At 41.9% G+C, this 118,778-nt stretch overlaps 1 protein-coding gene across 2 annotated transcripts; it reads left to right on the top strand.

Moving 5' to 3' along the window:
• The first annotated feature begins 14,063 nt into the window (after window positions 1–14,063).
• ca9 (carbonic anhydrase IX) lies at window positions 14,064–116,425 on the top strand. 2 transcript variants are annotated; one of them, XM_069924197.1, is made up of 12 exons: window positions 14,064–14,327; window positions 31,774–31,803; window positions 37,065–37,232; window positions 39,950–40,092; window positions 47,956–48,048; window positions 57,354–57,420; window positions 74,916–75,073; window positions 79,900–80,029; window positions 89,068–89,112; window positions 100,027–100,047; window positions 112,370–112,460; window positions 114,791–116,425. In XM_069924197.1, exons 1-12 carry the CDS (start codon window positions 14,186–14,188, stop codon window positions 114,849–114,851), a joined length of 1,149 nt encoding a protein of 382 aa, XP_069780298.1. In that variant the 5' UTR covers window positions 14,064–14,185; the 3' UTR covers window positions 114,852–116,425. The 2 variants fall into 2 exon arrangements, with proteins under 2 accessions (XP_069780298.1, XP_069780297.1); XM_069924196.1 differs by having other exon boundaries at window positions 100,024–100,047.
• Window positions 116,426–118,778: the final 2,353 nt, after the last annotated feature.

Genomic DNA, 118,778 nt, shown 5'->3' with positions numbered 1-118,778 from the left:
TTTATCATTATTGTAGAAAACCTGGCCATGTGATGGCAAATTGTTATAAGTTGAAGAAAAAGAATGATGCAGCACAAGATGTCTGTATTTGAAAAGATGATAGATCTGGAAACAAAGAAAGTTTCAGATCCGCTGACAACATTAGGGATGAATTTAAATATTTTGTGTCAAAGGGTTTGGTTTCAGTAAAGGAAAGGCTACAACAATTGCCAGTGAACATACTTTGAGATACTGGGGCAGCCCAGTCACTTGTGTTGAACAGTGTTATGGAGTTTGGTGATGAGATTGCCATGAGTGAAATAAGTTTAATCTGAGGTTTGGGAGGTGAAACAGCCGGTATCTTTGCAAAGGATATCATTGAAGGCAGAAATAATTAATGGAATCGTTACTATTGGGATTTCAGGGAGTTTACCAATAGATGGAGTTTCATTGATTTTGGGGAATGACTTGACAGAAGGTCAACTGGGTCCTGTGGAGAAATTGACAATTTGAGGTAAAGACAGATTTTGAAATCAATTCGGCCTGTGCAGTGACTCGGGCAATGGCAAAGAAACTTGATAAGGAAGATAAAATTATTGATAAGGCATAACAGTTTGTCAAAAAAACCTTTTCTTGTAGACCAGGATATTGATGTTGAACCTGAAGTAAGGATTTTTCTTTATCACAAAAAGAATTGATAGGAAAACAGAAAACAGATATTGATCTTGCTGAAGTGACAAATAAGATTTTATCTGATAAGGAAATTGAGAAAGTGCCAGTTGGATATTATCTTAAAGATGGTGTGCTTATGAGAAAGTGGAGACCAAGGAATATACCGGCTAATGAAGAATGTGCAGTTATTCATCAGGTTGTAATTTCTAAAGCATATAGAAATGAAATTTTAAACTTGGCCCATAGAACACCATTGGGTGGACATTTTGAAGTAAAGAAAACTGTAGATAAAATAACAAAACACTTTTATTGGTCTAGCTTAAGGAGTGACATTGTGACTTTTTGCAGGATGAGTCACATTTGTCTGGTTGTGGCTAAACCTAATCAAGGACTGCCAAAGGCACCATTTTATTGGTCTAGCTTAAGGAGTGACATTGTGACTTTTTGCAGGATGAGTCACATTTGTCTGGTTGTGGCTAAACCTAATCAAGGACTGCCAAAGGCACCATTTTATTGGTCTAGCTTAAGGAGTGACATTGTGACTTTTTGCAGGATGAGTCACATTTGTCTGGTTGTGGCTAAACCTAATCAAGGACTGCCAAAGGCACCATTTTATTGGTCTAGCTTAAGGAGTGACATTGTGACTTTTTGCAGGATGAGTCACATTTGTCTGGTTGTGGCTAAACCTAATCAAGGACTGCCAAAGGCACCATTTTATTGGTCTAGCTTAAGGAGTGACATTGTGACTTTTTGCAGGATGAGTCACATTTGTCTGGTTGTGGCTAAACCTAATCAAGGACTGCCAAAGGCACCATTACAACCTATACCCTTTTCTCGAGTTATTGTGGGTTGTGTTGCCCGTTGCCTAAGACAAAAGCTGGAAATCACTACTTGTTAATTGTTATGTGTGCAGCTTCCAGGTTTCTAGAAGCTATTCCACTTAGGAACATAAAAGCTAAATCCATAATCAAAGCTTTGGTTAAATTCTTTACATTAGTGGATTACCCAAGTAAATTCAATTGGATCAAGGAAGTAATTTTATTTCAAATTATTTATAAATTTGGAGTTAAACAAATTACATCATATACATATCATCCTGAAACTCAAGGAGCCTTGGAGAGATTTTATTTGATGCTCAAGAGAAGGATTGGGATGAGGGTGTCCATCTGTTTGCAGTAAGAGAGTCTGTACAGGAATCATTAGGCTTCAATCCTTTTTGGCTGGTGTTTGGACATCAAGTTAGAGGACCTTTAATAACCATATAACCATATAACAATTACAGTACAGAAACAGGCCATATCGGCCCTTTTAGTTGGCACCGATTTAAGTGAAACCCCACTAGTTCCATCTACCTACTCCTTGTCCATAAACCTCCAACCCCCTCACATCCATATACTCATCCAATCTCCTCTTAAATGACAGAATTGACCCTGCTGCAACCACCTCTTCCAGAAGGTCATTCCACTCAACCACCACTCTCTGAGTGAAGAAGCTACCTCTTACATTACTTCTAAAATTTTTCCCCCAACCCTGAACTTATGACCCCTCGTTCCAATCTCTCCTACCCTCAAGGGGAAGAGCCTGTTCACATCTACTCTATCTATTCCCCTCTTCATTTTATATATCTCTATCAAATCCCCCCTCAACCTCTATGCTCCAATGAATAAAGACCCAGTCTACTCAATCTTTCTCCGTATTCTAGATAATGTTGTTAAAAGACCAGTGGGTTGATGAGGATGTGCAGTTGAAATTGTTGGATTATGTTTCAAAGTTTAAAGATCACTGTAAAAAATATCTGTAAGATAGGTGAGGAGAATTTAAAAGTGGCTCAAGATAAAATGGAAGTTTGGAATGACAGAAAAGCCAGTCAGAGAAGTTTTAAACCAGGAGAAGAAGTGTTAATTCTGTTCTCAACAATGTCTAATTATCTTAGAGCAAGATTTTCTAGGCACAATGAGATAACATTTAAGGTGGGTGAAGTTGGCTGTATAGTTGAAACTCAGGAGAAGATGTGACAATGCTTGGGGCTCTTGTAAGAGTTACTTTAGGGAACAGCTTTTTGGTAGCTTTTTGAAAACCAATTTTAATGTTACTTTAGCTGGAAGTGAATTTTGTCTTGCTAGCATGAGATGTCTTGGTTATGTTGTTGGCCAGGGAGGATTGGAGCATGTTCAAGTTGGAATTCAGATGGTTTTTGAATTTACTATCCCTGTGGATAAGAAAGTTATTGAGAATTTTTTAGGAATGATAAGATGGTATGTGAAAACTTCGTTGACATTGTTCTTCACTTGATTGATGTTTTGAAGAGGAGTGAGAAGTTTGTTTGGACCGCTATTTGTCAGGAGGCATTTGACAGACTGAAGGACATGGTAAGCCATGGGCCTGTGCTTAAGTCACTTGATTTTGAGAGGCCATTAGCTTTGGTGGTTGATGCCAGTGGGATGCAGCTGTGTTATTGCAGGGGGGTGGGTATGATGGTGTTGAGAATTCAGTGCCTTGTGTTTATGGAAGTTTCAGTGAACACTTAGGGAGTCTTTCTGCTACTGAAAAGTGATTGTTGTCGCTTGTATTGGCTCTGCAATATTTTGAAGTGTATGTTTGCATTTCTATGGGATTAAGCATTGTTTACATTGGCCATAATTTTTGAGTAAGATTAAAAATAAGAATAGAAGATTATTAAACTGAAGTTTAATTCTGCAAGAATATAATTTGTTGATAACTTACATTAAAGGCAAAGATAAAGTAATTGCTGATTGCCTTTTCAGATGTTAAGTTTGCAATGTTTTACAGCTAAAAGAAACTTATTACTTGTCTATGCTTCTAAAAGAATGTTATTTGTCTGTATTATATTATATAAGAATAATGAAGGTATTGTTTAATGCTGTAGATTATAGTTAAAAATTTTGCTATTACAGCTCAAAATTTTCTTTGTGGTGGGGGGGGGGGTCCTGTTTTAGTAAAATGGGATTATCACTTTGGGGATATTATAGACAGGAGGAACTGAATGGTCACGATTAACTTTTAATATTTCACACAAGCACAAGTTACAGCCCAACAATAATTTGATACATTAGAAGAACTGTGGGAAGGTTTGACACAGTCTGTTCCAGAATTCAATACATTTGCAAAGACATTGTGATTTTGCAAGGAAGAATCATTCTGACTGCTGAAGAGAAAACAGCTTTTTGAAGCAGCTGTTGTAACCTGCTAATTTTGTGGAATTCGGTGCAAATCATACTCTGGGCCTTTTTGGTGAGTGCTACATTTTGATTGTAAAGGTCATTTGGAGAGATCGGTACCAGGGTCTTGGAATCTTCATGGAGGCCATCCAGTTTGAGTCTTGCCTACTAAAGTTCTAGGAGTGATATGACTATAGCTCATGTGGATGGACATTTCTTCAAAGGCAATGAAGAAATTCATGAGTCTTCCCATCAGTTCATCATTAATTCTGGGCATTGAATTTCAAAGGGCTATGCTCTACACTGAATTTTAAAGACTAAACTTTGAAGTAACTTTCTAGATTTTGGTTTGGGTATATCACACACACACTCATACACCTAGACATAGTTGGGGATAGATTTTGTGTTAAAGATAGTTTAAGAGTTAAGACTATAGTTTAAGAGTAAGAAATAAAATTAGTGTTTTAGAATTAAACACTGGTTCATTGTCTATTGCTGCTCGTTACATGCGTTTCGTAACATATTGAAGGAACTGCACTTTATGACCAGCGGCCAACTCATTGAATACTGAGCAGGAATGATTCGGTGTGATAATGGACAATTTGGCTGATTCTTCCTGTCAGGGAAGTTATTGAACCCCACTATGACCAAAGGAAATGTCATTTGATTGACCCAATCCTGGATAAAGAAGCAGGAGAATTGCTACATCTGATTGTGACCAAAATAATGATCACTTTTATTGACCTGTACCTGGATTTTGGAAGCATCGTGGAAGTCATGCGTTTCATTTCCTCTACACAAGGAAAAGGGGAGTTGTGACAACTGTTCATACAAAGGATATTCCTCTGGAAGCAACTCGACAAAGATTCATGAGTTTTCAGGAGTCCGGTCATTCAGTCTCTCCCATCTCCTTTGTGATTAGTTCTGTGCCTCAGTTTAAAAGTCTGCATTTTGACAATGGATTTTCTAAGACACACACGCTCATAGTTGGATTTCATTTGACTAATGTGTTATATTATTGGTAGTTATTAATAAATATAGTGTTTAAAAACAAAAATATAACACTGCTGGTTGCTTAAATTCCAGATAACATAAGGGGCATAGATAAGGTGAATGGTGACAGACCTTTTCCCAGGATAAGGAAATCGAAAACTAGAGGGTATAAACTTAAGCAGGGAGGGAAAAGATTTAAAAGGCCCCTGAGGAGCAAACTTTAAACTGAGAGGGTGGTGTTATATAGACTGAGCTGCTTGAGGAAGCTGCATGTGTATTTAAAGATTTAACGGATATTTATACAGATACAAAGAGAAGAAAGGTTTAGAGAGATATGGGACAAAAGCAGGAAAATGGGACTAGCTCTGGTAGACAACTTGTTTAACCTGGAGACATTAGTTTGGAGGACCTGTTGCCGTGCTGTGTGACTCTATGACTTGATGAATGTTCCCTCAAGAATACAGTAGTCCACAAAGATTGCATGAGGTTGGCTACATGGTGACAACTGCAGCAACTCGTAACAAATCAATGTAAAAGACCTCATCAGAAGTGACAGCATCAGTTCCAGGGAGGAGTTGCTGGAAACTGAAGGCCCTTTCAGGTGGACCCTCCACCTGGAGAATGGCGGCAGGAGCAGATCCTAACCTGCACATTCACCTTTCAGCTAGCAGCCCTAAAAGGCTGCTGCAGTGTTGCCTGGTCCACCTGAAAGGGCCTATTCATATCCAGAGGAGCCTCGTATCGACTCCGGATCTGATGGAGGTGGAGCGACTGGTGCCGCAGCACCACCCATCATAAATATGCAGCATAGCAATGGCCGTATTCCCTACCCATAATCCCCCATGCAGGTGGAACCATTCTGTGTTTCCCATCACAGTTCCAGTAGGGAAGACGCATTTTGAGCCACAGAGGGCAGCCCCAGTGCAGGAGTGCCAGCTGGGCTGCAACTGCCTGAACTGGCCATCCCCCATCTGCCGCCCCTGCCCTCATATCCCCCGCTGGCCACCTGTGCCTCATCGACCGCCCCTGCCCTGATGTCCCCGCCAACCACCTCTGCCCCGCTGGCCGCCCCTGGCCCAATGGCCCCCGCCGACCTCTCCTCCCCAGTGGGGCAGGGTTCGTCAGGTAGCAGGGCGATGGGAGGCTGTCATGCAATGGGACAGGTTACAGCTGTCCGGTAGCAGGGTGGGGGGGGGGTTGTCAGGTAATGGGCCGACTTCCCCTCCCGATTGAGACAGGGTCTGTCAGGTAGCGGGGCGGTGGGAGGATGTCAGGCAGCAGGGCGGGGGCAGCTGTCAGGTAAGAGGGTGGGGGGCTGTCAGTTAGCAGGGCAGGGGGCTATCAGCTAGTGGGGTGGGGGAGCAGCTTTCAGGTAGCGGGGCGGGGGGGGACTGTCAGGCAGCAGGGCAGGGGGCTGTCAGGCAGCGAGTTGGAGGCTGTCAGGCAGCAGGGAGGGGGGCTGACAGGTAGCGGTAGGGGGGCTGTCAGGTAGCATGGAGGAGGCTGTCAGGCAGCGAGGAGTTGGGTCGCCAGCTTATGGCAACCCGCCCCCAGGCAGCCGCTTACAGCAGCTGCACAATCAGGTGCGTCGGCCGAGCGCTGCACTCTATCGATGATCCCTCCTGGAGGAGGGTTGGCGTCGGCGCATTGGAGGCGCTTCTGCTGCATTCAGGTGAGTATGTCTTTAGCCACAAGAGGGGAGATTATGCTGCTTTACACTGGGGTGTTCAGGCCATCTGAAAGGACATTGAGAAACACTATCCTATTTGAAATACTGCCTCTTTATGCAACTCTTACAAGTAGTGTTAGAGTGAGCTATAAATGAAACTTGAATGTCTAAAAACATGTTTTTAATGGTTTCCTCTGAAATCTGTTTTAATTTAAATCCCAGCACCCACCTCTATTTCTATCTGTTGATGGTGAAACCACTGTCTGCTTTTTAAAAATATACATTTTAATTGTCATTTTTTTAAAATTGTCAATTAATTCTTTTAAAATTTACATAAAGTGTAAAGTGTTTGCCACCCAAATACACACACTATTAACCTACAAACCATGTATGTTTTTGGAGGGTGGGAGGAGACTGGAACAGGTCATGGGGAGGACATGAAAATTTCTTACAGACAGGGCCGAATTTGAATCCGGGTGGCTGGTGCATTGCTGTCACTTTTCTTCAATTATTTAAGTCCCTGGTTATGCAAAGTTTCCATTCCACGGAACTGTTCATGAGCTGATTTTTCTATAAGTCAGAAACACCCCTTTTCAATAGTAAACCACATTCTCCATGCACTGCCTTTGGTACTTCCACTTTATTGACCTGAACACATCCATAATTAATTTTATGAATACCACAAATCATTTTATTGTAAAATTACAAGCTTGTAAAACGTTTTAAAACATATTGGAGAATTTGGGTAAAGTTAGATTTCTGTTAAGTCAGGTCATTCAAGGTGCAGGACAAATACACACACTATTAACCTACAAACCATGTATGTTTTTGGAGGGTGGGAGGAGACTGGAACAGGTCATGGGGAGGACATGAAAATTTTTTACAGACAGGGCCGAATTTGAATCCGGGTGGCTGGTGCATTGCTGTCACTTTTCCTCAATTATTCCAGTCCCTGGTTATGCAAAGTTTCCATTCCACGGAACTGTTCATGAGCTGATTTTTCTATAAGTCAGAAACACCCCTTTTCAATAGTAAACCACACTCTCCATGCACTGGCTTTGGTACTTCCACTTTATTGACCTGAACACATCCATAATTAATTTTATGAATACCACAAATCATTTTATTGTAAAATTACAAGCTTGTAAAACATTTTAAAACATATTGGAGAATTTGGGTAAAGTTAGATTTCTGTTAAGTCAGGTCATTCAAGGTGCAGGACAAGGTGCCAAGGGACTGAACAAAGCCCAATGCAGTGCCTGTAAGGACTTTGTAGGGAAGGATCACAGTCTAGAATCCTACTGCCACCAGATTGGTTAACAGCACATCAGTGCTTCAAGGGTAATTGTTTTAAGGAGACAACATGAGTGGCTTTAATTCTTTGTTAGAGAATTTACTGATTGTTCAATGAATACAGAGAAAAATGTGTGCCAATATATTTGCTCTGTACATTGTTATGAAACATAGAAACATAGAAACATAGAAGATAGGAGCAGGAGTAGGTCATTCGACCCTTCGAGCCTGCTCCGCCATTCAACGAGATCATGGCTGACTTTAAAGTTCAGTACCCCATCCCCGCCTTCTCTCCGTAACCTTTAATACCCTTATACTGAAGAAATAGATCTAATTCCCTCTTAAATATATTTAATGAACCTGCCTCTACTGCCCTCTGTGGCAATGAATTACACAGATTCACCACCCTCTGGGTAAAGAAATTCCTCCTCATCTCGGTCCTAAATGGTTTGCCTCTTATCCTCAAACCATGGCCCCGGGTTCTGGATTTTCCCATCATTGGAAACATCCCATCTGCATCCATTCTGTCCAGTCCTGCCAGAATTTTATATGTCTCTATGAGATCCCCTCTCAATCTTCTAAACTCCAGCGAGTACAATCCCAATTTGCGCAATCTTTCCTCCAAAGTCATTCCTGCCATTCCAGGTATCAGCCTGGTGAATCGCCTCTGCACTCCCTCCATTGCAAGAACATCCTTCCTTAGATAAGGTAACCAAAAATGCACACAATACTCCAGGTGGGGTCTCACCAAGGCCCTGTACAGCTGCAGTAAGGTATCCTTGTTCCTATACTCAAACCCTCTTGATAAGAAGGCCAACATACCATTTGCCTTTTTAACCGCCTGCTGTACCTGCATGCTCGCCTTCAGAGACTGGTGTACAAGTACCCCTAGATCTATCTGCACTTCCCCATCTCTTAATCTATTGTCATTCAAATAGTAATCTGCCCTCTGGTTTGTATGACCAAAGTGGATAACCTCACATTTATCCATATTGTAGTGCATTTGCCATGTATCTGCCCAGTCCCTCAATTTATCCAAATCACACTGGAGCTTCTTGACCCCCTCTTCCGTGCACACAACCCCTCCAAGCTTAGTGTTATCTGCAAATTTGGAGATATTACATCCAATCCCCTCATCCAGATCATTAATGTAAATTGTGAACAGCTGGGGTCCCAGTACAGATCCCTGTGGCACCCCACTGGTCACCCCCTGCCACTCAGAAAACTAGCCATTTATCCCAACTCTCTGTCTTCTACCTGCCAGCCAGTTCTCAATCCACATCAATACTTTGCCCCCAATCCCATGAGCCTTGATTTTGTAAGCTAGTCATTTATGCGGGACCTTATCGAAGGCCTTTTAGAAGTCCAGGTACACCACATCCACTGGCTCTCCCCCATCTATTTTACCTGTCACCATCTCAAAGAATTCCAATAGATTTGTCAAGCACGATTTACCTGAATATAGTCTATTTTTGAAAGAAAAATATTTAGCTGTGGTGGCTCACCACTAGGCAGGCGAACCAGCCCCGCTTGTAAGCCATGCGGCAAGGCAGCCGGCCAAAATAGCGCCGTTGGGGGATTTCCCTTCCTCCCAGCATGGGGCTCAGAAGCCCACGCTGGGGGACCACGTGATGCCTGGGTGGCGACAGCAAACTCCAGCGTGGTTCTCAGCCAGGTCCAGGCTGGGAGTATAAGTGCAGCCCAGCACCTTCCAATAAACTAGTCTGCTCACTGAGCTCAACCCGTCTGGTTGTGCGTGTGTTATTGCAGGAGCAGGTGGAGCTGCCACTACAATTGGTGACACCGACTGGTTCAAACATCTTTGAACCCATCATGGGCGAGCCTGAATTCTGGGTTCAGGAGCCGGAAATCTGGTAGGCCATGCAGAGGCTCAGTCTCACCTCAGCCAGATTTCATCCGACACGACCAAATTCTACCATGTGGTCGCTGCCCTGAACCAGGCCACTGCCAGACGCGTGGTTCACGTCATTCAGCACCTACCCGCCGAAGACAAACACAAGACCATCAAGCGAGTGCTTACCAGATCCCTCGGACTACCCAGGCACCAGCGTACTGCTCGGATGCTGCACCTTGAAGCCCTGGAGGACAGGTCCCCGATGGAGCTGATGGACGAGATGCTCGTGCTCATGGGTGATCACACCAACTGCCCACTCTTTGAGTGCATTTTCCTCGACCATGTGCCCGGGGACATCCGGCCGCTGCTGGTCCAGGATAGCTTCACTGACACGAGGAAGGTCACCCAGAAGGCCCAAGAGCTATGGCTCACACGATCCCAGGAGGGATCAGCGGTCCAGCAGGTCACGAGGCACAGGCACGACCATGCCAAGCCCACTCCTAGCACTGCAGTAGAGCATCCGGCCCCTGCAGGGGTCATAACCAAGGCCATAGCATCCGCTCCAGGCCTCTGCTTCTACCACCAATGCTGGGGAGCCAAGGCTCGGAAGTCTCATCAGCCCTGCTCATGCCAGGGAAATGACTAGGTCGGCTGCTGTTAATGGCTGCGGTGGCTGGCCAAGTACACAGCCTCCTCTACCTGTGGGTCTCAGTCAGTGGTCGGCAGTTCCTCATTGACACTGGAGCCCAGATCAGGGTCATCCTGGCCACGGCCATTGAGTCCAGGAACCGACCTCGTGGACTGCCCCTCCTTGCGGCCAACGCAACAGAAATTCAGACATATGGAGACAAGACAGTCCACTTCCAGATCAGCCAATAAAATTTTGCGTGGAGGTTCATCGTCTCGTCCCTCCTGACCGCTATCCTGGATGCAGACTTCCTCCTCACACACAGGCCTCTGGTGGACATTCGAGGTAGACGCCTGGCGGATGCCCATTCCTTCCAGGCTGTTCGCCTCGATGGGTCCCACCCAGAGCAACTGCAGATGGCCACGATCAACACGCCAAGAGACAAGTTCCAGCAAATCCTGGATAAGTTCCCGACACTCCTAAAGCCACAGTTCTCCGCTGCCTCGCCATGCCACGGAGTGTTCCACCACATCCCCACCCAGGGCCCATTGGTTCATGCCAAGGCATGCCGGCTCCCACCTGACAAGCTCCAGGTGGCGAAGGAGGAGTTTTCATACCTGTTGGAACTGGGGATCATTCGGCGGTCTGAGAGCCCATGGGCCTCGCCGCTCCACCTGGTTCCAAAAGCCTCCGGTGGCTGGCATCCCTGAGGAGACTATCGATGGCTTAATGAGGCAACAATTCCTGACAGTTACCCCACCCCTCACATCCAAGACTTTACAACCAACCTGCATGGTGCGAGGGTTTTCTCCAAGGTTGACCTGGTGCGTGGATATCACCAGATCCTGGTGCCCCCCGAGGACATACCAAAGACGGCCATCATCACCCCCTTTGGCTTGTTCGAATTCCTGCGCATGCCGTTTGGGCTCAAGAATGCCGCTCATAATAATAAATAATAAAAAAAAGAACGCCGCTCAGACCTTCCAGTGCCTCATGGACTCTGTGGGCATTGTCTTGGATTTTGTCTTTATTTATTTGGACGACATCCTCGTTGCCAGCAAGGACCAGGTGCAACACAAGGCCCCCCTATGCGCCCTTTTCTCCCGGCTGGCCGACTTTGGCCTTACTTCAACCCGGCCAAGTGCCAGTTCGTGAAAGAGTCCATGCAGTTCCTGGGCCATACCATCATGGCTGAAGGAGCCATGCCCGCCGCTGCGAAGGTTACCACTATCAGGGAGTTCCCATGCCCGGACAGCCTCAAGCGGCTGCAGGAATTCGCGGGTATGATCAACTTTTACAACTGCTTCATCCCGGGAGCTGCACGCATCTCCAGCCACTATTCGCCCTCATCACAGCCAAGCTCAAAAAGCTCACTTGGAACCCAGAAGCCTGCATCACACTCGAAGCCCTCGCGAAGGCCACCATGCTCGCCCACCCGCACACCAACCTGCATATGGCACTCTCGGTTGATGCCTCTGCCACAGCCATCGGTGCTGTCCTGGAGCAGCAGGTGAATGGACATTGGAAGCCGCTGGCATTCTTCAGCTGCCTGATCCGCCCACTGGAACGCAAGTATAGTGCATTCGACCGCAAATTACTGGGCATGTACCTGGCAGTGCGGCATTTCTGTTATTTTTTGGAAGGGAGGACTTTTACCATCTTCACTGACCACAAAGCCCTCACCCAGGCGCTCACGATGGCAAAGGATCCCAGCAGCGTCACCTCTCCTTCGTGTCAGAGTTTACCACCAAGATTCGGCACAAGGTGGGGAAGGACAATGTGGTTGCCGATGCACTCTCGTGACCGGCCATCTGCGCGCTGACTCCTGGCCTCGACTTCGACCAGCTCGCCCGGGACCAGAAGTCTGATGAGGAGATGAGGGCCTTCAAGACCGCCATCATGGGCCTGCGGTTCCGAGACCTCCCGACTCCAAGCTGTGAAGGCACCATCCTGTGCAATATCTCCATGGGCACCCTGCGACCAGTGTTCCCCAGCAGTGGCGCAGGCATATCTTCCGTCACATCCACGACCTTTCACATCCATCCATCAGGTCCACGGTCTGGATGGTGGCAGAACAGTTCGTATGGCATGGACTGCGGAAGCAGATTGTGGGTTGGGCCAGAACATACACCCATTGCCAGACGTCCAAGGTGCACAGGCACACCAGGGCGCCCATACAGGAGTTCAAGCACATCCAGGAACGGTTCAGCCACATTCATGTGGACATCATCGGGCCCTTACCCATTTCCTGGGGCAACCGTTACCTGTTTACGATGGTGGACCACACCACTCGCTGGCCCAAGGTGATCCCGATGCCAGACGCCTCCACCGACTCCTGCTCCCGAGTACTGTTGCATGGTTGGGTCGGCCACTTCGGCACCCTGGGTCACCTCACCAGCGATCGTGGTGCCCAGTTCACATCTGCGCTCTGGGCACAGCTCACCAACAGGATGGGGATCCAGCTACACCACACCACGGCCTACCACCCACAGGCAATGGACTGGTCGAATGTCTGCACCACCACCTTAAGTCGGCATTCATGGCCCGCCTCACCGGTTCTGACTGGGCGGACGAACTGCCTTGGGTGCTCCTGGGCATCCGCTTCACTCCCAAGGAAGATCTGCAGGCGTCATCAGCTGAGCTGGTCTACGGTGCGCTGCTGGCACGACCTGGTGAGTTCGTCAACGCACCTCACAATCCCCAGCAATCGCCGCACAAATTACTTCCTCACCTCAGGGCATGTTTGGACTCATTTGAACCCCCACCGCTGCCCAGGGATGGCACCCGCCCGTCTCACGTTCCTGGCGAACTGCTTTCCGCAGAGTACGTTTTCATTCGGCGGGGCCCAACCGCAGCACCTCTGCAGCGACCTTATGAGGGGTCATACAGGGTTGTTCAGCATTCCGGCTCGATGTTCACGCTGGACATTGGCGGCAGGCGGGAGCTGTTTACCGTGGACAGGCTGAAACCAGCGCACCTCCATCCAGCTGAGCCCGTGGTCATAGCCCAGCCCAAGAAGCGAGGCCGCCCGGCAAAAAAGGACAATGGTGCCGGTTCTGGGGGGGGGAGCTGTGTGGCGGCTCACCACTAGGCAGGTGAACTGGCCCCGCTTGTAAGCCACGCAGCGGGGCAGCCGGCCAAAATGGCTCCGTCGGGGGTTTTCCCTTCCTCCCAGCACGGGGCTCAGAAGCCCACGCTGGGGGACCATGTGATGCCCGGGTGACGTCAGCACCCTCCAGCGCGGTTCTGAGCCAAGTCCAGTCTGGGAGTATAAGTGCAACCCAGCAGCCTGCAATAAACTAATCTGCTCACTGAGCTCAACCCGTCTGGTTGTGTGTGTCCTTTCAGGAGCCGTGGAGCTGCTGCTACATAGCAACTTTTTCGTAGATCTTTCCTCCTTCTGCACTTACTTCTTAGCTTTTTATCTGCCAACGGTGGAAATGCTTTGAAATTTGTTCCTTATTTACTTTGAACATATTATCAAAATAATTGCTATGTTATCAATGTATTCCAACAGATTATACAATATATTTTAGAGTAGAAATGAAATTAGTCAGTGAAGCACAAAAGTCCTCTTTAAATCACCCTGCACTTCAAAATCACCTTTAGTCCTGCACTTTGTCCCCACCATTGTATCAGCATGTGGGCTCACATTACATGCAGCTTCACCACAGTCTTATTTTCTGCCTGGCAAAAATGTAATGTGGACCTAAGAACTGACTATCACCTTTAATTGTTAATGGGTATTGAAGACGTGTTCACATGACGTTGAATATGAAATTAGAAGAGGCAGAGTCACAGAGAGCAGACTTTCAAAGTGCTGGCTTGGGAGCTTATAATATCACCAAGATCATACAGGAGCTGAACTTATTTACGAGAACTACAGAATCTTGGGAAGCTCAGTGGAGATTTTTTTAATGTTAAAACTAAAACATAGACCTCCAAATATAATGCAGAGACCACGACAAATGCAGATACTATTGCTGCTCTTGGCTCAACTTTTAACAATTGTTTTTTGTGATACAAATCCAGGACCTGAACAAAAAGGAAAAGACGAGGGTAAGATAATATGTTCTAAAGATAGGCTCTGCTATATCATTGAATAAGCAGGCAAGGAGAGTGGAGCAAATTCACAGATCTATCTTTTAAATGGTTAATTGTTTATTTGCAAACCAATAACTGAATATCCTTTTATTCAATACGAAAAGGATTGAAAATTTAATGGCATTGAACATCCTCAGATTACATTTTGTAAATTTTAACAAGTCATATAAAGTAATCCGTTACTAAGCTGGCCACTTGAATGCTGTATTCAAAGCCCGTCTGTTATCTAGAGGATGTAAAACTGTCTGACAGTCTCATTGTATGGTTTTCACACCATAGTCATTCCAGTTGGTTGAGGCTGAAATATCTTCTGCAAGTTTGAATGTGTTTAGTCATGCTTTTAGCGCAAATGAACATTGTTATTCTTTGCCATTGTAAATTATTTCTATAATTATATACCATGCAGGACCATTTTCTAATCACAATCATTTTGTTTCCTAATGATCATTTTTCTAAACATTTTTGTGTTATTATGTATTTTTTCCTATTTTCAAATAGGAGGCTGAATATGTTTAAACTAATTAAGAGTTTAGAGATGAGAAAAGCACAAAAACTACAGCTGGCTGAAATCTTGAGCAAACAGTGGAAAGCTGGAGGAATTAACAAGTCAGTCAGCATCTGTGGGTAGAATTGGTCAATCAAGTCAGGTTGGGTCCTTTTATAGAGGTTTATTAAGATGTTTGTTTCTGTGGAAAATAGGATTGGCAAATTAACAATTGATGACTCTTCATGGTCTTTATATAGGCAAAAAGGTTTGGAGATATATATATATCTATCTATATATAGATAGATATTTATGTAACACACGCACACACACACACACGCACACACACGCGCACACACACGCGCACACACACACGCACACACACGCGCACGCGCACACACACACACACACACACACACACACACACACACACACACACACACACACACACACACACAGCTGCACAACTGCTAAATTATCAGAGATGCAGCTATTTGGATTGGATTTCACATCAAAGCATCATCTATTAAGTCAATAGAATGTAAGAGATTCCACAGCACCCTTTCCAAAAGAGCCACCAGAGCTCTCATGATATCCTGGCCAAAATCACTAAAATGATATTTTTTTTCTATTTTGCTGTTTGTATTTTGTCATGCATGAATTGTCAGTCATGTTTCCCTGAACTTTCGAAGTGAACACTCTTCAAAAGTAATTAAGCAACAGTGGTGAGGTTGTGACCAGTATATTTCAATGCTATGAATGTGTATATGGTGCAGCACACTCTGTGTGACATGTCATGCCTGCCCCCTTTCACTTACATCTTAAAACAAAATACTACAGATGCTGGACATCAGAAAGAAGTTGGTTAAAGTTAGTGAATGACAAAAGATATACCGAGAAAGGAATAAATAGAAGATATAAAATCTCTGAAAACACTAGGAGAAAAAAAAAATCCCTGAGCCTTGGAAATGTACAGAACTAGTCTGAAATTGTTTATTATCTGTTACCTTGAATTTATTGTTGAGTCTGAAAATTGTATTGTGAAGATGAGATGCTGTTCCTTGAAATTTTGTTGCCTTTGTAGCAATAATACCAAAGGCTAAAGAGAAAGCAATATAGGATTCTTCTTAAATTTCAAAATGGACTTTATTCACAATAAAAGAATATGCAGTACAGGGCCTTTTCACACTTGTAGAATCATGTTCCTATACACTCTGTATAAAGGAGAAAGTGCAAAGTTCATTTTTAATATATCATAGAATCATATTTATGCTTCACTTTGTTATTGTACATTGTAGCATTAACCATTTACAGTACCGTTGCCACTAATGTGGCTGTAGAAGTAAAGTGTCAGGGACTTGAGAGGCAGGGCAAGGAATGAGAAGCTGGAGGAACTAGATGGTCAGACAGCAACTCTGGGTGGAAATGGTCAGCCAACATTTTGAATTAGGACCCTTTATTGAGATTAAAGTAGCAAGGGGTGATATCAAGGATGAATGGGGGGGGGGGTTGTGGGGGGGGGAAGAAGCTGGGAAGGAGTTAAGATGTGATAGGTAGAGGCGAAGGTTACCAAAAGTAAGATAAAAAGATATTCATGCCATTGGATTTAAGTCTGCATTGTTATGTTTAGCCTCACCCTGACAATGGATAAGGCCGAGGCAGACATGTCTGTGTGGGAGCAGTGCGGGGAATTAAAATGATTGGCATCTGGGAGTTCTAGCTTGGATCCACAGACAAATAGTCAGTGAAATGATCACCCAATTTGCAACGGCAGGATTACTCTTATGGAATGAATGGAAGTACTGTACAATAGTCATTTGATTTCCATGTTTCTCTGAAATAATGAAATCATGTGCATGCAATTTGCAGTACACCTAGTTGGAAGAATTCAAAGCTAATAATTGCTCCATCTGAAATTGTTCGTGATCTGAAAGTGGGGAGGAGGATAAAAGGCAGGTAACGTATCTTCTGTGATTGTCTTAGAAGGGGCCATAAGAAGGGGATTTGGTGTTGGCAGCAGAAGAATGAATCGGAATGTACCAAAGTGAGTGGCTGCTTTAGAATACAGAAAGGGGAAGGGGAAATCATGTAATATCATGAATGAAATGACAGAGTTTGATGCCTTATATGAGTATCATGAAAGAATAAAGGGATCTCTGTCCATTCCTGATGGGAAGAAAGAGGGTGAGAACAGAAATGCAGGTGATGGTTGAGAGAGCAATCAAATAAAATGGAGGGGAATCCAGCACTGAGGAAAACTGCAGATGCTAAAGATCTGAAAAGATGGGAATGTAGCATCTATGGAGGGAGATACATGTTAATATTTCAGGACGATTAACTTTTAGCAGAACTCAGAGAAGTTAGAAATCAAACGAGTTTACATTTTGGAGAAGAGTAAAAAAGAGAGAACATAGGAAGTAGCCATGGCAAAGTAGGGAGCAAGAGGATCCAAATGACCTAAGTGATGACATTGGCTGAGAGAGGACACATTTGTTAACCACAGCTGTGATTAAATGCTTTGGGAGGTGGGTCATGGCCAGAATTAACTCGTACCTAAGATCTCAACTCACTGAAATTTGCCAAGAGCCACAATCACTCCACAGCAGATGCAAACTCACTGACTCTCCACTTAGCTCTGGATCACCTGGATAACAAGCTGCAAAACCTGGGCCTTTGCATCCCTTTCTTCAACTTGATTCTTGACTCCTTCATTGGAAGACCACAGTCAGTACAAATCAGAAACAATCTTTTCTTCTCATGGACAATCAACACAGGCGCACCTCAAGGATGTGTGCTTAGCCCATTGTTCTACTATCTCTACATCCATGATTGTGTGGCAAGTCACAATTCAAATGCCATCTACAAATTTGCTAATGACACCACGGCCATCAGCAAAATCAAAGATGGCAACAAGGAAGTGTACAGAAGTGAGATAGATCAGCTAGTTGAGTAGTGTCTCAAAAACAACGTTGCAGTCAACTTTAGCAAAACTAAGGGATTCATTGTGGATTTCAGGAGGGGGAAATCAGGAGAACACAGATCAGTCTTCATGAGGGGTCAGCAGTGAAAGGAGTCAAGAACATCAAATTCTTGGGTGTCAACATCTCTGAAGATCTATCCTGGGGACCTCCATGTCAATGCAACCACAAAGGAGGCTTGGCAGTGGTTATACTTGGTGAGGAATTTGAGGAGATTTAGTATGTCACCAAAGACTCTTACAAATTTCTGCAGGTGTACCATGGAGAGCATTCTGACAAGTTGCATCACTGTATCAATGCACAAGTCAGGAAAAGACTATAGAGAGTTGTGAACTTGGCCAGCGCCAACATGGGCATCAGTCTTCACTCCATTGAGGACATCTACAAGAGGCAGTGTCTTAAGAAAGCAGCCTCTATCCTCAAGGACTCTCACCAACCAACCCATGCCCTCTTTACACTTTCACCATTAGGAAGGAGGTACAGGAGCCTGAGGATGAACACTCAATGGTACAAAAACAGCTTATTTCTCTTAGCCAACAGATTTCTGAACAGGCAATAACCACAGATAGTATCTCACTTTTTTCTTCTTTTGCACTAATGTATTTATTTATTTATTTAAAATGACATTTCTCGTAATTATTTTCACCTGTGGTGCTTCCGCAGAGCAGCAAATTTTGTGACATGTTCTTGACAATGAATTTTGATTTATTGTCTGAAGAGTTTTTTGTCTGATGATGGCGCGCAATATCATTGAGGATCCCTTCCACCCTGCACACTGCGTCTTTCAGCTGCTCCCCTCAGGAAAGAGAGACAGGAATATCAGAGCCAGCACCACCAGGCTGAGAAACAGTTTCTTCTCACAGGCAGTGAGAATGGTGAACGACCAAAGGAACCACTCACACTAAATATCCCAGATTCTCATTTGTACAAGACAAGATAAAAAATACTTGTCCTACAATGGAAGAGCTCAGCAGGTCATGCAGCATCTGTAAAGAAGAATAACAGTAAACCTATAGGAGTGTGCAGCACAGGAAGAAGCCAGTCTCTGACAAACATGATTTCCAAATTATATGAAAGCTCTGCTGCTTACACATGATATATATATTCTTTTATTCCCTGCATATTTATGAGTCTGTACAGAAGTGTCTTAAACACTACTTTCATATCTGTTTCCACTAATATCCTGGCAGCCATTCCAGGTAACTAACAATGTAAAGTAACTTGATCAATACATCACCTTTAAATTCCACCTTCCCCACCTTAAAACACATTTCCTCCTCTATTACAGCGCATCTATATATTGTACTTGTGTATATGATAATAAACATTCATATGTACACCATTTAAGGGTTTTATCCTGAGGAAAAGATCCTAACTGTCCACCTTATCTATCTTTCTCTTAATTTCATAAACTTCTATCAAGTATCCACTCTTCCTGCGAAGGTCCAGAAAAAAAATACAAGTTTGTCTAACCTCTCCTTCCATCTCATACCCTCTAATCCAGACAACATCCTAATAAATCTCTTCCGTACCCTTTCCAAAGTCTCCACATCCTTTATGTCATAGAATGCTCACATAGCACGGAGGACTTTTCATCGGAGCTAACCATTTATGATACAAACAGAAATGACTGGTAAATCCACCAGATTCAAAGACTGCTCCATTCCTGTCATTATTAGACTCCTAAATGAACTATAAAATAGTAAAATTATGTTGTCTTTGCTCTGTACCAACTGATTTCTCTCTGCAACTCTGCCTTGCACTGTCTTTCTTGTGTACTATGGTCTGCTTGCAAGGCAACCTGGATCACGGCATCCTTGGTATATGTACATTAAATTTAAACTTGCACTTGAAATGCTGAAATATAGAGCACAAATCAAATTTCTAGATGAACTCAGTCCACGAGGCAGCATCTGTGGAAGCAGAAACATGGTTGATGTTTCAGTTTGAGACCCTGCAACAGGACTCGGAGTGTAGAAGAAAGATATTTAATATAAAAAGATGAGTGGGGGTAGGGCTGGTAAATGACAAGTAGAACCAGGTGAGCTAGGAGAGGCGGGAGGTGGGGGGGGGTGGGGGGTAGTTTTGAATCGGAGGATGGTGGAAACAGATAAATGAAACAAATTGGAGAGATGGAGTCAGGCGGGGGCAAGGTGAATGATGTGGAAGTGGATAATGGAGAGAAGACAGGAAGATGGAACCAGAAGAGGGTAGGGATACTGAAGGTAGGTCAAGAAAGTGCAAAGCCAGGGGGATAGGTGTGTGAGTGATAGCCAGATGGAGCTCAGAGGGAGAGGATGACAAATTAAGGTAATGTGGAGGAGAGGGGGTATGAATGGAAAATGTGAACAAAGAGAGAGAGTGAGTGAGAGAAGCAAAGTACTGAAGTTCTTCATTTTTTATGCACATTGTAACCTTCCAAAGTCAACTCTGAAATCAACAATTTCAGATAATCAGCGGTTTTCAACGTCCATTTTTTTTCTCTCCTGGTATTTTCAGAATTCACTGGCTTCCTCCTGTTTACACTTCTGCAGATATACCTTTTGTTATTCACTAGACTTTACCAACCTATTGAAGCCTGAACCAGAACAACCGAGTTTCATCTGATTTCACTTCTGTCCAAATGGTTTGCATTAATCATCCTCCTTATTTCAATTTTCTTTTTTTTCATTTGGAGACAGCAAGGTAACAGATCCTATTGGCCCACGAGCCCTTGCCACTCAAATGCAACAAATGACCCACTCACCCAGAGAAGAATTCCTGAATCAGGAGGTTAAATATTGCAATGACACAATAACATTACGATGTAAACAAGACAATCTGCAAATCTGGGGTCTAGTGCAGTACACAAAAGTGCGAGAGAACCTCAGCAGGCCACACAGCATCCATAGGAAATAAAAGGCAATCAATGTGATGTTCCTAAAGCACAGTAAGCCAACATCTCATGGGAGTAGGCAGCCTGGTGTTAGATGTGCTCAGAAAGGTAGGGAATGCTCTCAGCCTGTATGTTCTTATTAGATTAGATTAGATTAGATTCAATTTTATTGTCATTGTGCCAAGTACAAATACAAAGCCAATGAAATGCAATTAGCATCTAACCAGAGGTACAAAGAATAGTGCTATTTGCAAGTAACTATGAATAGAAGCAAACGTGTGTAGCGGCCAATGGCCCGCACCTTGGGCCAACACAGGAAATGGCCATCGAACACAGCGATCAGCAAAGCATTGTATGGACTGAAACACCTGTTTCCATAGGCCACTGGCAGAGCGGGGAAAAGTGGCCAATCACCGCCGGTGGATTGCAGGGGGCCCAAACAGGAACCGGGCATCCGAGGTAATCAATCGGCAGCCGGCCCTCTCAAGCAGAAATGATTGCTAGTGTTGCTCAAAGGGGATAACCAGGGAAGGTGACTATAAAAACAGAGCTGGCACTGAATAAACTCTGTCGAATACACTTTACAGGTGTGTGTGTGTGTCTTTTTTCTCCAGCAGATTCGAGCTACAGCCTTAGGGCTATAACTGAGAGCTATAACCTAGCTGTAGCCAAAGTGACCTCGCTACACGCGCCAGAAAACCAAGAAGTATAAAAGTACTGACAGTACAATATTGGTACAATTCTGCACAATTCTGTAATATAAGGTTCAGCAGGGTAACAGCCTATGGAAAGAAATTTTGAGCCTGCTGGTTCAGAAGCAGAGGCCCTTGTAGCACATACGGGATAGAAGAAGAGTAAAAAGCCCATAGTTAGGGTGAGATGCATCTTTGATAATGATCAGGCAGCATTTCTGATAGATGTTCTCAATGCTGGAGTGCTTTACAGTTCAATACGATCTGATACTTATAAAGTAGACCTAACTTTTGCCCATTCCTTGCTTAAACATGTGGCATAATTACAGTTATTCTTGCATCAGCTTAATCCACATAATCTTTTAATTCTCCTGAATATTCAAGGTTTTTCTGTTGGAGAAATTCAATTCCTAAATCTATCACAACTTTCATTTGTATAGTTCTAACCTCAGTCAGATCAGGTGTTCAAATAGGCTATCATAAAGGCAATAATCTTTTTGGATTTTATTGATCTTAAAGTTGATTGGGTTAGCTAGAACTTGTGAAAGTGGAAAATAAATGTATGTTGGTTCTGCTTTCCTTCATTCCCTCAGCTGATTAATGTTGGATAATGGATTCTGGACATGATCATGAATAATCTGGGGAAAAGATAATCGGAACTTTGAATAAAAATAATGGGTGCCTCTTTCATTTGTTTCAAATCAGGACAAGGGCAGTTTAACTCAAAAGAGTTGGAGCACAAAGTCATGTTTATATAAAGAAACTTTCAGGAATGTGTCCAGTCTGAGCTGGCAATCCTCCATGAGTTGCAAGGTCGACGTGACAGTGAAGTGTGCACACTGCATTGACTGCCAGTTTTAAATATCACAAAGTCTAGGATCACCTCTCAGCTTCAGCCATTGGCATTTCATGCACCCAGCTCAGGGGCCATGAGTTAGAATGCTGCTCCATCCAAATTCAAAGATCTTCCTTTATCATGACCTAAACGTTTGGCTTTTGTTTTGAATGATATCAGTGTTAGTAATAAAATGTATTTGAATATTTTAATCCCATTATTCCCAATGTTGGGATGGTTATATACAGTATACAAGTTGTAATGAAGATTGGTACAAGAGATAATTATAGGAAGGGTAGGTATCTGGTAAATTTGATTCTGGGAACTTGTAGGAACAAAACAATTTGGTTCAATGATAATCAAGGATAGGATACTGTAATTTTTGTTGATGCTCTTGATGTATTAAACCATCCTAAAGTCCTATAGGTCACCAAAATCTTTGTCAGAGAGACAGATTTTTAGAAACACTTTGAAGAAGAAATGAGGGGAAGTGCACGATAGTGAAAGATTTCCACTGTGCAGATCCAACACAAAACCCTTTCCTCATCCTTACTGCAGTGAGCCAACTGCATAGTCTGATGATTGAGCAGTTTCTTGAACTTCTGATACAGATGTACTGTCAAACAAGCAGTTAACAGCGCATAAGAGAAAAAAAATTGATGTGCAGAAGACCTGGTGTGTGAATCATCATCTGTGAGTTTCTATCAGACTTTTTGGATTAATGCAGAAATAATTGAGCAGAAACAAGAAGTATTTACAGCTGGGGATGATGCAAAGGCCCAAGAGGAAAAAGTTAAATCATGCTTTTGGTAGTTAGTGTCGCAGTAGGCACAATGCTGTCATATTGTTCAAATTCAGTGGTGCCTGTAATGAGTATGTATCCTCTCCTTGTGACCTGCACAGATTTTCTCCAGATGCTCCAGTTTCTTCCCACCCTCCAAAAGATACATGAATTCGAATTAATTACTTTAGTGATTCATGTTCAAGACATCTAAATTATATTCCACAATCTTACTGGTGAATGAGTTAGAAACTAATTTTCTCCAAACCCTGCAACTCCCACACCTACCTCGACTACAGCTCTTCACACCCTATCCCCTGCAAGGATTCATTCCGTTTTTCACAATTCCATTATGTCTGCTCCCAAAAAGAAGTCTTGCATGCGAGATCATCCAAGATGAAGAGGTGTTTCAGATAATGAGAGGGATAGATAGAGTTGATGTGGAAAGGCTTTTCCCATTGAGAGTAGAAGAGATGGATACAAGAGGTCATGGGTTGAGAGTTGACGGGCAAAGGTTTAGGAGTAAGTTTAGGAGGTAAGTTTTAGTCGATAAGATTTTCGGAGATCCAAGTTAATGACCATGAGTCAGAAAGCAGGTTGGAGATCAAGAATCTGGTTGTGTGGTGCCAGGACAACAATCTTGCTTTCAATTTCAATAAGATTCCACCTGCATTGATTTCGCCCATCGTTATTGAATGAAGATCTACTGGGACCAATGCCTGAAGAGGGCGCACAAAATCAGTGAACCGGTGCGGACTCGGAAGGCCAACATGGCCTGTTTCCGCTCCATAAATGGTTATATGGTTATATGTTCTCTTTCTGCAAAATAACATGGCTTCTCCTCAACTGCCATCAATGTGGTCCTCATACACATATCCTCCATTACCTGCGCATCTGCCCTGGCTCCATCAGCCCCAAGCACAACAAGGACAGGATTCCCCTTGCCCTCACCTACCACCCCACTTGCCTCTGCATCCTCTGCCATTTGTGCCACCTACTATGTGATCCTACCACCAGACACATCTTCCACTCTCCTCTCCACCTTCCGCAAGGACCACTCCCTTGAGACCCCCTTGACCCCTCTTCCCTTCTTACCAATCACACCCGTGGCATCTACCCCTGTGGTGGCAGTAATATTTGTACCCATACCTCCTCCATCACCACCACTTAGAGCCCCAAACAGTCCTTCCAAGTGAAGAAACATTCACTTGTGAATCTGCATCTAGTGCTGTCATTGTGCTCTCCTCTGCATCAGAGAGACATGATGAAGACTGAGGGATCACTTCATTCAGCACCTTAGCTCTGTCCGCTACAATAGCGTGAATCTCCCAGTGACAACCTATCTCAATTTCCCGCCCCATTCTCATGCTGATGTGATTGCCCATGGTCTCATGCACTGCCACAAATTAGATGAACAACACATCACAGTCCTTCTGAGCGCCCTCCAACCAAAAGGCTTAGTCCCTCCCATTCCCCATCCCTATTTCACCTTTCCTCTAGCTCTGTCTCTTTCTCTCTCTTTCCTTTTCCCTCTGTCTCCTTTCCTCCAGCTCTGTATTCATAGACACAACCCTCCCTCCACTGATCAATTCTCCTGTCCTCCAATCCATGGCCAATTAACACCTTTTATCTGTTGACCTGTGCTCCCCCCCCACCCCCCCGCCCCTTCTTCCCTTCTCCCCAGCCCTTTTAGCAGGTTTCTGCCTGCTTTTTGCTCATACATTGAAGAAAGGCTCAGACCAAAATGTTTGTTAAATATTTTTACCTCTGTTATCACTTTACATCTCTTCTCGGCTTTTGGCTAACATCAAATGCAGATCATCTACTGTGAGCTGATCAACTGGATCTGTGAGAAGCTGTAGCATCAAGAAGGAAATGCAAAGAAGAAAACAATTTGGGAGCAGCATTGAAGAAGAAGATATCGTCTGGTGTCTGGTGTGAGGCGACCTACTGACGCAGGGTGGGTCCATGCTGATTGGGGGACCAATCTAAGCCCACTGCTACCAGTCACATGAGGATGGCTTGAGCAGCAAACTCTTTGGGAGGATAAAGAATCTGGAACACCATCAGGGGGGAGTGAAGAACCTGAGCGAAGGTTCCCCCCTTTCCCAGGACCTCTTTGTCCAGAAGGTATTGATGGAATACTGAAAATTTGAGGTGAAGGACATCCACTGCCTCCAGGACTTCCAGGAGAAAGAGAACATGGGTCCACTCTCGCTATTCAAGGTCCTTCTAATTCAGAAGGAACGAGTGATAACAGTGCACCTATTCAACTAACATGTGCTAATCAAACATGCTCACCTTCCTGAACCGTGATGTCGAGAGGTCGGGACCTGCGTGGATGTCAAAGACATGTTTAGAATCTGAGACAGTAATCACCAAGTGAAGGTGAAGCTGAGAGAGGACAGTAACTGGGTCATCATTCACTCCCCCCTCGGTGTTCGCCATTGGAGGGAACTAAGTGTACTTGATCTCTGTTGGACACCACAGGGTTTTCAGGAACTGCAACAAACCTGGATATGTGGCGGCAAATGCACCACAGTCATTTGTAATGACTGCAAGCAGGAAGGTCACCAGACCAAGGACTGTGGAGAGAGCAAGTGCTGCAACTTGTGTGGGAAAGCAATCCACCTTACAGAGCCTGCTCAAAATGTACACAGGTGATAAGAGGGAAAACAGTCAACATCACCACCCCCAGAGAGGTCAACACCCCTCAACCTAAAATGTGACAAAGATTCTGGCAGAGACCAAGAGCAGGGAAAATGAGGAGACCCCAACAGGGTCGGCATCAGAACAAGCCTAATGGGGGGCATTAGGGTTACCATGGGGGGGGGGCACAAACTGCTGTTCGAAGACTTTCTCAGCGGTGGGGGGTGCAGGTGCCATGCCTACCATGAACCTCTGTGCGTCGCTGTCTTGCTTCCCCCTCCCTCTAACGGAGCTCACAAACACGTGCTTATATTGCAAGCTGACACTAATGATGCTAGTGAGACTAGTGGCGTGGGTGGGGGGCACAATAACTCATTTGGGGGGGAATGCCTGGGAATGTACCCCCTTTGGTGCCAGCCCTGCTTCAACATGTCCACTTCCAACCTTCAACCCTCAGCCACAAAGCCAGAGGCCCCTCCTGAGGAGGCAGAGTTGATGGAGGAGGGAGCTGCAGAGGAAACATGGCAGATGGTGAGGAAAAGAAAGAAAACCCATGGAAGAAACTTGCATCAGCCACTGCAAACAATGAAAAAAGGGTCAAGATGGAACCAGAAGCCTGAACCCTCTCATCACCCAAGATTGAAGCCAGCACCAGTGCCAGAAGAAGACAGAGAAAGCACAAAGATGGAAGGGAAAGGATGGAGTTAAAATGGGTTATGAGGAAGCCCGATGATGGGAGGTACAGCACCCAGCAACTCCCAGTGATTCCCAGCTCCAGGAGACTGGGAACTATGCAGAGGCCATCACCTCCTTCCCCCACGCTCTGGGAACTGGGAGCTGTGCAGAGGTCACTACCTCTCAGCTATGGGAGAAGAATACAAGCCAGTCAGGAGGTGGAGGAGCAGGCTCACAGTTGGATCTTCCCACAGCAAAACCACCAGCATCGCCCAGAGGAAGATTTCCCCTATTCATGAACGCAAAATCAGTGGCGCAGTTCACCAATGCGGTGGGTATGAGGGATGAGGCTGATTTTGACACTGGATTGTAAGGATTGCAAACTGGAAACTCCTTTGAACAACATGGATATTAAAATAGCAACTCTCAAGGTGCGCAGTGTCAAACACACCATGCGATGTGCAAACAGCTTGCAATATCTCATGAAAGTCAAGGCAGATGTGGCTTTCATACAGGAGTGTGGGCTGCCACACCTCAGAGACTATTGGAGATGGTTGTGATGGTAGTCCCATGGGTTGTTTGTAGGGTCGTGGGTGGGGGGGAGGGAAATAAATATTTCAAATCTGGTCTGGGTATCTTTCTGCGGGGAGGCAACTTTGTAATCAACGTGATTGACCTAATGTAATTCGACACCCCGCATCCAGCTGATCAATGTGTCTGCCTCACCTGTGCAGAGCGAGAGGCTGGCCATCTTCCTGCAACTCCCACCGCTGCTGGCGACGTCCACGCTGGTGACCGGTGACTTCAACTGATGCTGCTGGATGATCCGGCAGTGCCGACACCAAAGTGGAGAGCTTTTCCAGACTCCTTATACAGATGGTAAAGGACTCACAGCTGTGAGGTGCCTTCAGCAACTCTGCAGGTGGATGATAGCTTCAGCCTACCTGGCCAAGATCAGACTGTTCAACCTGGTCTTGGATGGACTTTGTTTTCATGTCATAGGCTGTCATGGTCATAACCAATGATGTTACACCAGTGTTCTTCACTGACTCATCTACAGGAGGATAAGAAAGTGGGCAAGGGAAAATGGAAGCTAAATGTGATGTTGCTGACCGCAGAGAACATAGAGGAACTAAGGAAGGAGAATGCTGGTTGGAGAACCATGAAACCCTTCTTTGACTCCCAGTGACCTGGTGAGAAGCTACCAAGGAGAACATTGAAGTTTTCCTATCCTCAAAGGAGTTTAGAGAGCAAGAGAGAGGCAGAGGGAACTGAAATGACTCCAGACAGATCTGCAGCAACTTCTCCTTCTTCAGTCAAGAGGAGTGGATGTGAGAAAGGAACACTGAGAGCCAGCAAGTCATGCTATTCACCAGACTAAACCTGTATGGTACATATAGAGGCAGTGAGATGTTGGCGACTTGCAGGTGAGGAACCCACAGAGACTTCAGGTTGCTGTTGTCTTGAGGTCAAAGGACTCACACCAGGCTGCAGGCTGCTAGCTCATGAGAACTGGGTATCGGAACTGTGATTTAAAAGGATGCCAAGGACAAGGAGGGGCCCTGAAGTGCCCTGGGTTTCAGAAGGTTAGATCTGGGTTTGGTTTGTCAATAGTTTGAATCAAACTGGAGTATGGAGTTTTGTGCGGCTTCAGAGGCTACAAGAACACTAGAGGCAAATCTACGGACACTCAGTGACTCTGAGAAGACTTTCTTTTGCTTCTCTTTCTCTGACTGTGGGACACTGGGAAATGGTCATTGTGAATCTTTTCTGCCTTATGGCAGACTAAAGGCAATTTTGTATAATATTACATTTCTGTTTTGATGACATGACCACAAATCATATCTGTATCTGTATCCTGATGGCTGCATCAGGCTATGCATGGAAGCAAAGTGTAAGGGCACCAAGTGCCGCTATATGCTGAGGTACTACCTGTCCCAGGAGTTTTTTCTGGACATACAGCATGGTAACAGGCCCTGACAGCCCATGAACCATGCAGCCCAATTATACCCAATTAACTTACATTTTTGAATGGTGGGAGGAAACCAGAGTGACTGAAGCAAATCCACGCAGACACAGGGAGTATGTACAAACTCCTTACACACAGTGCTGGACTTGAACCCCGATCACTGGCGCTGTAACAGCATTGCGCTAACTACTACACCAACTTTGCTACAAAGTGCAATGTCCCAGTCTGCTGGACTTTCCCACACCATCTATCCTTCATGGAAAAGTTTTTCCAGAGGAATACCTTTGACCACAAGGCCATCAGGAAATGGTCAGTGTGAAATGTCCTGCATAAACTGAGTGACGAGGACTCAATAAACACAGTGGGGTGGTTGATGCACAATCAATTGTACAAAGACTGAAGTTACCAAAACTGAAGGCTTTTATTTGTAAGAGATGGACAGCATCCCTGTGTTGGTCGTTCACACTGACCCGGACTCAAACTGGGGGAAGGCTTGCGGCATGACAGCCTTTATGGGGAGGAGTCATGAGCCGGCCAATGAGAGCAGGGTCAACCAAGAAAGGTCATATAATTTAAATTTAACAAATATGTACAATAATGGTTTCACCTCAGTAGTTCCCTGAGCAGACCATCCACGTCATCTGGCAGAATGTCTCATCGCCAGTGCTCATAAACAAACACCAGGACTTGGCTTGGCTGGAGGTGAAAGGAGTCCTCCCTGTCAGATCCTTCATGTACAACCGGCACATCACTCTATGCACAATGTCCCTGAGATGACTTGCAGTGGTGTAGAAACAGACACCAAATGCAAATTTGCTAAGAATGTGCATAGAGGGATTCAAGGGTCCTTGTAATGGCTCATCCTCAGCAATAGTGTCTCTGATTTATGGACTGCTCCTGAGTATGCACACAGAGTCAGACACCCAGTGTTTCAATAGAAACTAATTCTGGTCTCGAAGCCGCAGCGAATGAAGTAAAAACACAACACTGGAGAAACTCAGCAGGTCAAACAGCGTATTTTATATAGCGAAGATAAATATACATAACCAACGTTTCGGCTTGACCCTTCATCAAGTTAGAAGCAAAATGTTGGCAGACTCCTGAATAAAATGGTGGGTGACGGAGGAATGGTGGGAGGAGAACAGGCCAGTCTGATCTCAAAGGAATAGTTCTGGATTTGATATCTAAAAGTGAACTTTAAAACTCTCTTGTAAATGATTGAAATGTTGAATTACCAAATAGCTCATCTGCAGATGTTAATATTTATTTTCATTCTGAGTCTACTCTTGACCCTCACCAATGGAACCAGGAATTTAATATTAGAGTGAGATTTCCATATTAACCAAAATTTTAAATAATAATTTCCTGGAGAGAATTGCTGATTTATTGCTACAAATATTTACTTGGATCTCTTCCACAGTTGGCTTTGCTTAGGTTTAAAATGTGTGCTGACCTTTTATTTCATTAAGAGAAAGGCTACAGATCACCTAGCAAGGTTGAAGGAAGCAGTTCTGTTAATAAATGTGATTTTTCAATGCACAGGATATTTTTAAAAATTAAAGGAGAGAACAAACAGGGAAATAGATGTAATTTGGCAGAATCACAAATGGCAATGAGGAAGGATACAGGAGGGAGATAGATCAACTCGTTGAATGGTGTAACGACAACGACCTTCCGCTCAACATCAGCAAATCCAAAGAGATGATTGTGGACTTCAGGAGGATGTCAGGGGTACACAGATGGCCAAGGAATTCAAATTCCTGGGTCTCAACATCTCTGAGGATCTGTCCTGGAGCCTCCATTTTGTTGATGTAATCACAAAGAAGGCTTGCCAGCAGCTATACTTTGTGAGATGTCTGAAGAGGTTCGGTATGCCACTTAAGACTCTTGTAAACTTCTACAGGTGTACTGTTGAGATCATTCTGGCTGGTTGCATCACTGCCTAGTATGGAGGCGCCAACTCTCAGGACAAGAAATAACTTCAGAGGGTAGTTACCTCGACCTGCGACATCACAGGTACCAGACTTCGCTCCATCGAGGACATCCACATGAGGCGGTGTCTTAAAAAAGCAGCCTCTATCCTCAAAGATCCCTCCCCCCCACGCCCTCTTCACACTGCCACCATTGGGAAAAAGCTACAGGAGCCTAAAGACGAGAACTCAGCAGCACAAGGACAGCTTCTTCCCCGCTGCCATCAGATTCCAGAATAATCAATGAACCAAAGACACTGCCTTATTTTTCATGCTCTGTTATTGTTACTAATATTTTATTTTATTTTTTTATAGTAACGTCTTAAGATGGTTATAATATAAATGTTTGCACTATGACGCTGCCACAAAACACCGAATTTCATGACTTGTTCATGATTCTGATTCTGATTTGATGTATTTCCACATTTAGTAGGAAATATGCCAATTCAGTGCAGAATACAGATTTCAAACAAGCTTTAGTGAAAATCTGAGTTGCATCCTTGTACCCTTGACAAACTATCCCTCTGCTTCTAATGCTGTCTAATCAAAAAACGACACAATCAATCTAAACTCCTGCTCAGTTATAAAAAAAAATGTTATTTTGGTCAAATGTTATTTTCTTTAATTTATCCCATTATGAGTTGTTTAAAAACACTTAATAAAAAACTGGCCTTTTAAGCATGCATACTGGAGTGGTCCAATCCCCTTGCAGATGTTTAGCAAAACATTTGATGGGATATGCAATTACATTGAGATTAAGTTTATCTGTGAAGTTTCCAATATTGATGTATTTGTAAGAGTAAAAAATAAAAATGTAACTGATCAAACAGACCTTACAAATGGGATATAATTATATTTGCATGCTCTGATTTACCATCCTTAAATTATTTTCTTTTCTTTGGCTTGGCTTCGCGGACGAAGATTTATGGAGGGGTAATGTCCACGTCTGCTGCAGGCTCGTTGGTGACTGACAAGTCCGATGCGGGATAGGCAGGCACGGTTGCAGCGGTTGCAAGGGAAAATTGGTGGGTTGGGGTTAGGTGTTGGGTTTTTCCTCCTTTGTCTTTTGTCAGTGAGGTGGGCTCTGCGGTCTTCTTCAAAGGAGGTTGCTGCCCGCCGAACTGTGAGGCGCCAAGATGCACAGTTGGAGGCGAGATCAGCCCACTGGCGGTGGTCAATGTGGCAGGCACCATTGCCTTAAATTATACTTCATTTGAAAACTACACTTGAATCTCTGCACCCTGAAAATGCAACTCATTGGTCCAAGCTGTCAGAGCATCCTTGAGTGTGGGGGCTCAGGATGCAAAGCTTGAGTCCCACATGCAATGCATGTGTGCTTGGTTTGCCTCTCAGGTACAGAGGGTCAGGTTGAGTGGTTGAAATGAGTACAAGGGTGAGTGATTGAAATGACCATCTGACCCAACTGTTACCTTTTCTGAAGCTACTGAATTTTCTCAATTACTAATGATTCTTGTCTGTTTCTTTTCTTCAAGGTCCCTCACATGAACATTGGGGCTATACAGGTAATAATGTTTGTTTGAGTAGACAGCCTGATTTCATATCAACTTTGAGAGTAACATCAACAGATATTGTTTGGCATTGTTACAAAATTAGACAAAGCAACCTGTTGCTTGTTTTAAAAAAAACAGTGGTTGGTCTGATGTTTCTTTTATTGTAATAAAGAAACTTGGCTTCTTTTAAAACAACTATTTAGCTAAAGAACTCACTCAGGACCATATGGAGCCATCCATCTTGAATTGAACTGAAGCTACAACAAACTAGTCTCTGGCTCTCTCTAGTGGTCAGGAGGATCATTAGTACTCTATCACTACATCCCCTTTTCTTGAGATGTTTAATCTAACAACATGACACACTAATACACTATTCATTTCAGTTTAAAGTTCCAACACAAACTTAAGCACAACATCGGCAGCACAAACTTTTTAAGCGTGCAGTTCTTTTTCTTTTAGAGGTTCAGCCTGTCAGTTTCCTTGATAATAGACATAGATCTTCTTAACACAGGTGTTTGTGTCGGCTCTGCTGGTCCACTACTGTCTAGCACTGGTGGTGTTTCCTCTGTGGCTGTGCAGGCTGGATCTTCTGCATTTGTCTGTTCCTGCAGTATCTCTTGCATTTTCAGCAGGCTCTTTCAATTCCTTTTCAATATTTGACCATCCTCTGTTCTGACAGTGTAGAATCTTGGACACTAGCCTTTTTTGTGCCAAGTGTTGGAATCTCTGAGTGTCACTGTTTCATGTTGAGCCAGTGGTCCTAAGTTTCTTGCTGATTTGTCATAGATTGCTTTTCATCTCCATTGCAGACATTTTTGTTTCCAATTGAAATCTTCGCCATCTCTGTTCTTGTTTGACTCTGCAAAGTAGGGAAGTGTGGTGCATAGTCTATGTTCCATCAGAAGTTCAACGAGTGACATGCCATGTTCAAGTGGCGAAGCTCGGTAACTCAATAGAGCAAGATACGGATCTGAGCCACTGTCTAGTTCTTTCTTGAGCAACTGCTTAACTATATGAACTCCTTTCTCTGCTTTACTGTTTGACTGTGGATGCAGAGGACTTGAAGTCACACGTCAAAAATTATACTCTTCTGCAAACTTCTGGAATTCTCTACCACTGTAGCATGATCCATTGTCACTGTAGACAATTTGAGGAATTCCATGTCGTGCAAAGACCAATTTCATATATTTGATCACACAGGCAGCAGACATATTAGGAAGCAGCACCATCTCTGAAGAGTTTGATAGATAGTCAATAATCAGTAAGTATTTATTTCCACCCATGTGGAACTTTCTGCCATGGTTCTGCTGGTACATCAGTTATTATCATGGGTTCCTTTTCCTGCTTTGTATGATGTTTCAAACTGGTCTCACAGTTGGAAACTATCCGGTCATGTCAGCATTTATCCCTGGCCAATAAACAGCATTTCTGGCCCTTCTCCTCATGCACCCTTTTCAGCATCTCTTGTCACAATTCTGCTCTATCTGAGTAGAAGCCTATTGACAACATTTAGCTCAGTTCTGATGTTGTAGCATGGCTGACATTCACCTCCAGGCCATCCTTCATTCAGATTCTTGATAATCTTTTGTAGAACTGTGTCCTTTTCTGTTTCAGTTGTGATCTGCTTAGATTTCATGTCAGATACAGAAAGACATTCAGTGATCAGATTCACATGGAGATTCACATCTGTCTCTGTGGAACTCTCACTGTGTGCTTCACTCTGCGTTGTTGCCCTGGATAACGCATCAGCTAACACAATATGTTTCTCTGGTGTGTACACCAATTCAAAGTCATAACGTTGTAGCTTCATCATCAGTTTTTAGATTCACGGCAACATTTCACTGAGATTTTTCTTGATTATCGCTATTAATGGCTTGTGATCTGTTTCTGGCAAGAATGTTGGTCGACCACATATCTGTGGAATTTCTTAAGTTGATAGACCAGACCTAGACACTCTTTCTCGATCTGTGCATATCGACATTTAGATGTTGTCATCGTCCTTGATGCGTATACTACTCGTCTCCAATTTTTTCCCACAGCATCCATAGATATTTTCGTCATTCTGGATGCATCAAAGAATGTCAAAAGTGCTGGTTCTGTATTTAAAATTGTCTTCAATCATCCCCATTCTTTCTCGTCGTTGTCTGTCCACTTGAATTCGCGTTTGTCCTTTAACAACTTCCTTAGTTACATTGTTTTGGAAGACAGGTTTGGTATGAATTTACCAATGAAATTGATCATTCCCAGCACTGTCAATATGCCTTCTTTGTCAATTGGTCTAGGCATCTCTAGAATTGTTTTCACCTTGCTCTTGTCTGGCTCCACACCTGCCTCTGACAGTTTATCTCCCAGAAAGGTGATTTTCTTCACACCAAACTGATATTTTTCTCTGCTTAACTTTAATCCATGTTTGTGGATGCATGGTAGCAGTTTGATGAGCCTTCATTGTGTTGTTCTTGTGTGGATCTCCATAGGATCATGCCATCCATTTACACACACACACACACACACACACACACACACACACACACACACACACACCATTTATGCCTTCTATGATCTGCTCCATTATCCTGTGGAACACTTCCAGATCTGAGGAAATTCTAAAAGGCATCCTCAATCAGGAGTATTGGCAAAACGGTGTATTAAATGTACAGTATTTTGTGCTGTCTTCATGCAGTTTTATTTGCCAGGAGCCATGGGATGCATCCTGGCTGTGCATCTTCCTTTAACTGTATTTTATAGGTGAATGGTAGAACTCCAAACCCCTTGAAGATGTCTTGAAATTGATCCAGTATTTCCTTTACACTGTCTTGTGCATTGATGCTCTTGACTAGGCTTAAGCTTTCACATGCCTTGTCACCAAGCAGTGATTCATGCCCATCTGGAACTACTATAAACCTGAGGTGGTGATTGTGGTAGTACAGATTCTATCACCAATGTGTACAGATGGTAGTGTAGGATGACTGTGATTGGCTGAGAGTGTAGCCACACCTACTGGCAGGTCTTAAAGGATTGCTCCTAACCAGACCAGGTCATTCTGGACTGGTCGACCTACTTGTGATATGCTCCAGTCGTTTAGTTAATAAAAGCCTTGGTTTGGATCAACAAGTCTTTGGTTCTTTCGACGCGCACTACAGTAATCTTTATCTTTAAATTTCACCTTGAGTTTACATGTACCTTTCATCTTGGTGCTCTGACCATTGTATGGTTTGTGCTTTACAGGATTTGCATGGATATATGACTTTATCTTCATTGCCCTGATGTCACACTCACAGATCAAATTGACCTTTGCCCCAAGTCCAGTTTGGAAGGAATATTTGTTCTCTTTGTATGTCATGACACAGTCCACTTGTCCTGCTCAACTCTGTTCATGCTTGACTGTTCAGTGTCTGTTGGTTTATAATCTTCCTGCACTACTATGCCAATGAAAAGTGTATCACTGAGGGCAGTTTCTTCTATAGTGTGTACAGTGTGCACGCTCTCACTTACGTTTTGTTTCCCTTTGGAAAAACATTGCTTTGCATAGAGATTCTGCTTTTGCACTTATTACAGACGTTTCTATAGGCATTGTTTTGGCACATGTTGAGTGTCACATCAAATGTCTCCTTTTTGTTGTTTCTAATGTCTAATTTTTGTTTATGTGTGTGGACACACACTGTGGCTACAGTTATGCCTTTGTTCTCACTGGCCTTTGCACTCTCACTGAACTTTTTCGAGTGCTGCAGAGCTAATTCACTGATGTGGGATATCTTCACAGCTCCAGCTAAGATACGCTCTGTCTCTCACAGCAACCTCTCTCTCACTTTCTTATCAATAATCCCGAACACAATTTGATCACAGACCATTGAATCTTAGTGATCCAAATTTGTTTTTAATTTCTGGGGTGTTTTTTAACTGCATAATTATTATTTGAATAGTCATTGCTGAAGAAATGGTGCTTGACAATGATGGTTCTGATATTCCTGGAGCAGTTATTAAGCTATGTACACTGTTGCTGGGACTCCTTTTAGAGTTCATTGTGTTACAATCCTAAAGGACCCCAAAACCCAGCAGCAACAGATATTCACCATGACAAGTAGTTACTTAAACAAAAGTTGTTTTAATTATCTTTAAACATGAAAACAGAATCAAACTTTAACTTATCACAATTAACTTAACTAGCCCAACTTAACCCCCCTTCTAATTCTTAGCACACATGTATGTAATGTGTGTGTAAATTTAAAAGTTATTTAGTTAACTTCAATTTCAATTCTCATTCTTCCAAGTTCACTGGTTGCAGGCAATTCTTATCCTGTCCACAGAATTTAACATGTATAAAGTTCACCAGGCTTTGGTGCTCGAAAGGTAAATGTTTACCGCTCAGGAAGGTTCGTGTAGGTTTGCAGAGAGAGATGTGTTATTCCAGGATTTCCACAACTGAGGTACCACCATTAATCACCTCAATGTCTTGCTGATTAAACTTGCCCCATCAGGGTTCTCCAGATGTTAACTTCTTTCTTTCAGGCTACTACAGAGTTTATTTCTGTTCCATTTATTCCAAGAGAAACATCAGACAGATAGCACTTCCAGCCATCCACCACTCTGGAGCTTCTGTTTCAGTTCCAACAAGCTTGTTTCAGCTGTGACTTTCTCTCTCTCCATCTGAGATTCCAACTGCCTGCCACATGTCCTTCTCTCTCTCACTTACAACCACCCCCCCCCCCCACCTTCCCCAGCAAACAATAGGAGTTAGTCTTCCGCTTCCATCTGTTGTTTTAGGTAACAAACTTCTTAATGACCTCTGAGTGAGCACTTTGCAGAGAGGTCAGAAGCCTTGCAAAAATGTCCAACACAGATGGCCTGACACCAGTCTATTCATTTCATGACATCATTTCAATTAGCACCTACTTGTAAAATGTGCATAGCATAGTTTCTGTAAAGTCACTGAATATGAATTCTTCAGTATTTCAAATAAGATCTGTTTTAAAGTGTGTGTATGCAACCTACCCCAATTTTACCATTTTATCTCCAAAAAACATTCCCAAATATTCCATCACAATTGTGTTTTGAAAGAAAATGTGTAAGCCCCAACATAGAATTTGTCTTCAATGTACCAGTCATTTACTTTCATGAAGGGACCATTTTAAATTTACTGAAGTTATTAAAGGCTAGGAATAGTAGTTTTTGCAACTATTTAAAATGTAACAACTTCTACTGCATGGGACAGTGATAATGGACACCTTCTACTAGTAAAGCATATCCAATCAAGATTTGTGGTTGGTTTGACTCAGATCAAAACTGGAGCAAAAACTTTCGAGAATGTGAAGGGAAATCACAGTCTCCTATCAACATTGAAATCAGCAAAACCGTGTTCCAGAAAAACCTTCCTAAAATCAGTCTTGAAGGATACAGCTTACCAGAAACATCTTCACTCAATTTAATTAATAATGGTCACACAGGTAAGGCTAAAACTGTAGTAATCCTCTTTATTTGCCATTCACCAGTTTCAATGATAGTAGAGGACACATCACATGGATAACATTTTTGTGCAATTGAGTCCCTCATGCTTTAAATAAAGCAAAATGATGAAAGAATGCTTAGACCACCCAGTCCTTACCAGCACTGCATGGAAAAATTTTATTTTCTTGTGTTAAATATGTTGAGTTGATGAAAACAACTACTGAACAATGAATATAGTATTCAGAGATATTTAGAGAAGATGAGATTCAAGTTACTGTAGTTTGCTCTTTTTCCATGGGCGAAAGAGGATAGAGGAATGAGGCTTCATTGTTTCACTCACTATATTAACAAGTTGGTTGGCAATGTAGTTAACATGATTGGTCAATTTGGAAATGACACCAAATTGGAGGTGTAGTGATCAGTGAGGAAGGTGGGTAAAGGAGTGCAAAAGGAATTTAGCTTTGACAAGTGTAAGGCATTGCAGTTTGGTAAGTCAAACCAGGGGAGGACTTGTACAGTGAATAGCAGGGTCCCAGAAAGTGTTATAAAACAGAGACACTTGGGGGTAGAGGTGCACAGTTCCTTGAAAGTGGTAACTCGAATGGATAGGGTGGTGAAGAAGACATTTACACACTTTCCTTTATCAGGTGGAGTATTGAATACAAAATGACTCAGCTTATGAAGCATTGGTGAGGCCACACTTGGAGTATTGTGCTCTGTCTGGTCACCCAGCGATGGATGGGATGCAAAGGTGATTCACCAGGATTTTGCAGAGACAGGCACATTTGAATTATAGAGAGAGGTTAGATAAGATGGGTCTTTATTGCCTAGTACATAGGCAGTTGAGGAGTAATCACATTTAAGTTTATAAATGTATGAGGGACATGGATAAAGTACATGCTTGGTTTACTCCCCCAGGGTAGATAATTCTAAAACTCGAGGACACATGTTTAAGGTGAGAGGGTAAGTATTTTTAAGGGACCCAAGGAGGAACCTTTTCACTTAGAGGGTGGTCTGTACCTGGAATGAGCTGCCAGTAGAAAATGTAGAAGCAGTCACAATTCTGACATTCCAAAGACTTTTGGACAGATATTTGGATAGGAAGGTTATATAAAGATATGGACCAAATGCTGGCAAATGGCACTGGTCCAGAATACTGGCATGGGTGTGTTGACCTGAAGGGCCTGCTCTGTGCTTTATGACTTCATAACTTCATGTTTCCATTTGATATTGTGTTGGTCAGGGCTTGAGTTTGAATAAATCTGACCTGTATCCTTATGTTTAATTGTGTTTAGGAAATGTAAAAACATGCCTTTGCATTGAACATGAATATAGGAGTTGTAATGTAGACAGCTCACATCGAAGGGCTAATAGCAGGTTTTCAGCGAAACATAAAAATGCCTTTCCCACAACCTCCATGTCAAATCTACAAAGTTCAATGTTTATGTAACCCTTGTGCATGAGAAAACTAAATGTTCTTTTTATCTCCCCAGTTGTTGGTATCTACACCATTATTTATTTAAAAGTCTAATAGCTGTCTCTGAATCCATCTGAAAATATCATTCCACATAAGTTAACTAGAAAGGTGCACCTCACCCCCAATCCTAATGACATTGTTCTTTACAGTGCAATATGAAGAACACCACTATCAAAAATTGGTGATGCCATGCAGTTGGAAGCATATGTAAGCTACAATTTGTTAGACATTTCTTATGTTCCCAAGCTGTAACAACATTTTTTTTCCCACTCACTTAACCTATGCATAACCCTCGACAGGGCCTTAGTGTCTCCCCCACCCCCAAACTTGCTAACATGCACATTTTTGTATCCTGGATAAAATTTATTAAAATGTACTTGGTACCTTCAACCAGCTTTGATCTATGTGCCACTAGCTTATTGATTCCCTTCTTTGTGCTTAAGTTTGCACTGTAAGTAGAGTGTGGACCCAACAGGATTCCCTGACTCTGTTCCACAGCATTGCTTCACTTGAAGACCGAATTTTGTCTTCACTTCCCATGAGAAAGTCAACAGTAAACAAATCCTTTCACAGGTTGTTAACTTATCACATTCATCACAGATCTATGATACATAACATGGAGGTTCCTGAAGTAAATACTTCTGAATTGTAAATTTAATTAATCTTTTGAACAGGTTTGTGTGGAAAATGTACACCAATGAGGTCAGCTAGTCAAATTTTACGCTGTGTATAATTCTACTTCAAGATTTGGTAATGGCTCAATATTTTAATTGAGAAGTACAGCATGGTAACAGGCCCTTCTGGCCCACTACCAGCCCGTGCCCACCTGCCCCCCCCCCCATACACAATTAATCTACAATCCCCATATACTTCAGAAGGTAGAAAGAAACCAGGACAACCAGAAGAAAACCACACAGGGAAAACATACAAACTCCTACAGACAGTGCCAGATTCAAATTCGGGTCACAGCTGCTGTAATAGTGTTGTGCTAAACACTACTCTAACCATGCCACCCCATATCTGAGATTGAAAGTGGACAGTTAGTGAACATTATTGACATTTTAGTTACACTTATTTTTCTGGAATAAGATACATTTAATTTTAATTTAATTTAACGTACACTTGTGCATGGCTGAAACAGAAGCAGGGAGTAATTCTAAGATTCAATTAGTTCAAGAAAGTGTGATAGAGGTTTCCCCATGGTTTAGTAATAACATTGTGGTGATTTTGTTTTTCTAGTTAAACTATCCCTCCCAGATACAATGACCATAAGCAGTGGGTTGCCACATAAGTATGTGGCAGCTCAGTTGCATTTTCACTGGGGATCAAAAAAAAGCCAAGGATCAGAACATAAGGTGGATGGCACCCAATATGCTGCTGAGGTAAGATTACAAGCAACTCTTTGTTGCATTCACCAAAAATCAGTAACTTAGATCATCCCTCAGCCTTCCCTGTGTCGGCCAACAGTGCCATTTAAATACCAAGGACTGTTACTACACTTCCTCTTGTCCGAAAATCTGTTCCCCTAGTATTGGTTCTGACTGAAATTGGCAGAATTCGAGGAATGTTTTATTTTAAATGAAGCATGCCTATTCAGATTATGCAGTTAAATAACAAAAAAAATCCTAATGCTAGAAAAATGAAACGGTCAGGTAGCACCTGTAGTAAGAGAAACAATATTTCAGGGCTGAGAACCTTCATCAGGATGGATTATTTTCTGGAGCAACCTGCTGGAGCAGCATTAGTGGCAGAAAAAGAATTGTCAATGTTTCAGGTCTTCATCAAGACGTTTTCTTCCACTGATGCTGCTCATTGTGTTGAGTTCCTTCAGCGGAGTGTTTTTTGCTCTGGATTCCAAAATCTGCAGACCCTTGTGTCTCTGGGTTCCTTTCTAGCCTTGTGGTGAAAAACTGAAAAGGTTTGAAAGCTGCAATGGAGCTTGGCTTTTACTCTGAAGCCAAGTCTCTGCAGAGAATATTTCTCTTGTTACAACCTGGAGATCAGTTGATCACATTACTGTGCAGAAAAACTTAACTGCCTTCGGTCTTTTGCTTGCAGCCACTCCTAAATACATGACAATTCATTGGACCTCTATGTCCACCTATCACCATCCTGCTTCATATCTGTAATGTCTCCTCTCCCTGTCCCCTACCTGGATCTATCTGTCCATCACTTCCCACCTCATCTGGTTCTATTGTCATCTTGAATCCTGCTTTCCTTCCACCCAATCATCCTGTTATCCTGCTGCCTTCCATCTACACTCTGCCTTGAATCAGTCTCAGTCAGAAATATCAACCAGGCCTCTGCCTCCACAGATATTGCTTGACCCACAGAGCTTCTCCAGCAGATTTTTTTTTTGCCATTAAAAGAATATATTTGATTATGCATATAAAAGATGACAATGTATCTGGTGAGGCTTGGAAATGAGGGAAGAGTTCATTAAATTTGACAATTCCACAATAGGCATTGTTTGTAGATCAGATCATTAATAAAACTGACATTATGGACCAAACAGCCATAAAATATAGGAACAGAAATAGGACATTCAGCCCATGAAGTCTGCTCTACCATTTCATCATGAACTGATCCATTCTCCCATTCAGCCCCATTCCTTCTCATCAAAACCTTGACTATTCAAATACCTATCAATCTCTGCCTTAAATATACCCACAGACCAGAATTTCACCACTCTCTGGCTAAAGAAATTCCACGTCTCTGTTTTAAATAGGTCTCTTCAATCCTTCTTGTCCTAGACTCCCCTACAATGGGAAACAACTTTGCCACATCTACTCTGTCCAGACCTTTCAACATTCAAAATACTTCTATGAAGTCCCTCCACATTCTTCCGAACTTCAATGAGAACAGTCCAAGAGCCATCAAACATGTATCAAATGCTAATTCCTTCATTTCAGGAAACATTCTTGTGAATATTCTCCAAACCCTCTCTTTCTTAAACAAGGAGCCCATAACTCCTATACTCCAAGTGAGGCTGCACCAGTGCCTTATAAAGCCTCAACACCACATCTTTATTTTTACTATTCTGTCAGCGATGAGTATCAACATTGCATTCATCTTCTTCACCACCGATTCAACTAGAGGTCGTTTTGCACCTCCCAATTTTGATTTTTCTCTGCATCCAAAAAATAGTCTACCCTTTTATTCCTTCTACCAAAGTGCAGGACCATACATTTTCCAACCTTGTATTTCATTTGCCACTGCTTTGCCCATTCAGTCAATCTATCTAAATATCTCCGCAGCCTCTCTATTTCCTCCTCACTACCCGCTCCTCTGCCTATCTTGGGATTATTAGCAAATTTAGCAACAAAGCCATTTATTCAACAATCCAAATCATTAACATCAAATGTAATAAGAAATTGCCCCAACACTGATCCCTGTTTAACTCTACTGGTAAATGGTAACCAACCAGAATAGGTTGAGAAAAGGCTGAACAGTGTATTAAAAGAATTCACACCAGTGATAGGGGAATTCAGAAAGGCCATGGGAAAGTATCTGGAAGGGTGAATATGGTGGAGAAGAGGGTCAATAGGATGGAGGACAGTGTAAAAAAAAAATAGAGAATGATAGAGACACTGGGGTAAAGGACAGGCAAAAGATTTGAGCTAAGCAAGATACGTTGGAAAATTTTAACAAGAGAAACAATATAAAAGGAGGGGAAGACCCCATTGTATTTTTTAAAGGGTGGATCCCTGAGCTATTGGGAATGGAAAGGGTGGGGGAGGAACATCAGGTGGAATGGGCCCATCGATCCCCTTTATCTAAGCCAGGGCCAGGAAAAAGGCTCCGTTCGGTCCTCATAAGGCTCCATAAATATCAAGACAGAGAGGTAATCCTGCACACAGCGGCAGGGGGCATGAAACAAAGAGGAGGCCCATCAGATGTTGAGAGGGAAAAACTTTTTTTTTTCTCCACTATGTAAGCATAGAACTAGTAAAAAAAATGAAAGTTATTTGATACAGCAAAAAGTATTTTAAAATAAGGGTATTGGTTTGATGTTGCTCTATCCAGCTACTTTAAAAGTGTTTCTGATTTTGGAGGGGGGGGGGGTTCCCAGAACCTAAAAGGCAGTGAGGTTTGTTAATAACCTAGCCACAGACCAGGAGGATTCCCAAGGAAAATAAAGGGATGGAGGGTCAATGACAAGAAAGGGCCTGGTTGTACATAATATATATGTAATTAAAAGAATGGTTATACTTGTTTATTATAAATGTTGTAATTTTAAAGAGGAAAGGTATGTGGGGAACTTTGAGGTAAGCAGAGAAGGGGGAGACAAGGGTTCAATGGATACACTCCAGATTGGAAGGGAATTTGCCACCAATATTTGAGATAGGGGCACCATGAAGGGTAGGAGTGTATCGGGGAAAAGAGGGGAAAGAGAGGGGTTCATTTGGGGGTTTTAATGCACTTTTGAATTATTTGTTCCAGTTTTGTCAATTTATTTAGGTTTTGTTTTACACGTGGGTGTCTGAGCCAGAAGTTAATGTGAGACAAAAGGGCCAGAAAATAAATATTAGAAGACAAGAGCGGAGTGGGAGAGGAAGATGGAGAGGCACTGGGGTAATGGATAAAACAATTAAGTTTATAAGTTTCAATGTAAATGGGTTAAATGGAATTTAAGAGAAAAAGTCCTGGCACGCCTTAAGAAGCTGCAGGCAGATGTAGTACTTCTGCAGCAACCCACCTTATGAATCAAGAACATTCAAAATTAAAGGGAGGAGTAGGTGGTCCAGGTAGCAGTGTCCTCCTTTAATTCTAGAGCCAGGGGAGTGGTAATCTTAATAGGAACAAATGTTCTAATGATGGCCCAAGGGGTGGTTGCTGACCCGGCAGGGAGGTTCAGGATGATGCATTGTCAAATATATTCAGAATCTTGGACACTTATGAATATATATGCACCAAATTTCAATGACAAAATATTTATACAAGAAATATTTTTGAAGGTGTCTGAGGGGTGTAAAAATATACTGATTGGAGGAGATTTCAATTTTTGTCTGGATCCAGTTTGTATAAATCAGCCAAGAAGGTGACAAGGGCCAGGGCGGCGAAGTTGACCCTGGCCTTCATGAAAGAACCGAATCTCATAAACACTTGGAGAAGGCTGAATCCAATAGAAAGGGATTATTCTTTTTACTTGAGGCAACATGATTCCTACACCAGAATCTATCTTTTTTTTGGCATCAGCTCAGTTGGAAAGTAGGATAGTGGAGACTGAGTATATGGCTCATCTGTTGTCAGACCATTCACCCTTGACTTTGTTCATTGTAATGCCAGATAAACAGGCTATGGTGTATAGATGGTGCCAAAATTCACTGCTGTTAGGAAAGCCAGAATTTTGTAGCTTTTTCAGAACTCAAATAGAACTGTTCTGTAAGACAAACTGTCCCTCTACTAACAATAAATTTCTAATTAGGGATACATTGAAGGCTTATTTAAGGAGCCAGATTATTGCATACACTAAAGGGCTGCCCACTGAACCCAGCTCTGTTTGTACTAGCTATTGAGCCACTGGCGAAAACCATTTGGCAGGATCCAGACGTAAAGGGGTTTAAGGTGAGCCAAGTGGAGCACAAAATCAACTTAGTTACTGATGATGGTTATTATATTTGACAGGATCTGGAGGAGGGGGGAGTCATTGGCAGACTGAGGACCATACTGGAGGATTATGGGAAGGTCTCAGGATATAAGACTGATCTGGACAAAAGTGAGATGATACCATTGACAAAAGGAGGTTATAGACCCTACCAACAGGGAAGCCTATTTAAGTGGCTGCAGGAAGGCAGCTAAATTATCTCCCTTTGCTTTGGAAGATCAAGGACGACCTGGCTAGATGGAAAACTGCCCATAAATTTGGAGGGCAAAGTTAATTTTTTTAAAAATTAATGTGATGCCAAGACTACAATATCTTTTTCAAACACTGCCCATTTTGTTGCCCCAGTGCATCTTTAAGATGCTCAATGGACGTGTCAGAAACTTTTTGTGGAACAGTAAAATGTCCAGAGTCTCCTTGGACAAGGTAGATATAGGAATATAAATTGGTGGTTTAAAATTACCAGATTTTTAAAAATACTACTGGGCATCCCAGGTGAGATTTATTACATCATCATTTGAGGGAGGGTGGTCCCCTTTTTTGGGCACAAATTGGAGAGAAGATAACAGGAGAATTTATATATAAATGGGACATCAAATTGATCTAAAGAAAAAAACAGATAACCCCTTAATAAAACATATGTGGCAAAGAATATGTCAGTGGATTGAAGGTAGGGATATCTCCTAAAACCCCCTTGACCCAGAACAATTTAGGCACTAAGATCCTGGACACCTGGTGCCAGAAAGAAATATGGTGTTACAAGGATAGTTATCAACAAGGCAGCTCATGTCTTTCGAGCAGCTGAGAATCAAATATGAGTTATCGAACAGAACAATCTTCAGCTTTCTGCAATTAAGATCTTTCCTAAGGGATTAACTGGGACCAACAATGACCCTGCCTGACTGTAGTGGCATGGAGATTCTAATCCAACAGGGTGTATTCCATTTTCCAAAGTGAGGGCCAAAAATTGGGCTTACATCAGTCAAGGGACAGATGAGAGTGAGACTTGGGCATAACATTGATGAACAATGGTGGAAGATTTGAGTTTGAATAGCCTGACAGGAATTGTTAATGCCAGATACATGCTAATGCAATACAATTTCTTGCATCAGTTGTACCTCACACTGCAAAAATTATACAAGTGCCTGAAATTTCAGAAATGTGCTTTAGGTGCAGTATGGATGTTAGAACCTTTGTCCACTCCACCTGGCTGTGTACAAGAGAGAGATCCTTCTGGGATGATCTGGGAGATATTCTGTAAAAGATTACAAAAGTGGATTTTCCACAAGATCCAGAGTTGTACCTTCTGGGGGACATTGGGGTAGTACAGTTTAGACTGTGCAAATGCCAAATTCATTTTGTGAAGGTCACCCTGTCAGTAGCCAGGAGGTGTATACCAGTTACATGGAAGTCTGACTCCCAGCTAAACATTCCCCCTGGAGAAAATCTCTTACAATTTAAGGAAGAGATATGACACATTCATTGAAGTGTGGCAACTGTATCTGAAGCACATAGGGGTGCAGTTATAATGTACACTACCTCCTCCCCCTGCCCTGAATAAGTGAACAAGAGAAAAGAAACAATTCATCCCAGAAAGTAAAAGGCTAAGTGTGTGAATTGTGGAAGGTTGCGCAGACAACGTGTTATAGTCCCCACCCATTTTTATTTAATATTGGGGTTTCTTTAGCCTTGAGGAGATCATTGATTTCACTGGTATTTATGTGGTTTTTGCATTTGTATTTATTTAAGGGCTGGGGAGGGGAGGGAGCAAAAGGGAGGAGGGGGGTGGACTCTGTAAATTATATTTCATTGAAAAAACATGTAATGTATGGTTTGTTGAATTTACATGAATCATAAAAAAACAGTCCAAAATAAAATATTCAAAAGAAATTGCAGTTTGTTTGTCCTTTAAGGAAACCATGCTGTTAGCATGTTAGGCTAGCATGTCTATAACTTCCTTTCTGCTGCCTCCCTCCCTTTTTAAGGTGGGGCAAACTTTTAAATTTTCCATTCCTCCAGAACCATGCCAGAATCTATTGTCCTTCAAAGATCATTACTAATACCTCCCCAATCTTATAGCTACTTCTTTCAGAACCTGAAGGTTCATTCCATCTGGTCCAGGAAACTTACCTGTCTTCAACCTTTCAGCTTCCCAAGCAGGAATAAAACAAGAAAGTCTGCAGACACCATGGTTGAAGTAAAAGCACAATGCTGGAGAAATTCAGCAGGTCAAAGTAGTGTTCTTTATATAGCAGACATAAACATCAAGGTATGAACTAAATGTGGGCTGATACCTGAAGAAAATGGTGGGGGGGGGGGAGGGGGAGGGGAAAGGAGAGGAACACTCTCCCTCCAAGTAAAGAAACACTTCACTTGTGTAACTTCCAAGTGAAGTACCACTTAAGTTATGTATCTGCAGGAGTCATCTACTGCATCCAGTGTTCCTGTTGTAGCTACTGAGAGATCACTTAGCTGAAGCCCTTCAAAAATGTCTGCATCAATGACAGGGTTCTCCCAGTGGCTAATCATTTCAATTTTACGTACCACTCCTGTGCTGACATGTCTGTCCTTGGTCTCATGTACAGTCAAACCAAAATCATCCGTAAATTGGAAGAGCAACACCTAATTTTCCATCTGGGCACTCTCCAACCTGATGGCACTAACATCAGCTTCTCTGGTTTCTGCGAGCATACTCCCCATTCTCCCTCTCTTGCCCATCCCTCTATCTTCTTTCCTCCAGCTCTCCAACCACTTCCCTCTCAATTCACAGAGTCCTCTTCCTTCCCTTGTTTGCTGGTATGCCCACCTTCCCTTATCCACCTTAATAGTCATACCTTGATGAAGGGCACAAGCGCAAAACAATGGTTATATGTCATTATCTTTATTACATCAAATACACTATTGGACATGCTAAGCTTCTCCAGGATGTTGTATTTAGCAACTCTAGAACCTTCTCTCTGGTGATTGTGACTGCACTCACCACTCTTCCCTGACACCCTTGAAAGTCCAGTATATTGCAAACATCTTCAAATGGTGAAGACTGATGCAAAATCCTCATTCAGTTCCTCTGCTATCTCCTTGTCTCCCATTACAATTTCTTCAGTGTCATTCCTATGCATATTTTCATCACTTTTTTTTTACTCTACACTTTTAAAAAGCCTTTGATATCCTTTTTGAAATTATTTACTAGCCTCCTTTCAAAGTTTATCTTTTCTTTCCTGATGACTTTCTTAGTTGCCTTCTGTACAGTTTTAAAATGTTCCCAATCCTCTATCCTCCTAATTTTTGCTTCCCTTGTATGCCCTTTCTTTTGCTTTACTTTGGATTTGACTTGTCTTGTCAAGGATATGTATGAAGCCATCTTGATCACAGACAGGATTTTAACATGGGCGGCATGGTTAGCATAGCAGTTAATGCAATACTATTACAATGCCAGCAACCCAGGTTAGAATCCAGGGCTGTTTGTATGTTCTCTTCGTGTATGCGTGGGTTTACTCCGGGTGCTCCAGTTTCCTCCCACCCTTTAAGATGTACAGGGGTCAGGAAGCACAGACTTATAGGCTGCTAGGTAGAACCTGTAACTGTGCTGTTATTCTGAATTTTATTAAAAATTAAAAATGTGTACATTTTAATGCTTCAGATGCACGTTGTTCATTATGCTGCCAAATATGGAAATATGAAAAATGCAACCACTGAACCTGATGGCCTTGCTGTTCTTGCAGTCCTCTTTCAGGTAAGATCTCATTGAAATATGGTTTACTCATTCACTTTAAGAGATTGTTTCCTATTGTTTCACCATGTGCCAACAACTACAAAAAGTTCTGTGAGGGCAGAAGGGCTACAAGGCACGGTGTTCAATTTCGCTCGCAAAGGGATGGGCCACGATGATGATGATTTCTATTAACAGATTTTTAAATCTATTTTCTACAACCAAATTAAAATTCAAATATCTTTTATCTGCAACTGGCAGGTTTTTAAATGCTAGGCTTGTTATATTTAACCACAGCTTGCTGCTTGATCCACCTGTTCTTTGTATCCATGACAAGGTCTTGACCATTATCTTTCTTTGTCAATAATAAACTAATGCACAGATGAGACCTACGTGGCAGCATAAAATGTAGAAAATAAAAGCAACAGGAGAAGGCCATTCAGCTCTTTGAGGCTGATCACATGACTTCAGTACTCTATCCCTAGCTTCGCTCAATCCCCCCCTCATCCCTTTTGCCGATAAGGCCTCATCCAACTCTCTTCTGAATAAAAAATGATCTGTGTTGCCTCAGTGGAAAATGTGGGAGGTGGGGGTTGGAATATAGACTGCTCACAGTGGATTGTAGAAGGCAAATTCTACAGGAAATTACCAGGAACGATGGAACTTTTGCTCAAAGAATTAGGTTTAAAGGAATGAAAGAAATGCCATGGAAGGGTTTGCTAAAGAAATTTAAGAACACGGAGCCCAGTCAATATGAACGGGTTCCATTGGTTTGAGAATAGAAATAAATGGAAGACTTCACATAGAAACTGATGTACAATTATGATTTAAGCATTTATTCCTGGCAGATCCATTCTGTTGAATTCATGGAGGTAAACAAAAGCTCTTTTGATTTAATCTGTCAAAATCCTCAAAACAGCATCTGACTAATGTTTGAATAACAAAATTTTTGCATCCCCCACCTTATCCAAGAGATTATTCCACTAAGAATGAAACTACACAAAGGAGTGCTGTCAGAATCAGTGCTGATTCTGATTTTCAGTTGTTGGCAATGCAAGAAATAACTTTCAGGTCACAGGTCAGCTGGAATAGGATTCAAGATTAATCATAGAGGTAGAGTGAGGAACTCGTCAGGGGAGTAAACCATAGAAAGTCCTGACTTGTTTGTTTTTCTTTGCATGCTCAGGAATCGAAGGTTTTCAAAGTTGTTCTCATTCTGTGCTGCAAGGGATCTGTTGGCTTCCATTAAATGGTACCTGAGGCTATTAGGAGGTCACTTTAGACCTCCAGATAACCTCAGTGTGATAGCCTCAGATTTATTACACTGTGCTCAGATTTAGAACTGCACTTCTTGGGAATTTGGGCCAAATAATCAGTGTGTAAACCCCCAGGCACAGAACCCTGCCAGAAATGTTGAATTAGAGAATCAGCTGTCTACTTCTGATCATTTTCCAATCAACTCAGCATATGTGGTTTTGTTTAGTTGAAGCTTTGGAATGCGTTGGTATTCTTTGGCTTGGCTTCGCGGACGAAGATTTATGGAGGGGGTAAAAAGTCCACGTCAGCTGCAGGCTCGTTTGTGGCTGACAAGTCCGATGCGGGACAGGCAGACACGATTGCAGCAGTTGCAAGGGAAAATTGGTTGGTTGGGGTTGGGTGTTGGGTTTTTCCTCCTTTGCCTTTTGTCAGTGAGGTGGGCTCTGCGGTCTTCTTCAAAGGAGGCTGCTGCCCGCCAAACTGTGAGGCGCCAAGATGCACGGTTTGAGGCGTTATCAGCCCACTGGCGGTGGTCAATGTGGCAGGCACCAAGAGATTTCTTTAGGCAGTCCTTGTACCTTTTCTTTGGTGCACCTCTGTCACGGTGGCCAGTGGAGAGCTCGCCATATAACACGATCTTGGGAAGGCGATGGTCCTCCATTCTGGAGACATGACCCATCCAGCGCAGCTGGATCTTCAGCAGCGTGGACTTGATGCTGTCGACCTCTGCCATCTCGAGTACTTCGACGTTAGGGGTGTAAGCACTCCAATGGATGTTGAGGATGGAGCGGAGACAACGCTGGTGGAAGCGTTCTAGGAGCCGTAGGTGGTGCCGGTAGAGGACCCATGATTCGGAGCCGAACAGGAGTGTGGGTATGACAACGGCTCTGTATACGCTTATCTTTGTGAGGTTTTTCAGTTGGTTGTTTTTCCAGACTCTTTTGTGTAGTCTTCCAAAGGCGCTATTTGCCTTGGCGAGTCTGTTGTCTATCTCATTGTCGATCCTTGCATCTGATGAAATGGTGCAGCCGAGATAGGTAAACTGGTTGACCGTTTTGAGTTTTGTGTGCCCGATGGAGATGTGGGGGGGCTGGTAGTCATGGTGGGGAGCTGGCTGATGGAGGACCTCAGTTTTCTTCAGGCTGACTTCCAGGCCAAACATTTCGGCAGTTTCCGCAAAGCAGGACGTCAAGCGCTGAAGAGCTGGCTCTGAATGGGCAACTAAAGCGGCATCATCTGCAAAGAGTAGTTCACGGACAAGTTTCTCTTGTGTCTTGGTGTGAGCTTGCAGGCGCCTCAGATTGAAGAGACTGCCATCCGTGCGGTACCGGATGTAAACAGCGTCTTCATTGTTGGGGTCTTTCATGGCTTGGTTCAGCATCATGCTGAAGAAGATTGAAAAGAGGGTTGGTGCGAGAACACAGCCTTGCTTCACGCCATTGTTAATGGAGAAGGGTTCAGAGAGCTCATTGCTGTATCTGACCCGACCTTGTTGGTTTTCGTGCAGTTGGATAATCATGTTGAGGAACTTTGGGGGACATCCGATGCGCTCTAGTATTTGCCAAAGCCCTTTCCTGCTCACGGTGTCGAAGGCTTTGGTGAGGTCAACAAAGGTGATGTAGAGTCCTTTGTTTTGTTCTCTGCATTTTTCTTGGAGCTGTCTGAGGGCAAAGACCATGTCAGTGGTTCCTCTATTTGCGCGAAAGCCGCACTGTGATTCTGGGAGAATATTCTCGGCGACACTAGGTATTATTCTATTTAGTAGAATCCTAGCGAAGATTTTGCCTGCAATGGAGAGCAACGTGATTCCCCTGTAGTTTGAGCAGTCTGATTTCTCGCCTTTGTTTTTGTACAGGGTGATGATGGTGGCATCACGAAGATCCTGAGGCAGTTTACCTTGGTCCCAACAAAGCTTGAAAAACTCATGCAGTTTGGCATGCAGAGTTTTGCCGCCAGCCTTCCAGACTTCTGGGGGGATTCCATCCATACCTGCTGCTTTGCCACTTTTCAGTTGTTCGATTGCCTTATATGTCTCATCCAGGGTGGGAACCTCATCCAGCTCTAGCCTTAGGGGCTGTTGAGGGAGCTGGAGCAGGGCGGAATCTTGGACTGAGCGGTTGGCACTGAAAAGAGATTGGAAGTGTTCTGACCATCGGTTGAGGATGGAGATCTTGTCGCTGAGGAGGACTTTGCCGTCTGAGCTGCGCAGCGGGCTTTGGACTTGGGGTGAGGGGCCGTACACAGCCTTTAGAGCCTCGTAGAAACCCCTGAAGTCGCCAATGTCCGCGCTGAGCTGGGTTCGTTTGGCGTGGCTGGTCCACCACTCATTTTGGATCTCCCGGAGTTTGCGCTGAAGATGGCTGCATGCGCGACAGAAGGCTTGTTTCTTCTCTGGACAGGACGGCTTTGTAAGGTGAGCCTGGTGGGCAGCTCGCTTCTTTGCCAGCAGCTCCTGGATTTCCTGGCTGTTTTCGTCAAACCAGTCCTTGTTTTTCCTGGAGGAGAAGCCCAGTACCTCTTCAGTGGATTGCAGTATGGTAGTCTTCAACTGATCCCAGAGGGTTTCAGGGGACGGGTCCGTGAGGCAGGTTGCAACGTCGAGCTTTGCTTTGAGGTTTGCCTGGAAGTTTCCTCTCGCTTCGTCTGACTGCAGGTTTCCAACATTGAACCTCTTTCTGGGGGCTTTATTGTTCCTGGGCTTTGGCTTGAAGTGAAGGTTGAGCTTGCAGCGAACCAGCCGGTGGTCAGTGTGGCATTCCGCGCTAGGCATGACCCTGGTGTGGAGCACATCTTGTTTGTCACTTTCTCGCACCAGGATGTAGTCCAGGAGGTGCCAGTGTTTGGATCGGGGATGCATCCAGGTGGTCTTAAGGCTGTCCCTCTGCTGAAAACGGGTGTTTGTAATGACAAGTCGCTGTTCTGCGCAGAGCTCCAACAGGAGGCGCCCATTGTCGTTGCACTTGCCGACGCCATGCTTGCCCAGGATTCCTGGCCAGGTTTCTGAGTCTTTGCCGACACGAGCGTTGAAGTCGCCCAGGATGACAACCTTGTCGGCTGTAGGGGTACGTTGGATGAGGTTGCGCAGGTCGGTGTAGAACTTGTTCTTTTCTGCTGGTTCCGCCTGGAGGGTTGGAGCATAGACACTGATGAGGGTGATGTGACGCTTGTTTTGAAATGGGAGTCGCATGGACATGATTCGGTCTGAGAGGCCTGTCGGAAGGTTTTCGAGTTTGGAGGCAATGAAGCTCTTGACCATGAAGCCTACACCAGATAGGCGTCGTTCATCCGAAGGCTTGCCAGACCAGTAGAGTGTGTAGCCCGCGCCGCGTTCTTGGAGGCTGCCTACATCTGCCAGGCGGACTTCGCTGAGAGCGGCTATGTCGATATCAAGTCTGAGGAGTTCATGTGCAATGAGGGAAGACCGACGTTCAGGTCGGTGGCTGTCAGCCTTGTCTAGCATGGTTCTGATGTTCCAGCATGCTAGTTTGAGTTTGTGAGCATCTTTTGAGGGGGAGGACGTGGAGGGGGAGGACGTGGAGGGGGAGGACGTGGAGGGGGGGGACGTGGAGGGGGAGGACGTGGAGGGGGAGGACGTGGACCTGTCCTCGGGCCTGCGCAAAAGAGCTTTTAGGTGGAGTGCAGTGCGCGCAGTACTGGCCCCACCCTTTACACCCATGGTTCGTGTGCCGTGGCCAAGCAAGCTGTGACGTGGCAGCGAGGTCCTTGAGTCGTAGGTTTTATATCGGAGTGGCCTTCTCCTATGCAGGTTTCTTACCCGGGCTGGAGGGGCCTGCCTCCCCTCCTAGGTCGGTCCATACTGCCCGGACCGGGGCCGAGGCCGCCGCAGTTCACCCTGTGCCTGGATTGGGGCCGCCGCCTCCCACTCTCTGCCCGGATCGGGTTGCTATAGCGTTGGTATAGCTACTGATAAATTCACATAAAAATCAACTGTGAAACGGGTAGGTTCAATGGTTTAATCTGCAGAGGATATAAATCTAAATGTCCAGAATGTAATCATTATACCTGAGTCTTCAAACACAGCAAGAGGCTATATATTCTGATCCCTTTGCTACTTACAAAGACTCAGAAAAGCTCATTTAATATTACATTGAGGCATAAGAATGAGTTTGAGAGTTTATTGTCATTTACATGAGTATAATGTATGGACCTTCCAAAATTCTTACTGGCTGCAGCCATGCAGATATGTAAAATACACTAATCACAACAGTTTTAAATTATTACAATATGTCATAAGAGAGGAAAAGTGTTAATAAATGTAAAAGAATCAATAAGTAAATATTCACTGTAGCAAATAGTGAAAAAGTAGTGTTACACTTGTGTAGACAGATCTTTTGGTGGTCCTAGTGTAGATGATGATTAGGGTCGTAGGGGGAGGTTCAAGAGCCTGATTTCTGTTTTGGGGAAAAAACTGTCCTTGAATTTGGAGGTGCTAGAGCAGCAAGAAGAGGTTGTGACCAGTGTGAAGGAGTCCTTCATGATGTTGGCTGCCTTCTTGAGGCAACACCTCACAGAGATGCTTTCAATAGATGGGTGTGATGGACAATTTGTTTTGGCACCATCTGGAGTCTTATCCACTTTCCTGGAAACTCAAGTTTCCAAACCCAAATGTCAGTATACTTTCACAGTAAACTTCAAATTCCCAAAGTAGTTCTATATACATAAACACAAGAAATCCAGATGGCTAATTCTTGAGCAAACAAAAAACAGCTGGAGGATCTCAGCAGTTAGGAAAGAAAGTCTGCAGCTGCTGGGGTCAAGTGCAATACAAAAACATGCTGGAGAAACTCAGCAAGTCATGCAGCAGAAGAGAGAAATTGACCCTTTGAGACTAAGATGGGAAGAGGGGATAGCAAACTATAAAAAGGAGGGGGATGGGCTGGGGAGGGGCTGACATAATAGAACAGTGGACAAATAAAGGTGGGAGAGGTAGAGTGAGGAACTCGTCAGGGGAGTAAACCATGACAGGGAGTGTGGGAAAATGGGAAAAGGTGGAAACAAAGGAACCGAAAAGGGGGGCATTCCATAAAAATGGAAAATTCTGTGTTCATGCCATTGGATTTTAGGCTTCCCAGGCAGAATCTGACATGAAGTTCTTGAAGTTTATGATTGGTCTCACTTTGACAATGGATGGTTGGAGGAAGGGAGTGTGAGATTCTGCCTCCTGGATATCCTGTTTAGTCCATGAATGGAGGCAAAAGGGGAAATGGAAGAATTAGCCTCACAGAAAGTATTTAATTGGTTGGAAGGATGGGTTGGAATGGAAGAGTGAATGAGGGAGTCACAGGGAGAGTAGTCCCTGTGAAAAGAGGAAAGGGCTGGGAAGGGGAAGATGTGACTGGTCGCAGGATTACATGTTTGTTGGCAGAATTTGTCATTCTGGCTGGTCCACAGAAAAAGAATCTCAGGGTTGTATACAATGTCATGTATGTACTCTGACAATAAATCTGAAATCTGAGTGAAAAGGCATTCTGGTTCAGAATTCTATCACAGTATCTAAGAAAAATTACTGATTGGAAAATGCCACACCTTTCCTAAACAAAATGATCCTTATGCTTTTTTGGCCTGCTATTCAGTAGGAAGTTTATATTGCTTTTTTGTCATACAGTATTTTTCCTTATTTTCACTCAGTTAACAAACAGAGAAATAAAGCATAAATTCAAATTGAAAAGAAATTATCTCACATAATCAAAGAAAAGAATTACATTTATTGTCTGCCACTGGCCTCATAATATGGATCTCTTGATGGAACTTGTTAGCTGAGGGTAGTGATTTAGAATTTCTTTCCTCTAAGTCACTGTCTCTCCTCCTAAAAATCTGCAAACATAACCACTCTCCCAAAAACAAACTACCTCTAACTCTCCAGTCTCGCTGTTACCCACTTTTAGCCATCCTCTCACATCTCCAACCTTTCTTTCCAACCTCCACTCCCTCCTCCCACCCCACCCTGTACTGATCTGAATGTGTTTTATCCTCCCAAATAATTGCCTCTCCTACCAGGATTTTGCCCCATGACAAGGTCAGACAACTCTGATCAAAGTTAGGAGAAATACTTGGCATGGCTGTGACCAAGGTAACAAATTCTCCTTCCTTCCGCTTAAGCCTCCTTTATCGCTTTACATGGTTGGGCCTCAACACTATTATCCAGATGGTAACAAACTGCAGAGAATGGTAAATGCAGCTCAGGCCATCAAGAAAATCAATTTTCCCTCCATCTACTCCATACTTGACCCTCACTTTCCTGGGGGAGCTGCTAAAGTAGGCTTTTTCAGGTGCATTCTCCACCAAGAATGCGCCTGCAGAAGCGGAAACGGCCCTGTGAATTGCTGTTCAGGTGGCAGCGCTAAAAGCGCAGCACTGGCCACCTGAAGGGACAGCTGCCCCGGATGCACCTCTGAGCGCACTCCGACTCCCGTCCCTTTGGGATGTCAGGTTTGGGATAGCTGGCTGACAGAGATCGGACAGCTGGTGCAGGCTATCAGTGCGGGGATGTCCCACACGGGACGTCCCCATACTGATCCCACTACCCCGATCTCTCCCAACAGCAATCGATATGAGTCTCCACATTGTGGGGTGGTGGCATGGGCTGTCAGTGTGGGGACATCTCACCCACAGCCCTATATCAGTCCCCATACTGTCCTCAAATTCAGAATTAAACTAGAAAATCTGCAGTGGCTGGGGTCAATTGCCATACACAAATGTGGTGGAGAAACTCAGCAGGGTCACCTGGCATCCATAGGAAGTAAAGGGTAACCAACATTTCGCAACATTGGGCCCTTTGTCAGGTATAAGAAGAAAATACGCAGATACCTGAATAAAAAGCTTGGGAGGAGAGGGGAGGAAGGGAAAGGAGAGAGGGAGGAGCACAGCCTAAGGAAAAAAAATGGTAACCAACTTTTTCAGAGCACTTGAAAATTGTCTGATCAAGTCCCTCCATGTCTGGAGGAAGGCCTGAGTTTGGAAATTGATCTGAATTTCTCTCAGTTTCTCTCCTTTAAGACATTTAAAGCATTTTGCAATTCTTGCTGAACTCTAACACTTCTCTCAATGTTTCCTTCTACATCCATAATGTAATTGCAAGCATCATGGATTTTTCCAATTAACGTTGATAATTCCTCTAAGCTGAATTCTTTCATTGGCATTTCATTAACATCTTCATTTTGCAGCTGATCTTCATATAAACATTATTGATCCATTTCAATGGGTTTCATCATCACGTTCACTGGAATGTGAATGCATTGGTGCATAGTGTCACGGTCCAAAGTTTCAAATCCCAGATCTTTTTCAATCTCCATAATGTCTTGAGAGACATTTTAAATTTATGTTTCAAATCTAGAGATGTCATTTGCATTATGCAGTAAAAGATCATGTTAAACAGTTCTCCTGTTGCTTGCAGTCACTTCAGCCACGATTCACTGATGTATTCGATGCATTCTTGATGCTCTAACCTCTCCAAAACTGCGTTAAAGTTATGGGATTTTCTCCTGTTGTAGCTTTAAAAGGCTTGAGAAAATGTTCAACGCAAATAATAAGCCTTGAACGTGACAATGACAGCCTGAACCTTGGGCTGCAGCATTTCTTTTCCAATGTCATCCATTTATGTTATTAGGTATATCACTTTCTCCGCATTTCCTTTTTTCACTCATATTGTTTGTAAGGGTGCATTTTTACACACACATTTAGAATACACCTGTATTACAGTGCAGCCACGGCCTTCCCGCTCAAAGTCTAGAGCAATACTAAAACAAGTTAAGCAATAATGAAGTTGAACGAAAGTAGCCGAGTGGTGAGCATTGCTAAATTATTCCACCACTGTTGGTAATGCATTATTAATAAAATTTAACAATTTTTGGTTATTTTATATTAAAATTATAAACAGCCCTATATCAAAGCCTGTGCTAAACAAAACTTTGTTGTACGGGGTATGCCTGTATTTTGCTATAAATTGACAGTTTCTGCTAAGCATAAATACTCGAACTGATAGTGGCATGAAATGCAATTCTGTGTCCTGTCTGCAAAACTATTAAGTAATTTCAGTGTTCTCATTTGTGCAGGTTGGACCAACTGATAATAAAAATTACAATCTCATTTTTGATAAACTTCAAGACATTTCAGAAGAAGGTAATAACACATTTGCTCAATTGATGAAGTATAAATATCTCTTTATCTCTTTAAACAGACAATTCCAAGTCCTGAACTTGGTAGCATTTTCTCAGTTGTTTTGAAATTACTAGAATATATGATTTAAATCAATTCTATCATCAAAGTACAATTTTTAAAGTGAACAAAATTTCTGGATATTATCCTTAATTTATGTTCTCAATAATTTCATCAAAAACATTTAAAACCTATTTCCTTTGGTCCATGGGCTTGAATTCTACCACACAGTGTGTTTACTGTCCACGTTTTCAATTGCTGATCAATTTTATAGCCAACTTACCAATGCTTCCAAGTAAAAGCACAAAATGCTGTGGAAGCTCAAAAGGTCAAACAGTCTCCTTTATGTAGCAAAGGCAAAGATACAGGACTGATGTTTCAGGCTTGAGCCCTTCATCAAAGTATGAGAAAATGCTGGCAAGCGTCTGAACAAAAGGTGGGGGGGGGGGGGTGGCAAAGGTAGGAAATGTTAAGTGGATAGCAAAAGTAAAGTACTGTCAATATTGGAAAGTCAAATGAAAATCAGAAAATTCTGCAAATACTCGGCAGAATTTTTGAGGATCTGTGATGAGAACATTTCACTTTGGACACTTCCTTCAAACTGGAAGACAATCTAGCAAACCACCTTTTTAAAAAAAGAGCAGATCAGGAGAAAGGGATGAAGAATAACAAGATTCTAGGAAAAGTAGAGCAAGAAATTTATATATGGCCTAACCAGAAGATTGAAATGTATTCCAACCATTAATTTAGTATTACATTAATTTCCTCCCAGTCATTACACTTAGTTTCTGATTGATTTAGTATTTTTCTACCAAGGGGAAATTACAGATCTTTGGACAGAGTTTAAATTATGCTGTAATCTTATTGGCATCATTTACATGGGTGTGAGAACAATAGTCTCATTGTTTCAATTCTCTTGATAAATATGACTCTGTCCCTTGCTGTTTGCTTTGTGGTTTTTAAACGGAATTGCCATATTAACTGAGGTTTTATCTTTTGTATTTCTAATGCCATTGCTCAGACTTTTGTTAATGGACCTATTTGATCAGTCAAATATTGTGAAGTTGGTCAATACTAACTTTTCAGATGCACCTGATGACCTTTGCAGTAATGAGATCATGAGTACCATCAGACTACCAGAATCTAAATGAATATTATCTTTTTTTAATATTAATCAGCAAAGAGAGAGCAGCCAATTATGGTACAATCTAGCTGTGATTTTAGATAAACTCAGCAGGTCACACAGCATCCATAGAAAGCAAAGATGTTATTTTTAATTTTTATCGAAAATAAACTTTATTCACAATAAATTATTTACAAAGGAAAACCATTCAAACTCTCTTCTCACCCTTATTTTCATATCCATATGTTCCCATCACTGTTCATTGTTATCTTAATCTTGTCATTCTTCCCTCCATCTGCTATTTGAGGAGATTCCCCACCGACTCAGCCCTCTTGCTAGTATCCTCATGTTGGCTGCACCAAGCATCAGTGCATTCCTCAGCAAGTACTCCTGCAGCCTGGAATGTGCCAGTCTGATAGTTTATGTGAGGAAATTTAGGTTTCGGGCAGACTAAAGTGTGTCTTTCACCAAGTTGATGGTGCAACATTTTGGACCTGAGCCCTTCATCAAGGGATGAATAAAATGGTGCAAGGAGGAGGGAATAAGGAGCAAAGGGAGGAGAACAGACCAACAGTTGAGCTGTTTGAGGAGATAACTAAGATTGGTGCAGGCAGGATGGTAAATGTTGCCTATTTGGACTGTGGTAAAGCATTTGATAAGATCATATACTGAAGGCTGGTCTGGGAAGTCAAATAGGGGAAGTGCATATGACAGTAAATGATAGGGCTCTAAGGAATGTTGTTGAACAGAGGGATGTTGGGATTCAAGTCCATAGTTCCCTGAAAGTCACAGATAGATAGGGTAATCAAGGCATATGGCAAGCTTGCCTTCACAGGTTTGAACTCAGGATTTGATATTTGTGACAATGTTATACATTTATAAAATACTGATGAGACCGCACTTGAGATTTGTACACCATTCTGGTCCTCACAGTAGAGGAAGGAGGGAACACAGAGGAAATTCACAAAGATGTTGCATGGATTAGAGTATTTTAGTTGTGGGGAGAAATTGAATAGGCTGGGCTTGTTTTCCCTGGAGCAAGGGAGCACCCAGGTAAGCTGATAGAGTATTTGAAATGGTAAGAGATACAGATCAGGTAGAAACTCAGAATCATTTCCCTGTGGTCAGGGTATCAAACACAGTTGGCTGTATTTTTAAGGTGAGAGGAAGAAGTTTTAAAAGTGATCTGAGGATTAAGCTATTAGTACAAAGATAGTTGTGAACTTCTGGAACTCACTGCCAGGTGAGGTAGTGGAATCAGATAAAATCACTACATTTAAGAGGCATTTATAAAGACCTTTGCGGAAACTGCCAAAATGTTTGGCCTGGAAGTCAGCCTAAAGAAAACTGAGGTCCTCCATCAGCCAGCTCCCCACCATGATTACCAGCCCCCCCACATCTCCATCGGGCACACAAAACTCAAAACGGTCAACCAGTTTACCTATCTCGGCTGCACCATTTCATCAGATGCAAGGATCGACAATGAGATAGACAACAGACTCGCCAAGGCAAATAGCGCCTTTGGAAGACTATACAAAAGAGTCTGGAAAAACAACCAACTGAAAAACCTCACAAAGATAAGCGTATACAGAGCCGTTATCATACCCACACTCCTGTTCGGCTCCGAATCATGGGTCCTCTACCGGCACCACCTACAGCTCCTAGAACGCTTCCACCAGCGTTGTCTCCGCTCCATCCTCAACATCCATTGGAGCGCTTACATCCCTAACGTCGAAGTACTTGAGATGGCAGAGGTCGACAGCATCGAGTCCACGCTGCTGAAGATCCAGCTGCGCTGGATGGGTCATGTCTCCAGAATGGAGGACCATCGCCTTCCCAAGATCGTGTTATATGGCGAGCTCTCCACTGGCCACCGTGACAGAGGTGCACCAAAGAAAAGGTACAAGGACTGCCTAAAGAAATCTCTTGGTGCCTGCCACATTGACCACCGCCAGTGGGCTGATAACGCCTCAAACCGTGCATCTTGGCGCCTCACAGTTTGGCGGGCAGCAACCTCCTTTGAAGAAGACCGCAGAGCCCACCTCACTGACAAAAGGCAAAGGAGGAAAAACCCAACACCCAACCCCAACCAACCAATTTTCCCCTGCAACTGCTGCAATCGTGTCTGCCTGTCCCGCATCGGACTTGTCAGCCACAAACGAGCCTGCAGCTGACGTGGACTTTTTACCCCCTCCATAAATCTTCGTCCGCGAAGCCAAGGCAAAGAAAAGATAAAGACCTGAATAGGCAAGGCACAGAAAGGTATAGACCTAATGTATGCAATTGTGTTTGCTGTAGATGGCCAAAAGGGTCAGCAAAAACACAGTGGGCTGAATCACCCATTTCTGTGCAATACAATTCTACGACTCTGAGTTGGACATCGAACATAGAACATTACAGGCACTTTGGCCCACGATGTTGTCCTGACCTATATACACTGAATCTGCAAACTAAACCTTCCCTACCTCACACCCATAATCCTCTATTTTTCTTGCATCCTTGTGCCTAAGAGTCTCTTGAATGTTCATATTGTACCAGCCTCCTCCACTACTCCTGGCATTGTATTCCAAGCACCTACTACCCTTTGTGTAAAAAAAAAACTTACTCTGATGTCTCCCTAAACTTTCCTCCCCTCACTTCGTACAGATGTTCTCTGATGTTTGCTACACTTGCCCTAGAAAAAGGTGCTGGCTGCCCAGCTATCTGCCTCTCATAAACTTATTGCTCTTTGCTCAAAAGAGAAAAGCCCTAGCTCTGTAAAGTTGCCTCATAGGGCAAATTCTCTAATTCAGGCAGCATCCTGGTAAATCTCCTCTGCACCCTCTCCATAGCTTCCACATCCTTTCAGTAATGAGGTGGTCAGAACTGAACGCAATATATAGCTTAGCTAAGAAAAAGTGTTACAAATGGCAAAAGAGATCATGTTTAATTTCATAAAGTTGACTTGTTATCCAATCAATTCTCTGAACATCAAAGCAAATATATTTATTTGAAAAAAATCTTACAAGAATAGAATTAATATTCACTTTGCTGATGTTGTTCCTCAATTCCCATTAGTACCTAATGGTATTTATACAAGTTTTCCTATCTCTCACCACAGTTACTCAAATGTCAAGAGATCCCCCATGGAAATGAACAGGCATCATGCCACAATTGCCAGTCATGTATTTGTTTCCAAGCTAACTACTTTTATCTGTTTTTGATCAAGAGTCTGTGCTGATGGATATATGGAACAAGCTGCCAGAGGAATTGGTAGAAAGTAGTACAAAGAAGTGGATTTGACAATGGCTGGATGGGAGAAGCCAGAGAGTAGAGGTGGAAGATTGATTCTCAGATTGGAGGCCTGTGACAAGTGTTGTTCCTCAGGGATCGGTGCTGGGACCATTGTTGTTTGTTATCTATATTAATGATCTGAATGATAATATAGTAAATTGGATCAGCAAGTTTGCAGGTGACACTAAGATTGGAGGTGTCATGGACAGCAAAGAAGGTTTTCAAAGCTTGCAGAGGGATCTGAACCAATTGGAAAAATGGGTTGAAAGATGGCAGATGGAATTTAATCAAGGCAGGTATGAGGTGTTGCATTTTGAAAGGACAAACCAAGAAAGGACATTCACGGTGAATGGTGGGGTATTGAAGGGCACTTCTCAGTGATACAGATACATAATTCCCTGAAAGTGGTGTCACAGGTAGATGGGGTTGTAAAGAGAGCTTTTGGTACATTGGCTTTCATAAATCAAAGTACTGAATATAAGAGTTGGGATTTTATGGTAAGGTTGTATCAGACATTGGTGAGGTCAAATTTGGAGAATTTTGTGCAGTTTTTGTTACCTAACTACAAGAAAGTTATCAATAAGATGGAAAGAGTGCAGAGAAGATTTACTAGGATGTTGCCCGGACTTCAGGAATTGTGTTACAGAGAAAGGTTAAACAGGTTAGGACTTTATTCCGTGGAGTGTTAAAGAATGAGAGGAGATTTGATAGGTATATTTAAAATTATGAGGGGGATAGACAGCAGAAATGTAAATAGGCTTTTTTTCCACTGATGGTAGGTGAGATACCAGCCAGAGGACATGGGTTAAGAATGAAAGGAGAAAAGTTTAGGGGGAAATGCGAGGGGGGAAATACTTTATACAGAGAGTGGTGGGAGTGTGGAACGAGCTTCCAGTTGCGGTGTTGAATGTGGGCTCATTTTTAACATTTAAGAAGAATTTGGACAGGTATATGGATGGGAGAGGTATGGAAGACTATAGACTAGGTGGAGGTCAGTGGGACTAGGAAAATAATTGATTCAGCACAGACTAGAAGGGCTGAAGGGGCCTATGGTTCTATGGTTCTATTTGAAATGGTTATTGCATCGTAAAATTTCAGAGGATATGGCCAATTGCAGGCAAATGGGATTAGCTCAAGAAGACACTTTGGTCAGTATGGATAAGTTGACCCAACAAGCTTGTTTCCCATGGTGTACAATTTTACAGCGGGGCCACACGGTTAGTGTAGCGGTTAGCGCAATGCTATTACAGCCCCCGCAACCCATGTTGGAATCTGGTGCTGTCTGAAAGGAGTTTATACATTCTCCATGAGTCTGTGTGGGTTTCCTCCAGTGCTCCAGTTTCCTCCCACCATCCAAAACGTTTAGGGTTGTAGGTTAATTTGGGAGTAATTGGGCAGCATGGGTCAGAATTGGCTTCTACCATTTTGTAAATAAAAACTTTACGTTTTCATGACTACTCTTTCCCAAAAATTGTCCTAATGACTGGACTCTTCCTTCCTCCTCCTGAAAATGAACAAATGGGTAAAATTATTTGTAGTTGATAGTCTTAAAGGAGCACTAGGTTTGCAAAAGACGTGTTATTTGTTGTACAGTACAAAGAGATTTGATAATGAGATAATGAGCCTGAGAAATATTGACTTTGAGATTTCCTCTTTGTTAAATAAGCAAGTGATCCTTGTGCTGTGGGTGGTTCGAGTTAAATGGAGCAAATCTCTTCCAGGCGGGGAGGATGCCCGTTAGAGGTCCAGGATGGAGGAATGGAAATAAATTTGCCACTTTTTGTTTTGAGTACACATGTTTTGAGTGACTGGGCCAAAGATGTATTTTTAATGATAAGGTCACTCATGTTCCATTGTCTGTGACAAAAATTAAGCGCTGGATAGCGCAGATAACGTCATCATCAGTGCAAATCGCCACTTTATAGGGGCATTAAATTTCCATAAATCTCAGCGGAATCTTTTCTTCTTTAGTTATATTTTGTTGGCTTTTTGGTGTTCTGATAAACTAAGTATGTCACAGCAGATAAAAAGGGCTTTAAACAAAAGTTAGACACATTCCTTCAAGGTAACAGTAGTGAATACTTTTGTTCTTGCTACAATGCTGTGGAGTACACTGGAGACTGACCTGGAAATGAATCACCATGGGAATGCTTTGTTATTGTACCAATCAATGCTAAATCTTCTGAACTCCAAGGAATACAGTCCACAAGCCACTAAACATTCCTCATATGCTAATCCCTTCATTCCAGGAATCATTCCTGTAAATCTTCTCTAAACATTCTCCAATGCCAGCACATCCTTTCTTAAATAAGAAGCCCAAAACTGTACCCTGTACTCCAAGAGCGGCCTCACCAGGGCTGTAAAAGCCTCAACATCACATCTCTGCTCTTATAGCCTATTTCTCTAGATATGAGTACCAACCTTCTTCACCACCTAATCAACCTGGAGGTAATCTTGAAGATATCCTGCACAAGGACTGCGAAGTTTGAATTTCTCCCTATCCAAATGATACTCTGCCCATTTATTCCTACCACCATAATGCATGACCATACACTTTCCAACATTGATTTTCATTTGGCATTTCTTTGCCCACGCTCCTAATCTATCCATGCCTCTCTGCATCCTTTCTATTATCTCATCACTACATGTCCCTCCACCTATCTTGGCACCATCTGCAAACTTAGCAATAAAGTCATTTATTCTGCAATTCAAATTATTAACATAGAATGTAAAAAGAAATGACCCCAACACCACCTGTGTGGAAATTCACTGGTAACCAGTAGCCAACCAGTTTAGGATCCCTTTATTCCCACTCTGTTTCCTGCCAATCAGCCAGTGCTCTACCCACGCTGGTATCTTCCCCGTAATTCCATGGGGTCTCATCTTGTTAAGCAGACTCGTGAACAGCACATCATCAAAGGCCTTTTGAAAGTCCAACTCCTTTGTCTAGCCTGCTTATGGTTTCCTCAAAAAATTGCATTAGGTTTGTTAGGTGAGATTTTCCCTTAAGGAAATCATGCTGACTTTGGCCGATCTTGTCATGCACCTCCAGGTACTCCATAACTTTAACCTTGACAATCAACGCCAACAAATTCCCAACCATCAATGTTAGGCAAACAGGTCTATAATTTCCTTTTTGATGACTCCCTCCCATTTTAAATAGTAGAGTGACCTTTGCAATGTTCAAGTCCTCCGGAACCATGCCAGCATGTATTGATTTTAGGAAGATCATTACTAATGCCTCCAAAATCTCTATAGCTACTTCTTCTTTCAGAACCTGAGGGTGCATTCCATCTGGGCTGTGAGACTTATCTACCTTTGGACCTTCTCTCTGGTGATTGTGACTGCTCTCACCACTCTTTCCTGACATGCTTGAAAGTCAGGTACACTCCTAAAGTCTTCCACGGTGAATGATGCCAAATACCCATTCAATTCCCATTACAATTTCTCCAGCATCATTTTCTATCAGTCATATATCTTCTCTCACCTCTTAATAACAAAAAAGCTTTTTGATTCCTTTCAAAGTTCGTCTTTTCCTTCTTAATGACCTTCTTAGTTGCCTTCTGTAAGCTTTTATAGCTTTCCAGTCCTCTTTCTTCCCACTATTTTTTGCTTCATTGAATGCCTTTTCTTTTGCTTTTACCTTAGCTTTGACTTCTCTTGTCAGCCACAGTTGTGTCATTTTACCATTCAAATATTTCTTCTTTTTTTGGAATATACCAGATCCGCATCTTCCTCATTTCTTGTAGAAACTCCAGCCACTGGTGCTCTGCCATCCTCCCTGCTCATGTGCCTTTCCAATCAACTTTGGCCAGTTTCATCTCATACCTGTGAGGTCCTCTTTATTCCACTGATATACTGTCACATCTGATGTTCATTTCTCCCTCTCTAACTGCGGGATGAATTCTATCATATCCTCCTAAGGGTTCCCTAGTACAGAACTGGCATTTCCCTGGTTGACCCAGCCACAAGATGTTCTAAAAAGCTGTCCTTTTATTGGGATCCAACACCAATCTAATTTTCTCAATCAACCTATATCTTGAAAACCCCATGACTATAGTAAAATTTCCCCTTTTGCATTCCTTCTTATCTCCATCTGTAGTTTGCACACTGTTTGGAGGCCTGTATAAAACTCCCATCAGGGTCTTTTTACCCTTGCAGATTCTTAATTCTACCCACAGGGATTTAATACCTTCTGATCCATGTCTCCTCTCTCCAACGATTTTATTCTATTCCTAACCATCAGAACCACCCTATCCTCACTGCCCACCTTATTGTCCTTTCATTAAGCTGTATATCCACGGATATTTAGTTCCAAGCTGTGGTCTCAGAAATGGCCACAATGTCATACCTGCCAACTTTCAGCTGCTCTACTAGATCATCTTCCTTATTCCTTATACTGCGAGCATTTAAATACAAGACCTTCAGTGCTGTATTCATCACCCATTTCAATTTTGTTTCTAAAGTACACCAAATTAAATCCTTAATCTTACACTTGCAAATTTGCCCTATTGATGGCTTATCCATCTTTACAATCTTGCTACATAGTGTATCTACATGTGTATCTTAAATGTAAATTGATAAATTTAGACATACAGCATGGTAACAAGTCATTTCAGCCCACGAGTCCATGCTACCCAATTTACACCAAATTAACTTACAATTCCCAGTATGTTTTGAATGATGGGAGGAAACAGGAACCCCTGGGGAAAATCCACGCAGACATGGGGAAAGCATGCAAACTCTTTACAGACAGCGTGGGATTCGAACCCTGCACTAACTGTTACACCAACTGTGCCGTATCTTCTGCCTTATTCACTGCCCTCTCATTCTAGTTCACATCCCCCTGCCAAACTAGTTTAGTTCCTCCCCAACAGCTTGAGCAAACCTGCCCACCAAGATATTAGGTCCCTTCCCAATCAAATGCAACCTGTCCTCTTTGTACAGGTCATACTTTCCCCAGAGAGAACTCAATGATCCATGGATCTGAGCCACAGCCCCCTGCACAAACTCTTTAGTCACACTTTAATCTGCCATAACTTTATTCTTGCTCTCACTGGCGTGTGGCACAGGAGGAATCCAGAGATGACTACCCTTGAGTTCCTGCTTCTTAGCTTCTTTCCGAATGAACAGAAATAACGACACTGGCAGAGCTGCTGTAACGACAGCGCTTCCTCTCGTGCAGACCTTTGAGAGCGGAGACATAGCTCTGCTCCAAAGGTATCAACTACCCAGTCCTCAGGTTTCAACAAAGATACAGGTTTCAACAAAGCCAGTTAAAGGAGCCAACAGGTTTTATAAGTAAAATTCTACAACTGGTGCTTGCCAGTGGCCACGAGGGGTTACAGTCTCCAGGCACCAGATATAGAGAGAATACTGCATTGAAAAGGAGAAGCAGAGGACGTGGCCCTAAAGGACATCTCCATGGTGACCACAGTGGTGGAGCAGTGAGGGTTTAGGGACTGTGAGGTCTGCACAGTCTGAGAGTGACTTATGGTCAAGTGACCCACACAGGGTGGGGGGTGCCGGAGACTGACTCATGGGAACCAGGTGTCAGAGCTGGGATTTGAGAGGGTGCTAAGGATAATAAGGGCTCTCGAAGGGCCTCAGGCACTATAGGCTACCTGATTGTGCCAGAGATTTGGATCTGGGCTCAGTTTGGTGATGTATCGAGCAGGGCTATGTTCTTAGCCACCTGCTCTTCTCACTATACATCTATAATTGTGGAGCTTGGTATGACAACAAAACCATCTACAATCCACAGAAGTGGATTGTATAAAAAGGGGCAAAGAGTCATCATACAGGAGGGAAATTGAAGACAGAATGGTGTACCAACAAGTCAAATCAAGTCACCTTTATTTATCGTTCAAACCATTCTTGCACAGTAAAGATGAAATAGCATTTCTCCAGGTCCATGGAGTAAAATACATAAATATAAGTTAGAATAGAAGTTAAACACATTAAAATATTAAGACATATACAGTAGAAGTTCATGGTATACTATCCACATATGTTCTGGGAATTCAGGAGCATGATGGCTTGGGGAGAAAAAAGCTGTTGCCCAATATGATGTAAGGGCCCAAGTGTTATGGTACCTCCTACCAGATGGCAGAAGAGAGGGCAGTTTATGTGAGGCGTGTGTGGAGTCCTTCACAATGTTTATTGCCTTTCACCTGCATCGAGTGTTGTAGATGTCCTTCATGGTAGGAAGAGAGCCCCCAATGATCTTTCTCCACTGACTTCACTATTCACTACAGGGTCTTACAGTCCAAGGTGGTACAGCTTCCAAACCAGGCGGTGATGCAGTTGCACAGAATGATCTCAATACATCCTCTCTAGAATGTAGTGAGGATGAACTTTCCTCAGCCTTCGCAGGAAGTAGAGGCCTCACACTCTATGTTGCAAAAACCAGTTGCTGATTGTAGACTTGAAGAAATAAACCAGAGGTGTACAATCCAGTGATCATTGGTTTGGGTGGGGGGGGGGGGGGTCAGAAGTGGAAAGGGTAAGAAAATTTAAGTTCTTTGGAGTCACTATCTTGGAGGAATTTTCCTGGGCCCAAAACATTAATGGCATTATGAAGAAAGCATGTCAGTGCCTCTACTTCCTTAGGAGTTTGTAGAGGTTTAGTATGACATTGGAAACCCTGGAAAATTTCTAAGATGTGTGGGGGAGAGTGTGCCTGTAATGCATTACAGGCTGATAGGGGACACCAATACCCTGAACAGAAAGCCCAGCAAAAGGCAATGGAAAGAGCACAGAACATCTCAGGTAAAACTTTCCTTACCATTGAGAACATCTATGGGGAACCATGGCGTAGAGTCTAGACGTGCAATCTCGACCTCTCTGGCCAGACTTTTAAATGCCCATTTTTTAACCCTTTGTTTTCAAGTTTAAACTTTTTAAATTTTAGTTTAAAGTATTAAGGAATTATTATGGCCACTAATGGTAAAAAGACTAATCTTCAAGTTCAAAAGAAGTTACATTTTCGAAGTGCTGAAGATCTGGGGCCTAGACAACTTGATACAGCCCCAGGCTCAATCTCTTCATTGCCTAAATCCCAAAGATCGCCTGTGGGGGCTAAAAAGAATACCAATTGCTCACCAGATGAAGGATGGCGCTGGAATTACCCATTCTCCAGAAGAAGGTGTGTGTTCCCAAGAAGTGGACCCCGATTTGGAAAGCCTTTCGATTTCAATGGAGGGAGCACGCAGGAAGACGACTCCATTGTTGGACTTCCTGAGGAAGTCGGGGTGCCGTCGCTGGGAGTCCAGACGTGCAGTAAAACTTATAAAATGCCTTCTGTTGAGTTTCACCAGGAGCAGCAGTTACCTTGTCCTGCCACTATGTCAGAGAGAGCAGAGCTGAGATTTACCAATTCAAAGTGTATGCAATTAAATGTAGTTATTCAAGCTGTTATAAAACCTTTGTTGACAACTCAAATGAATGAAAGGATTCAAATGAATGCTGGTATAAGTTCAGAATTAAATATGGTTAAGACATGTGTGGATGCATCTTATGAAGAATTTAAAAAAACTTCAGACTGCCTTTTTTGGACTGTAAACAATAAGTGACTTCTAACACAGAAAAAGTGTTGAAGGTGGAAAAATCAGTCATAGAATTGGGAGATTATGAGAAGGAGCTAGGAAGAAAAATAGATTATTTGGAAAATCAAAGCAGAAGGAATAATGTGAAAATTGTTGGTTTGCCAGAAGGTATAGAAAGACAAGATCCTCTTCATTTTTTTAAAGACTAGATTCTGCAAATATTAGGGCAAGAATTTTTTTCTGGGGGATTGGCACTGGAAAGAGCTCATAGAGCTTTAAGGAAAATACCCTCAGCTGGTCAACCACCGAGACCGGTATTAATTCGATGTTTGAGTTATTTGTATAGAGAAGCAATACTTCGACTTACAGTACAAAATGTGAGACGACAAACCCCATTATTGATTCAGAATAGCAGTCTTTTTTTATCCTGATCTTAGTCAAGATGTCATTCAATGTCGATGTCGATTCAATCCAGTTAAAGAAGTTTTGTGGCGTAAAGGTTATAAGTCTACTTTTCATTACCCTGCAGTATTGAAGGTTTTTTGAGACTGATCGTGAAGCAATGATTTTTGCTGATTCATTGCCAGATATAAGAGGACAAAAACATAGTCCACCATTATCTCCTAAAGAAAAATTTGGTAGCTCTTGAAACGGAAGAAATGGCAGAAATGGGGAAAACGGGAATGGAAAGAGTCCACCTCCTTCCAAAATGGGATCTTCGAGATTGGAATCTTCTGGATGAAAAGAAGAATTTTCTTATTCTATTTTTTTCTTTTGTTATTATGATATTTTGATGTTATTGACTGTTTGGCTGGGGAGGGAGAGATTTGCACTAAGTTCTTTACTAGTCATCAGCCACTGGTGGGTGACCCAGACCCAATTTTTGTTTAGGGGATTACTTTTGGTAGTTTACCTTTTGGTAGTTTTTTTGGGGGGGGATTTCTTTTTTTTTCTTTTTTTTTAAAATTTGGGATTATTTTTATTGGAGGGCCTATGTACGTTGATTTGAGTTTTTATATAAAGATATTTTTGGTATTTAGTAATAATAGTAGATATGTCAAAGTTGAAGTTTGCTACTTTTAATGTTCGAGGATTAAATGTAAGTGAGTCTTGGTGTATATTAAGAAAATGAAAATTGATATTGATAAAGTTAATTGGGAAAAAAGTGAAATATTACCGGTAAGTGAAGGAGATTATTCAGTTTATAAGAATATTATTAATTTGAAGTGCACTGATCGAATTAAATATCTGGGTATAATTTTTAATGTTAATTATCAATCTTTATATAAATTAAATTATGCTCCATTAATGAAAAAAATTAAAATAGATTTGATTAAATGGAAAGATTTACCTATTAATTTAATGGGAAGGATAAATACAATTAAGATGAATATCTTTCCATGTATACAATATTTGTTTCAATCTATTCTGTATTTACTTGATAAAATTTTTTTTGAGATTTAAATAAAATGGTTAGGGAGTTTTTATGGAGGGGTAAATTTTCGAGAGTAGCTTTGAATAAATTAACTTTGAAATATGAGTTAGGGGGATTATGTTTACCACATTTTCAAAATTATTATGAGGCAGCCCAACTTAAATTTATTAGTTCATTGATGGATTTGGTACAGCATCTAAGTTGGGCTAAAATTGAGATGGCAAGTATTTCTGAATTTGAAATACATCAATTTTTGTAAAGGTGGAATATAAATTTGTTACAACAATATAATGTGCCTTTACTAAAACATTTAATGAAGTTATAGATAAAGAAAAATAAAATGATAGGTTCTAGGGGTAAATTATTGGCTTTGACTCCATTGTATAATAATCAACTTATTTCTTTTTCAATACATAATCAAAGTTTATTGCATTGGAGATTTAAAGGTGTGAAAAATTTGGGAGATTGTTTTAAAGAGGGTAAGTTTTTATCTTTTAATCAGATGAGGGAAAATTTTGGTATTGATAAGAATTCTTTATTTCTTTATTATCAAATTCGACCTTTGGTAAAATGTATGTTTGGTAGAGATACCAAATGACTAAATTTGAGACTTCTCTTATGAAGGTACCAGAGAAGGGTTATATTTCATTTATGTATCAAATATTACAGGATGGTATGGATAAAAAGGGTTGGGATAGATCTAAAATTAAATGGGAAGCAGATATTGGTTTTACTTTTTCTGAAGAGGATTGGTTAGAAATCTTATGATAGTGTAACGAGATTGATAAATGCACAATATGCAATGATTAATTACAATTTTTTACATCAACTATATTTGACACCTGAAAAAATTTTTTTTAATTTTAATGAATCAGAGTTGTGTTTTAGATGTGGTGATATGGTTGGAACTTTTTTTCATGCTGTTTGGTCATGTATACATATACAATCTTTTTGGAAGAAAATTCAATTGTTTTTAGAATATCTGTATAAGATTAAAATAGTTTAAAACATAGAAACATAGAAACACAGAAGATAGGAGCAGGAGTAGGTCATTCGACCCTCCGAGCCTGCTCCGCCATTCAACGAGATCATGGCTGATCTTAAAGTTTAGTACCCCGTCCCCGCCTTCTCTCCGTAACCTTTAATACCCTTATACTGAAGAAATAGATCTAATTCCCTCAAATATATTTAATGAACCTGCCTCTACTCCCCTCTGTGGCAATGAATTCCACAGATTCACCACCCTCTGGGTAAAGAAATTCCTCCTCATCTCGGTCCTAAATGGTTTGCCTATTATCCTCAAACCATGGCCCCGGGTTCTGGATTTTCCCATCATTGGAAACATCCCATCTGCATCCACTCTGACCAGTCCTGCCAGAATTTTATATGTCTCTATGAGATCCCCTCTCAACCTTCTAAACTCCAGCGAGTACAATCCCAATTTGCGCAATCTTTCCTCATAAGTCATTCCTGCCATTCCAGGTATCAGCCTGGTGAATCGCCTCCGCACTCCCTCCATTGCAAGAACATCCTTCCTTAGATAAGGCGACCAAAACTGCACACAATACTCCAGATGTGGTCTCACCAAGGCCCTGTACAGCTGCAGTAAGGTATCCTTGTTCCTATACTCAAACCCTCTTGATATGAAGGCCAACATACCATTTGCCTTTTTTAACCACCTGCTGTACCTGCATGCTCGCCTTCAGAGACTGATGTACAAGTTCCCCTAGGTCTCTCTGCACTTCCCCATCTCTTAATCTATTGCCATTCAAATAGTAATCTGCCCTCCGGTTTGTATTACCAAAGTGGATAACCTCACATTTATCCACATTGTAGTGCATTTGCCATGTACCTGCCCAGTCCCTCAATTTATCCAAATCACACTGGAGCTTCCTGACCCCCTCTTCCATGCACTAGCATTAGATCCAACAGTATTTTTATTGGGTAGTTTGCAACCTCTGAAAGGCTTGGGATTAGATAAGTTTCAGCTTGCTTTTGTATATTTAATTTTATCCATAGCGAAAAAATGTATTGCTAGTACGTTGAAAGATACAAATATGATTGATATTAATAGATGGCATAACTAGATGAAATATTGTTTAATAATGGAAAAAATTACATATGTTTCGCATGATAATTATATTTTTAAATTAAGAAGTGGTTGTTATACTCGGAATATTTACATTTCAATTTATATTGATTAGATTTTAATATGTATATTTAACTTTTTTTTAATATTCTTTCTTTTTTTCTTTTTTTATGGCTCTCCTTAGGAGGGTTGGCTGAAGGGGGGGTTCTTTTCTTTTTTTTTCTATATATATAAAAAAATGTTCATGTTCATGTTTAATTGCTATATATGTCATATATTATTTGTTTTTTGAATGAATAAATAAAGTTTTAAAAAAAGGATCCACATCACCCAAGCTCTATTCTCACTGCTACCAGGTGCCACAAGACTCACACTCCAGGTTCAGGAACAGCTGCTACCCCTCCACCATCAGGCTCCTCAACAACAAACTCAATCAGGGACTCATTTAAGGACTCTTACTTTTGCACTTTATCAATTTTTTTCTCTCTGTATTGCACAGTCAGTTTGTTTACATTTATTTATTTGCTTATAATGTACATTGAGTACAGGTTTTTTGCACTACTAAAAAGTAGTAATTCTGCCTTGTTTGCAGGGGGGATAAAAAGTCCTCAGGGTTGTGTGGGATGTAATGTATGCACTCTGTCAATACATTGAATTCTGAAATCTGACTCAGACCAGCTAGTGACTAAAGGTCCATTTATTGCTCCTGCAATAAAATCCAAAATAATCCCTCCAGAAGCTTTAGGATGCATTTGTTCCCCATGTAACCTTAATACCTGGCATATCTGATTCATAACAACTTATCTTCAAGATTGTGTCAGGGTTTGAAACCTGATAGTGTGTGCATTCCGAGACCTTGAATCGTGTAAGGTAATTGGTAATGCATCCAGAGCTTAAATCTTCCATTCCTCTTATCCACCTCCACTTCTGCATGGTCTCAAATTGTCAATGAGTTGTCAATAGAGAATATCTCCCCTATATTCTACCTTCACCTCCCCAAAACCTTTAATACATTCCCCAAAACTTGTGGTCCACTTTTTCCAATGTCTTCCAAGTGAGGTCCCCTTCTGGAATGATTTCCACCATTGGTCGAGCTACATTTCACCTCCCTTTTAACAACATTAAGCAGTATAAGACTTATTTGGAGCAAGCCTCTGCTAATAAATCCAACCATGGTTAGTTCTGGGTATATGCAGAAATTATTTACAAAAGTAGCACAAAGTTGACCTGCTTCCATACTTTCCAATCAAGGAATGCAAAGCAATCTCTCACAAGATCCACATTTCTTTTTAGGAGGCGATGGGACTATTTAATTTAACCTCTGCAATTTAAGCTCTATCTTCTGCATTTCACAGATATTCTGTTTTATTTTCTGTTTTTCTTTCCTTCTCTTTCTTTTATTTTTGTTGACAACCACATCCTCACCCTTCCTCCTCTGATCCATTTGTATCAAGCCTAATATTTTGAACTGAAATTTGAGATCATATGTTTTGCGGATACAACTGTATTTATATCCAAGGCAATATTTTTTTCCTTTCACTAGTTGCTACACCCATTTATAACCTTTCTGTAACCTCCAGAAAAATTTACAAGGAAAGTTAAAAATGAAACGTACATTGGGTTAGAAGGACCAGATTACATTCTTTAGTCCTTTTACAAGCTTATTTCACACATATGGGTATAGGTCAATGGGACAAATGGAAACATTGTTTGGGATGGACTGGATAGGCCGAAGGTCATGTTTCTGTGCTCTGATGTTCTATGGTTTTATTTCTTTCAAAAAGTTTTTCAACATTACTTAAAATCATATTTTAAATTTCTTTTGAAAATTTATTATAGTGGGTGGGAAGATGAGTAATCATTAAATTTCAGCAATAAATTATCCATTGAAATAAATGTTTATTTCAGAATTTCCCTTGAATTTTACAGTTTCTGATATTTAAATTGTTTCAGGATGAAATTCACACTGAACCTACTTTGATTCCATCCCAGGTGTCGAAGTGTCCATTCCTGGTTTCGATGTGAACTCTTTGATGCCTCATCGGCTGGACCGATTTTTCCAATACAGTGGATCCCTGACAACTCCACCCTGTTTACAGATAGTTACCTGGACGGTCTTCAATGAAACTGTCCAACTTTCAGAAGCACAGGTAGTACACCTAGTCTTCAAATCTGCTTTCTTACTTATCCAGTGAATTAATTTAAGAATAGCTTCATTTGAATTTAACGAAGTTGAATTTTTAGTCATAAATGTCACTGACAACCAGTCCTGGTCCAACCCCACATTGATGCTAAGGCCAAGAATGCGCACCAATGCCTCTACTTCCTCAAAAGCTGAAAGAAGTTTGGCATTTCCAAAGTATCGTGTGCCAATTTTTATCGATGCACCCTTCAAGGTATCCTGTCTGGATGGATCAAAGCTCTGTACAGGAAATGGATTGAAACAAGAAAGTCTGCAGTCGCCGTGATTATAGTTAATACACAAAAGTGCTGGAAAATCTCCACAGGTCCTGCGGCATCTATAGGAGGCAAAGACTTGAGCCCTTCAACAAGGTATGAGGCAAAAATGGGCAGGTACCTAAATAAGAAGGCAGGGGAGGAGAGAAGTAGGGATAGGGGAGGAACACAGGCCAACATGCAAGAGGCCATAGGTAGACATAGATAGGGGGGGCAGGAGATAAAAGCTGAGAATTGATCAGGGGAGGGCATAGCTCTATGAATGAAGAACTGGAAATAGAGGGATAGGGAAAGGGAGAGATGGAATGGGGGGGAAACGCACAGCTAATAGAAACCGGCGAAGCCAATGTTCATACCATTAACCCAGAAGGAATATGAGGCAACATCCATGTCAACAATAGACAGTCGATAGTTTGGGCAGACAATACCATAACTATTACCATCCATGGATGCTGCTTAACCTGCTGAGTTCCTCCAGCATTTTGTGTGTTGCCTCATTCTTTTAGCATCCACATTCTTTTATGTCCAGCCATGGGGCCCAGTAACCTGAATTAGCTACAAATTCATGATTTTACTGTGAGAGTAATAACCAAAAGCCTCAAATAATTTCCACTCAGATATGGGCAAAATCTATTGGTGATCAGTTTCAAAACGTAAGCAAAATGAGCTCAATTACTGAGAGGGAGGGCAATGTACCTGTGTGAGTGGATGTGTGCCTGTAGGTGAGGAAACTTGGAGTCCAGAAATTGATTTTTTTAGTGCTCAATATTCATGCATAACTTATACAAAGAAGCAACACAACCCAGGCAAAACAAGCTAGCAATCACCTTTGGGTCAAATTCTTTCCAACAGGAATTTCACTTTGTGCATTCATTTCCTTGTGCCTGCCTTGTCATTCAATATAATCATGTCTGATCTTTTACATTAATGCTAATAACCCCATATGCACGTAAATTAATAGCAAGGGTGAGTCCTTGCTCTGCCAGGAGCATTACTGCCATACCAGATGGGTTGGGGTCCGTAGAACAGTAGGGACACTCATGTTCGTCTATCTATTCCCTTATAGTCTTCAGAGGCACCATGTCTTATCAGGACCTCTCTGATATTCAATGTATTTGCAGGCTCAGGTTTTCCAAGTCAATCACCACTGAACTAAGAGAAAGACACTATGTATGAAAAGCTCAGGCCATGCATTTGTGTACTTCTCTCCATGGAAGTCAAAGTCACATTGACTCTCAACTTGCTCACCAGAGGATCTTTCCAAGTGGTCTCAGCAGATCTCTACCATGTCCACCAATTTTATGCTCACCACACTATCAGAGAGGTCCCCAGGCAGGCACTGCATTTGCACAAAGATGTTCATACACTTGCACTTCAGTGAGGCATGGACACCATCTCAGGCACTAGGATTTGCCAGAATTGCTGGCTTTCCAAGAGTGCATTAGTGACCAGATGGAACCACTTAGAACCTATACCGTAGAGTGATCCAGCAGGGAAACAGGCCCTTCAGGCCACCAAGTCAATGCCAACTAGCAAGTCACCATCTATACTAATCATTTTTTACCAGCACTTGGTCCGTTGGCATTTAGTATCCAGTGGCAGCCTTGCCAGGATGCTCTCCCTCTCCTTGCTCTTGAGATGCACTGCAGTGTGAACAAACAAGCTCAAACTAGAAGGCTGTACTACAGGCTTTAATTGGCTTAAAACGTGCACACAAGGTTCAGTATCCCTTCTGGCTCCATGTGCTCTACTGCCTACACAAGGGCCAGCATGAGCCTTTATATGGGGCTGGTGATTGGCAGGGAGTAGGTAGAGCCAGTCTCCCAGGTAACCTCCCTTAGGTACAGTGGGTTTCCCCCTGCATTAGGCAGGTAGGAATGCAGACAGGCTCAGGCAATCACAGACAGTCCGGTGGTTGTATCACGACAGCTCTCATCTTTTGTGTCCCAGCTAATGAAGGCATCAATCCTATATGTCTTCTTAACTACCTTATCTGCTGTGCTGCCACCTTCAGGAATTTTGGGACATACTCACCAAGATCTCTCAGTTCCTCAATACACCCTAGGGTGCTACATGTCCTACTCTTATTAATCCTCTCAAAGTGTATCACATCACGTTTATCAGGAATATCAGGTGTGTGGTGCAAAGTGTGCTGACTGGCTGCATCACAGTCTGGTATGGAGGCACCAATACCTCTCTTTAAGTGGGAAACCCTGTAAGAGGTAGTGGGCACAGCCTACTATATCACAGGCAAAACTCTCCCCAGCTTTGAGAAAATCTGCAGGGAATGCTGCCGTCGATGAGAAGCAGCAATCATCAAGGATGCACACCATGCTCATGTTCTTTACTCACTGTTGTCACCAGGAAAGAGGTATAGGTACCACAAGATGTATACCCCCAGGAACAGTTACTACCCCTTCATTATCAGACTCCTAAACAACAAACTCATATGAAGGTGATCCAAATTAATTTTGGGAAAGTTGAAATCTCCTCATTATAATCCTATGATTTTTTTTACATGTCTCCGTGGTTTGCTTTATATTCCCTCCTCAATGTTCCCCTTGGTATAACCCCATCCCCCCCCCCCCCCAAATGTAATTGTCCCTTGATTCTCATCTCTAGCCACATTGAGAAGTCTTTTAGGATATCCTCCCTTATTGCTGCATTAATGGACTCCCCGTAATCAATATTACAATGCCACCTACTCTGGGTCTTGTCCTTCTTTCATCTAAGTCTGTGAGAGCAATATTATATTCTTATATGCTCATCAATGCTCTCCATTCATCTGGATGATTAGTCAGACTCCTTGCATTATAATATTTACAATTTATCTCTATATTCCTCCCATGTACCTCACCACACCTTTTTATACACTGACTTAGTAGTTCCTCTGCCATGACTATCCCTCCTCCTCAAATATACACACACACACTTTAATTGACATGAAAGGCTTCCACTCCCTCAGCTACATTCAGGGGGATTGAATCATCAGAAGGTTTACCTGATGATGAGTCATATTTCCAGGGAGCCCATGTGATACATTCATTCCCGCATAGACAGTTTTTATGGTCAGCTCTGCCTGGAGGGATGGCTTCCTGAAGGAAGGATTATATCTTCTTCTCTGGTTCCTCACTTCCAGTTCACTAATCTAACTGTGGCCAGTAAAATGAGAGCCATGCAAGTATATGAGCAACACAGAGGTACCCAGCAGAGCTGCTGCCTCACTGCTCCAGCGATCAGAGGTCAATACCTACCTCTGGCCTATTTTGCAGGTTTGTGTATTCGCTCTGCGACTGTGTAGCTTTCCCTGCGTCCTCTAATTTCTTTGCTCATGCTATAGATATGCAGGTTGGTAGGTTAACTGACCACAGTAAAATGTCCTGAGTGTGTAGGTGAGTAATAGGGTTTAGACAAAAGTTGATAGGAATATGTGACTCTGGAAGAATCCTTGTGGAAAATGAGATCCCTATGGCTCCATCAGTCTATAGTACACAACCAGAAGGTGTCGAGGCTTCACCGTGACCCTTGTGCTGCACCCCAACCAGTCTGAAGTTAGCAGTTAGTGTCCAAGAAAGAGCAGCCTGCAGCCAGAGCCTGAAGCCTTGGTGAAGAGCAGCAAGAACCTACAAATGTTAGCTCCCAGTTGAGGAGAGGAAGGAGCCGTTATCTGCATGGACTGATAGCGCCCCCTGTTGACATTTTGCCAGTTCCGAGAAAGTGATCATCTCCACACTCCAATCCCTAACACCAATATAGTTTACTCACAATTTTGTAAAGAACACACTATTTCAAACCCCCTTTCACGTGAAAGGCCATTTGGTCCATCACATACATGCTTTAGCCTATTCTCTCTCACATGCCTATTGATAACCACCCCCCACCCATCCCTCCCTATTTTCCAACCACACACCTATGCTTGGTGTAATTTACAGCAACCCATTCTCCCAACAACCAGCATTTCTTTGGGTCAGGGAAAAAGGAAACCAAAGGTAAATTGCACAGTCACAGTAAATTGTGCATGTTCCACGCTGCCAACACTGGAGGTTAGAATCAGACATGGCTGCAAATGCTGTGAGATAGTTACCCCACCTGCAGAACCACATTTGCCCTTCCTGGTCCTTTCCTTTATAGATACCTTTAGAAGCTCTAATGGTTTGGGTTTGTTCCTTGCCAGTTGACTCCTATATTTTATTTTCCCTTCCTTTATCAATTTTTTGATTGTCCTTTGCAGAATTCTAAAATGCTCCTGGTCCTCAGTTTAATTCAGTTGATCCTGATAGTCTTGGCAGTTTTATAAACCTTAGATTGAATACTACATTGAATTAATTCTGCAATACAAAGTTGGACCATTTTTCCCATTGTGCTGTCAAGTGGATATGTTGCAAAGCATGTATTATTTCAAGTACTAGCCATTTTCCACTGAAATCTTTAATGTATTGAAGATCTAGTTATCTGACAATAATTAGTGTTGCTCTACTACTTGTGAAGTTATTGAAACTCTGCCCTCTCCCTTCTTCAGCTGCACAAATTGATAACCAGTATAAAGACGGACCATGATATATTGGACTCTAACTTCAGATCTGACCAGCCACTGAATGGAAGGAATGTGTTTTCTTCTTTTTCAGCAATGTTGCCTTCAAGCAGAATGGGTAACTAATCTTATGATTCAGCTTTTTAGCTCTTTCCTGCCTTGTGTATGCATTTCAGCCCAGCTGTCTTGCAGGTCATTTGAGACTCACTCATCTTGGTGGGAGCAATGATGATTATCGATGCAGAATTTGGTCTCTGTTGCTAAAGAATGAGGAATATCTTGCCCAGACTGTAGTTATCTCTGATTCACCAGAAGGAGGGAAACTTCCTGAATTTCTTCACTGAGTAATGAATCATTTGGTAGTGACTTCAATTTGAGACAGTTTAGCAAACCATAAACATCTTTCATAGAGAATAAATATTACAATTTGAAATCAATTGCAAAGAAGCATTTGATAATAGTCTTTATGCTTTCATTTAAATATAGAATCTGATTTTCTGCATATAACATGAGGAAAGTCCTGAACATTGAAATCTATTTTGTATCTATTTGCTGTTATCGTGATTTGTTCACACATTCAAAAGGAAAACATGAAAAGAGCTTCTACGCCCTGGTTTAGTATGAAAGGCTCAATTGTAAATGGCAAATCTGCAAATTGTTCACATTGTTATCAATCTCCTTCGGTATTTTAGAACTTTTAACAATCCATCTACAAGTTACCGGTATTTAAGTCACTGGCTGTCATGAAAAAAAGTCTTTTCTTAAATCTAAAGACAGTGTAAATGCCATAAGCACTAAATGAACCAAGAACAGTGCTGGAAACCTTGCACTCAACATTAGCAAAACTAAGGAACTGATTGTGGACTTCAGGAAGGAGAAACCAGGAGAACACTAACCAGTCCTTATCGAGGGTCCAGCAGTGGAAAGGGTAAAGAACTTCAAATTCCTGGATGTCGACATCTCTGAAGATCTACCTTGAGGCCTTCCTGTCGATGCAATGATGAAGAAGGCTCATCGGTGACTATATTTTCTTAGGAGTTTGAGGAGATTTGGTACATCACCAAAGACTCTTGCAAATTTCTACAGGTGTTCCGTGAGATCATTCTGACTAGTTGCTTTACTGTCTGCTATGAAGGTGCCAATGCACAGGACAGGAAGAGGCTTCAGAGAGTTGTGAACCCAACCAGCCACATCATGGAGATTCATTTCACTCCACTGAGGACATCTACAAGAGGCGGTATCTCAAGAAAGCAGCTTCTGTCCTCAAGGAACATCACCACCCAGGCCATGCCCTCTTCACCCTGCTGCCATCAGGAAGGAGGTACAGAAGCCTGAAGATGAACACCCAGTGGTAAACAGCTTCTTCCCCTCTGCCAGAAGATTTCTGAATGGAGAATGAACCACAGACCCTACCTCACATCTTCTCTTCTTTTTTACTAATTTATATATTTTAAAAATGTAATTTATAGCATTTTTGCATCTGTAATGCTACCGCAAAACAACATGCTCATGACCAAAAAAATCTGATTCTGAAAACTAATCTGTGTAGAGAGAAACAGAATCAATGTTTCAGGTCAAATACCCTTCAATGGACCTGGGAAGGTGCCTGTTAAGATGCAGGGATGATAGGGTTGAAGAATTCTAGGAGACTGGTACCATGACGATATGCCGGATTAAGGTCAATGAATGAATGGGGTAAAAACACAGAGAAATGCTGGAGGAAGTCAGCCAGACTCACAGTGTCAATAGCAGGTAAAGATATATAATCGACATTTTGGCACTGCAAGACCAGTCGAGTTCCTCCAGCATTCCTGTGTGTTTCTACTACAATCACAGCATCTGCAGGCTTTCGTGTTTCAATGAATGAATGTATCTATTGAAAGCATCCTGGCCAGCTGCATCTCAGTGTGGTACAGTTGCTGTAGAACATCAGATCAGAGGTCAATCCAGCTGATGATAAGAGCAGCAGAGAAGATCACTGGGAATTCCCTCCCCCCATCAATGGGATTTACCAGGATCATAGTCTGAAGAGGGCTTGCAAAATCAGTGAGGTTCCCTACCACCGTACACACAGCATCTTCCAGCTACTCCCATCGGGAAAAATTACATGAGTATAAGAGCCAGATCACCAGACTGAGAATCAGCTTCTTCCCACAGGCAGTGAGACTGCTAAATAACTATGAACTGCTCATACAACCCCTCCGTAACTCAACTATCTATTTAACAATAATTATTTATTTTAATATTTGTATATACGTACTGTCATATGTATCGTTTGTCTTTATGTGTGTTATGTCTGCATGTGTGTTTGCAGTGGGTTGCACTAAGGACCGAAGGTACTGTTTCAACAGATCATACTTGTACAATTGGATAATTAAACTTCAACTTGTACTTGTATAGACCCAATCAAAAATAATCTTAAACGTCACTGTTTTTTTACAGATCTGTGTTTGTCTAAATGCATTCCCTGCCATGAATGCAACCTTTGTTCAGCAGCAAATTAAATTACATTTAATCCTTCGTTGTGTCGAAAGTTCATTGTGAATGTTCACTAACAGGGAAGAGCAGTGGCTAGTTGGGACAGGCCACAGTAAAACTCCGGTTCATGCTGCCAATTGGCCAGAAGCACTCTGGAAGTTTGTCTCTTGGTGAACACTTAAAACATGAGGGGGGCTGATAGGATTCCACATGCTTGAATCTACAAGACTAAGAAGAGATTCTACCCTTCTTCAGTATGTTCGATGTGATGGTTGGGTTTCCACCTTCTTGAGCCATAAATGTCTAGAATTCCATGCAACATTTAGATTAAATGCAGGAAAATGTGAAGCGACATACTTTAGAAGATCGTATCTAAAGGTGTAGTATGTGGTTAATGGCAAAATTCTTAGTAGTGAGGAGGACTGGAGGGATCTTTGGAGTCCAGGTCAATAGATCCCTCAAGTTTTCCACCCAAGTTAATAGGGTGGTTAAGAAGGCATTATAGAGCTCTATAAAATTCAGATTCAACCACACTATGAGTATTGCATTCAGTTTTGGGCACCTCATTACAGGAAGGGAGTAGATGCTTTAGAGAGGGTGCAGAAGAGATTTACCAGGATGCTACCTGGATTAGAGAACATCTTTTATAAAGAAAGTTTGAGTGAGCTAGGACATTTCACTTCCAAGCGTCGAAGGATGAGAGACTACTTAGGTGTATAAAATTGTGAGAAGCATAGATAGAATAGATGGCCACTCCCAGGGGAGTAATAGCCAATAACAGAGGATTTCTGTTTAAGGTGAATGGAGGAAAGTTTATAGGAGATGACAGAGGTAGTTTTTTTACACAGAGAGTGGAAGATACCTGGAATGTATTGCTGGAGGGGTGGTGGAGGTTGGTACAAAAGGGAAATTTAAAAGACTCTAAGATTGTCACACCAGAAAAATTGGGATGGGGGCTTTAAGGGTTTAGAAAGAATCAGATTAATAATGGTGTAGGTTTATGTAAGTGGCACAACATTGTGGGCTGAACAGCCCACTCTGTGCTGGTGTTCTATGTTCATCCCCATATCCTCCATTCGTCTACTGATGGAAACAATAATTCACACCTCACTACAATGAGGTCTCCAGGCTTTGCTCATCGCTCTGCCGGAAATGCAGCAGCACCTGGGAAATTTATCCCAGTAAAGGCCCTGGCAATCCACATCTGACAAACCTGCCTTAGGCCAAGTGAATGTGACCTGCTGAAACTGTACCAGAAGGAGAAGGAGGTCAGACACTGGTGCAGCAACTTTACAAGTGCAGTGCATCTGCTGCAGCCATTCAGGCTCCCTGTGCCTGGAGTTTGTGCAGGAAAAGATTCCTTTCCATTCCAAACATTCCAGCCATTTCAGTGCCCATGTTTTAGTACATATTACTGTTTGCTGCAGTACAACTGCATTTATTCTGGAAACTTGTCTTCCGTATGATCATAGAATGTATGAATCATACACTGGATATGAAGCTGTTAGCTCTGTCCCACCTCTGCCAGATCTTTGAAATAGTCTTCCCAATAGAGCCCAATATCCTTTGTATGGAGCACAACTGTTGCATTGACAGGCAACACTGCCAACTATTTCAACTTCAGTGCCATTGATGTGGACAAGGGTATGTTTACTTCCCCCTCACTTGAATTACATGCTACAGTTGCAAATGGCAAGGTTGAATGAAACTTGCTGGTTTCATTATCTTATAATCTATGAATACTCCTTCCAGTTATCAGCTTTAATGTACCTTGTGATCTTTAATGGGATCTGCCATCTGGTTATTACCTAATGATAATACTCATTAAATATTTACATGACTAAATCTACGTAGTTAAATGATACATTTATTTTTTGCTACCATATTTAGGCATATAGTTTCCATACCCTTTTCACTAATCATTCAGCTACAATGAGAGAAAAGGACCCATGGATTCTGAACCTTAACATAATTGTGACTCAGAAACTGTAATTTTCACTCTAACCTTTGCCAGAAATTACTGGGTGTGTTGCTTGATTTATGTACTGCACTAATACACCTGGCAAACTTGACTCAATTCCATCTTCCATTGTGCTTACACACAAACTCTCCTAGAAAATGCAACATTTCACAATACCTGGGCGAAGCTCTGGCAAAGGGGAAAAGATGAAATAGCACTGATTTACTGATACAGATTAAGTTCCAACTGGTATGGCATTTACAGGTTTAGAGAGATCTTTTTTCATATTGTGAAATCTTCAATTACAGCAAATGTTTGTTTGCTTTTTAACAGTCCTGAGTGCTCTCTGTTTGCTGCTGCTCAGGTTATCAAATGAATTAGGCTTTCTTCCTTATCAGCCCACAGTGAGGCAAAGGGCATCCTGGTTAGAATGGCATCAGGATCCATAGTCATAGATTCGCACAGTATGGTACAGGCCCTTTGGCCCAACTCGTCCATGCTGAACAAATCGGCATTCTTGGCTAGTCCCGTTTGCCTGCATTTGGTCAATATCGATCTAAACCCTTCCTATCCGTATATCTGCCTGAATGTCTTTGAAATAATTGTACTGGGTATTAGAACTTCCTCTGGCAGCTAGTTCCAGATAAGGACCACCCTCTGGACGAAAAGGTTCCTCAGTTCTCTCCCCTCTCATCTTAAACCTGCGCTCTCTAGTTTTAGAATCATCTATCCTGGAAAAAAATGCTGTGTGCATTCTCTTTATCCATGCTTCTCATGATTTTATATTCATCTATTAGGTCATCCCTCAGTCACCTACGGTCCAGGAATAAAGGCCTAGCATATCCGATCTCTCCCTGTGACTCAAGCCTTCAGTCGCAGCAATATCCTGGAGAATCTCTTCAGCATCCCCTCCAGCTTATTGATACCTTCTCATAACTGGGCGACCAGAACTGCAGGCAGTTTTCTTCCAAATCAGGACATTCTTGTAGAGGCGAACTGGACCCGCTTGTCATGCACGGTCAGCAGGACAGCCGCAGCAAGGATGGCGTCCCGTCTCTTCTGGTCCAGGGTGGAAAATCGTGTACATGTTTGTGTCATTGGGACGCAAACATTGGGACGTCGAGGTGTCTTGGGTAAATTTATACCTCTCATTTTGTTCATTTTAGATTGGTCACAGTGTTTGAGCTACCGAAAGAAAATAGACACACACACCGAGAGCACTTCAGTTTATACAAATGTTTATTACAAATTCAAAAGCTGATTTCACACTACAATATGCAAGCCCTTCCCAACTATACTTATCAACACTTGGACTGGTCCCAACTGCCGAAGCGAGGTAATGACTGCACACTTGTAGTAGGTTGTCAGGGCGCCAGTAGCAGCTTCTCCACCTCCCCCGACCGGGACGTTGGCTGGACTCTAGAAGTTCTTCTTCTTGTTGAGAGATGTTGCCACCTCTCGGAGAGTCTCAAATTTCAGCAGCGGGACCATGGCTTATATTACCCAAAAACTGCTTACCCAAGCACCTATTCCCAGCACAGCAAGAAAGATAAGCGAGCAAGTTAGCATGCTTAGGCTTCTATCGAATAACATAATTTTCAGCTTATCACTTTGAATACAATGGTTTATTTTGCATCAAGGCTAGGCCTCTGACAGTCTGTGACCAAAACAAGCAGGAAGATTAAATGTTCTTGGTACACAAATGTCCTTTCGTCAGATAACAGCATCTCTGGCCCCTCGATGGAATTTAGCTTATGTCTGGTGATTCTAAAAACAAGCAGGTTCTCAGCCTTGCAGAAGCAAAGGCTGAAAAAGTAAAACTCACGATCTAAATCTTCCATTACACAGGGTGGAACAGAATAAGACTTAAAGGCTGCAGCGTGAGAATCAAATAAAGCAGTTGTGATATTAGAACTCTCAGCCTGTTGTCTCAGTCTCTTCACTGTGCTTGATTACTACAGCTGGATACTTAAAACTCAATCATGCCCTCAGCACTTGGGGAGAGCGTCTTACAAGTTGGCAAAAGCAGACCTGCTAAAATGGGCCAGAGATGCCAGGTCAGCATGAAGCTGGTGAGATGGCAGCATTTTATCATCTCCTTTCAACGACTTAAGGTTCAGGTTTTTCAAATTGAAAATCTAACTTCTAATTCAAGTATATCTAGTATACCTTTACCGGCTTCACATCAAACCAAATATGGTGTGATCCAGGAATGAAAAGGATTCAGTCATTATCATCTGTCACTGTACACTAGCCTTGGGGTTGTTAACACTGGGAGGCAAACTCTGTGACCTCTCCTGGGAAATTGCGTCAGTAAACACTGAACTTTGGTGCAATATCTCACCTTCTTTATCTGAGATCAATGCTTACAAAAATCCCAATCGTCCAGTATCTCAGCTTATAAGAGCAAGAGGGATCTTGTTAGTTACCTTACAATAGACCAGAGATGTGGTTCTTTGACCAGGAGAAGGTGTTGACACAGAGGAAGTGGGTAATAAATACCATATATATACTCTTGTAACTGTCGATACCATGTAATAGTCAACCCTCTCTTTTTTGGCCCAAAAACCAGGCATTTTTATATGATCGCCCTATTTTAGGCTCTGACTGCCAGCCCATCTAAGCTCCCTATGCCCCAACAGTGGACCCTCTCCTCAGCTGTGTGCCTACTTGTGCTTGGATGGGCAGCCTTGGATGGGCAGCCTTGGATGGGCGGCCCGGCCGTCTTCAACCCAGCCACCCTCCCATCCAAGCTCCCAGCTGCATATTCTCACGCTGGCTACTCTCCCATCTGAACTCCTGACTGCAGATCCTTTCCCCAACCACCTGCCCATCCAAGTTCCCGATGTCCCGACCACAGACTTACCGTCCGGTATTGCCCATCCAAGCTACTGACGCCTGAACAGCACAGGTACTTCAAAAGGTCAGAAGTTTGAAACATGTAAAAGTTGACACCCCCCCCCCCCCCCCACCTTTGGCCAGAAAAAGTAGTCCAAAAAAATTCAATTATTTCACATCTTTTTGGTAAATGGCTGAGGTTGGGTTTGAGTTGGGGAAGTTGACTGGGCCCCTCTTCAGAGAAAGGATGTTTTTGATGACTCCGTATCATCCATTATATTTACTCTCTATTTATTTATTTGTCTATCTGTTTATTTATTCCGGGATTTGATAAACTTGTGGGAATTGCTGACTCATGACCGGCTGCATCATGGTCTGGTATGAGGTTACCAATAACCCTGCGTGTAAAGCCCTCCAAACGGTAGAGGACACAGTCAAAACCCTCCCCACTATCGAGAACTACAGGAACACTGCCATCAGGGAGCAGCAACAATTATCAAGGATAAATGAGCATTTTCGCTGCTGCCATCAGGAAAGAGGTATAGGTGCCACAAAACGCGCACCACCAGGTTCAGGAACAGCTGCTACCCCTCCACCATCAGACTCCTCAACAACAAACTCAATCTGGGACCCATTAAAGGACTCTTACTTGTGCACTTTATTGATTTTTTTAATTCTCTCTGTATTGCAGTCAGTTTGTTTACATTTGTTAGCTGCTTACAGTTCTCTATTTGTTTACATATATACATGTTTTTTTGCACTACTACTAAGTGTTATTCTGCAGAAAAAAGAATCTCAGGGCTGTATGTGATGTCATGCATGACTCTGACAATAAATCTGAAATCTGATCTGAACGGAGAAGGAGATGCTATTGAGAACGTTGAGCTCATGCATTGGGAGTACTCAGAAGCAGTGGAAGAAGCGCAGTATAACACAAATGACCATTTCTCCCCCCCCCCCCCACAACTATCCGCAACCTAATCAGCCATCTCCTGCCCTTCATAGTGGGCTGTCATAGTGGGCTCATCGATCATCTCAGAACTCAAGACCAGAAGGGAAACAAGTCTCCCTCCTCAAGCCTGAGGGACTACCTCGGAAGAAGCAGATTCCAGTTTGACTGTGATACTACTGCAGATTTAAGTTGTGCTTAACGATCAATTATTCACCTTCCAACTATCATTAACCAATCTGGATCCTCTTATTTCTTTCTGTGGGTGGAAACTTTTTATTAAATCGCTAATCAGATTTTAAGGTCAGAAATAGATATCTGATCATCTAAAATTTACAACATTTTGAAACTGTGACATACTGATCAATATTTAAGCAGGGGGTTTTTTTTCCCATGTGCTTACATTGAAACAACAACCTAAAGAATGATCATTCCATTTCTGTTTCCATTTGTTTATTTCGGTAGGATAAAGAAAATAAAAGATGAAATGTCACTTGCTCCTTCGCTCCTGTTGCTGCTCTATTCAAAATGAACTCTTTTTTCTGGACAAGGAGAGGTTTTCTGGTCCCTTTGCATTTGATGAAGGCTGTGAGACAAGTTGGGAGGGGAGACAAACTAGGAAACTGTTTTAACATTTGTCAAATTAGATTTATTTTACCAGAGTGATGGTAGACATGAATATATCTGTCCCAGTATGATTGGAATACAATAGTTAAATTAGTCAAGAAAAAATGAAATGCAAATTTAATAACCTTTCAGCTGCTTGGAGTTTGCTTCAGTTATTTAGTCAATCAAGTGAATAAAAAGTGATTGTGACTGTAGTTCAAATGGAAACGGCATATTTACTTGTTACTGAATTAAATGTTCAATCTGATTTTAGCAGTTATGAGCGCCATCTAGCAATTCGAATAACAGACCTCTGTGTCCACAGGTGATAAAGGGCATCCTGCCGAATCAGGAGGAGACGAACAATCAGGTAAAAATCTGACACATCAACAACAATGGAATAAATTAACTTACCTTAATATGGATGAGACTGAAAAAGAGCTAACAAATATGAAAATATAGTTAAATAAATATTCACAGTTGCAGTCAATGCAAAAAAAAAGTTAATGTTTCAAATGAAGATGTCACAGGTGAATCTGTCAACCAACCAAAGTACAGACTTCAAGATCATATTTGGTCATGTGGAATAATCTTAAAACTTCCCCAAAAAAGGTAATCGAATACAGAATGAAATTTTCCAAAACATGAACTATTCATATGCTTTACAAATCTTTGCTGCTTATGTTTAAGGAAAAAGCTTTTTATGTGCAGACATTTACCTTTGTATGGGCTGTTTGTTGGATACAACTCAAATTTAGTAGGATGTAATACAAATTAAACATAGTAGTAAAACTTGCATTTCACTTTGCCTCAAGATGAGGAATATGAGGTGTTGGAATTTGGGAGGTCTAACATGAGTAGGACCTACACAGTGAATGGCAGGGATCTGGCGAGAGTTGTAGAGCAGATGGATGTAGGAGTACGGGTATATAGTACCTTGAAAGAGGTGTCACAGATAGATAGGGTGATCAAAAAGGCTTTCGACACACTAACCTTCCTCAGTCAGGATGCTGAGGAGAGATAGTGAGAGTTTGTGTGGCAGTTTTATAAGATGTTGCTGTGGCCCAATTTGGAGTATTGTGTCCAGCTTTAGTCACCGTGCTATAGGAAAGATCAGAATTAGAATTTATTGTCGTGAATAAGTCATGAAATTCAGTGCTTTGTGGCAGCATCACAGTGTAAACTTTCATGTATACCACCTTAGAATGATAATTCTTTTAAAAGAGTGCACGAAAAGTAAGACAGTATCTTTGGTTCATTGATTATTCAGGAATCTGATGGCAGCAGGGAAGAAACTGTCCTTGTGCCCCTGAGTGCTTGACTTTAGGCTCCTGAACCTTTTTCCTGAGGATAACAGAGTGAAGAGGTCATGGCCTGGCTGGTGGGGGTCCTTGAGAATTAGAGGCTGCTTTATTAAGACACCGCCTCATGTAGATGTCCTCGATGGAGTGGAGTCTGGTCCCTGTGATGTTGCAGGCTGAGTTAACAATCCTCTGGAGTTTTTTCTTGTCCTGAGATTTGTCACCTCCATACTAGTCAATGATCCAACCAGCCAGAATGCTCTCCACGGTACACCCGAAGAAGTTTTCAAAAGTCTTCGATGATATACTGAATCCCCTCAAACACCTCAGAAGGTATACCCATTGGCGAGCCTTCTTCTTGATTGCATCAACATAGATCCTGAGAGATGCTGACACCCCAATTTTAAGTTATTGACCCTCTCCACAACTGAATTGGGTCATATACTCTTGATGTCCTCCTGAAGTCCACAATCATCTCTCTGGTTTTGCTAATGTTGAGTGCAAAGTTGTTGGCATTAAACCACTTAACGAGCTGATCTATCTTCCTCTTGTTCGCTACCTCATTGCCATTTATGATTCTGCCGACAACTGTGGTGTCATTGGCAAATTTGTAGATAGTATTGGAATTGTCCCTGGCCACACAGTAAGTAGAGCAGTGGCCTGAGCACACAACCTTGGGGTGTGCCTGTATGGATAATCATCGAGGAGGAGTCGTTTCCAAATCGTATGACTGTGATCTTCCGCTGAGGAAGTCAAGGATCCAGTTACATAGTGGGGTGCAGGGGCCAGAATTTTCAGCTTCTTGACCAGCACTGAGGAAATAATCATGTAGAAAGCTGGGCTGTAGTCAATGAAGAGCACAGACGTATGTATGAACTGCTGTTTTTAAGGTGATCCAGAGCTGAGTGGAGAGCTAGTGATATTGCATCTGGTGTGGTGTGTAGATAGATTGCAGTGGGTCCAGATCTTAGGTACATGTTAAATCCGGCCATGACCAGCCTCTCTAAGCTTCTCATCACAGTAGAAGTTAGTGCTACTGGGTGATAGTCGTTGAGGCAGCTCACACGGCTCTTCTTGGGCACCAGGATGATTGATGCCCTTTTGAAGCAGGTAGGAACCTTCTGACAGCAGTAATGAGACGTTGAAAATGTCTGTGAACACTCCAGCTAGTTGGTTGGCACAGATTTTCAGTACCCTGCCAGGTACACCATCAGGGCCTGACACCTTGCGAAGGTTCACCCTCTAGAATGATGCTCTTGCTTCGTCCTCAGAGACAGATATCACAGGGTCCTCATTCTTTGCAGGGATTCTAATAGGCACTGTTGGTTCTCCTTCTCAAAGCGGGCATAGAAGGTATTCAACTCATTGGGTAATGAATCATTACAGCCATCTATATTGTTCACCCTCACTTTGTAGCTGGTGTGTATTTGTCTCTGTCCCAGGCTCCTCTGGAATTGCCACTTTGCTTCAGAGATGGCCTTCCGCTGGTCATACGTGGACTTCTTGTAGAGATCTATAACCCCGGCCTTAAACGTCCTTGATCACGCCCTCAACAGGTTGCAAATCCTCTGACTTATCCAAGGTTTCTGGTTGGGGAAAACCCAGTATGTGTGGGTGGACCAACACTCGTCCATGAAGTCAGTGACACCTGTTGCATATTCATTCAAGTCTATTCATGTTCTTAAATATGTTCCAGTCCACCAATTCAAAGCAGTCCTACAGATGCTTCTCTGCCTTCCTCAACCATATTTTCACCATCTTCACCACTGGTGCTGTGGTCCTCAGTCTCTGCTTGTACGCCAGGAGTAGAAGTACAGTCAGGTGATCAGATTTGCCGGTGCCACCGCGTTATGACTCGGTAGGTATTCTTCATGGTTGTATAGCAGTGGTTGGGTGTGTTGGGTCCCTGGGTCTTGCATGTGACATGTGGGTGGTAGCTTGTCAGAGACTTCTTCAGGTTGGTTTATCTACAATGGTCAGGAAGGCATCAGCATATGCTTCCTCATGGCTGTTAGTCACAGTGCTACCCTGACGTTATGATGGATGATGGTGGTGAACTCCCTTGGCAGGTAGAATGCTGTCAAGCTGGAGAGGGAGCAGAGAAAATTTACATTGCCAAGACTCAGGGCTTGCACTATAGGTAAACAGACCAGAGCATTTTTCTTTGGAGCACAGGATGAGGAGGGATGATCTCATAGAGGTGTACAAAATCACGAGGAATGGATCGGTTGGACGCAGAGAATCTTTTTCCAAGAGTAGGACGTAGGTTTCAGGTAAGGAAGAGAGATTTATCAGGAACCTGAGAGGGTAACATTTTTACACAGAGAGTGTTAGATGTATGGAATAGGCTGCTGAAAGAAGTGGTTGAGGCAGGTACTATTACAATGTTTAAGAAACATTCAAATGGATACATGGATAGGATGGGTTTAGAGGAATATTGGCCAAATTCAGGCAGGCAGGAGTAGTGTGGGTGGGACATTTTAGTTGAAGTAGGAAAGGTAGATTGAGGGGCCTGTTTCCATCCTGTGTAACTCTATGACTCAATGAGGATCAATATTTTATGATGAGAAAACTTTTATAAATTTGTGACAGCCATTTTCTTTGTTTAGCTGAGACCTGTTCACTAGGGTTATCAGCAGGCATTTTCTTGAATAACATGTGGCTTGCATTACTGCCAGGAATCTGTCTGAATTCTGTAGATAGCGCTGACATCAGCAGTGGGTCAGAATCTATAGACAGGTTGCCTCTCCAGTTCCATTCCAATTCTGAAGAGGGACTTTGAATGAACCATTAATTTTTTTTTAATTTCATTTGGGTCTGCTATCTGTGGGATTCAGAGTGGACTTTTGGCATTCACTGTTACACTTGTGCAAAGCTTTGTAACCATTGGGTGAAATGGTTTTCAAAGCTCCTGTCCCATTGAGCATGTTCCCTCGCAAATAAGAAAATATTTTGTTTTATGTATTAACAGGCTCAGGACCTGGTGAACAAAATGCATACAGCAATAGCTCAGATAAAACTATTTTTAGCTTAAGGTGATCATGATGCCTAATGTATAACATAACTGAACTGCACTTTCCAGATTTGTAACAGCCATTGAAATAAACAATGATAAATATAGTGGGGATAATTTTCCATAGCTTTGCCATTGAACATTTGCTGTTGTCCAGTATAAATTCAGCAAATAAAGATTTTTTAAGATGTATATAAATGATTTGGATTATGGAATCAATGAATTTGCAGATAATACCAAAATAGGTAGAAGGGGAGGTGTGGGTACCAAAAGGCTGCAGAGAAACTTGGATAGATTAGGAGAATGCACAAAAAGGTGACAGATGAAATGTAGTGTTGGAAAGTGTACGGTCATGCACTTTGGTAGAAGAAATAGACGGGCAGACTATTATTTAGATAGAGAAAAAATTCTGAGGTGCAAAGAGACTTGGGAGTCCTCATGCAGGATACTCAAAGGTTAACCTCCAGGTTTGAGTTGATGTTGAAGAAAGCGAATGCAATATTGGTATTCATGTCTAGAGGGATAGCATATCAGACCAGGGATGTAATGTCGAGGCTTGATAAAGCTCTGGTGAGCTCTCACGGAGTACTGTGTACAGTTTTGGACATCTTATTTGAGAAAAGACGTGCTGGCATTGTAAAAGTTTCAAAGAAGGTTTACGCAAATTATACCAGGAATGAAAGGGTTAACATATGCAGAACATTTGTCGGCTCTTTGGAGTACAGAAGGATGAGGGGGGACCTCATAGAGGCATTTAAAATGCTGAAAGGCCTCAATAGAATTGATGTGGCAAGGATATTTCCCATGGTAGGGGATTCTAAGACGAGAGGACACAACTTCAGTATAAAACGGCATTGATTTAAAACAGAGATCCAAAATAATTTATTTAGTCAGAGGGTTGATTCTGTGTTGCCACAGGCGGCTGTGGAAGCAAGGTTGTGGGGTGTATTCAAGGTAGACATTGACAGGTATTTGATTACTCAGGGTGACGGGGTGAAAACTGGGTTGTGAGACTGAGTGGGAGGATCGATCAGCTCATGATTAGAAATGGCAGAGCAGACTCAATGGGCCTACTTCTGCTCCTATATCTTGTAATGCTGGAATGCAACAAGTGATGATCTCAGCTGAGCAACTCTCATCCTTATTTGGGCACTAAACGATGACTGTGCTGATGGCGGAGTTGTTTCCATCATAGAATAACCTACTTCCTAGATGCCTGCAGTGAGACTTAGGGCCTTCAGAAGACTGAAGCCCGTCGTTGAAGGGAGTGCTCAAAGTGGAGGGCAACCTAGAATCAGAAAGATTTTTGAGATTGAGCATTGTCTCATGATTTAATGGTCTGTGGCTGAATCATTACTGGAAAAAAAAACAAATATAACATCCAAGCATGGCTGCTCCCTTCCCTCTGAAGTTGTTCTTTAATATGGTCACAGTTTTGAAAACATCCCATTTAAGCTGGATGATTTATTTTTCTCTCTGAGAAAGATTTCTTCGAAGGGCAGCGGAAGCAGAGCCTTCGATTAGCCTTCTGAATATCAGGGGTAAAAGGATATTGCAGGCAAATGGGAACATTCCCAGTCAAGCAAAAAACAAACAGCTGGAGGACCTCAGCAGGTCAGGCAGCCTTGTTTACTCCAGATTACAACACTGCTACCTCTTGCTTCTCTGAGGAATATTTATTTGTCAGGAACATTGTGCTGACAATAACCATACCAGCAGTGCGAGTATAAGACACCTTTAATAAACTAATATGTACACTAAGAGGTCTTGTCTCTCTGCAGGACGAACCTTGAAGGCTAGACTCTAGCTCTGGACTGCTTTATGGACTCACCCCTGGTGACCTAGTGGTGTAATTACATATCACCGCACACATAGGTTACAAACAGATCATCCATAGTTTTATTCAATGGCAGAGCAGGATTGAGGGAATCAGTGACCAACTCCTGATGCCATTTCATTGTTTTTTTAATTTCACATATTCCATTCTAATCACCACTCTTTTAAAAGGCAACTGTATTTCAGAGCCACTGATGAAATTTAATGTTACTGATTTTTTGGGACTGCTTTTTCCCCTTCTAATCTCTATAGATGGTTACCTTTCTCAGTAGATCATTAAGCATAGCATCAGCTGGAATCATCTGATCAATATGTTTTAGTACAATTCCAAATGCATCCTAATATACCTAACAAGACATAGGAGATTTTAGCTTTTCACATTATTGACTGGGGCTCCCATACTGTAAAAGGGGCTGGATGGCTTGGAGTTTATCAGATGTGTTCAGGAAAGCTTCTTTTGGTTGTGACCAATTGGAGGGCAGTGCTGCAGGCCTCATGCAGCCTGCTGGATTGTTGCATTCATCCTTCATTTTGTGAGGCCCCGTGGGGAAGCTGCGAAGGGCCACTACACGACACACCCCCCCCCCCTCCAGAACTGGCAATCAGAATGTTGTTATTCTTGGAAGGCTGGCCTCTTTTGCCGGGGGGTGGGGGGGAGGGTGGTCAATTGGCTGGGTAATATCCAAATGGTCTGGTTTAAATGTTTCCCAAGAATGTGCAGGGGGAGAGACGTCGACAGGTCTCTGCACCCCACCACTGACGATAATGACAGTATTGCTCACCAGGGGTGTCTTTTGTCCTCATGGCTGGTTGTTCATTTGGTCAGTGGTTGGGATTTTGCTGCTGCTTTTGCTTGCCTACATGCTGCAGTGCATTGTGTGATGGACATGGACGTCTCGTGGTGTGCGAAGGCTGTTTCTCTCTCAGCCAGCAGGGAGTCCACTTTCTCTGGGCAAACTGTGCCTCAATTTGCCTGAACCACACTTTGGGCTGTGTTGCCCAGAAGTTTCAAAGTCAGCATGTTGATTGAAGAGTCTGCCTCCATCGCTGGGTCCAGAATACCAACTGAACCAGCAGGGTCACCACTGTAGCTAGCTGCTACCCGCTATTGCTCTGCAGAGGCTATAGCGCAGGAGAGGTTATAGCTGCATGCAGGTTAGCTCAGAAAGAACGACACAGAGCTTTATTGGGCTCACAGCCCTGCTTTTATTCTCAAACTGAGGGGCGTAGTCAAAACCTCAGCACTGATTGGTGTGTTTGCAATCAATTTTCCCTAATAGGCCAGTTAAGCTCTTTTGGTAGTGGCCAATTGGAGGGCAGCGCTGCAGGCCTTGTGCAGCCTGCTGAATCGTCACATTCATCCTTCATTTTGTGAGGCCCCGCGGGGAAGCTGTGAAGGGCTGCCACAGTTCCAACTAGAGAGAGTGCAGTACTGTATCTCTTAATGGGAATGAGACAGAAGTACTGTATGTGTAGAGGAACATTTTGGGTCCAGTTATCAAAATGCCATTAGTTTCAAATTAATTATGGAGGATAGGTCTGGGCTTCTGGTTGAGGTTCTAAATTGGAAAAGGCCAGTTTTGAGGAAATAAGGAAGGATCTAGAATGCATAGATTGGAATAAGTTGTTTTCAGGCAGGTGACTTGGAGGCCTTATGGACTGCATGCAGGTCAGTGGGACTAGGCAGAATAATGTTTGGCACAGACTAGAAGGGCCAAAGGGGCCTGTTTCTGTGCTGTAATGTTCTATAATTATCAACAATATGAATAGAACCTTAAAAAAAAGCTGATTCCATTTTAAATGCCTTACAGGGTTAATTTAGGTTATATGTCTCACCTTCAGTGGCATGAACATAATGCTCTGTGAGGACCAGGTGGAGTCATGTCACTTTTGGAATCTATTCTCAAATGAGACTGAGATGATTTCTTTTGAGGGCAATGTGGCCTTGATGTAACCTATATTGATTTATGATAGTTTCTAGAAATAATTTCCTTTCAAAAGCTGTTACAATACTGGGTGCAGTTTTACGACCTTTTCAAACCGAAACGCTGGGATTTAGATATGGTTTGGTTTCTGACTGGTAGCTAGCTTTCAGGTCATGAGATGCAATTCAGGGTTAATCATGCAGTAATGTACTGTTATTGGAAAATTATGATTAGGTCATAAATATCTGTAATTGATAAGTGACAACAATGAACATTTGAACAATAAATTGATGCTAAAATTTACCCAAAGACTGTTGTGAAGCATTGAATCCATTAAAAATAAGTGAATTGGTCTATCATAATTTGCCTATGATAAAGATACACAGTAGTCTTGCCTTTGACTTAACCCTTTCTCGTCAACATTTAGTCATTGTTACTGGTCTATATTTGCACAGATGATGACAACATACAGCTACTCCCTCAGGTGCTTCCCACGCACACCAATGATTAGATAGTGAAGGCCAAATATTACATCAAGGGCATATAGAAAAGAAATATTTTGAAGGCTGTACAGTACTTCCTGATTTACAACCTGTAATTGGGACTGAAGGATCTGTTGTATCTCAAAATGAACACAAATCAGAATTTTGGCAACACACGTGGAGTACCAAAGTCTTAAAGCAATTTTTTTTAATATAATATTGTATTTGACAAACTATAACAGGGATACAGGGCATCTAAGAGCCAAATTGTGTGTACGTACTTTGTTAGTCAGTGTCCCGGGGTCCATAGGCTGGGTGTGGCCATCTTGATTCCTGTGCGCATGCGCGAGTCTCCATTGGGTGCATGTGCAGTGGGTTTACGTATTGGAATTCAGTTGGCACATGCATGAGAGTTAAAGGGCGCGAATTCAATCTCGTCAGGGTGCTTAGCTCTCGTGCATGCGCCAACTGAATTCCAAAATATGTAATCCCACTGCGCATGCACCCACTGGAGGCTCGCGCATGCGCACAGGAATCAAGATGGCCACACCCAGCCTATGGACCCCGGGTCGCCAACTAACAAAGTAAGTACATGCATTTTGTTTCTTACATGCCCTGTATCCGTTTTATAGTTTGTCAAGTACAACATAAACCACATACATTTTATATTTTTTCTTGTATATATTTTTTTTAATTCGGTCGTATATGCAGATGAATGTAAGTTGCATAGGTTGCAAGTCAGAGAGCACCTGTATTGACCTTGATTTCACCTGGTCTTTCTGTGGTCAGTTTGTTATTACAATCAAGCACAAATTTTCAAATATGCAGTAATGCATCAATTGTGGGAGCACTGGTTTGCACATAAATAAGATATTTAACAATAATGCAATAGTTTCATAGTTACAGATACTGAGATGTGTTTTCATTCAATGAATCCCAGATTTTATTTCATGTTAATTCAAATCCTCACTTTGTACAACTTCTCAAAACACAATGTAAAATATATAAAGATTGAATCAGAGAACATCAACAAGAAATTTGAAAAAAGATTTAAGTTTGTAAAATTTCAGTGAACCAGTAGAAATGTTTTCTTTAAAAATGTTACACTATTACAACATAGAACTTCTCCAGTATTACATCATCTCCTCAATATTTGGAAGAAGATTCATGTAGAAAGAAATAAAACAAATGATCAATTACCAAAACTAATATTGACGCAAAATAAGCTACTCCCTTTTACAATAGACAACCTTTCCTTTAGAAAATGGGAAAAAAAAGGGATTAAAAGAATAGAAAATTGTTTTTCAGGAAGTAGATTCTTATCTTTGAACAAATGAGAGATAAGTACAATATAACTGGAGATACAGCGCTGGCATATTACCAACTGAGATCCTACTTGAAAGATAAATTAGGAAGCAATTTGAGTTTACCAGAGGGAAGTAACCTTGAATATGTGATTACAGATACAATGTTAATCAAAAGATTTATTTCAAATATGTATATTAAACTGCAAGAAAAGGAGAATGAGGAAACAAATGGTAAAACTAAACAAAAATGGGAACAAGATTTAAATATAAAGATAAAAAAGGAAACATGGGAGAAATTATGTTCTGGAACGATGAGAAATACAATAAATACGAGGCTACGTATGATACAATATAATTGGTTACACAGACTATACATTACACCGCAAAAGTTAAATAAATGGGACCCAACAGTATCTGATAGATGTTTTCGATGTAAAAAAGAAATGGGAACAACAATTCATGCAATCTGGACATGTGAGAGAGTAGAAAAATTTTGGGATGATCTCAATCAGATATTAAATAAAATAACAGAAAACAATATACCAAAGAACCCAGAGATCTTTCTCCTAAGCAACATAAAAAACAAAGAATTTGGAATTGATCTGGAGGATGCACAAAAAAGATTTGTTAAGATAGCCCTAGCCGTAGCAAAAAAATGTATTATGTCAACCTGGAAATTGGAAGATAATCTGAAAATACAACAATGGTATATAGAAATGAATAAATGTATTCCATTAGAAAAAATAACATATAGTTTAAGAAATAATATTGAAATATTCGAACAAGTATGGGAGCCTTACATTAAATACAATAGCGAAAACCTACCGGGGACAAACATTACCTAAGTTGATGGAAGGAGAAGGAAAGAAAAGAATGGACTCAGTAGAATTTCTGGTGTATTTTTGTTGAATGACAACATTGTCTGACTGGCTTAATGGAACCTAGATTGTATACCTAAAATGGATGAGGGGGGGGTGGGGGGGTGGCTTGGGAGGAGGGAGGGGGGGGAGAAAAAGTCACTGTATATGTGTGAAAAAGAAAAAGTGTATATCATGGCTAATGTGATTTATGGTGTGAAAAATAAAAAATTTTAAAAAAAATGTTACACTATTTACCTAAATCCATGGCTCTGGAACCCCATGTAGAATTTTCCTTTTTACTTTTCATTGGTTCCTATTGGAATGCAAGTTTGAATATTATTAGGCCTACAAGGTGCTCAGCTCAAAATGTACCTGATATTTATGTTTCTTATAGTCCTTCAGAAATCTCTTTTCATACCACAAAAATTTTGAGTCAAAGATGTGTTATATTCAAATATATAGGCTTGATTATCTTTGCAGTTTTATTATTGAATGTTATATTACATACTATTTCTGCATTGTATAATTTCTGTTTGTTTCTTCTTTTGTAAATCCAGTAGATGGCAACCATGTCACTTTAGGTATGTATTTTAAACCATTGTTTTTTTTTAATTTTAAGATATATTCTGTATCAATATTATAAACTTCTTGTAGTTCTAAATGTGTTCTGATAAAATCCTAAAGAAAAGTTGGCTTTGTTTGACATTTCCTATGATAACATAATATTTATTCAATGAACTAACAACTAAAAGCATCTACACTTTATACAATATCTTCTTTCTTCTTTGGCTTGGCTTCGTGGACGAAGATTTATGGAGGGGTAATGTCCACATCTGCTGCAGGCTCGTTGGTGACTGACAAGTCCGATGTGGGACAGGCAGGCACAGTTGCAGTGGTTGCAAGGGAAAATTGGTTGGTTGGGGTTGGGTGTTGGGTTTTTCCTCCTTTGTCTTTTGTCAGTGAGGTGGGCTCTGCGGTCTTCTTCAAAGGAGGTTGCTGCCCGCCGAAATGTGAGGTGCCAAGATGCACGGTTGGAGGCGATATCAGCCCACTGGCGGTGGTCCAATCAACTGAAAAATGACACAAATGTTAGCAATAAGGACAATCCTTGAACTGGGGCATGGAAATTTTCATTAATAAATAACCAAATGAAAAAAGGGTGATCACGCTCACTTTGCATCAACAATAAACACTCATTAAAAGAGTGCCATTTAGACATACAGCATGGTTATCAGGCCCTTCCATATACACCCAATTAACCCAGTATGCTTTGAAGGGTGGGAGGAAACCAGAGCACCCAGAGATAACCCACACAGACACAGGGAGAACGTGGATTTGAACCCGGGTTGCGAGTGTTGAAATAACGTTGTGCTAACTGTACTGCCCTTGGACTTATGTCTTTCCAAGTTTAAGCCTCATCTTTGTGAGGGTTGGGGGATAGAATGACAGCAGAGAGGGAGTAGACATGTTTTAATTGTGGAATAGCGGACAATCCAATATTTGACTCACAGACCAGTAGAGGGCACTTAGTAAATCAATGCCCTCGGTGCTTGATGTCATATGATGGAATAATCTGAAGAAAAGGGAGGGGACAAGTGGAGGATGGCTGCACTGGGCTCTTCTCAAAATGGGGGAGATTGGCACCAATAGCTTGGTTATTGGTGCCAGGGTGGATAAACTTGGGGTGGGGGGGGGGGGAGGTCTTACCTTTGTCCATAGCCAGGTGGAGTGGACAAAGGTTCCAATCGCCACACTACAAAAATTACATAAATCAAAGCCGTAAATTTCTGTAATTTGCTTTAGGTGTGGTGTGGCGATTGGATCCTTTGTCCACTCCACCTGGCTATAGACAAAGGTGAGACTCTTCTGGGAAGAACTGGGGGACATTTTGAAAAAAAAATTATGAAGTGGATTTTCTACAAGACCTGGCGTTGCACCTCTTGGGAGATATTGGAAATGTGAGTTTTAGACTGTCAAGATATCAAATTCCACTCGTGAAGGTCGCCTTGGCGGTAGCCAGGAAGTGTTTAATGGTTACGTGGAAATCCAAGTCTCAACTAAATACCACATGGTGGAATATGGTGGAATAGCATTCCCTTGGTGAAAATCACTTACAATCTAAAGGCAAAACATGACACATTCGTTACAGTGTGGCATATCTGAAATACATGGGCATGCAGATTGACTAGATTCCCCTCCCTGAGAAATATGGATATTATAAAAACCTGTTTAAATAGGGAAAGGATTGGAGTTAAGGAAATGGAACGTGGAACAGGTGACGTGTGTATTTTCTTTAAAGCCCTTTTTTTAAAGTTTGTTTTATTTTAGTTTGGTTTTTCTATTTTTATTTCTTACTTGGGTTATTTAGTTAATTAGGTTGTTCTTTTCTTAGGTTTTTGATGGGGCCTCTGAACCCTTCTTGTATTTATGTAATGTATAATCGGTCTGGGGGCAAGGGAGGGGGGAGGGACAAAACGTAATGCTGTACGTTCTATGAATGTTGAAAAAAATTGTATTGATTGTTAAAATTATTTTGAGTCTGTAAAAAGTCAAAATAAATTATTCAGAAAAAAGAAAAGAGAAGGGAAAATACACTGTGGAGATTTGATTGGGGATATTGATAGAGATTAATGGGCAAAGAGGTCAGTAAGGAGGAGAAATCACCTAGAATAAATAATGAGATAATGAGTCCTTAAATTAGTCTCCGAATGAGTCTACTGGTCAAAAGTTGATGGTAGAGAGGTGTGGTGCTTAAATTAGACTCTGAATGAGTCATATGGTCAAAATTTGATGGTTGAGGAATGTGGAGCACTGTCATAGAGAAAAGCAGACACAAAACTTAAAGACTGATCAATAGGCTTTATTCCATGTAAAATCCCTGTTGCAGTTAGCTGTAGCTCTGAGTGACTGACCTCGAGGGGCCAGATGTGGCTTATATCCCAGAAGATGATTGCCAGCCAGCCAGGTGGAGCTTGGTCCATTCAAGTCAGCTGATTGACAGCTGGCCAGGTGTTGTCCTCCAGTGCTCTTCCTGCAGGTACACAGGTCGCCCCCTGCAGTAGGGTAGTGGTGTGTCACCACAAGGGGTAGCAAATATTCTTTTTTTCTTTTAAATTTTTTTATTGCTTTTCACAAATATGCATGTATATACAAAACATTTATGGAATAAATGGCAAATTATACATTAAGTTATAAAGCACATACAACCATAATTCAAAATTACATCAAGAAGAAAAAAAATTCTCAGGAACAATGGGATTCTAAACCTTATCCCCTAACCTAAGATGTATGACTAAAGAAAATAAATCATTCATTCATGAAATATAAAAACTTAAAAATAATATTATGTCTAGAGTTTATGAAAGTAATTCAGAATGGTCCCCACAGCATTCAAAATTTTACATTTAAATTATTAATTGAATAATGTATATTTTCTAAATTTAAACAGGACATAATGTCCCTGAGCCTTTGAGCAGAATGGGCAGGGCAGTGTCCTTCCATCTAAAAAATATTGAACATCTAACCAGGAGAGGTGCAAAAGACAGAGTACAACATATAATTTAGAAGAATATCATTTTCTCCATTTGTACCAAAAAGAGCAACCAAAGGATTAGGCTCCAAATTTACATTTAGAATTAAAGATAGAGTTTGAAATATCTCTCAAGACTAGGACATGTCCAAAACATATGAATTAAAGAAGCCTCTTCTCTCTTACATTTATCACAGTAAGGATTTACATCTGAATAGATACAAGATAATTTAACTTTAAACACAAGCCCTGTCACAACTTTAAATTGCAATAAGAAATGACGGGCACATAAGGATGTAGTATTAACCAGCTTAAAAATTAAATCCCAAACTCCATCTGTTCATGTAAGATTTAAAACCTGTCCTCAGGCATTTTTAATTTTAATTAGAGGAACATGTCTCAAACCAGCTTGTCATAAATAATGGATATTAAATCTGTGCGAAAATGTTGTCGTCTAAATATCACATCAACAATGCTCGCATCAGGTGGCCGAGGAAAATCCAATATCTGAGATTTAAGAAAACGTCTAATTTGCAAATATCTAAAAAAATGAGTATTTAGTAAGCTGAACTTTTTAGAAAGCTGTTCAAATAGTGCAAAACTATTATCAATGAAAAGATCTTTCAATACCTAATCTAAACCAAACATGAAAAATAGAACGTAAAGAAGGTTGAAAAAGATAATTGGGTAGAATAGGGCTTGAAAGAGAAAAGCAATAAATCCAACATGTTTTCTAAACTGCACCCAAACTCTAATAGTATGCCTGGCAAAAGGATTATCAATTGATTTGTTTAAAGAGAAGGGAAGTGAGGATCCAAGAAAGGTTTTTAGCAGAATTCAGCTTCATTGCTACCTATGCTGGACTGGCCTCTCAATTCTGAAAATGGAACCAGAACATAAAGTTACATATATTGTAACTGCCCAGTAGTAAAATCTGAAATTAGGTAGAGCCTTGCCTCTAGGTTTTTGAAGGTGAACTTTGTTTAGACAAGGGCACTTGCCCCTCCATATATATGATATAATCAAATCAAGTCAATCAAAAAACAATTTAGGAAATAAAATTGGTATGAAAAGGTTTAAAAATTTAGGTAAGATATACATTTTAATAGAATTAATACGACCAACCAGGGATAAATAGAGGGTAGAACATTGTGTTAAAGATTGTTTCACTTGTTTTAATTATGTAAGGATTTTTTTATTTGAAAAAGTATTTATGATTCTTTGTAAATGTAACTACCTAGAAGAAATTTTTTTAAAAAACCAACCTCCCCTCCCCTCTCCCTTTGCAAACCATGAAAACTACTAAAGATTTCCAAGCTTATCCAAACAAACCATTCCACACCCAATTAATTCTCCCAGCTGGAGTTTGTTGACAATAGCTCCATTGCTACAAAAGTAAATATAAATTATTCTTTCAAACAATGATATTCTAGTTTGACAACATCAAAACAGTGATTACTTTACAAATTTCTTATGTATTTTTCCTGTAAAGTAAATAATTCAATAAATTTAATAAAAAAGAAAAATAGCAATGAGTATTTCTTTTTCATAGTAATTCAATGACTAAATAAAAGGAGAAAGAGAAAAAAATTACTTGCATAAGTTTATTATCCCAGAAAAAAAGGAAAAAAGAAAAATTGCCCAGATGAAAAGAACCAACCAATACGTGGCCAACAAATGTAATGTAATAAATGTAGGAAACCTTAAAGTTAATAATACTTAATCATGTTCAATCTTCAAGCATAAGTTCCTGCAAAGCACAATGTAGTAATAAATTCTTCTAGATAGCTCTGAGTCTCTTCAAAAGAATGCAGCAACTTCCTCTGACCATTAGAAAGTGCAATATACATTGCAAGATACAGCAGGGAAGGCTTTAAACCATTTTTACAAAGCTCCGACATTACTTCTTTGTATTCGCTGCACTACTTCATGACTTCAGGATAATAATCTTCTACGTTGGCTGCGATATTCAAGTGTCCCTCTTCGACAGACTTCATGGATCAAAGACTCCTTTACATGATAAAGATGCCATTGAAGAATTATAGAATGAGGTCTCTACCCAGGAGCAGGCTTTGGTAATAAAGAGTGATGTTCTCTATCAATCACTGGGGGATAAATCTCAGTTGTTTGGTGCATTGAGACCTGGTAAACAGCGAACGCACTGGAAGACACAATCCAACCAGATAGTTTCACCATTCACAGACTGGATCGAAACTCAGATTCTGGCAAAGAGAGATGGGGGCAGTGTGTACTTTTTAGTTAATATTGGCTGGTGCATGGACTTTGGGGGTCATGTCAACCTTCTGCTCTTCTGCCTTAGAGCAAATCTTGATTAACTACAGATCCTTCTTTTGATCCCAAGAGTTCCCTCCTGATGGCAATTACAAACTGGCACTTGCAGAGCTGCATGATGAGATCAGTCATAAAGAGACAACCTACCCGGAGATACTGCAAATCACAGTCAATTACTTTAACCAGACCTGTCTCAGGAAAACCCTGTTCAATTACCACCATTGTATAACTAGCTGTAACAGAGGTCCCAGAACATTTGATCACTGCTACACCAAGAAATGCCTACCATTCTTTCCAGAGATTGCATTTTGGCAAGACAGATCACCTGGCTGTGCTCCTTTAGCCTGCATACAGATAGAGCCTAAAAAGAGAGGATCCAGAGATCAGGGCACCCAGAAGGTGGTTGCGGGAAGCTGGAGAACAGACTGCCTCGAGTCAGTGGATTGGGCGATGTTCAAGGACTCAGCTGAGGATCTGAATGATTATACTAGTAATCTGTTACAAACTTTATCAAAACATTTGTGGATGAGTGTTTCCCCATCAGATCATTCAGGGGTTTCCTTAACCAGAAGCCCTGGGTCAACAATGAAATCTAGAACCTACTGAGAACCAGATCACAGGTATTTAAGACTGGAGATCCAGATCACTACACAAGCAGTTGGTATGACCTATGAAAATCCATCTCCTGGGCAAAGTGAAGATTCTGGACAAGAATGGAAACAACAAAGGATATGGTAGGATCTTAAGGATCTAACCTGCTACAAAACCAAATCTGGTGCAGTAGAAGACACAGCAAAGCTTCACTCCCAGATGAACTCAAATGTCTTTTATGCCCAATTTGACCACCAGAACAAGGAAGAAACACTATGTGCCCCCATGTACCCTAATGATCCTCTACTGTCAGTGCCCAAAGGTGATGTGCAGGCTCCTTTAAGGAGAATGAATCCAAGGAAAGCATCCAGTCCAGTTGGAGTATGTGGCCAAGTACTGAAAACCTGTGCTGACCAACTGGCCAACATATTCACAGATATCATCAACATCTCACTCTGGCAGGGCATGGTACCTACCTGTTTTAAATCAGCTCAATCATACCTGTGCCCATGAAGTGTGGTAACCAACCTAAATGACTACCGACCAGTGGCACTCACATCCACAGTGATGAAGTGTTTTGAGAGGCTGGTGTTGAAGTATATCAGCCCCTGTCAGAACGGTGACAATGGATCCATTCCAACTTGCCTACAGCAGCAACAGGTTTACAGCAGATACCATCTCACTGGCTCGACAAAAAAACCCTGAAACAGCTGGACAGCAAAGACACATACATCAGGATGCTCTTTATCGACTACAGTTCAGCATTCAACACCATCATCCCCTCAAAACGGATCAGCAAACTCCAAGACATGGCCCTCAATACTCCACTGTGAAAATGGAACATGGATTTCCTCACCACTAGACCCCAATCAGTGAGGATTAGTAAGAACATCTTTTCCACTATCTCCATCAGTACAGGAGCACTACAGGGCTGTCCACTTAGCCTCCTGCTCTACTTGCTTTACACCAGATCATTCAGAAGGTTGAGGGGGTGATATATAGGAGTTACAGGAACACTATCACACCTGGGAGGCAGGAGGAAGTTAGCTGGGTGACAGTCAGGAGGGGGAAAGGGAACAGACAGGCAGTGCATCCCTATGGCCATTCCCCTAAGTAACAAGTATATCCCTTTGTATACTGCTGAGGAGGATGACCTACCTGGGCCAGGCAGCAGCGAGACCAATAACACTGTGGTCAACTCTGAGCCTCAGTCAGGTAGAGCATTAATCATACGGGTCTCCATAGACAGGGGAACAGAGAGGAGGTTTTACGACCATAAAAGAGACTCCAGGAGAGTGTCTTTCCTCCTGGGTGCTTGGGTCCTGAATGTCTCTGAGCAGGTGTAGAACATTCTTAAGGGGGAGGGTGATCAGCCTGAGGCCATGATAAATATTGGTACCAATGACATAGGCAGAAATGGGATATAGATACTGCAAAGTAAATTTAGGGAATTAGAAAAGAAGGTGATGAGCAGAACCTCCAAGGGGCTAATCTCTGGATTACTCCCGGTGCCACAAGATAGGGAAAGTTTGAACAAGAAGATGGTGCAGGGGGCAGGGTCTCAAGTTCTTGATTCATTGGAACCTTTTCTGGGGAAGAGATGACCTGTACACGTTGGACAGGTGGCACCTGAACTCATGGAGAACTAACATCCTAGCAGGAAGGTTTGCTAACACTGTTGGGAGGGGTTTTAACAAGATTCGCAGGCTGGTAGGAACTAAAGAGAAGAGGCAGAGGAAAAGGCATTTGGCGCACAAGTAGGGACAGCTGGTAGGGAGTTTGTGTGGAAGGACTGGCAGAGAGGGTAGCATTGCAGTCATTGGGATGAGTTGAAATGCAACAGGAACACAAAGTCAAAAGAAACAAATACTGGGCTAAAGGGTTTCCATAGATTAAGAAATAAAGTAGTTGACCTTATAATACAGCTACACATTATCAAGTATGATGTGTGGCCATCAGAGTCATGGCTAAAGGATGGACATCTTTGGGAGCTTAATATCCAAGGATACACAAATGTATCAAAAGGATAGGCAAATAAGCAGAGAGGGTGGAGAGGCTCTATTGGTAAAGAACAACATTAAATCATTAGAAAGAGGTGGACATAAGATCAGAAGATTATAGAATCATTGTGGGTTAAGTTAAGAAATGGCAAGGGTATACAGACCTCCAAACAATAACCTGGATGTGGACAACAAATTACAACAGCAAATAGAAAATGTGTGTCAAAAGGGCAATGTTTTAGTAGTCATGGGGGTGGGGGGGAAATTCTAACATGCAAGTAGATTGGGAAAAGCAGGTTGGGACTTGATCTCAAAGAGTTTGTAGAAAACCTATGAGACTGCCTGTTGAAGAGCTCATGATGGTGGGAATCGGCTGTACTGGATTGAGCGTTGCATAATACACCAGAGATGGTAAGAGAGCTTAGAGTAATAAAGGAACCATTAGGGGGCAGTGAATATAATATAACTGAGTTCATTTGAGATTTAACGAGACAGAAGTGTTCGGTATTTCAGTGGAGTAGAGGGAATTATAGTGGCATGAGAGAGGCAATGGCCAAAACAGTTTGGAAGGGGGCAAAGGGAAGGAAGAAAGCAGGCAGCAATGGAAGGAGTTCTGCAAGAAATGAGGAAGGTGCAGGATAAATACATGCTAAAAAAAGATGAAATATTCAAATGGAAAAATGTCACAACTGAGGTTGATATGGAGTAGTCAAAGCCAATGAAAAATAAAAGGGGAGGGCATAGAAGGAAGCAAAACTTAGTGGGAGAATGGAGGATCGGAAAGCTTTAAAAATCTTTCAGAATGTAACTAAAAACCTCTGAATGTAGCAACTGTATCGCAGTGCGAAATGAAGAACGAGAAAATAATCAGACGTAGTCAAGTTGAAGATCAGTAAAAGTTGTTTATTCAAACAGTCACATGCAGCGTTTTAAAACCACGCGCATTCCAAATGATGTCATCACATTGTGACATCATGACGTAATTTCGAACCTCCCGAGCCGGTTCAATGAAGCCTCCTGTGAGCTGCAACATGCACCCCCCCCCCACCCCCCGTCCCCCACCCACCCCAGAACCAGCAATAGAAGGCTAAACCTAGGTGTCTTTACTGTCCACCGCTCTTGGGCAGTCGTCCATGCCTTCACATCAGGGGTCGCAGCAAGGGCCGATCAAGGTTGAGATGAGCGGGCTTTAGTACACAAGCTGTACGATTGTTTCATAGAACTCTGAAGGGGCCCTCATACGGCCTCAAACACAAACCCAAACACAAATTCACAGTCCCGAAGATACTTTGGAATGAAGAGTGTCATTTTTTCATGCCTTTACATGGGAACTGGGGCCAATTTTCCAAACCACTCCTGCAGTCTGCCTAAGACTTCAGTTAGTGGCGCGTCCTCTCCGTGTGCTATGGGCACAAACACCCCAGGTACAATGAGCAGAGCTCCATAAACCATCTCGGCCAATGAGGAGTCGAGATCCTCCTTGGGTCCCGTTCTTATTCCCAGAAGGATCCAGGGCAGCTTGTCTGCCCAGTCATGTCCATGAGGCATGACTATGTAACTGCCCCACCAGACCATTCAACTGCAGGTGGTAGGCTGTCAGTGTTGTGTGCTACGCCATGTTTGGGTGTAGGAGTGGAGAACTGGGGAGTGACAATGTCCGGAAACACTGCAAGAAGCTTGGTGAATTCGTTGTTTGAGTACTGTGTGCTACGCCATGTTTGGGTGTAGGAGTGGAGAACTGGGGAGTGACAATGTCCGGAAACACTGCAAGAAGCTTGGTGAATTCGTTGTTTGAGTACTGTGTGCTACGCCATGTTTGGGTGTAGGAGTGGAGAACTGGGGAGTGACAATGTCCGGAAACACTGCAAGAAGCTTGGTGAATTCGTTGTTTGAGTACTCTATGACATCTAGGTGCGGGGTGGGTAATTTGGTTTTTCCAAGGTGGAGTGTCTGGAACATTGTGGCGTTCACCAACTAGAACCCTTTTAAGTCCACCATCAGTGATTGGGCTCTGAAGAAGTCAGCACCCAGCAACGGTCAGGATACAGCAGCAAGAATGAAATTCCATGTGAATTTATTGTTGCCAAATTTCAGTGATATAGTTTGTGTGCCATATGTGTGAATTGAACTGTTATTTACTGCAGTGAGCGCCAGAACCGTGCTCCTGGTATAGGTGTCAAAGCCCAAAGGAGGAAGGACACTAACCTCTGCACCCGTGTCAGCTAGAAATTTACGCTCGGAGAGTTCATCCCAGACATAAAGTAGGCTGTTATGGTGGCCAGCCGCCATAGCCATTAGCAACGATTGGCATGGCGTTTCCCAGAAAAGTGCAAAGGGGATGGCAGCAGCAAGCTCCAGAACACCAGCGTTGATGGTAAAAATACCAGGTGGGTGCCACGGAGTCATGCTTGTCTGAGGGAACGTGCGCCCTCGTTGCTGCTACTCATGGAACCTGGGCCTTTGGGTGTGATGCAGCATTAATTTCTTTGGGCCTTGCGCCTCGCTGTTTTGCACGCCACAGAATGTATGCATGGACAGCCACTGTTCAAGGGTTATCAAAGTCCTCAGTAACCAACATGAGGCGGATGCTTTCTGATATATGCTCTAAAAACAACTGCTTGAGGAGCAAGCAAGGCCTATGGCCATCTGCCAGGGATTATTCATTAACTCCAAAGTGGCGCGGTCCCCCAGGCCATTGATTATGGTGGAGCTGTGCAGCTCGTTCGTGCTTTTTGGGCCTCATACTTGCTCAGAAGGAAATCCACTACTCAACTGTCCATGTCCCGGTTGAGTGCTCTTACCACACAATAGTACATAGTGGTGTTTACTTCCATCTTGAGAATGTGGAACTGCGCTTCAGCTGGCCCGATCCAAACTTCAGGTTGAATGGTCCAGAAGACAGGCAGTTTGAGCAAAACCACTGTGTTGTCCATGTTGGGTCCAAAATCCATTTGGGCCCATCGGGGTCAACAATGTAGCAACTGTGTCACAGCATGAAATGAAGAACGAGAAATTGATCAGACATAGTCGAGTCGAAGTTCAGTAAAAGTCATTTACTCAATCACATGCAGCTTTTTTAAACCCCGTGCATTCCAAATGACATCATCATATTGCAATGTCATGATGTCACTCAGAACCTCCTGAGCCAGATCGATTAAGCCTCTGGTGAGCTGCTACACGAGTCACTATCTCAGAGGACCTTTCCTGGACCCAACACACTAAAGTTATCATAAAGAAGGCACGTCAGTATTTCTACTTCCTCAGGAGTTTGCAGATGTTTGGTATGATATCAGAAATCTTGGCAAATCTCTACAGGTGTGTGGGGGAAAGTGTGCTGACCAGCTGCATCTTGCCTTGGTATGCGGACACCAATACGTCGGAGTGGAAAGTTCTGCAAAAGATAGTGGACGCAGCCCAGTACACACAGGCAAAACTCCCCCACCATTAAGAAAATCTACATGGAACACTGACCTCAGAGAGCAGCAGCAATTATCAAGGATCCATACAACCAGGACATGCTCTCTTCTCACTGCTGCCATCGGAAAACAATCGGTGCCTCAAGACTCGTACCACAGGTTCAGGAACAGTTGCTACCCCTCCACCATCAGACGCTTAAACAAGTTCAATCATAGACTTATTCAAGAACCCTATTTATTACTGATTTTTTTTTTGTATTGTGCAATCAGTTTGTTTACATTTCTTTCCTTTATATGCGTGCTGTATCTTTTCTTGAGTACAATGTTTTGCACTACCGATAAGGAGTAATTCTGCCCGGTCTGAAAGAAAGAATCTTACGGTTGCATGTGTGAACTCCGAAAATAAATCCAAACTTTGGAAGGCATATGCTATAAAACTGCTGGATGCCTCTATCAATAAATGGACAATTTCAATGTCCTTATTGAGCTACATATTGTGGTTTAAGCTAACTTGGACTCCAATGAAATAGGACGAGTTAAAGATTATCAGATGTCATTGCAATAAGTTCTTTTTCATCGCAACCCTACTTCATTCCAGCTAAGGGTGGCACAGTTAGCGTAGCACCAGTGATCGGAACTGTGGTTCGAATGAAAGAAGTTTGTATGTTCTCCTCCTATCTATGTGGGTTTTCCCTGAGGGCTCCAATTTCCTCCCACCATTCAAAAACGAACTGGCGGTGTAGGTCAACAGAGTGTAATCGGGCAGCCTGGGCTCATGGCCCGAAATGGCCTGTTACCGTGCTGTAAGTCTTAATTTAAACATTTAAAATTTTTAATTTAATTTAAATTGTCTAGAGTAGTCCACCACTGCAGACTGAAGTCCTCTGACTTCCCTATATTTCTCAGTGGACTGAGCACTGGCAACTTGCTACAGTCCAGTTTGCTCCTGGTCAGAAAGCTGGAATGGTAAATTCTAAGCTGCAAATGATAAATGGTGAGAATCCCAGCTACATTCTCCCAGGGCCCCTGATTTGAAATAAAGGCTATTACAAATATATTTGTTGTTCATCTCTAGGTGATACGCTGGCCATTATATTTGGGATCCTATTTGGATGTACTGCTTTGGCCTTTATAATTTATCTGTTGCAGCAAAAGAAAAGACAAAGGTGAGAATGATGAGAATATTTGATACCTTCTTCTGAACTAAGCAGAAACTGCTGGCAGCAACATAACAGAAAATACAGATTCAGTCACTTCATGTTAACTGATTCAATCCATTAGTGGAAATTTACTGAGAATGCTTTAAATCATCAATCTACCTAGCATTAAAAACCCCATGACAATAAATGAATTCATAAGCTTTCAGGAACAAAAAGATGACTCACCACAAAAATCAGGTTTTTGATTAGTGGATTGAGAGGTCAAGTTGAGTTCCTTGTCAAATTTATTATGGCACAAAACTGAAGTGTCCAATCTGTGTCCCTCAAGTCTGTTACAGTGGAGTAAGGTTAGATTTCCATATAATGTTCTGAATCTGTTTGAAGATGAGCTTCCTTTAATAATCTTTATGTTGGTATTCACCTCCTCACCATGAGATTCCATTTCACCTTCATGATGCAGAATTAACTACACTTTACATATCTACTGCCGAGACATTCTCCCACTTCCTTTGAAGTAAAGGTCAGATTCCTAGGAGAAGCTCTGGATCTTTCTCACCAGGCAGATAGTCATAACTTATTTCTATCATCTGCAGAGATGGTGATATTTACCAGGTGAAGCCAAAAACAGGGCAATTCAAACCATAGTTGTTCATTTTGACATAACTGCCTTCTGTTAGAACATACAACAGAACAGGACAGGAACAGACCATGTGCCCCACGTGTCTGTGCCGAATACAATGCTCAAACTAAAACTCTTCTGCTTGCACATGATCCATATGCTTCCATCCACGTCGTGTGTCTATCTAGAGACTATTAAATGTTACTCTGTATCTACTTCCACCACTACTCCTGGCAGCCCATTCTAGGCACCTATCACTCTGTTTTAAAAAAACTCTCCATTCATTTCCGTTAAACTTCCTCCCTTTCACCTGAAATCCATGCTCTGTAGTGTGTGATATTTTTCCATCAAAGAAAAATATTCTGACTGTCCACCCTCTCATAATTATATAAACCTCTGTTGTCCCTTGCCCCATCTGGTACAAGGTACTACAGCACTCAGGCCCTTACGTCCAGATTGGGCCACAACTTTTTTCCTCAAGCCATCAGGCTCCTGAACTCCCAGAACATTTTTGGATTGGGTACCAGGACTGTTACTGTACAAGTCTAAATAATTTAATGTGTTTAACTCCTACTCCTATGTAAATATGCTCCATGGTCCTGGAGAAACACTGTCTCGTCTTTACCGTGCACGCATGGTATGAACAATAAATAAAAGTGACTTGACTCAACATCTTCAGGTCATCCCCATACCTCCTACACTCCAGAGAAAATAACCCAAGTTTATCCAACCTCTCTCCATAATTCATACCTTCTAAACCGGCAACATCCAGATAAACCTCTTCTGTACCCTTTCCAAAGTTAAATTTCTATTATGATCAATTATCCTATTCTGGGAGTTCATCCATTGGAGACAATTTTTGTCTGATCCCTAGTCAAAACCTCTTGCCTGTCCTCAACAGTCTGACAGACTGAACAACTGTAATTCACTACAGATGATCACTGTTTAATATTTAAGGTGGACATGCGGTGGATATTTTTACTTCAGGCATTTGTGGGTCTTTGGAACTCTCTTCAAGCCTGGTGGAAGATGTGTCTTTGAATATTGTTAATGCAAAGGAAGAGAGACTTTTGACAATGAAGAGACTAAAGGGTCACCACAAGTAGGTGGAAATGCAGTATGGAGGTTACAGTCAGATTAAATGGCAGAGCAAGCTTTGGGGCCATTTTTAAAATATAATTCATATGTAAAATTATTCTCCATTGGGGTAGTGTTCACAGAATGTTCACATACTCTATCACTGAAGATTGAAAGATTAATGTCCATAGGCTGTGGATCCAGTTTAGATGGGTTCTTGACCTGGAATAGACATGGTGAGCTGAAAGGTCTGTCTCTGTGTTACTTAGACCGTGACCATGAAAAGCATGTCCTCTGTTGGTTGTTCACCCTCTTACCTCGCCCAGAAGCATTGAAACAGGTGAAGACATTGCCTTAGTACAAATACATCCATCGGTTGATATACAATAAACCAGAATCAATCTCGGCTGTAATGCTAATTGTTGCACCAACCCTTTACACTAAGTTACTTTAAAATAAAATCAACCAATCAATTGAAAGAATTTCTTAGAAAAGAGAGGCAGTAACAAAAGTAAAGGGTGAAGAAATTAGAAGACCTTGGCCATTTCAAGACACATTTTAAAACTCATAAACTTGCAGATTTTCAGCTGTGATTCACTTCAGTGTAATACTTCCCTTTGTCTTATGTTTTATTTTCCAGACTAAGTACTGAAAGTGGGAAGAAGGTGATTTATAAACCTGCTACTACAATGGAAGCATGAAGTTGCAGTCAATAACTACGTCTCAGAAATCTGGAACTGAAACTGGCTGATAGAAGTCAGGGCTTTCTAGAGAACAACCTATTTTTTATTCTCTGCCATTATCAGATGCAGCTCAATTATAAATTACTTTGATATAAATATTGTTCTGTTCAGTACTGAAATGAAGTGATCATCACCACCTGTTGTGATGAAAATGCCAAGGAAAAAGAGAGTTTACGAACTGAAGCTGGGATTACTGTTTGGAGTTCTTTCACCTGCCTGTCCCCGTTAAACCAATTAGGATGAGATATTTCCTGAGCTTTAGGTCTCGAATGAGTGTGCCTTATCTGGATTGGAGTAAACTAGTGACTCCAAATAGCCCTGGGTGTTTAGATGAGTGGTAAAATCTGAGGTCAGAGGCAATTGATAGGAATGTGGGGAGAATAAAAAGGGTTAGGGTAAGTCTAATGTAAAAATGGATGCTTGACTGTGGGCATGTTCTTGATGGGGCAAAGAGCCTGTATTCCTCATATAACTCTAGCTCGCTCTGCCTCTGAAGAGTTGCATTGTAGTTAATCAATTTTAAGTGAATCACTGAATGCTTATCTACATTTTGTCTATTTAACACGTGCAATCAATTCTCAATGACACAGGAAGTCACACATTGTTGATAGTTGTGAGGAAAGGAATATGTTTAACAGTGCTTGGACATATTTGCTGAATGGGTGCAATGATTATTTACATCATCACACAAGCAAAATCTGGTAGAGAAAATATGATGATGTTCAAGATGGAGTTGCACAGATAAATATTTGTGTTCTTGAACGTACAGTTTATAAAATATCAGAAATGACCTATATACAAAAAATTAGAAGGATGTTTTAACTGCATTATGGCAGTTCACTTGTATTGCATAGTAAATAAAGATGGCTTTTTTTGGAATCATGGAAATCGGTAATATCATGTCAGGATACAAGACTCTGAGTCACACTGTCTTTGGGGAAATAGTACAATATTTTGCATTATGTATACTGTGGTGGTTATTATCTTGTAGTCTCGATGGATTTCATAAATTCAGCTGGACAGGGAAATGGCTTCTGAGGAGGATAAGATTAGAAGAATTGACCAAAAAACCTAATCACAAACATGGGTTTAGATATGGGGTTATAAAGAGGAAGGGAAAGTAGTGTACTGAGAAACATGAGAGAGGGTTATCTCATTGCTCAGCTGCAATAAGATTATGGGGTAGATTCAAGACTGGAAGAAGTTGGCAACATAGTATGAGGGATTTAAAGACAAGGATGAAGAACTTAAAAGGTAAAATATATGAGGACAATATTCTTGTGTACAGTAATTAATGATGGATTCAACTGAATAGGAATAACTTCAATGAAGATTCATCTAATATATTAAAATTCTTCCTTCTACAATTTGTTCATTTGGATGGATTTTGTCTTTGCAAGGGCATATTTTTTTAAAAATTTCTAAACACTGCATCTAAATTGACAAAGGGATGGTTTGATTTCAAAGTAAAAGATGTTCCTTGCCGATATTTTTGACTAAGGTACTGAACAAATAAATTCCTCCTCTTCCAAGATGCTTTTCTGTTACTTATTTTGCCTGCAATTTAACCTTCATCTTAAAAAAAAATATTGGTACAGCTACTACACTGGACCACAATCTTTTTCAAAAGGTGTTCATCCTGAAAAAAAAAATTGGGGATTCTGATAGACAATGTCAGGCTGAATAGTTTCAGATTTGCTGTACCACGTAGAAAGTTGGAGAAACATTAAATGAGCTTTTATTGAAATTAGTATGTTTCATCGAACTGACCTAAAATGTTTTGCCACTGATTTTCATTTGTACTCAGCATCTGATGTCTCTCCTGTCAGCGTCCAACGATAGTCGGCCCATTTTTCCATGGGCACAATGTCCTGGTGAAAACTTCCACCATATTTGTCACTGACTGCATCAAGGTCAGCAGGACGTCCAAGTGCGAATGCAGAAAATGAATTTTCAATGACGTTGTACTTCATGGTTTTGTATGATTGAAGCATGTTGTCAATCAACTGGATGTAGTTTGGTGCTTTGCAGTTGCCAAGAAAATTCTCAACATCTTGAAATGCCCAAGTCTAAGTCAATTTTTGCAGAGCAGCTGCACTGAGTGCATGCCCAGGCATGTCTGGACCAACCAGGTCATGAGCAAACCAGTCAGTCAGCTCTGATCTAATAGTTAATTCTGTAACTCAGGTTCTGAACTTAAAGAAGGGTGACTTTGAGGGTATGAGATTTGTTAGAAATTAATGTACCTTTAAAGAAATTGCTCGAGACAAAAATTGAGAACAAAGAACATTTATTACAACAACAATGCAAAGTTGGGTGCTTCCCCTTACCCTGGGAATACACACATATACTGGGGCTCACCCAACTTTTATACAGTCAATTTCAGTATCAGAGTGCCCTCCCCCTTACATTCTTCTGCCCCCTGGATGGGTTTGGCATAGGTAATCCTTCCTGCCTACGTGCAGTTTCAGTACACTTGGAGGACCAGGGGGTATCCTGTGGGTGTCCCATCATGTCATTGTCCTTATTCACACCTTCCTGATTCTCGGGGCTACAATCTCTTGGTATGCAGAGTTGACTCATTCTATCTAGGGTTGGCTAATTTCATATGTATAAATCTGTATATGGTTAGCTAATTAGATATGTAGGACTTGGTACTTCTGTCCAGGGCTAGGAGACCTTTATCTGATCCAGACTACCTCAACTTCCTACATTCTATTGTACCTTACCATTCCTTTTCTTAGTCTTATGGTGGCTCTTGTCACACAGAAGATTCTTATGTTAATCGTGCTGACTCTGCTTTCCTGCATCCTAACCCCCAAGCTTATCCTGTTTGTACTGGTTACAGCCATTAACTGATGAATTTTAGTTTCTTCCATGTTCATAATTTTAGATCAATTTTTCCATCTCTCACAAGATGAAAATTGATTAAGTTAGATTGGCAAATGTTACTTAAAGGATTAACTGTAGAAAGGCAATGGCAAGCATTTAAAGATCACCTGGATGAAATACAGCGTTAGTTCATCCCGGTTTGGAAAAAGGATAACTCAAGGAGGGTAGTACATCCTTGGATAACAAGGGAAATCAGGGAGAGTATCAAGTGTAAAGAGGAAGCATATAGACGAGCCAGGAAAGACAGAATACCAGAGGATTGGGAGAATTTCAGAGTTCTACAGAGGAAGACAGAGATTAATCAGGAAAGGCAAAAGAGATTATGAGAGAAAGTTGGCAAGGAACATAAAAAATGACTGCAAAAGTTTTTATAGATATGTGAAGAGAAAGAGACTAGTAGTAAAGACAAATGTGGGTCCCTTGCAGTCAGAAACAGGTGAATTGGTTATGTGGAACAAGGACATGGCAGACCAATTAAATAACTACTTCACTAGGGAAAATATGAATAATCTTCAGGAAATAATAGGGGATCATGGGGCTAATGTAACGGAAGGACTGGGGAAAATAAGTATAAGTTATGAGGTTGTGTAGGATAAATTGAAGGGATTAAAGGCAGACAAGTCCCCAGGGCCAGATGGTCTGCATCCCAGAGTGCTAAAGGAAGTAGCCCATGAAATAGTGGATGCATTGTTGATAATTTTTCAAAACTCTGGAGTAGTTCCTGAGGACTGGAGGGTGGCTAATGTAACTCCACTTTTTAAAAAAGGAGGGAAAGAGAAATCATGGAATTATAGACCGGTTAACTTGACATCATTAGTGGGGAAAATGTTAGAGTCAGTTATTAAAGATGTGATTGCGGCACATCTGGAAAGTGGTGAATTCATTGGTCATGGTTTTATGAAGGGAAAATCGTGTGTGACTAATCTTACTGAATTTTTTGAGGATGTAACTAGTAGAGTGGATAGGGGAGAACCAGTAGATGTGGTTTACCTG

Source organism: Narcine bancroftii, chromosome 3, assembly GCF_036971445.1.
Source record: "Narcine bancroftii isolate sNarBan1 chromosome 3, sNarBan1.hap1, whole genome shotgun sequence".
Taxonomy (NCBI): domain Eukaryota; kingdom Metazoa; phylum Chordata; class Chondrichthyes; order Torpediniformes; family Narcinidae; genus Narcine; species Narcine bancroftii.
This window is presented reverse-complemented; position numbering and strand designations above follow the sequence as displayed.

Coding starts and splice junctions, on each gene's coding strand:
- ca9 (XM_069924196.1), top strand. CDS start 14,186: ATGTTAAAACTAAAACATAGACCTCCAAATATAATGCAGAGACCACGA. Junction 37,233..39,949: donor AATTAATAATGGTCACACAG/GTAAGGCTAAAA, acceptor TTGTTTTTCTAG/TTAAACTATCCCTCCCAGAT. Junction 112,461..114,790: donor CAGCAAAAGAAAAGACAAAG/GTGAGAATGATG, acceptor TTTATTTTCCAG/ACTAAGTACTGAAAGTGGGA.